At 44.8% G+C, this 142,469-nt stretch overlaps 3 protein-coding genes and 2 long non-coding RNA genes across 6 annotated transcripts in view; 3 read left to right on the top strand and 2 right to left on the bottom strand.

Moving 5' to 3' along the window:
• CHM (CHM Rab escort protein) overlaps positions 1–50,926 on the top strand; it is a 55,486-nt gene extending 4,560 nt beyond the window's left edge. Inside the window, exons 2-15 of the mRNA XM_071569402.1 lie at positions 6,288–6,354; positions 13,048–13,120; positions 14,243–14,367; positions 18,284–18,758; positions 20,566–20,682; positions 21,320–21,440; positions 24,147–24,372; positions 34,591–34,668; positions 39,039–39,143; positions 39,658–39,721; positions 40,396–40,492; positions 43,174–43,266; positions 45,338–45,504; positions 48,901–50,926. Coding sequence (XP_071425503.1) covers positions 6,288–6,354; positions 13,048–13,120; positions 14,243–14,367; positions 18,284–18,758; positions 20,566–20,682; positions 21,320–21,440; positions 24,147–24,372; positions 34,591–34,668; positions 39,039–39,143; positions 39,658–39,721; positions 40,396–40,492; positions 43,174–43,266; positions 45,338–45,504; positions 48,901–49,098 — 2,006 coding nt within the window. The 3' untranslated portion in view covers positions 49,099–50,926. The remainder of the gene's footprint in view (positions 1–6,287; positions 6,355–13,047; positions 13,121–14,242; positions 14,368–18,283; positions 18,759–20,565; positions 20,683–21,319; positions 21,441–24,146; positions 24,373–34,590; positions 34,669–39,038; positions 39,144–39,657; positions 39,722–40,395; positions 40,493–43,173; positions 43,267–45,337; positions 45,505–48,900) is intronic.
• Positions 50,927–74,060: 23,134 nt separating this feature from the next.
• On the top strand, positions 74,061–80,062 carry LOC139678546 (uncharacterized). Its single transcript, XR_011699049.1, has 4 exons — positions 74,061–74,161; positions 77,035–77,119; positions 77,972–78,006; positions 79,008–80,062. It is a non-coding gene; the product is annotated as an uncharacterized lncRNA (long non-coding RNA).
• Positions 80,063–91,632: 11,570 nt separating this feature from the next.
• POF1B (POF1B actin binding protein) lies at positions 91,633–111,585 on the top strand. The gene is made up of 15 exons (XM_071569205.1): positions 91,633–91,988; positions 97,584–97,622; positions 98,928–99,029; positions 100,033–100,224; positions 102,028–102,158; positions 103,762–103,789; positions 104,597–104,671; positions 106,871–106,963; positions 107,660–107,773; positions 107,920–108,072; positions 108,151–108,261; positions 108,712–108,840; positions 109,120–109,193; positions 109,500–109,614; positions 110,610–111,585. Exons 1-15 carry the CDS (start codon positions 91,671–91,673, stop codon positions 110,613–110,615), a joined length of 1,680 nt encoding a protein of 559 aa, XP_071425306.1. The 5' UTR covers positions 91,633–91,670; the 3' UTR covers positions 110,616–111,585.
• Positions 111,586–113,898: 2,313 nt separating this feature from the next.
• ZNF711 (zinc finger protein 711) lies at positions 113,899–132,425 on the bottom strand. 2 transcript variants are annotated; one of them, XM_071569203.1, is made up of 9 exons: positions 132,290–132,425; positions 127,489–127,594; positions 126,147–126,677; positions 120,210–120,368; positions 119,718–119,864; positions 118,989–119,126; positions 117,810–117,857; positions 117,140–117,283; positions 113,899–116,682 (listed from the first exon to the last, which is right to left on the bottom strand). In XM_071569203.1, exons 2-9 carry the CDS (start codon positions 127,565–127,567, stop codon positions 115,505–115,507), a joined length of 2,424 nt encoding a protein of 807 aa, XP_071425304.1. In that variant the 5' UTR covers positions 127,568–127,594; positions 132,290–132,425; the 3' UTR covers positions 113,899–115,504. The 2 variants fall into 2 exon arrangements, with proteins under 2 accessions (XP_071425304.1, XP_071425305.1); XM_071569204.1 differs by having other exon boundaries at positions 117,248–117,283.
• Positions 132,426–139,005: 6,580 nt separating this feature from the next.
• LOC139678518 (uncharacterized) lies at positions 139,006–142,175 on the bottom strand. Its single transcript, XR_011699043.1, has 4 exons — positions 142,061–142,175; positions 140,898–141,003; positions 139,950–140,123; positions 139,006–139,208 (listed from the first exon to the last, which is right to left on the bottom strand). It is a non-coding gene; the product is annotated as an uncharacterized lncRNA (long non-coding RNA).
• Between the last annotated feature and the right edge of the window lie 294 nt (positions 142,176–142,469).

Here is a 142,469-nt window from a genome sequence, read left to right as displayed (position 1 = left end):
TCTGTGAGGCACCTGGGAGAGCCTCTGGGAAGGAACATAGAAAAATTAATCAAACCTATTATTCAAATTTAATTAGCTATCTTAAAATATTATATGAAATTAGTATTTTGATTCCCAATTAAATTATGAAGTGGCTTTGAAGTTTCACACATACCAGAAGCACACCATGAAGATTGTGTAGTGAGCTCCTCCAGAGTCAGCTGCTCTTCTGTTCTTAGAAGTTCAGTTGCAAACAAAATTTATTGCAGCTGGTCAACTGTCTGACTCCAGAAGATTGTTTTGAAATTGTCTGTGTTCCAGCATTTTTAATGTATTTCCCTTCAACATTCTCTATTATGAAAAGGCCACTTGTGATTTATTTAGTAGATACAGTGAAGCAAATTAAACATTTAAGCCTTTTCAAGATGAATCTCTTGTAATTCGGTAAAAACTTATCAGCTGGATGGCTCAGGAATAGTTTGCAGTGAACAACTTGGGAACCAAGATACTCCACACATATGAAGCTGTTTATGAATTGCTCCAGGCAGTGCCTGTGTCCATTCAAAGGCAGTGCATCACCAGAGCAGCGTGTGCAGCTGCTGAGCAGGAGGCACAGTGTGCAAACCTAACATTAATTTTTGATTACACAGAGGTGCATTATAACTTTTCATTATTTTGTAGAACTTTTAAAATTAATTAATTGACCTTTAAAGCCGAAGAAAAAAGTTTTGTAGCTTAGCAGTTATATCAAATTTTAATTTTGCTGTGTTGAAACTGAAAGTAGAGTTGGTTTTTTGGTAACTAGATAATGTGTAACTGTCTTGGTTGGAGAACCCATAACAGTAACTAATTCCTGTGTTTCTTTTTCACTTCTAAAACACTGTTCTTGAAAATGAAAGTGTGGTTGATTTTGCTTCATGGGGAAGCTGCAAAAATTCAGGTAATGGAGACTATCTTGGCCAGAGGTTGCTGGAAACAGACAGATGCAGACTCGAAGGTCAGCTTGAGCTGTGTGAGATTTATTGAGATTAATCTGGCTGTGATGTATCCAGGGAGGCTGTGCTGGAGATGGTGCCCAGACAGTGGCAGTGACAGCCAGTGCTGTCTGAGGGGACAGTGCCCAGACAGTGGCAGTGACAGCCAGTGCTGTCTGAGGGGACAGTGCCCAGACAGTGGCAGTGACAGCCGGTGCTGTCTGAGGGGACAGTGCCCAGACAGTGGCAGTGACAGCCAGTGCTGTCTGAGGGGACAGTGCCCAGACAGTGGCAGTGACAGCCGGTGCTGTCTGAGGGGACAGTGCCCACACAGTGGCAGTGACAGCCGGTGCTGTCTGAGGGGACAGTGCCCAGACAGTGGCAGTGACAGTCAGTGCTGTCTGAGGGGACAGTGCCCAGACAGTGGCAGTGACAGCCGGTGCTGTCTGAGGGGACAGTGCCCAGACAGTGCCCACACAGTGGCAGTGACAGCCGGTGCTGTCTGAGGGGACAGTGCCCAGACAGTGGCAGTGACAGCCGGTGCTGTCTGAGGGGACAGTGCCCGAACAGTGCCCAGACAGTGGCAGTGACAGCCAGTGCTGTCTGAGGGGACAGTGCCCAGACAGTGGCAGTGAGAGCCGGTGCTGTCTGAGGGGACAGTGCCCAGACAGTGCCCAGACAGTGGCAGTGACAGCCAGTGCTGTCTGAGGGGACAGTGCCCGGACAGTGCCCAGACAGTGGCAGTGAGAGCCGGTGCTGTCTGAGGGGACAGTGCCCAGACAGTGGCAGTGAGAGCTGGTGCTGTCTGAGGGGACAGTGCCCGGACAGTGGCAGTGACAGCCGGTGCTGTCTGAGGGGACAGTGCCCGGACAGTGGCAGTGAGAGCCAGTGCTGTCTGAGGGGACTGTTTTCCTCACCAGAGGATTGCCCTGAGCCCGTGTTGGTGCTCTGTACCTGCTGGGGGCCATGTTCCATCCCTGCTGCAGCCCTCCAGTCACAGCACTCCCAGGGCATTAGCACAAAAATTGGTCCCACAGCCTCAGGTCCTGCACACAGACATGGCCATGCCACCACGTTCGTTAGTCTAATTAGAGCCAGCGTGGTACAATTCAATCTGCTCGCCTTCTTTCCAAGAGGAAGCAAGAAGTTCAAACACAGGAGAGCCCGTGTGCAGGGACCATCCATCGCTCCTGGGCCAGCACCAGAGACTGCAGTGGGGTCACTCTGTGTTCCAGTGAGGCAGGGACTGTGTCACCTGCTGGACAGGTGTCACCTGTGAAACTGTACCTGTTAGAATGGGGTGACCGTCCAGAGACCACTAATGAGTACAGTAACTAATTTTACACCTGTGTCTGTGTGCAGATGGAACGTCCAGCCTCACTGAAATGGTAAATTTATGTTTCCTTGAGAAGGCAGAGAGGCTCATTTAATACTGGCTCTGATAAATGGAGAATAGTAAGTGGACAAAGAGGGCAATGGCTTTAAGGAATGATGAGGGAGATTCCACGTAGTACTAACCAGTCCTCCTTGATGAAGGAAAATTCTTTATCTTTGTTGTTTCTGGAAAGAGTAATGAAGTGCAGGACAATTAACATGATGCAAATATTTCAGGTGTAAGTATTCCAAAGGGGGGATATGAAAGGGCCAGGAAACACAAAGTGTTTGTATTTCTTGGTGGAAAGCACTGCTCTTTCTGAATTGATTCTTCCTCAAACACGAAGAACTCTTGAGTCAGCACATTAAATTGATACAAGAATTGTATGGAGTCCTTATTCCTCCACATAAATCCCTTTTATGCTGCCAGATGTTTTTGTGTAACACACTGAAGTCTGGATCTGATGCTGCTTTCTTGTGGTTGGATCATGTAATTCCTATTCAGACTTCTTATTTCCTGCTAATACCATTGCAAATCTAAAAATTGTCTGGATTTGGAACCTTATTTGAGCAAATGTTCTTTTGCAGCAGCCCTTTTCATTTCAGATAAAATAAAATGTGTGCTGTGCTTCACAGTAACTAATACAGTAGGAAAATAGTGGTTAAATTAATTGTCCCAGGGGGCAGTGATGATTCAGGAATTTGATTACTGATTTTGGTAGCATTACAATCTTAGAATTCTTTAGTAATAATCTAAAAGGGGGTGTAGATTCTGATTTTGATTTTGCTTTTCTTGGTAGTGTAAGTTACTACTCAGCTGCCTGTGCAAACACATTGTGAGTGGCACAGGTTGTTGCACTGAATCTTTCATCCCTTAGGCTGGCCAAACCAGCAGCTGATTGTTCCCCAACAGGGATAAGTGGCAGGAAGTGTTACAATAATCTTCACAAGGAAAACAGCCTGGAGATGCCCAGCTTTATTTACTCATTAGGCACAAGGGAAACTTCAGAATGTGGACTGTGCTCTGCCCTGCAGTGAGCTCTGAACACATTTGAAAATCTGGATATAATCCAGCTTAGAGTTTTTGATGAATCAAAGTCCAGAATAGAAAGCTGTTTCTGAGTAGGAACAATTTAAAAATATGATATTTCTTTGTTATTGAGTCAAGTGAAGGGGAACTATTTTGCACAACTGTGAGCATCCAGTAGGAGACAGTTCAGCTTCCTGTGCTGTCATTTCATAAATTACCATTTCTGTAAGGAAGCTTTTCCTAATTAGATTTGTCCTACACATCTGGGAACTGTCTATAATTATATGATAATGGTGTGTTTACCAGAATGTTCTTTCTTGGGAAAGGCTTTTGTCCAGTGGCCATCCTGCAGTCCAGATCTCGTGGAAGAGAAACTTCATTTGACAGAGCTGCCTCTTTTCTGTCTGCCTTTATTTCTGTTGGGGAAGAGAATTCAGAAACTGGTACTTATTTTGTTGGCTTTACTGAGGTTTTGTCACCCAGGAACAAATGGTGTTTTGCTCCCTCAGGTTGCTGGAGAGCCTCTCCAGGAGGAGGAATTCACAGGCCTCGCCTTTCAGCCTCACTGTCCCCAGTGGGTACGAGGCAGGCCACGGTATCTCACAAGCAAGGGGTTGGTGAAGAAAATTGATGCCAGCTTTCAAGAGCAAGGAAGCTAATTCAGGGAACAATTTCATCCAAGGTTAATGGAAGAACAGACCTCCAGCACAGTATCAATTGGATCAAGCTTAAAGCAATCAGTTATGCCCTGGTGGCTATAACTCCAGCCCAGGTCAGCCAGGCAGCACTGGGGATGTTTTACAACACTTTCTCAGTGGCTTTTATCAATAAGGAAGGAGAAACAAGTTTCTCAATTCCATTTCTAGAGTAATACTCTCTGGCCCCTATTGAGGGAAAGAAAACCTTTTTCAGGAACTCCCAACAAAATAGTAGTTGTAGATCCTATTCCAGATAGTTTATGGAGGGAGCGAAATGAAACGTGTACATAAACCCGGGGGGCAGCTGAACGTGGGGCTGCTCTCACGTGGTCAGTGTGTGTCAGTCCTGAAGGGTGTGTGGCACTGAAGGGTTTGCTCCTGGTTCACAGAGGTCTGTGCTTTGAATTCTTGCTTCCAAAAATTCCGCTCTAAAGACTATTGGCCTTTCTAGGCTGTGAAACAAATGCCCAAGGGACTGGTGTGATTGTTCATCCCTCTTTCTACTCCTGGAGGTTAATTACATGGCAAACCTCCCCTTGCCATGGAAGGTCAGCAATGCAAAACTGTTGTCACTTTTTCTGCTTTATCAGTTCAGAAGAGGATTTTCTTTTAGTCCATCAAAATAGTAACATTGAAACCAGAAAATCTGAAGGGAAGTTGTAGCTCCTTACCTGGGAAATCCTCATACTTGTCTTAAACCTCCTTCTTTGTATTGATCCAAGTGTTTGTACTTTTGGACAGCACCGTGGAACTGCTCCCAAAAACTGACCCTTTCCTTGATGCAGAAGGAGCTCAGGAGTGGCAGAGCATAAGGGCCAAAAGGTTGAACCTCCCTACTTTGATGGTTGTGTTTGCCTTTGCTGGCTTAAGGAGTTTGTGAAACTCTGGTCTGGTGTACCTGAGTCCCAAGAGGTGTTTTCTAGACTGCATTTTGGGTTCTAGAATTAGTAAAGACCAGCTCAGCTCTTTAGAATTATTTGTTCCTAGCTCTGTGAGGGCTAAATTGTGTTTAATATCCCAGTAAAGTCCAACAGCTTCTGCTGTAAGGGAAAGCTGCTGCCTTCTAAGTAGTACAGTTATCCCATAACCTTTATTTAACAAATTGCATGTGTTTTAAATGAATCATCACATTTGCAACATGTGATGCTTTATTAGTTTGTGAAGGCAGCGTTCCTTCTGAAGAAACAGGCAGCTGGAACAGGCCTGGAATTCTGCTGGAGATGATGGTGTTTGCCAGGAAGCAAGCCAAGGAGGACAGTGCTCTGTCACACCTGCTTTGCACTCCCAGTTCTGTCTCTGCAGTTGTGCAGCTGCTTCTCTCGCTGCTGTAAATCAGATCAGCCAACACTCCTTGCACTTTGTTTAATCTCATCCCTTAATTGAATACGTGGCCTAAGTGTCTCCTAATACCAGTCCCTTAGAATGTTTATGCTCTTACTGAATTACCTGCTCAAACAGCCAGTAGATCATTTGCAAAGAGATTTCAGTGGAGTTGGTGCCAGGGGCTGTCCTGCTTTCCTGAACCTGCCCAGAGATCCAAGTCACCCAGCTGGGCATGTGAAATCTGCTGAGTGGGAGTAGATTACAGAACAGCCTCATTTATTTATTAGGCTTCCAAATGGCATCCTGTGCCATTCCAAGCATGTATTTCTGGTAGAGGAACATCACCAGCCTTTTGGTGTGCTTTTTTACTACATATTTTTTCTAAATATAGTGAAAACACACTGATTAGACAGAGTGTAATTCATGATGTGGGAGATTTTGATAGGGATATCACTTTAAGGACAACCACAGTCTTTATGTCAGACATTTGGAAATGAACAAAAGTACACAAAAATGCCCTCAGGTGATACCTGTCTGCATCAGGAGGGATGCAGTGACAGAGCATCCCACTAAAATTTGGGTACCCTTGTGCAGGCAAGTGCTCAGTCTGTTCATGATCACAGGGTTTCCAGAGAAGACACTGGTGCCAGGCTTTAACTCAGTAGTGTTTGCAAGTGACATGTGCCACACAGTTACTAAAAAAAGAGAAAAAAGTGTTGCATTCAAGACAGTCATAAGAAAATGTTAACACAAAATAGTTTTCATTATTTTGGTAGCATGAGACTGTTAAAAATTGCAGTGACTCACATTGTCAAATTCCTTTTGTTTGAGTTGATCAAGCTCTGTCTTCATTTCAATTTTTAATCTATCTCAGCATATGAAGTTCTAAGAACTGCCCTGTCATTCCAGGTTTGCCCGAATCCATCGTTGCCGCGGCGTGTGCCAGGAGTGGCCAGAGAGTTCTGCATGTGGATTCGTAAGTTCCTCCCGTGACTTCCCTGTGTAAGAGTTAAACTGGCTGGACAGGTCTCTGTGTGTGCTGCAGGACTTCTCTGGTGCTCCTCTGGCATCAAATGATGTTCTGCTTCTGTCTCTGTCTTATTCTGGGGGGTGATTTCCTTCAACAGAACGGGCAGTTTCTGCCTGGCTGGCTCAGGAGTTTGGAAAGGCTGTGGTGAAGGATGCTGTGGTTGCTCCTGCTTTGGTGCAGGCAGGAATGGTCACAGGTTTGGTGCCCTTCCCTCTCACTCCTGACACTCATTGCTTTCTGTTTGGTGAGAGTCACTTCTGTGCTTGGTTTCCCTTGGCTGTCAGAGTCTGGAGTAATTTAGCCATGGGAACTGTGATTTCCTTTAGCCATGGCTCTTTTCAGCTGTGCTGGAGAGCTGTCAGGAGAGTCACAGGGGCAGCCGTTAGAAGTGTGGAATGCAGGTTATTTGTTCATTACTCTTTCACTTAAATGTGCTTATTTACATGCACACATGTTTTTATGATGAGGATAAAGTCCTTCACATTGGATTCTTTTCTCCTGTGGAGTTATTTCCCAACTCCAGTGCAGACTAAGGGCAGGAAAAGGTGTTTTTAACCAAGGTGTTCTTCCCTCATGTCAATAACTGCTGTTTTAATTGGTGTATGTGCCCACTGGAGCATGGTCTGGAATCCACACCTTGGCCAAGAAAAGTAGAAATGGTTGTACTGTACAACCCCAGCCCTACAAACAGGGAGGCATTTCAGGCCATCTGCTTTTTTTGTTTAAGAGTTATTACAAAAATGCCTCCAAAACAAACAGGAAACCAGCACCTGATGCCATTTGAATTCTAAGTGAAGAGCTGATTCTTTGAAAGGTTGCCAGACATTCATCTAAATTAAAACATTTTATTTACTTTGTCTAGTTTAATATACTTGTTTCTAGATGAATTTTCAAGTTTTGTTTTGCTGAGGTAACAGCATAATTGGAAATTCATCAACCAAACCTGCTGCTTATATTCAGAATATCACTTTTAACAATGTATGTTGTTCTTTTCTTTAAGGATCATGCATTTTAAATCTCAGACTATAAGGAAAAACAAGGAAATACATGTTAGTGTTGCTGCTGTGATTAATCTGTTGTTCCTTACAAAGGTGTGAGTTAAGTTGGGCACAAGGCATTGAAAGTGTATCTGCATAAAGTCTTTGTTTATAGTTTACTTGCACTCATTACCTTGTGTACCTCATTTTATTACTTTTAATCCCCAGCCCTGTTTGCATTTATCACAATATACTGCACAGGTGATTATGGGAGAGAGTTTTGAAGTGGCTTGTTATAAAATACTAAGTTCTAAGTTTGATTTATCAACACTGTCCAAGCCTCGCCATCAGCAGGAGCTAATCTTATTCAAAATAGTCACTTCACTGCAGTGTTGCCATAAATTCCTGCAGACTGATTTTAAACTCAAGTTAGCTCTGCCAACTAGTAATTGAAGGAGCTCTATTTCTCTGTGCCAGCTATCTGTCTCAATAAACATAAAATCTGTGGTTCTTTTCAGAGAGCTACATTTACTGGAGATATTAATGAGCTGTTGACATGTGAAATTTCAAGGATATTTGTTAAGTGATTTAGAAAAGTAATTTGCAATTTAAAATGTGGAGATTGGCACTTAGTTTAAACTTGAAGTTGCTGAAGAAAGGTAGATAAGACTAAAAATGGATTACTTGAAGTGAATGTACTTCCCATACTAATTGTGTTTATGCAAAGGACTTTCTCCTGAAGGTTTGCTAACGTTTCTACTTTTGGTCCTTTGCTTGTTTGCCTCTTATAATTATGTCTTTCTGTAATTATGTACTAGTTTGGGTACTGAGAATGGGGCAGTTAGAGGTGAGGATGTTTTGCTCCATTCTGTGTTTGATTTTCAGCATCTGGAATACAGCATTTGTAGGCTGTAGTTTTATTGTCTATGTCCTTCCTCATGGACTTACTTTTCTTCCCATGTAGAATTTAATTAAAGGTAAAGGAGTGTCAAGATGCAGAATTTTAACTCATTTTCTGCAAGGACTAACCTGGGCATGTCTTGTTTCCTGACACCTGTTACCCTTGTTGGTTTTGACCTTACTTTGCTTGAGTGTTCTTGTGTCCAAAATTCTTCCATCTGAGCACCCAAAATTGTGCTGGGCCTCTCCCCTCCAAGCCTCCTGCTTTTGTGGTTTGCTCCACATCTTTTTAGACAATCTGTCTCACTGTTGTTCAGAACTTGTAAGATAGATGTTGTAGTAGAACCTGTGTCTGCATTCAGCCTCTTTTGGATCTTGCAGTGAGGGAGCTGTGCTAGTACAGCAGCCAGAGGGTGAAAAGGTTGGTTTTTAAAGCAGGTGAATTGTTCTTGCAAGAAAAATAAAGGTATTATTTAATTTCAGTGCAGAAAACTAGGGGGAAGTTCTGAATTCTGGTATCTTTTAACCTTTTTTATAAAAGTTGGGTTTATATTTATTTTGGTTCAGGATATGATCTCCAAAGCTGTCAGTAAAACGTGGTCTCAGCTGGTCCATGGTGGTTACCTGGGTTCATGTTCATGTCCCAGGACATATTGTGGTGTAGCACAAGGGGCTGCCACCATCACACCACCCTTTGGTTGGGCTGAGGGGTCTCAGGAGCTGTTTGGGTTAAACCCTTTTCCCTGAAAGGCCAGAAGTGCAGGCCCCTTCTCTTCTCTTCCACATGATCCCTGTGCCAGAACGGGAATTTCACCCACAAAACTTTATAGGTTTGAAGTGATAAGTCATTTTGTGTTCAGCCCCTTAAAATCGATGTGGCAGCGACTCCCTTTGGAAGCGACAGCGGCTCTGATGGGTCAGGACTTCTCTCCGAAGATCCAGGGCAGGACAGACACATGGAGGCAGCGCCTGGGCAATCCTGAGGCATCAGCAGCTTTTCCCCAGCCATCACCAGCTCCGGGTGTTCCACCCTGGCGGCTCTGACACGGCCTGGGAGCAGCACAGCCCAGCACACGCTTTTCCTCTTCTTGCTTCCCTTTCCTTTGGTGTCTCCTGCTCTCAGAAGTGTCCAGTTTCTCAAACTGCAGCCTGCCTTCAAAAGAACACCTTAGACACTCTCCTGGTTCAGCTTCCAAGGTTGTTAATCAGTTGGAAACAATTTGTGGTTTCAGTGTTCTGTACTTGGATTTGCTGATTCTTTAAAGTATTTGAAGAAAAATGATGTTAGTAACTGAGAAAAAAATCACAAGCTAATATAGGAGAAGAGACAATTTAACTTTTTGCAGAGGTAAATTTGTATCTGGGATACATTTCCAAAACTTTGCAAAACGGTTTCAGTACTTCTTCCGTTGCTCTGAACTACAGATAAAAGATCTGAAATGTGTGGAGTAAAAGCAGCAATTCTGTTGTTTAGGTGAAAAAAACTTGGTTGTAATAATGCCAAGGTCATGGGTTCAATCCCCTGTGTGGGCCCCTGACTTAAGGGTTGGACTCGATGATCCTTGTGGGTCTCTTCCAGCTCAGAATAGTTTGTGAAAGTCCAGGTAACACAAGAGGAGTTTTGAGAAAATATGATCCAGGAAATAATGTATAGTAGAAGAAGAAAATGTCTGTGCTCTGTCTAACTTTGTAGAAAAAATAGTTTCTGCCTCTGCTGTTACACCTTCAAAATGTTTCCTGTTCTTAATTAGGGATTAATTGAATTAAAACCCTAAAAAAAGGGAGAGAATATCCATGTTTGCAGTTTGCTAATACAGCAAGAGCAGTGGGGAGCTTGGTCCTTGAGATTTTGGGACAGTGTTTTAGCTTTAATTAGGCTTTGATCTTGACCATTACTATAAGGAATTCCTCAGTTCATCTTCAGGGCAATTGTAACAAAAATATTTGGTTACAAAGGACTCCTAATTGTAAAACCATTAGTCAGCTCTTTTCAGAATTCCTCCTCGAGATCTTTGCTAAAATCTTTGCTCATTATGTCAGTAATCATGTCTCGTCTGTCTTCTTCCTGTAGTGTTTTCAGATGCGAAAATTAAGCCATTTGATTCATCACATAAGGCAGGGAAAGTAATTAAAATTCCAGGGTGAAAAAATGTGGAAGTTGCTGCTTCAGGAGAAGATGAATATTTGGGGTGGTGTAACCAGCTTGGCCAGGGGCTCAGACACCAGAGCAAAGGAAGGGCAGTGCCACTCATTTTCCATTGGAAAAGGGCCATTCCATCTCCTCAAAACAGATGGAGCCTCACAGCAGTGTCAGGGCTTTGTCCAACAAAGACTGGGTCACCTAAACAGGGGCTAAAAAAAAGTTTCAAAGGAAAACCCACCTGATGAACAGAGGAATGTTCATGTCAAACATGTCTGGCAGCTCACAAACAGAGTGCTGTAACTGTCTGTGAAATAACATATTAACTTCCCTTACTGAAAGTTGTAACTTCAAATTTCCTAAATATGCTTGGCCTTATATTGGTATAGGCTCAAGAAACCCACTCCTAATTTTAGGCAGGTGTTTTCTGTGGTTTCTGTGATCAATGGCCTTGCTTGCTCTGACAGCCAGATTGTATTCCATATTCAAGAAACTTGAAGCTAAAGCAGCAGATTTCCTTAAAAATAAATCTTCATGGCTGAGTTTTTTGGAAATTCCAGAAGTGACAGATAATGCATGGATATTGAACTTTTTATTCTGTGGAATATTAACAAGCATCAGGAAGTTCACCTGCACCATTGGCTGGTAGAACAAAGCTGGGGGTAACCATGGACTGAAATCTGACAGAGTTGGGCATTTAATAATTTAATCCTCGTTGGGGTGTTCTGTGTGGCCCCAAACAGCAGCTCTTTGTAAGCTCAGCCATGGCACTGACACAGCGAGGGAAGGATGAGCTGCTTGTTAAAGAGGGTTGGAATTTGTGGTTCTGGGGAGAGGCTGAGGGAGCTGGGGGTGTTCAGCCTGGAGAAGAGGAGGCTCAGAGGTGACCTCAGCACTGTCTGGAACTGCCTGAAGGGAAGTTCTGGCCAGGTGGGGGTTGGTCTCCTCTCCCAGGCACTCAGCAATAGGACAAGGGGGCACGATGGGCTCAAGCTCTGCCAGGGGAAATTGAAGTTGGAGATGAGAAAAAAATTCTTTGCAGAGAGAGTGCTCAGGGATTGGAATGGGCTGCCCAGAGAGGGGGTGGATTCCCCATCCCTGGAGGTTTTTCAACTGAGCTTGGCCGTGGCACTGAGTGCCATGATCTGGTAAAGGGACTGGAGCTGGACCAAGGGTTGGACTTGATGATCTCAGAGGGCTTTTCCAGCCCAATCCATTCTATGATTCCATGATCCAAACCACAAGGAATGGTTCCCAGCTCATGGCCTGGAACACCAGGCTCTGCTGCTGGAGCCACCTGTGTGCAGTGCATGCTGCATTCTGTTGTCTTTGCACAAGATGTCCTGTTTGTGTTCCTCACTGCTGCCTTGCAGGAGCTGAAAGCCTTTTTGAGGTCAGTTTGTAGTCAGGCCCAATTAGAGCCTGCCCAGCAGACATCTGTCCTTCATATGCTAAGTAAGCACCGCGGTCCGAGCATCCCCCTCCGGTGCCGGCAGGGGCTGACACTCCTAATGACGGCTCTGTCAGCGCAGATAAGCCCTGTCAGAAGCATCGCATCGTAAAGCCGGGCAGGAGATCTAACCTGAATTCAGCTTTGCGCTGTTATCACACTCATCTCGGCAATTTAAAAGCGGAGGAGGTTTTGATAAGATTTTAAGGTCATTGGATTTAACAGCCTTCACATTATTCTGTAAAATGCAAACCCCATATTCCTCCCTAAGTTTTATTTTATTTTTTTTAGTGTGTGCAGTAAAATTAGATAACCGTTCAGGAGGGTATTTTTGGTATTTTTCAGGCTCCTGAAGTGCCAGCAGACAGTGCCAGAAAACAGAGTTTAATCCTGAAATGACTGTTTTACTTTGCAAGAACTGGTGATTTTTAAAAATGTAATTGGTCTATTAGTTTTCCTCTCAGGGCTGTTAAATATTTAAGATGAGCCATGCATGGCAGCAAAAGCTGACTTAATCTGACTGATGTTTAGAGAAATGGATAGAAAATTTTTTAAAAGGTGAGCATGGACTTCTTTTGCTTAACAACAGAACTATTAATTTTCTGTGATTTAAAAGAAGTTCACTAATCTTTTTCAAGCAAGAAGGTGGTAAATAGAAACTGGGAATTGCTCAAGGAGGGATGGTCATTTTGTACAAATCAGTTCCTTTGGCTCCACCTGCAGTACATGGAGCTCAGTAAGGATTTTGCCAGAGCATCTTCACAGTCTGGAATAGGCAGAATCTGTTCAGCAAATAAACAGTAAAATGAACTTTCCTTTATTTGACATGATGGATAAGAGGGTCAGTCTTGGCCAAGAAGCAGCACTACCTACATTTCCTTTTCCTCACAGCATCCCATGTGCTTTCCTCAGCATTATCCATTTGTCCTCCAAACATTTCAATTTTGGACATAGTCTGTTTGGTCAGAGGTGAATACAAATGAGGAAACAGGGAAATTTTGCATCTTACTGAGAGTTGTGAAATACCAATTTTTTTATATATTCTGCATCTGAAAAATCTCCCTTGGAAAATGTTTTGAATGTTTCTGACTTGCTTGGTTTTTCTTTAATCTGAACAGGCTGTCTTTTATCTGTCCATCAAGTTTTTCTGTTGTTTTTTTTTTAATTTGCAGGAGAAATTACTATGGTGGAAACTGGGCCAGCTTTAGTTTTTCTGGGTTATTGTCCTGGATTAAAGAAAATCAGGTAAAAATTTCTTCAATCACTTTTTTTTAGTGTTCCTTAACGTTAAATCTCTGTTGTTTGCATGATTTATTACAAGACAAATTACCACAATGCTCTTTCTCTTTGGTAATTTGACAGATCAAAGAGGTTTCTAGTTTCCAGCCTTACTGGTTGAGCCTTACCCATCTGGCCTGGCATTCTGAGGCTCTGCTGTGCCTGGGTTGTTAATGTGGTTATTATTGAGACCAGTCTTGTGCTCACTCATACTTTCTGAGCTCTTGAATTTGTACAAAAGCAACCAGTCTGTTGTTTCAGCTCCTTTCCCAGCACCTTCTGTAAATGATAATCTGGTCTTTTCCCTTTCCTGTTTGATTATTTTCCACTCTGTTGTTTCAGTCCCTCCTGTTTCTCTCATTTGCTTTCAGCTGATCCTTCTTTACTGGATCCTTCCATTGAAATGTTCTGTAACCAGGACAAAGAGATTAATGCTGATAGTGTATTTTTCAGTGACCAAAGTTTATCTAATTCATGACAGTCCACCAGAAATCTCCTGAGGAGGATATTTATTCAGGAGATTGAGCTCTTGGGCTGTGTTAGCAAGTGGCTGTTCCTGTTATTTACGAAGCATTTGGAGCCTGTTGGGCTGTAGAGGATGGAAGGGTTTCAGCTCAGTCTCATCACACTGTGGTTCCATAACCAGGGGAGCTGCTCAGTGGCACAACTTCTTATTCTCAGGGTTCTCTGACATGATTTAGAGATTCCTGTGTGGACAGATTAATACCCAAATCACTGGTGGTTTTCCCCATGGTCTCCCTTCAAAGAGTTTTGTCACAAAATTTAGAACCAGCCTGGCTGTGGCAAACCTGTCTGTTTGGAGATTGTGTCAAAGTTATCTCCAACTCTCTACCAAAGCTTGTGTTTCATTCAGTGTATTTTCAGATTACCAGAGCCTATACTGTATATAAATGTTGGCATGATGCAAAAAGCAACCAGCTCTGTTTTGACTCAAAAATCTGAATACAAAAAACATTAAGACAGTTGTTTTTTTCTTATATTAGATGGTACAAACGATTTGAGACTGCAGAGATTTATAGTTCAAGTTCACACAGCACAACATGTAACTTTTTAATTGTTCTTTATAAGCAAGAGACAGATCTCGGTGATGAATGTGAAGACTGGAGAAAACTGATCCTTGAGGATGAGGAAGCCATTCCTCTGAGCAGGAAGGACAGAACTATTCAACATGTAGAGGACTTCTGTTTCGGCGAGTAAGTAGAACTGTAGAAATACAGGAATAAGGTCACACCTCGAGTGTTGTGTTCAGTTCTGGGCCCCTCAGTTCAGGAAAGAGATTGAGGGGCTGGAGCGGGGCCAGAGAAGAGCAACGAGGCTGAAGAAGGGACTGGATGTGGCTCTGAGTGTCCTCTTAAACACCTCCAGGGATGGAGAATCCACCATGTCTTGATCCAACTCCACTGTGATTACCAGCCCAGGGCACTCTGTGCCCTGGGCTGGTAATCACAGTGGGGTTGGATCAAGGGTTGGGTTTGATAATCTCAGAGGTCTCTTCCAACCCAAGTGAGAAGAGAAGAGCAACAAGGCTGGAGAAGGGACTGGAGCACAAGTGCTGTGAGGAGAGACTGAGGGAGCTGGGGGTGTTTAGCCTGGAGAAGAGGAGGCTCAGAGGTGACCTCAGCACTGTCTGGAACTCCCTGAAGGGAAGTTCTGGCCAGGTGGGGGTTGGTCTCTTCTCCCAGGCACTCAGCAATAGGACAAGGGGGCACGATGGGCTCAAGCTCTGCCAGGGGAAATTGAAGGTGGAGAGCAGAAAAAAAATTCTTTGCAGAGAGAGTGCTCAGGGATTGGAATGGGCTGCCCAGAGAGGGGGTGGATTCCCCATCCCTGGAGGTTTTTCAACTGAGCTTGGCCGTGGCACTGAGTGCCATGATCTGGTAAAGGGACTGGAGTTGGCCCAAGGATTGGACTTGATGATCCCGGAGGTCTTTTCCAACCCAATCAATTCTATGAGTCTCTGAATCCTTAGTTGTGCTAAAATGATAAAGTAATATTTGCCTTTTGTCCTTTTTATATGCAATGAATTGAACTTACTGAAGTTAAATCCACTGAATATAAATTTAACTAACTGAACTATTTATTTATTTATCATTTTTGTCTTCTGGATTTTGCACTGAACTGAACACTCTTCTGAATTCCTGAGAGGCTCTTTGAGACAGTTGTGTGAGTTTCACCTTGAATCCCTTAGAAAAGATCATAGGGAGCTAAATGAAATGTTGACAGATACTCCTATAGAAACATGTATTTCTTTCTGTAAACATCATAAGCAGAGGGAAAAAAGGGTGTGAATTAGACTGATACAGTGTGCAGGTCACACAGACTGAGCCTGCTCAGGGTTCAGTTCTGCACAGCAATGGCTGCCTGACTGCAGAGAAAATGTAATGCTTGTTTTAGAGCAGGATCACTTGAATGCTGTAATTGTGCTGTTCAGAACCAGCAGTAAAGCAGATTTAAAGGTTTCCCAGACTCTCAACTTTGTGTATGATTTTCAGCTGATATCTGGCTCACAAACGAGTCCCCAGGCACTGAGTTTCACATTTTGGAGAAGTCAGATTATACTTGAGGAGTCAGGACCAACCAGAAGATTCTGCTTTTAGGGATTTAACTCATCTTGGCAGCTCAGAGCTGTCTGTCCTGTTATCACCAAAAAAACCCCAAACCCACAAGGACCAATGATAAGATTAATAAACCCAGCAAAGAAAAAGTTCTCCAAAAGAACTGGAAACTTTCTGAGAGAGTCAATTACTGTGTTTGTGACAATTTACACATTCTGGCTGGATTCTGTTGTTTTTGCTCAACTTTTATAACTCCTATGAAGTAACCATTAAACATTTATTTTGAAAGAATAAACAGCTGGGTAGCAGTATAATATACACAGTGCAAGTCTGAAATGAATGGCCTTAGAACAAAGTGCATCCATCAAAGGAAAAGAATACTGTGTCTACAGCAAGCTGTATTGAAAAAAGGCAAATGGCTGAAAAATAAATAGTGAACACCTGTGCTGAATAAATTAACCAGCTGGTTGGCAATTTTTCATTTGACCTATCTGAAGGGGTTGCTGTTACAAGGCATTAATAAGACACATTCATTTTAAGATATTCCTTTGTTAGTACCATTAATTGATGAATGGTGGAAGATAATATTCTAAATTTCCACAACAATTTGTCTGCAGATGTATTATTTTTTTCTGAATTAGGAGAAGAATTGTCTGTACAGAAGTTCAATTTGGTCATTTTTGTAGACAATTCTTACATTATTCAGGGATATTTGTTCCTATAGGAAGGATGTCATGAATTTATATTATATACAGTTTTTAGGCTTTCATTATAAAAATGTGTAGGGCTGCAAATCATGGAGATTTACATGTTCTTTGATGGGAAGTGAAGAGAGGTTTAAAATGTGTAAAAATAACATTTCTGTTCCAGTGCTTTTCAGAGAGATATAAAAAAATACAACATATTATGGATCCCAGTTTATTTTGATTTTAAAAAGTAATAAGTATGTTTAAAATTGAATTGAAATGTACATTGAGTTTGGGAGAAGGTAGAAAGAAAACCTTCCTCTGAAATTTTGTGTTATGAAAAGGTTTAGGATGAGTTAAATAATAGCTCCATTCTTAGTTATTGTATTAATGGCACTTTTCATAAACACCATGGTCTAAATTCCTGAAAAAACCCCCAACAAATCCAAACAGAACCCAAAAATTTAACTGACTTTCATTTTTATTGGTAGCAGAATTTACTTTTTTACAAACCATTTGAGAAAGCACTTACCTTACCTTGGTATTTTGCAGTTATTTCATGCTGCAATATGAAACAAAAATACACAACTAATGTAGAAAAACAGACTTCTCTCCCTCACTTTCCATGAGCCCCTTTTTGCTCAATGACTTCGTAAGTGAGGAGCAACTTTTAAAGGATACAAACAAGGTTTTTGTTCCTTTTTTAACAGAAATCCTTCCCCCTGTTTCCACCTGTGAGGCTGCAGGTGTGGGAGGAGGGAGATTTTGGTTTGTTTGCTGAATAATTCCTTGCTGTCTGTCCCCTGGATTGTAACCACACTGTCAGTCAGTGAAATTTGGTGCTGTGTGTTTGCAGGTCACCTTTAAAATCGTATTTCATTAGTTTTCAGCCAGGATTAAATTGTTTATTCAGTGCATTAATGTCTTGTGTTATAAAGATAAAAAAATGGCGTGGAATTATTGCTGAACTCCTTTCACTTGCAATGACATTGATCTGATTCATCTCAGCTGGTGGTGTAAACTAAACCAAGTTCAAAAGTAGTGCTGTCTGAGGTAGGTGTCATTGAAGTTAAGATGAAAAGAGTAGACGAGATTCAAAGTGGAGGGCTCTTCATAAGGGGAATTCTAAAGAAATGCTGTGAGGAGGAAAGTGGCTGTTGTGTGGGAATGTCCCTCCTGTGGGTGCTGCTGGAGCCACAGCACAGATCGGAACACTGGCACAAAACCGACAGTGGCACTTGAACAGCTGATTAGAACACAAGGGCAGAGCTGGAAAGGGAATCTGGAGGTTTCACTTAAACTTTGGGCCAAAATGGCCTGGTTCTCCATGGACCTGCAGGAACCATCCATGGCTTCAAAGGAGGCCCAGCCCTGTAAGGCATGTCTGTTTTCCCCAGCAAGCTTGGTTTTCACAGCATCTCACCTTAATGACCTTAATGCTTATTTGCATTTCAGTTTCAGAAGGACTTTTTAAACTGTAGGGAGCACTGAATCAAATTACTTTACTGTTTCTATTTTAAAATACTACATTGCTGTTGTTTCTGTAGCTGTGTGTTGTGTTTCACCATGAGGGTCCTGATTTTCATTTGGAGATCCTTCCATCATTTGAGTATGTACGAAATAAGAACCCAAATTTTGTTGTTCTTTTTTTCTCACTAAAAACAGTCCTCATGAATTACAGCTTTGCAGTCAAAGGACCATAGTTCTTCAGTGGGTGGTACACTTGATTTGGTCAGGATAAAGAAATTCTAATGCTTTTCCTAGAAATGCTGGAGGTTTCCATTCTGGCAGCAATTCAAACTTTAAACAAAGTTTTTAAGACTCTTCAAAACCTTTTTCCCTGTTTTTCCCCTTGTGTTTCCACTCAGTCAGGATTCAGCTGAAGGTGTAGAGGAAGCTGGTGCACTGCCAAAGCTGCCTGTGTTTGCAGCCTCGGGAGCCCAGGGGGTTTCTCCAGGATGTCCAGCCGTGGAGAGCCCCTGCCTGGATTCGGAGAGCCGGGAGGCAGAGCCGGGCACGGGTTTGGAGCCAGCAGGTGCCACAGAACCAGAGCCAGGCACGGGCACAGAGCCAGCAGGTGCCACAGAACCAGAGCTGGGCACGGGTTTGGAGCCAGCAGGTGCCACAGAACCAGAGCCAGGCACGGGCACAGAGCCAGCAGGTGCCACGGAGGGGAATGGGGCAGGAGCCACCCCTGGGAGGGAAACTTCTGGAGAGTCCTCTCTACAGCTGGGACAGACAGAGGCTGCACCCTCAGACACTCCCACCCAAGCTCCAAAGAAAGTTACCTATTCCCAGATTGTCAGAGAAGGCAGAAGGTTTAATATTGATTTAGTTTCCAAGGTAGGAACTGAATGACTTGTTTCATGTATTTACTTTGCTGGAAATGCTGAAATTTTTAAATGTTCTGGGGGGTGACCTGGTACCTTTGAGGCAATCTTCAGATCTAAGCAGGACTTACTATCCTAAAACAAATACGAGCTACTTCATGTGTTCTTGAGTGTTTGTTTGCAACCAAAGACACCCTAAATCATAGCTCAGAAATATCTCCATAAAAGTAAATTTTATGAAGTTTGGCACTTAAGTAATACCTGCAAAATTGATCCTTTTAAATAGTTATAAAATTAAACAGATATAAAACAGTTATAAAACTAAGATTTTGAAAAAGGAAAATCAATCTACACGTGGATTTTGGATGTTTTTGAAATGAAAAATAATTTTCCTCCTGGAGTGCTTCCTGTGTGTTTGATTTTGCTGTGAAACTCTCACTACTTTTCTGTATTCAGACTAAAGCACTGAATTGTAATGAATTTTATTGGAAGGAACAAATAATTACAGTTAATCCATAACATACAAGCTGACTAAAATTAGTTACTAATATGTTTAATTCCTACTATTGTGCATTTTCCTTAGAACAGAAACTATTAATCTGACATACTTGTTGTGCTGTTTTAACTCTAAATCTGCCTTTGTACGTCAGAGTATTTGGATGTGGCCTTGAAAATTGTACTTCAGTGGAAATTTTTCTTCTGTGCTTTACCCTGTACATGTACTCTGCCATACAGGGAGGCTTTTTCAAAGTTAAATGCTCAGTTTTTCATATTCTGCATTAAAAGATTTTTCAAACCTCTGGGAACTGGAAAATGAACTTTGGTTAGTAATTCATTAAATTCTTTGTGGAGACACTCCAAGATGCATCATTGCAAACTTTGTGTTCCAAATGTCGATCCCACTCCTTGGGTCATTGCCTGGACACCATGAGGACACCCCTCAGTGGGCAGTGGTTAAACAGATAATGCATCACTGTCTAGAACTACCTGAAGGGAAGTTCTGGCCAGGTGGGGGTTGGTCTCTTCTCCCAGGCACTCAGCAATAGGACAAGGGGGCACGATGGGCTTAAGCTCTGCCAGGGGAAATTTAAGTTGGATATCAGAAAAAAATTCTTTACAGAGAGAGTAATCAGGCATTGGAATGGGCTGCCCAGAGAGGGGGTGGATTCCCCATCCCTGGAGGTTTTTAAACACAGATTGGACGTGGCACTGGGTGCCATGATCTAGTAAATGGACTAGAGTTGGACCAAGGGTTGGACTCAATGATCTTGGAGGTCTTTTCCAACCCAATCCATTCTATGATTCTATGATTCTATTTTGTACCTTTCACACTTTTTCTGTCCCACTGTGTGGCATGGCATTAATTGCAGTGAATTGCAGAAATCCAGAGCCGAGTGTGGCCAGCAGGGCCAGGCCTGCAGTTTGCACTGGGATGTCCCTGCCCAGGGACTGAGGAGTCTCCTTGGAGTGTCCTTGTTGGTGTTCCAGGGAACCCTTGGCTGGAGAATCCTGCGTGGTCCTGCATATTCTGTAACTCGAGACCACAAGGCTTTTCAGCCCAAACATCTGCAGTTCATAGGCATATTTCTCTCCCTTCTGTATTTCATTGCATGTTTGTAGCTTACAGAAAGAGTAAATGTCAACAATGATAAATTAATAGAACAGAAATGTCTAAACCTTATCCGGGGGTTATGGAATTCACCTGTGGAAAAGGTGACACCTCAGGTGATTTGGGGAACAGCCAGTGAGGGTTCACACAGACAGTGTTGGGTACTTTGCTGATCCTCTTTGCTCACCCTTTCTCTCTGCCCCCTGTGCAGCTGCTTTACTCCCGGGGGCTGTTAATTGACCTCCTGATTAAGTCCAACGTGAGCAGATACGCCGAGTTCAAGAATGCCACGCGGGTTCTGGCCTTCCGGGAGGGCAGAGTGGAGCAGGTACTGGGGCACAGTCCTGCCTTGGGGAGCTCAGCTCTACAAAATCAACCAGCTTCAAACTGCTTGGGGAGAATTTGGGAACAACAAGCTAGGATTTGTCCTTATTTCTGATTTTTATTTAATTTCTGAAAGGAAAAGTGCTTGCATGTTATATATAAATTTTTTTAAAAATCCAAACCAAACTAAAGTAAGATTGTGCAGTCCAGTATATTGGCATAAATCTTTGCCCCAGGCTAAATATTTAGGCCAGTTAATTGTTAAATATTCACATGTTTTAGAGTTTAAAATTAATAGCATAGACTTGCTTTGTCTCTCTGCTGCTTATGAGAGAATTCAGTGTGGTAATAGCAACACAGTTAATTGATACAGACTGTTGATTAACTGGAGTCAAAATGCAAGTGAAAATGAAGGAAAGTAAAAAGGGGAAGAGAATGAAAAATATCTAAAATATGCTTATTGTGAAAAATTGTTAACTTTAATTATAGTTACAGTAGAAAATAATGGAAAGAAATATGTAAGAAAATAACTGTAATAGAATTAAACAGTAATTTAAAATATCTGCTAGGCATTCAGACTGATATTGCTTTTGCATCCAGAGTATGGGAAGTATCTGAGATTATTAAAATATATTTTGCAGGTGCCTTGTTCTAGGGCAGATGTGTTCAACAGCAAACAGCTCACCATGGTGGAGAAGAGGATGCTGATGAAGTTCCTGACATTCTGTTTGGACTATGAACAGCACCCCGAGGAATACCAAGGTAGTGTCTCCCTGAACTGGCCACACTCCCTGCTTAGGAGTTCCACCAGACAGGCACAACTTTGAGGGCTCTCCTGTGTTCTCACATGGTTTATTTTTATGGATTCATTTTCAAAGTTTGACCTTTTTGTGACCTTTTCACTTTGGTGTTAAATTCTTCTGCTTAAGCACTTGCTCTTCTAGTTCCCACATCATTTATTATTTACATTTTTCTTTAACAGCAAAATTATATATTACAGCAAGGTTGCAAAATGCTTTTTATCATTTTTAGGTATTTTCTCCCCCTCCTGGGTATTTTTTAAAATAATGTCATGTATCTGATTTTTCTTTCTGTTTTTTGGCTACTGTGTAAATCCTTACAATGTTACCACAAAATCAAAAATGGAGAAAATGGAATTTTTTACCTTTGAAAGTGAATGTAATTTAATTGCTTTCAGTTGTAGAGGGAAGGTTCAAAGTGCCTTTATCAATTGTTGGCTCACTCAGATGAGAGGAAATCAGAATAGATCTGAGCTATAATGAGCATCAGGTCAAAGAGGGAAATGGGCTGACAGGAGGAAGGTGCTTTGGGTGTGTGCTCCTCAGGGTAAGAAGAATTCAGTGATGTCTCAGTTCTTGGAGTCTAAAAGTAAACTGAGGCAAAGAAAAAATAACTGTCAAAAAGAAATGATGAGGAAAGAGGAGGAGTTCAGGTAGTGAAGCTGCAGACCAAAACAGGTCAGTGCTTTTGGAGCTTGGCAGTAGCTTGACCAGGCAGTATTTTTGCAAGAAGTAATTGTTAGGATACTGGTTTGATTACTTGAACAAGACTCTTAGATTAGGTACAAACATTAGAGAAAATAATTTTAAACATATGGAAGAGAAAATGAGTCAGTATTGAGATCTGGTAAGATTTGGAGAAGGAGAGTGTAATGAACTCCAGAAAATCCTGAAGGGGGAAAAACTCATTAGGCTGACGTGGTTTATTGATTACAGGTGATCTCAGTTTGCTGTTGCTGGAAGAAATGAAGGTGCTCAGAGTGAGGATTATAGTTGGTATTTGGAGAATTTATTAGTGAATAAAGGAGATGCTGCATCAATTTTAAATGTACCCATTGATTCATGAACTTAAATAACATCAGATTTATTTTAGTTCCAGAGACAGTTAAACAGATTTTGTTCCTACATTTTAAAATAACCTGGGAAGTAGTTGGGAATATTTTGAGTCAGATTAGGCTAATGTAAAGACTTCAGAAATTTAAAATTGCTCTTGATGAGATCATTGCATTCGTGGGAAGGCAGACTTTTAATAGGGAGAGTTCATGAGAGTAAAGATTTTTTTTTAAAGCTTTTCTTCTGTGAAATATGGAGTTATGTAAGAAGTCTGAAGTGAGGAAAAACTTGAGAATTTTTTTAGAATGATAAAACAAACCCCAGACCTGAATACATTCTGAATAAAATGAATGTATGCTATTGCTTAAATGCAGTCTTTTCCTGGAAGAATGGTTATTAAGGTAACTAAAGTTTTTCAGAGATGTGTCAGTGACATCTCCTGGAAGACTTGAGTTCCCTTGAATTCCAAAATGTGTCAGCAGTAGTCGTGGTTTAAGAGAGTTCTTCCTCCCTGTCTGCTCTCCCATCCACACTCATTTGTTGCCAGCAAGTGATTGAATAAATATTGCACCTTCTCAGCTTTGTTTGAGACACTGAATGGCTTTCTGGGCATCAGTATCCAGTGTGGCACTGTCAGTGTGGATCCAGCAGTGCTGTTCCTGAGTGGGTGTCATTCATAATTCATGGATAATTCACAGGAAATTGCTTCCCAAGGCACTTGAGTGGATTTTTGCCCACAGTTGCTCTCAGGATTGGGAGGTGGAGTTGGATCATGTCTAACAGAGTGAACAGGAGGAGCCATAATTAGAGGCTGGAGACCCACACAGTGCTTTTGTGGTATTTTGAAATACTTTAATGGAGGGATATTTCTGTGTTAGGAGAAAACTCTCCTTCTGGGAGTAAACTTCTTGACTTGGCTGATCCATTTTCAGCATGGGGTTTGTTGAAATCCTCAGTTGCTTTTGTTATTGAAATGCAGAGGTTGGAGCACATAAGGCAGTGGACATTTACACTGTGCCCTGTGTTGTTTAGAGACAGAGTTTTAGTCCACAAACAGCAAGGTATTTATTAGAGCAACATTGGGGAGCTCCTGGTTTGCACCAGACAACAGAGCTCCAAATTAATCAGAGAAAAGTCAGGGTATTTATACAATTTCTGTGAAAGATTACAACATTTCTACATAAATATTCATATTATTGCAACACTAATTATAATATTCATAACAGGAGGAGTCCAGGTGGAGTCAGGGGTGGGGTCGTCCTTTTGAGGAATATTTTGGTGATACATCCTCTTACTTCATCTTGGCAGTGGTCATATTTCTGCTCCTCTTCGTCATGAACTTTTCAACTTCTCCTGTTTTTTGCTGACTTCAGGATGAGTTTTTTAAGAGTTTTGGACTCAAAGCCCCTTACCTCCTTTTATGTCCCTACCCTATCTCCTGGTATGTAAGTGTAAGCGTTGTTTTGCAGTCCAGTACCATCTTGGATAATCCCCAAGTCTGGTTTCCAGCTAAACACTCCTCAGAGCTCAGTCCCAGGAACTATATTTTGTGTTAACCCTCTGGGTTCTGGGTTCTTGCTCTGTTTCACCTGCACTCCATGTGCTTCCTCCCCAGAGCACGAGGGCAGCACCTTCGCTCAGTTCCTGCAGACACGGAAGTTGACCCCCAGCCTGCAGCACTTCATCCTTCACTCCATTGCAATGGTTTCAGAGACTCAGTGCAGGACTCTGGAAGGTCTCCAGGCAACCAAAAAATTCCTGCAGTGCCTTGGCCGCTACGGCAACACCCCATTCTTGTTCCCTCTCTATGGACAAGGGGAGATCCCTCAGTGCTTCTGCAGGTAAGCTCCACCTACCCCATCCTTGCCTTCCCAAAGGGGCAGCCCTGGGGATCCAATGGATGCCACTCTGTAGGAATCATCTTGGTAAGGATTCATGTTGGTTTGATGGGCTTCTCATTTTCACTGGCAATGAAATTCCCCTTACCCAAAACAGAAAAAGGAAAATGACACCCCTAATACTTTGCAACAGTTTTCACTGTATCACAAGTGCAGGTTGTAATAGTGGCTGAAGTGGCTGCCTGTCGTATTCACTCCTAGGAAATGAGAAAGCTCTAATGTAACCCACATGTAGCTGGCACTTTTTCAGTCTGACAGAGCAGATTTGGAGTGAGGTGTGTCCAAAAGGGGGTGGCTGTGCTTTGGGGTAGGGTGAGAAAATTTTCAGTTTTCCCTGAAGCTGCAGGAAGATACCTGTGTTCAGTTTGTGTTACTAACCAGTGCTGAGAATGCATCTGGCATTGATAGGCAGATATTTAATAATGAACTGGATTTTTATGGAAGATATTGTGCTGCATGTGCAGTTTATTATTAGATTTAAAACAAAACTGAAGTCTTTCACCTGTCTTATATCACAGACTTACACAAACAGGGCAACTGATGTGAAATCAGGTCCTTATTCCCTTGGCATCGTTCTGCAGACCTGCCTAGACCACAGGCTGCCACCTGTGAATTGAGCAGCAGAGAGGATCCCACAGCACTTCTACACTGACATCTCAAACAGCAGCCATATGTTCTCCACTCTCTGAGCCTTAGAAAGTAATTAAAACAAAAACTTAGAATTGATTCCAGGATAAAACACTTCCAGCCCTTTACTGGGCTGTGGTCAGTGGCAGTGCAGTCCTTACCCTGCCTCCTGTGGTTCCAGCAGAGGGGCTGGTGAGTGATGCTCTTGGAGACCATGAGGAATCCATGTGCAGAGGGTGGGTGGGTTTCATTTTCAGTTGTTTCCAAGAGTTCCAACTGGCTTTTCAAAGGCTGAGGGTGTGTTTTTTCCCTCTTTGCTTTTGCTGGCAGGCAGCGTTTCCATCTGCTCCGTGTGGGGTTTAATGTGGTAACCTGTAGGTCTGAAGGAAACATTAGCTCTGTTTAAAAAAAGCAGCATTGCCTGGTGAGGCCAGTTTGTCTGAGTGATTTATTTGTACATCAGTCCTGTAAATAGCAGTGCAGGGTCTTACCTGCTTTGTTTGTGGTGGACAAGTTCTGCTTTTTACACGTGTGCTGCTATTAAATTGTGTTTTGCAGCACGATGTGGTGCATTATCTTCCTGTCTTGTGTCTGTGATAGATTCTGTTTCTCTTCTCCAGAACAGTACTTAAATTAGTGCCAGAAGAATGGCCTGAGCAGCTTGAGTCTGTTTGGCTGTGTAGAGGATGGATGCAATTATATGGTGATAGAAACATTCTGGAATAATTGTACTCCCCTGAATAGAAGTGTTGTTGGTACTGGCTGTGGTCAATAGCCTGTCATCTGTTCCTTAAGCTGTGTTTATGTGGGGATTCAGAAAAATGTGGATCTGTGTAATTAGGTGGTTGGACAGACAATCTGGGAAAAAGAATTGTTTTTGGTAACTGCTCTGGATACAATCACGTTATAGAACTTGTGTTCGTGGATTTTATGGATGTCTTTCTGTCTTTGTAGGACTTCATGAGAGACCAGGTGTCTGTTTGTGACCAGGAGATGAAGAAATCAAAACATTATCTGAGCCATTATGTTAGTACAAGTTGGGCAGTTGGGCCTTCCTTGGCTTCAAATAGCTGGGAAAAAAAGTAAATTTACAATTAAAATTAGAATTTTAATTGCATTTCCCCCCCATAGGTTCTTCTCTTGCATTCTTGAAATCCCTTTGGCTTTGTTTTGTTTCACAGCCAGCACATGCAGGTTCTTGATCTGTAACAACAATATATTTCAAGCATTAGCCATAGTTCTGTCTAGAAGTATTATAAATATTCTTATCATAAAATCATTCCACGATGACAGGAGTTCTTCAGACGGCCTGAACTTCCTATTTCTGTCCATTGGTTGCTGCATTTTAAGGTTTTTTTGCTAAAACATAAGTCCTACAATGAAGATGGGATTTTAATAATTGCAGCAAATTAATCTGTCAAACCAAGAAATAATTATCCTTTTGGTTTGTATTACAAACATTCTGATACTAAATTTAAAAAAATTATTCTTTGGTTTTAAGTGAACAATTTAGGGGGCAATCAGAATATTTTCAGAGATTAATCCCAGTTTTTATCTGGTCTGCCCTCAGGATTATGTCCTGCTAAAAGTGAGCTGTCTCTGAAGAGCCCTGCTGGGAGCCGAGTGGAGACACCGAGCCCATAGATCACAGCCCAGGGCTGTTATCACCGGGTTATCAGGGGAAGGTGTCACCTGGGGGGTGATTTCTAACCACTGCTCTGTATTCTGTTTCAATGTGAGCCTCTTAAGCGCTGCTTTCAGGCAGTTGCACTGTGTGTTCTCATCAAGGCTACTGTTATAAATGCCACACATGCATATTGATGGCAACGAGGCAAAGGCGTTTGGAAGTCACATCCCTGCATCCCGATGGATCCTGCATAAACACCCTGGCACCTGAGTGAGTGAAAGCAGCACTCCTGCTTCAGTGGTGTAAGCAGCTCTGGTTTAGGAGAGAAAATGGAACTTTTATATCACTGTAATGCACAGCCCAACATGGCGAGATGCAGATGGGAGATTTCTGTCCCCGTAAATTGGAACAACAAAGGGCATTGGAAGCCTCGTGCTCTTCCAAGCAGCAAAACTTTACTGGCCTTTAACAGCTTCCTTTGCTTCAGACTTCCTGGCACAAATCTGTTTATTCCTTTATAATGATGTAGCAGCAGTTTGATGTTTAGCAAAAATTAATGTAGTAATATCTCATTCTTGAGGAAAATCAAAACAAACCTTTACATTTGATAAGGTAAATGTAACACACCAAGACATCAATATCTAAGGCAGCAGGGACAGCAAGATGTGGTTTGCAGTTTGCTGTTATTAACTTGTTTGTTGCAAATCTCTGACCCAGCTTTGCTTTGCCTGAAAAAGTGTCCCCGTATGAAAACAAGAACTTGGCATAACTGTAAAGTCTCAGTGATACAACATTTGGAACATTTTCTGTGATTTTGATGGGTTTTTCTGGTTGTAGAAAATATTAGGAAATGCTCCAAATATTTTCTGATTTAGAAGGTTAATGTGAAAATTGTCAGCTTTCAAATTTCTCTCTGTACCTGGGGGAAAAAAGATATTTTACTTAAATTCTAAAAGAGTAGTTGAATATGAGGCCATGGCTGCTGCTTCTTCTCCCAGGCACTCAGCAATAGGACAAGGGGGCACGATGGGCTCAAGCTCTGCCAGGGGAAATTGAAGTTGGAGAGCAGAAAAAAATTCTTTGCAGAGAGAGTGCTCAGACATTGGAATGGGCTGCCCAGAGAGGGGGTGGATTCCCCATCCCTGGAGGTTTTTCAGCTGAGCTTGGCCGTGGCACTGAGTGCCATGATCTGGTAAAGGGACTGGAGTTGGACCAAGGGTTGGACTTGATGATCTCGGAGGTCTTTTCTAACCCAATCCATTCTGTGATTCTGCATGTTTTACAGGGTTCCTCTTTGGAAACCTGAATCTCCTTCCTTTCCTCACAGGTTTTCAGAAGTGAAAACCTTTGGCATTTTTTACAGTTTTCAGGAGTGTTTGGAATGCTTTTTTCCAATAGTTAATTTTTCAATTGGACTCCCCCAAACATGCCTGTAGTTTTCAGTCTCCCTTGGAGGGAGATTGTTCCAGCTGTGACTCTCTGCCCCATGGGCAGGGCTGTCCCTGGGTGGCAGCTGGAGGTTGTGGCCTCCCCCTGGGGCCTTGGCTCCCTTTCCCACCGTGTATGTGTTGGGTGGGCTGTGTCACCCTCCTCAGCAGTTGCCACAGATCCCAGCTGAAGTTGGTAATTTTTGTCTCAGGGACAGTGACAGCCGTAATTCTGTGATGGAAGAGAGATCTGATTATGAAGTTCCATCTCTTTCACTCCCCATATTTACAGGAAGATTAAGAGTCCAGGCTGAGATAAGATGGATGGTGTGATTGATTTGGAAGGTTCCTGTGTATATGTAAAAATGAATAATCAGTTTTTACCCTCACATGTGCACTGTTATCTGCTGCAAATGTCAGACTTTGAGGTACTCTCAGTCCTTGAACATTCCCAGTTATGTCCCTGTTACAATCTCCAAGAAGGTTTTAGTGGTCTGAAATCGAGACCAGACTTCAGGAAACCTGACTGTAATAATCACTTAGGATTGATATATTAAAAATTGAGTACACCACCTTTCCAGTTAACTCCCTGCATGAGTGTCAGGACTTTACATGTAACCAAAATACACAAGTTTTCTCTTTGTTAATTGTATGATTTGGCATATTAATGAGAAATTCAAACAGTGTTCATTCCTTGTGCAGTCAGGTGTGAGGATTTGAGTCTCAGCACGTGTGTAATTCTGTGCAAGTGTCAAACAATCACAGGTGATCTAAAAAGCATAGGCTGCACATGAGATATGTTTAGTCCTCCATTTTATTTTCATATTTATATGTCTCTTACCACTTATAATTATTCCATATCTTTGGACCTGCAGATGTAACTGAAATTACTGAGAACTTGTCACTATTCCCTGGTTTGCACTAAAATACTGAGTACACAAGTAGCTGTAGTGCTCTGTTCTCTTCATTGTTTTCCCTTGCATTTCAGGGAAATTATAAAACTTCATCTGTGGTTTGGCTTCTGAAGACAAACCTGGTGTACTTCTGCTCACTTTGTTGGCAGATGGATGTGAAATGGGCAAGTGTAGTCAGCAGGATTGTTTGTAGGATCAGTTGTTTGTTTTTCCCTCTAAGGAGAAACTCTTGCTTGGGATAAACATGAGGGAAGTGAGATAATCCATCATTCTGAGACCTGTTCACCAGTGATGGATGGATAGATTGGTAAAGTAACTCAATAATCTTCATTTTTTTCAGGTTATTCACAGATCAGTGAGCCTTGTCGTTAATAAAGCTATGGAATGCTTTTTTGTCCTTGCCCACATTATTCCTCTGAATTTGACAGGAAAAGACTTTTAATTTGGAAATAACCTTTGCTGTGAAATGCATTAAGTGTATGAAAGTTGGAAAATACCTTCCCATTTTAGATTTTTTCTTTCTTTTCAGTCAGTATCAATTTTTTGTTTAAAAAATTATTTACAACTGTGAGAGCTTTTCTGCTTCTTGTTGTTTCACTGACCAGAAATACAGGAGTTTATACCCAGTGAAGGCCTTCAGCCAATAGAGTGTATCATGTGGGATGCTCTGGGTCATATGGATCTTGTCCAAGAATTTTGGTTTCACATCCCTAACTAGTCAGGGAAACATTTCCAGTCAGGAAATTAGAATTACATTGTCCTGCTCTGGTTCTTGATCATTCTTGGTTCATTTTAAAAACATATTTGGAATCTAAAAGCACAAAATAAAAATGTTAATGTGAGATGATATTTCAGGAATTAATAATGAAGAATATAATAAGATGAAGGGACTACATGCAATACATTATTTGGTATTGCCTCTTAGGAGCCCCTTAGCAAGAAAATTCCTCTCTGGGTGTGTGGGGATGTGCAGGGCTGACTGACAAGGTCTTGCTGAGAATTATGACTGAGACACAGGGATATGTTACAGCATTGCCAGGAGAGCTGTGGAAATGACATGACTTTATTATTGGAGCAAATCCGAGATGTGAAGAGAAATTGCATTCAGCAAAGTCCTTTTTCATTAAACTGGAAGGCAGAGAAAGGCTCCCAGAACATGATGGAATTAGTAAAACAGCCCTTGAGTTTCTTTGAGGGTTAAGAGAACTTGAATTTTTATGTCTTTTCTGGAGGCAGAGAGCACACAAATGGACTTTGGAGATGAGCTAATGCTCAGTGACTGGTTCCTGGAGATGGTGGTGTGCCCCTGCCCTGCAGTCCTGCTGTCCCACAGGGCACAGTGTTCGTTGTGTCTCTGCAGCTGCACGACCTTCCCTGGGGGATCCTGAGCAGGGAATTATTGGGGCAGGTCCCTCCTTCCTCCTCCCACAGACACGAGTCTGGGCACTGGCTTTGTGGTGCCTCACAGTGCAGGAGGAACTGGACTCTTAAATTCTGTTTTCCTTTTCCCCTCTCCAGCTCTGTGGTGATTGCTCACAATTCTCACAGTGTTTGAAACAGAATTTCTGGGGCTCTTACTAAATACTTGAACATGTTGCCTGATGAGTTCTCACCTCACTTACATATAAATCATCTGGGTTTTGAGTTTAGCATCCCTGAGGATGATGCTTAACCTAGATTCATTAAAAAGCAGTGTTAATTGCAATATCCTTACCAAAATTTAGGGTTGATAATGTGGTAATTTTAAGAAACAGCACTTGTGCATTGTTATTATGGATACTGACAATTTTGACAAAATTTTGTGGCTCTGGATCTACTTTCGACCCAGTCTCAAATTCTTCACCTGAAATTCTGCATTTTTGCTGACAGTTGCCTCATATTCCATCATATCAGTCATTATCTTTGAACAGTGTCTGGATTTACTTTGCAGTTCCTGGAACACAGTAAATTTATTCTCAAACAGAGCTTATTAATTCCCCTTTTTGCTCCAACAAGTGACAATATGTTTGTCCTAACAGATTTATGGGAGTTTTTTTAATGGGACTTTTTCTGACCTAGACAAATTTTCCTAATTCTTTGTGACTTACAACTGTTCACTAAAGTTCTTCTGCAGCCCCACAGTGGTAGCACTTCAGGGCTCCTGAAACCAGGATTTCTGTTCTGTGGTTGTCTTGGATGCAGAGGATGGGAATTGCTCTCATAGTTGGACACCTGTGAGGAGAACAGCTAAAAATGTGTGTAATTACAGACATTTCTGTGCTGTTCATGACTTTTAAGTGCATTATTAGATAAATGGCCTCATTTTATTCTCAGAATGTACTCATGGATACAATGAAGCTGCTTTTCCACCACTCTTGGCCTCTCTAAACTTTTCTTCAAGAGTTATTAAAACATGTCTCTTTTATTACCAGCACGCTGCTAATAGTGCAGTTCCTTAAACTACTAACAGTTCAAGTGGGAAGAGAACTTAAATATGGGCTTATTTTTGACAACAGAATTTCCTCAGGTTTTAGAAACAGCCTAATAAATCTGCAGTGTCATGAGGTGAGACTCAAGTCTAGGAACACAGAAATGTGTGATGAATTATGATTTTATTGTCTTGCCCATTAACATTTGAGTTTGGGAAAACAGGACTGAGCCTGTAAAAGCAGCAGTGGCAAACCCCAAAACTTGCACATCCTAATAGGAACTCAGATGTTAAAACTCTTGAAATAGCTCTACTTGAGTGCAATTTGGCCATTCAGATACCAGGAACAATAAATACTAATCCTTGCCAGACTCTGATGAAATTGGCTTAAATTACCCTTATTTTGTAATTATGGAAAAATGTGCAGAGAGTCTGATGCATATTGGGGTCAGTGATAAGGAGATGGAGTTTTGTGCCTCTGTGTTGGAAGATTAACCATCTATTTTTTTAGCTGAGCCATTTTATGCATTAAATTTGTGTATATTCTATTTGTTAATGTTTTTAGAACACACAGCAATAGTGGAGGAAATGCTGATGTTTGAGGGGCCTGCCAGGAAACACAGGATTCAACCTGAGAACCAGGTCACGGCTGGCTCTGTGTGTGAAAATAAATTGAAAGAGGACAATTCATTAATTCAGCACTTGGCATGTTCTCCTTTGATCTTTCTCCAAAGCTTGCTGTGCTGGACATGCAGCATTCAGCTGTAAGGAGAGAAGCAAATAATTTCTACTGTAGAAAACTACAGATAGAGAGAAGAACAGTCAGTTTTTTAATTCATTACTCAAAGAATTTCAGGAAGGAGAAGACAGATGATGTACTAGAAATACAAACCTTTTATTTGGTGTAAAACTGTGATCCAGTTCTCCAATCCTTTTCTGTAGTTTCAGAGTGATCTAAGGGTAAGTCTGTAATTTCAGTGTGTTTGTGGTATCTGTGTTGGAAATGGAGATGTCAGAGATACATTCTATTTTTGTTGAATTAATATCAGAGAGCATTACATCAAAGCAGTAAACTCCTCTTGTATCAACAGATGCAGCAACCCTGAAGCCTATTTTCTCTCTTGTTACATTAGTGTTTAATTAAAGAAAACAACTAGTTGGAGGCAGTTACTTTCTGTGGAATGTAATGAAGATTTATTTTGTAAGTGACCTTCACTGTATTAGCTGAATCAGTAATCAGTAAAATTAATAGAATAATCAAATTATATACAAACTCATAAATCACGGTGAATATGCTGTCAAAAACTCAGCTTTTAATATGTCCTATTGTTTCAGAGCCATATTAAAAATTGCAACTGCTGAGTCCTGCCTTGATGGGGCCTGAAATGGCATTTAAAGGCTGTGGATGATGGAGGGCTACCAGGCCAGGAATTTTCACAACTCTTAATTTAGCTGTAATGTGATTTGATGTCAGCAGGGCAGGGTTGGAGCTGAGTACAGTGTTGTTGCCATCTTTCAGCAAAACTTGAATTATTGGTGTAGGCAGTCGCCAGTTAATTAGAGTGATATCAGTTTATACGTCTGTCATTTGGGGTTAATGGTATCAAAGAGTTGCCTTGTACCTCAAGTACAGTCAGACCATCTTGAATAGCCCATTGTATGGAAGTCACATTAGCACAATGATTTTACTTTGTCATAAATTATTGGGGTACCTTTTAGTTTAATAATTCAATTTCTGTGTTTAAATAATTTTGGCAAGTTCTTCCTGATTGTGTCATTTTTCATGCCAGCTTGTTTTAATAGATATTTTGGCTCCTTGTAATTGTTTAACAACACAATCAAAATTCCTTTCCATTTTTATTTAAAAAGAGAAGTTTTCTGCTGGCCTTCTATGAAAACAGGTCATGCCCTCCTCCACTGGAGAGAAGGCTACTCTTGGAAATAATTAATTCACATTTTTGCGCAGCCAAGCAGCAAAGTTCTTTCAAAGCACACTGGAAAAATCAAATGCATATATCAAAAAGCCCCTGGCTGTGGTTGAAGTCAAAGGAAAGATGTAGTTTAATGTTTTTAACTAAGGAATCTTAGTTATAATTAAGTTAATAGCACTGTTTTTATATACAACACATGAAATAAATCCATCTGAGTTGGTTGAGAGATCCTGGTATCTGCTTTGTCAGGCAAGAAGCCATTGATTGCAGCATTAGAGATAATCAGCCCGTAGCTCAAGGCTCTCTGAGTTCTTCAGTGCATGTTTAACCTTTGTGTCATCTCCAGCAGTGTCCAGACAGCCAGGGCTGGATGCAGAGGGGGTCGTTCTGCTGCTTTGCCTGTGGGACTGATCGGGGTGTTCGGTGTGGGCAGTGCCTGTGGGGTGCCCACAGCCCCGTGGGCTGATCCTGCTCCCAGCTGGGCTGGGTCAGTCCTGCAGCTTGGAGGGCTGTGGTGCTGCCTGCCCATCAACTGTCCCATTGGAGAGTGGAGTGACAGAATTAACTCCATGTCGGAAGTCAGGTTTGAAAAGTGAAAGGTGTTTTTCAAGTTCATCATCTGTGAAGAGATACCAGAATCTTTGACTTCAAAATCATAGAATCAGAGTGGTCTGGGTTGGAAGGGACTTTAACAACACCCAGTGCCACCCCTGCCATGGACAGGGAGACCTCCCACCAGCCCAGGTGGCTCCAAGCCCTGTCCAACCTGGTCTTGGACACTCCCAGGGATGGGGCAGCCACAGCTTCTCTGCCCGACCTGTGCCAGGGCCTGCCCACCCTCCCAGCCAGGAATTCCTTCCCAATATCTCTTCTAACCGTTTCCTCATTCTCCTGTATCCTGTCCCTCCCTCCCTTGTTCCAAGTCCTTTCCCAGCTCTCCTGGAGCCCCTCCAGCCCTGGCAGGGGCTCTCAGGTCTCCCTGGATCCTTCTCCAGGTGGCCCCCCAGCTGTCCCAGCCTGGCTCCAGCCCAGAGGGGCTCCAGCCCTGTGGTACCTCTGTGACCTCCTCCACACTCATTCCAACAGGTCCTTGTCTTCCCTGTGTTGGGGCCCATCATGTCAGTGAATCCGCACTCCCAGAGTGCCCAGAGCCCTGCCTGGCTGTGGCACAGCTTGGGCACAGTTGGCTGTGCTGGGCCTGACCCTGTTTTTCCCTGTTTTTTCCCAGGCTGTGTGCCGTGTTCGGGGGGATCTACTGCCTTCGGCACCCCGTGCGCTGCCTGGTGGTGGACAGAGCCTCGGGAAGGTAAGGCTGGCACAGGAACCTCCTGGGCACACAAAAAGCAGGTGAAAAATGTGGGGAGTCAATCTGAAAAAAAATGATTCTTCAAAGATCCTCCTTGGTATTAATAACACATCAACCTTGATTAAAAGTAATTTGTGTATAGGTCCTCCAGAACAAGGAAAGTGGGTCTAGAATATAGAAACTAAATTAATTTCCCTGTGATATTACTGCAGCTCCTGATCACCCAAGCTTGGAAGACAAATCATTTCGGCTGCCGGGGGGCTGGTGATGAGTGATGTTAGTTTTCCTTGTGGCCTTACCTACTCTAATTGATTTTCATCAGATGACAACAAAGCCCTCTGTTATTGCATTTTTAAAAATGGAGCTCACCTAAAGACTCATCAGATTAATCTTTGCTGATAATGCATGTCACTCCAAGAGAAAAGACTTTAATGAGTTTTTAGGTAGATTGTTGTCATAAACTATGCTGCCCTCTTATCCCAGAATAAATTCTTTTACAACAATATCAGGCCTGTAGGCAGGTTGAAAGTTGAGCTAAGAAAAATCAGCCCAGAGTTTTTCCAGTAGTGGCATTTTTCACACCTCTGTAAATTGTTATGTTTCTGTTACTCACATTCCATCAGTTACTGGTCTAACTGCAGGATAATCTGTCTTAAGAGTCTGTTTTCAGCTTAGCTTCTATAATTAAAAATTTCAAGATGTTCTGTAGAAAATCTGGAAAATTAAGTTAGAAAGTATGTAGTAACATTTTATTAGGAAAAGCTGTTAGTTAAATGATGGGGGGGATGTGCTTACTTTGCAGCTGCACTGCAGGTTGGATTCCTTGGGCTGCATTTGTCAGGACATGGGCAAGTAGGAGCTGTTTCCCCTGAAACTGTAGAAACAGCAGATTTTATCTTTCTGTCAGTCTCTGGAGATTCTGGAGTTCATTGGATGGCTTTAGACTCTGAGATGCAAATGAGATAGTATTTCTTCCTCTGTGTTGTTCTGAATGCATCATTCATATGCAAATGAAGCCATGCCCCTTTCAGAAACTCTGTAGTTTATTTTAATACCAATATTTGAACTGTTACTGTAGGAAGCTTTATTTCCCAATAGTGTTTAACTAGTTCTTGCTCTTTCAGAGGGGCAAAGCTTAGATTTGTTAGCAACAGCCAGCCGCCCCTCTGTGCAGATCCTGACTGGTCAGTGGTGCTGTTTGCCCCAGTTTCCAGCTGCTTTTGCACATTCTGGAGACCTTTGAAATTAATGTTTTCTTTATAAGCTTATATGTGTTTCAAAAAAGGTGGAGTGCTGCTTTTCCATTAACCTGTTTTTATGTTTTGAACTGCTGAGTTCCCCAGGGTTCAACATGGGTTCCCAGTGTCTTTTCTTAGCCTATTATGCTGCTTTCCTAGTTCACTTATGACATTTTAAAATTATAGATTTTTGAGAAGCAGAGTTGTTGAAATACTTTTAAAAGACTTTGCCAGACTTTCACTGGGCTTTGAATAATGCCACGATCTGATGGTGAAGTGAAGAACGACACATCCAAGATCACTGTTTCCTTCTGTTATCTCCTCCTTCACATTGTCTCTTTCCTCACTGTGTATTCCCTCCCTGCACCAGCTTGTCTTTCCACTTGGCTTTGGGCTTCAGTGTTTTGCCTAATAAAAATCAGCTATCAAGTTGTTAATGAGGCTATTTATGAGTTACTGAGCTTTTGAGTCAACAGACCATTAATAGTAATTGGTAATAGGCAAATTCATATCTGGTTGTCAGTACAGCTGGCTCGGTACTCCAGAGGCAGCTTCCCTTGGTTACAAATGGAGAAATCCGGTCCCATTGTGCAGGATTCATTTCAGAGCATCTCCCACAGCCTTCCAGGCTTCACCCCTGCCTTAATGCAGTTATTTTTTCACTATTTTTAGTATTCTTTGTTTAGTACCTGTAAGGAAAATTTATACTTCCATCTCCAGCCTTAGTTTTCCTCTCAAACTTTAGCATTTCAAGTCCCTAAATATCACCAAAGTTAATCCTTTCTAGACATGGCTAAAATTGCTTTTTCATATTCCTACCCATATCTGTACATACAGAGAACAGTAGATTTCACCCCCAATTCTACAAGTATTTTTATCATTTTCCTGTAGTCCTTTTTATAGTTGATGAAAAAAAGATTGAGGGAAGACAGAGTGAGAGTGTAGAAACTTTTAGACATCACTATTTTAAGGTTTTGGCAATGGAGTTGAAAATGCCTATTTTTTCTGTATTATACCAGGTCTGCTGTTTTAATAGGTTTGCAGAACATCCTGTGTTATTGGTAGAACTCTGATGTTCTGTTGGAAAATAAAAACCACATCCTATTTCTGAGGTTGAAGGAAAAGCACAGTGACTGCTTGAATCATAATTTTGTTCATGTTTTCCTGTGTGTTTATTGTATCTCACTTTTGGGGTACTTACAATAAAATTCCATAACAATGGTAAGAATTTTCTGTTGATCACCTCCACATATGTTTCCAATTACATAATTCTGCCTCAAAATGGGAGAGGGATGAAAAATGGCCATTTATACATCTGTAATAAAAAGCTGCAGCAAACACAGAGCATTTGCATGTCTCTGAAATACTGCACTGGGCCCTGGCAGTGCTGCTGAGTCCATCTCAAGGATGTCGCCCTTAGTCCATTAGTTTGGATAATGAGCCCTATAAAGTACATTTATAACTCGTGGCACTGCAAGGAGATGGATTCTAATTTTCATCCTTTTATCTCGACACATTGAAAGAAGGTCAATGGAGGGTTTGGGATGATTCATTGTCGCAACACATATCAGATGACAGAGACCTGATAATGTCAGTGCAGGAGTGTTTGCTGGGCTGGGGAGCAGCACTTGAAAGAAATTCTCTCAGCATCACCCTTTGAAGTGAAGTGGGACTGAAATTAAAAGCACTGTCTCTCTCTCTCAGTTTAAAATCTTATCACACTTATGACCTGATGCTATTCCTGAACAAAGGAGAGGAAACAACACTTAGCAGGAAAATAAAGAGTGTCGTTGCTTTTGCTGGCTTTGAGTGATGCAACATGACATTTAATCAACCTTTCCCCTCTGATAATGTTTGGGGGGTGGCAGGGAAATTGTTCCATAAACAATAAGAAAGGTTATAATTAGAAATGAACTGCAGCAGCTCCACTTCCTTGTTTATTTGCAGTATTCAAATGAGAGCTGGAGAATAAAATCACTGAAATTAATAGTAAGGAAAAACTTCTTAAAGTTGCAAGAGAAACACATGTTGAATAGAATTTGAAACTCTGAAAAATATTACATGTTCAAACAGTGCTTGTACCACTGGACTTTTAGTTACTGTTTCCAAGGTACCTGTTGAATTTAAATACAGGAATATGTGTAACATGTGCTGGTTTGAGTCCTGTATGTTAAATTGATTGAAACATTGATAAGGTAATTCAGAAGAATAATTTAGAAAAAGAAGAAAAAAAGATAAGTAAAGCTAATTTGCTGTATTTATTTATACAGTAAATGTTCTGATAGAGTAGGTGAGAACTCAAATCATGGATATAGGAGTCAGTAGTAGAATTTGCTTTAGTGAATATCTGTGTGCAGCCTCTTTTTTCTTTGTCTCACATGTATGATTTAGTTTCGTGTGTCATATGTAAATCTGAAATTTGTTCTTCATGAGAATTTTCCCCTTTAAAACCTGAAATTTGTATTCTCATTTAAGCTCACTGAATTGCTGAATTTCTGTGGTTTGCATTTCTGTGGAGAACATTTGTGGTGTTCTTAAAACAACATGACTTTGTGTGTAACTTTAATTAGAGATAAAGGGTATATTTAGTCACAAATACAGCAACTCAGAAAAGTTCTCTTGGAACAGTCTGATGCACTCACTTGTCAGGGATTTTTCCTTCCATCTCTTAAGGTAATTTGCCTTTTAATTAGTGAAATACTATTGTCAAAATAACTTTGTCTTTGGTAATGGTTGCTCACAGGGACAGAAACCCCCCACCCCGTGATAGGGTGGTACCTACAAATAATTCCCAGTATTACTTTTCCAGGTATTTGAGGTAAGAAATGTCCAACCAAATGCCAGTGTTGTCAGCTTGTATTTAGTTAAAGTGACCAGTTTATTAAATTTGTGATATCATTATCAATATTGGCATTGCATGTGAAAAACTGTATCTACCAGGCAGAATGTCTGAGTGTAGGATTTAGTTATCAATTCATTGGATTCTTTCAGGGTTCACATGTAGGAGAAATATGGAGCTAAATTAATTGAAAGATACAAAGGTTATGCTGTATTACTCAATTTCAAAATCTTATGCATGCTTTTGTAGCTTGTATTGACATTTCTTATTATGGTTTGGGTTTTTTTGAACAGGTGCAAAGCTATTGTGGATCACTTTGGACAAAGAATAAGTGCCAACTATTTTATTGTGGAAGACAGTTACCTGCCCGAGGGCACCTGCACAAATGTGTGTTACAGGTATGGAACAGCTGGGCATGCACTGCCTTCAAACCATGGATCAAATAGTAGCAAAGCTGTAGTGCAGTGAGTGCAGTGCAGGGATAATCCTGGCCCTGGAGGAGCAGGAGCTGCACCTCAGGATCTCCTGGTGCGTTTCCCCTTGATCCCAAGTGTCCTGGCCTTGGAACACCAAAGGCCTGTAACATGCTGCTGCTAATCTTGGTCAAATGGACAAAAGATTTTTCTTTGAAATCACAAGAATTTTCAAGCCTTTTTATCCAACTGCACTGACTCATTTACTCATCATCTAGTTTGGCCCTTGAAAATACTGCATTAATTCCAGATGTGTTCCTACTTCAGCAACAGGCAGTGATCCCACTAAGAATCATAGTAATAAAGTTTATGTGGTGAAATAGCCTTGGTATTACCAAAGCTTTGATTCCAAATCACTAGTTCTTACATTTTTGTTTTATTTTTACATAATTACATTTTTATATAATTATTTTTACATCATTGCTGTATTTAATTGTAGGCAGATCTCCAGAGCAGTGCTCATCACAGATCAGTCTCTGCTGAACACAGACTCAGAGCAGCAGGTACATCCAATTCTGTATCACTTGTCTTTATGTATTAATTGCTGGTAGGAATTAACTCATGGTTTTGTTTCTGCTTGAATCCAGCCCTTTAGTCAGCTCTCTCTGCTGGTAATTGTTTAATTTGTTGTAGTCTCTATGAAACTGTTGCAAATTTTAGTTTAGTTCAATTCCTTGGGTTTTCATGTTTGGCTCACACTATAATAAACCTTGGTTGTAACAATGCCAAGGTCAGGGGTTCAATCCCCTGTGTGGGTTGTTGACTTAAGAGTTGGACTCGATGATCCTTGTGGGTCCCTTCCAGCTCAGAATAGTCTGTGTGTGTGTGCAATTAAGGTAGTTTATTTTGCTTGCTTTGTAATAAACTGTTACCTTACATTAGTATTCTGTTAACTGATAATTATTTATCTTGCCTAACTTTGTTCCAAGTTCCTTTTTTCCCCACATTCTCTTTTCCTTTGGAAGTGCTGACTGTACACTGCCAGATCCCTCCTTATATGTTTCTGCCTTGTCAGTCTCTGCAGTCCTTAATGTTAAAGGATCTTATTCAGTGTTCTCTGGTACCACAAAACCAGAAACCCAGACTGTGTGTGCAGTTATTGTTCTCCTTTATGGGGAATGGTTCTGTTCCTCCTCCCCAGCCATCTCCCTTGCCCTGAGCTGTTCTCTGTCCCCAGGTGTCGCTCCTGGCGGTGCCCCCCGTGGCTCTGGGCAGGCCCGCAGTGTGTGCTGTGGAGTTGTGCTCCTCCACCATGACCTGCATGAAGGACACCTGTAAGTACGGGGGGTTCTGCCCTGGGCTCTGCAGCCACACTGAACAGGATACACTGGGAGCTTTTTGTCTCCTGGAAGTGTTGGTGGGATGGGATTATGTCCCATTATGAACACAAGTGAGGAGTGTGTCATGAGCAAAACTATAAGAACTCTTTTAAGAGCTTCGTTACTGTCACCTGCTGCATTAGATTCTTTAATTCTAAAAATTTCAGATCACCTTTTCAAAAGGGCCATTCCAGTATTTCCACTCCCAATTTTCTGCTTTAGGACTCTGTTGGTATTTTATGTAAACTTGAAATAAGTGAGCAATAAAATGTTCTCCCTGGGTATTTATTTTTCTTTCTAATTTCTTCTGCTGAATTCTATTAAATAGATGACCAATTTGGGACACTTGTGGAAGATGAGTAGAGTTAGAGGTTACCTGTTGCTTTTTAACAAAAAATAAGTAGCTGTGATAATAACCAATTTATTTTACTATTACATGGGCTTGAGATCAGTTCTTTGCATATGAAAAAAGAGTGAACTAAATGATGAAGTCATTCAAAGTTATATTTACTACTTAAATAATAGTAAAAAAATTATAAGCCTGTAATTAAGAACTTAGTACTATAAAGCATATTGTTGATAAATATCCCTTAAATAGCTGATTTCTTTTTATTTAAGGGTTCACTAAATATATCTAGCAGGAAGTAAAACTTAAAAAGGATTGATGTTCAATAGATATAAATTACTACTTTCTTGAGAATTTTTATGGTACTGAAATATTGAGGTTTCTGTTATTTACTTTTCTCCATAAATTCCTTTCATTTCATAAGAGAAGGTACTGCCTTCCTTAATGAAATTTGTCTTCATGTATTGAAATAATGAAGTTCTTTATTAGGTATAGCTGAGTTCCAGCTATGGGACATATTTCATAATTTTTTAAAAAACTTTTACATCATTATCTGTAAATGGGTTTTAACCTGACTGATTTCTCCTTGGAACAATTATTTAAGATGAGTATACAAATACATCTACTCTTTGATCACACTGCATAAATGACAGGCACATCATCTGTGTTGCCACTTGAGTGGAACCAAACTCCTTCACTTGCCCTAAAAATGGAGACTGTAATGATGAAATCATGAACTGAACTCATCGTTCTTCTGCCTGGAGGAATTACCTGAAGACAAATGTTGGCAACCACTGTAACTAATGCAGTTATACCTGAGTAAATCAAGTGTAATCAAAATATCTACTGATGACTGGGGCTCAGTCATAACCTTAAAGATAATAAAAAAGGTTTTATAGAAAGTAAATGATGTGAACTTTAGTGATATATAGCTGGGTGTTTTTGAGGGGAAAATAGATTGTATCCCATAGTTTGGGATTGTAAACATCTCATTAAGGTTACAGGGAGGCTTTCATTATCACCACCTGTTTCCTTTTGCCTTTTTTAGTGCATATTCCTTTGAGGCAGAAGGTTTGGTTTGGGTTGGAAAAAAAAATGAATATTAATGTTTTGACTGTAGACTGTGTGCAAACTGAAGGAAGGGGAACATGAAGGGTTAAATTTCTGTTCCTCATGGAGCCAGTGTCAAAGTGGGCAAGAAAGCATTCAAGATCTGTGTGATGTACTGGAAAATAATGACAACAAATACAGCCAGGCTTCAGAGGGAAAAGAGAAAAATGTCATCTGGATTTCAAATAATACAGAGCTCTGCATTGCTATTGAATGGATCAGAAATGTACAGCAATGAAGAAGAAATTAATCAAGTCAAACTTTGTACAGAGTTATGTTAAATTTCTTCATGACTCTCTGGTGGATACTTCTGTGCTGAGAAGTTTCCCGTAGCAAATGAGTCTGCTAAGGTGGTTTTATGAAAAGATGAGGCTTTGAAATACCTGAATGGATGGCTGTAAAATGAGGTGGGATAAAGTAGCAGAGCAGCTGGTTCTGTATCTGAACAGAAAAGAGCTCAGGGGCTGCATCAAGTGAATATCTTTCTTAGAGAGTCCACAATTTCATGAGTTTTCAAAGCAGAGGAATTAAAGGAAGAGTTTAGCAACTTTATTTTCATGAGAACAGGAATATTAGCAAGAATCTAAATATCAAATCTGCCTGATTCAAGCCAAACAGAGCTGTCCCAAATAATGCAGCTGCAGTGGGGTGGATTGGCCAGTGCTCTCAGGTGAGTTTTGACTGTGCAGTTCCACAAAGGTGCTCCTGTGGTCCAGAACTTTCCACGCCATCATTTCCCAGTGTGGGTTTGCAGAGATTTCTGACACACACAGAGCACGTTTGACATCCAGTGCTTGAAATCCATCTTGGGAATGATCAGAAACCCTTGCTGGCCCACACAGCCTAACTCAGCCTCCCCCAGACACCCAGCTGGGGTTTTCCCCACCTAAGAAGGTGGTGGATAAATAAAATGTTGCAGAGCTTTTTTGTTATGTTGTGCCAGGGATTCCAGAGTTCATAAGGCACGTGGCTGAAGGGAGTTAGAGAAGAATTCTGAGATGTTTGAAGAAAATTCCTCTGTGTGCTGCATAAACACTGTATTTCCATAATACAGCACTTCCCTGGGTCAAAGAAAGTGATTTATATCAAGAACTGTGATCTCTAAAAGCCTTTTAAAAATTGTAAATGCTATTTGTCTGTGCGTTGGTGGTTGTAATTAGTTTGTGTTCTCTTTTAACAGATTTAGTGCATTTAACCTGTCCATCAACTCAAACTGCAAGGGAAGATTTAGAGCCAGTTGTACAGAAGTTATTCAACCTAAATGCAGAAAAAGGTAAGGATAAATAATTAAGGTATTATTTTGCATAAGTGCAATTTACCCTTGTAACTAAAATACCTGTTAGTATGAATATGGTGAGCTGCTCTTGAGCTGTCAGCATTTCACAGCAAAGGGATTTATCTGGACAGTGAGATTGGTCAGACAGATGTTGTTGTATCCCATGCTCTGATGTTCCAAGTTACTACAACATGGATGTATTTTATAATATTTACAGTTGGTTTTCTTACAACATGTAGAGCACAGGTGAGAGAAAACTTTTAGACTGAGCAGTTAAAACACTTCTGATGTTGCTGTTTGTTAATTTTTCAAGCCTGTTTGTTAATTTTTCCAGCCTTTAACATTTAACTTCTATCTGAAATTTTCAAGGCAGTGCCACGTGTTTCAAAGGCTCTGTGAAGAGAAGATCAGCTTCCAGTTTAGTGTCTTCTAATCATTTGGGGAGGGGGAGCATTAATCTTAATGTTTAAAGTGATCCAGTTTTGAAATGATAGATTGTTTAGAACCTGAGTGAAATTCCTCTGCAGAAACTGTGTGATCACAGGGGTCCTCAGGTGCACTGAGGCACTGCAAAGCTAGTTTTCCCTGACACATAGGCCTTTTTATCATCAGGATGAGGTAGTGGTCGTATTTTAATTAAAATGTCAGAACAAATACTGTTGGAGTTATTGAAAATGAATCACCAGATAAAGTGAGCACTGGGCCATGGCAGGTCAAAGAGGCAAAGTCACCTGGAGAAGAGGACTCCATTCATTTTCCTGCCTAAATGAGGAAGAAGTAACTTTTATGAGCAATGTGAACTTTTAAATATATTAAAGAGCATCTTGCCCTGCATTAAGGCTGAGGCTTTCACAGGCTGATGAGTTTAATTTATATTTCAAACTGTTCAGTATGGGTAGCACCTATTTTTTTTCAACTATTTGACAGTTATAAAAAGATACTGAAGGAATAGCATAGATTTATCTCCTTTCTAATTCAACTGCTTTAAAATACTGTTTTGAATGCTGTTGTTATCTGGAAGTTTCTTGCTTGGAAAGAAGTAAATCTCACAAGGTCTTTTTTTGCAAGCTTCATTTACTTCAGAGGAGGTAAAAGACCACAAAGGGGCCAGCAAATATGCCAAACAAATAGTATCTATTAAGCTGAGGATCTGTGTTGTGTGTCCCTGCATTGCATTCTGCCTGCTCAGGAGTGACCTTCATCTCCCCAGAGGGTTTTCTCCTCTGTGCACAGGGTTGGTTGTAGGAATGTGCAGAGTAACTGCAGGAAGGGACAGCTTGGGAACGACTAAGTTGTAATTCAGGATCATTTTGTATTCATGATGAGTATTGTAGCACAGTGTAAGGCCTCAGTAATTACAGATAAATACAAATTAGTCAGTTATTTTCATTTAGCAGCACTTTCACAGTTTGGAGATTGGACATACTGCATGTCACACATCTCAAATGTAGAACTTGTGGGGATTGGTAATTCTTTATCAAAATTCTTTATATTCTTCAGTTAATTTGGGGGTAATGTATTATTTGTGTTTTAGGGGTTTTTAAAATTTATTTATAAACCATGAATATCAGTTTATCTCCTTAGGTTGTCTTGAACACACTCAGTCTTAAAGCACACAAGGGAGAAGAGTTCCTGTACAAAGATAAACCAGTAAATGGCAGGGGAGGAAAAATTACACGTCCAAAATGCCAAGCTGGCACTGCCTGGGGAGGGCTCTTTCAGCCCCTCGTGTGCTCTGGGAGTTTATGCACAGTGAGGCAGAGGAATGTGAAGTGGAAGGGGTTAAATTTAGACCAAGCTCCTTGGGAGGAGGCTGGTAGGGGATAACTGGTTCCTGTGTGGCATGGTGTGTACAGAGTACAGTCTGCATGCCCATGGCTGGAAAGGAAAAGTGTGATGAAAGAGGATCTCAGGAACAAGTGGGAAGTAAAATAATTGTCTTTTTGAAGAAAAAAAATACTTTATTACAGTAATTCCATGTTAAAAACTGACTTTAGTATGCTGGATTATATATTCACCTCATCACACAAGAATGCTGATTACTGCAAACACTTCTTTTCTTTTTCAGAGACTGAAAATGAAGAGCTGGAGAAACCTAGAGTGCTCTGGGCAGTCTACTTCAACATGAGAGATTCTTCAGGAGTCGAGAAAAATTCCTACAATGGCTTACCCTCAAATGTTTATGTCTGTTCTGGGCCAGACTCTGCTTTAGGAAACGACTGTGCTGTCAAACAGGTTGGGCACATCACAGTTGTGGGTGCAGAACTTCAGTTTTAAAATACCTAAATCTGAGTTATTCTGCCTTTGCAGAAATATAGATGGTAACTCCCCAAAATTATAAAACTAGGTAGATGGAGAGATTGGGAAATAGCCACTGTCTCTCACAGGAAAAGTTAAAGAGAGGGTACAGTGCAAGTCAAAGGTCAGAAAATCCTGTTTGCAGTTCAAATTGGAAGGATCATCAAAGAAGTTCAATTCTTGCAGGACACAGTCACAACCCAAAAACCTACTGGGGAAAAAACCCAGCCTAGTTACTAATGAGGTGGATTGAGCTCCTGCCTCAGTTAACTTCCCTTTGCCTGAGTTTCTCTGCATTAAGAAATGATGGTGTAGTTGTGTGTCTGAAGGAACTGAGGGGAAAGCTGTTCTCTTTGTGCCACTGAGGTAGCGTTTGACACCAAATGGCAGTCCTGGTTCTCAGTTCTCAGTGTGTGGGTGGCTGCATGTCTGGTTCCTGAAGAGGGGAACCCTGAACTGGGAATGCAGCAGCAGGACCCCAGGGGAGACAAACTCTGGGGCCTCGGGCAGGGGAGGTGAGGAGTGAAAACCTTCCAGACAAAACTGGGGAGATCAGAGATGGTGAAGCAGCACCTTCTGTGCAGGAACCCCAGATCCTCAAAAAGAGCTTCTGCCACTCCTCTCACTGTGCCTTCCCCACCACTGAGCAGAAGGCAACAGGATCATGCAAACATGTAAATTACAACCTGTGCAACACAAGATCACACAGGAATGTTTCCCCTTCCCCTCAGAGATCCCTCTCCATAAGGCAGCTGCAAATCCCTAGGCAAATCCACCCCAGGGGCTTGCAGACACTTTACATCTTTGGAGGATTAACTGGCACCAGCCATTCTGAAAGCTGTTTCTTTAGTGGCCATGTTCAGACAATGTCCAGGCCATCTTCTAACCAGTTCTGGATTTTTATGACTAGGTCATAAACAGCTTAAAAATAATATTTTGAAGTGGAGAGGCTGACATAGCCTGAACTGCAGGGTCAGAACAGTGTCATTAAGGGCTGAGGCAATAATTTGCCTCCCAGGGGGATAAAGAACTGTAAAGACAAAAATAATGCAAGACAATTATTATGGTCTCAGTTTTAAATTGTAAACAGCTGCTTTTCTAAATGAGATTTTTTAAAATTGTTTAAAACAGTGCAAGCTAGAAGCTGTTTAAATACACTTAAACAGCCTGTTTTCATTCTGATAGCCACCTTTCCTAGCACTCAGCTTTGGCTTCCCTTAAGAGCCCTTTCTCTTACCAAGCAGTAGTGATGGTGTAGATCAAGGCAAATATTCTTGGTGCTGCAGTGCAGCCCTTGTGTTCAATCTGGTGACCATCAGGGAGAGAGAAGGAAACAGCTCTCAGAGGAGCCAGCAAGAGCCCAAAGCACTGCCCTTCAGACAAGAGTAGAGGCTACATTTTCTTCAACCTAAGCTAGATTTTGAAACAAATGGTCAGCAATTGAAGTGAAAAACACTTTAATGTGAACATCTTTGTGATTCCAAGTCCTGTGTGAGAACAGAGTGAAGAACAGGGTGAAGCTGAAGCAGAAGTCCCAGTTGGAACACACCACACAGGGACCTTCTAGACAAGGGGAGGAGGGAAATAGCTGGAAGTTGGTGTGCCTTCCTCCCCCAAACCACTGTCATCCTGCAGTGCCCAAACAGAAACATGTACAAACTTATGGATCAGTACACTTGAAAAAATAAACTAAACCACACTGTGTTTATTAGTCCTGGAGGTAGCTTGGATTCTCTAATCATTTGGGCTTAGTGTCTAAATGATACTTGCTGTGATTTATTTGTTCATGACCATTACAATTACTGACTTCCCTTTGTCAAGCTGTTTGATGCATTAGTGGTACATTATTTAGAAGGCAAGACACCACAGCTTTTACAGGCAACTATCCAGTTACACCTCAGTGTACAAATTACTTCATTCTTGTTTTATTATAATTTACTGTTAAATTTCTGGTGTGATACTGAATTAATTTTGAGGTTTGCATTTACTTGCCCTGAGGACAGGCCAGATGAAATGAAAATGCCATCTATGATTCCATCAAATACTGAATGTGTGGATCCAGGAAAGCATCTGGCTTCCAGTTTTCTGTTTTTCTCTGCTACAACCTGACATGAATTATTATGTGCCAAAGTAATCTGCTCTCTGAAGTATTTCAGAGTTCTGAGGCATCCTCATGTTCATGAGAGGGTGCACTAAAACTGTCAGGCCAATATTTGTCCTTTATCTGTTTATCTTCTGTATCTGGAAGGATTTCAGAGTTACTCAAGTGTATTGTATTTCCAGTTCCTGTTAGTTTGGTTGTGGTCCCTGTAAAAGTTCCTGTGAAAGCCCACACAGCTTTTCCACAAGTTGGGATGCAGCAAAACAGGAACAAAACTTAGTTTTACTCAACTTCAGATATTAAATTAGAGTGTGGCAGTGCTTTGCACACTGAATTCAGTTGTACACACACTTCTCAGCTGGTACACTTCACTGCTAAATGTTGAAGGAGCTATTTACTACCATTATTTCACTGAGTATCAAAGGGTTATAATTAAAGAGTTGTTAAATAGTCTTGTTTATTCTGTCTTACTTCAGCTGGATAAGGTTACCTTAAATACTTGGTAGGCATGAAAACACTTTCTACCATTTAATTGTTCAATTATAATCAGTGTCATCCTGTCCTGTATAACATACTGAGAATTTCTTTCCTTGTTCAACCTTGTAATTGTTTGACCATTTTTGGAGTGGATTTTCCCTGACTGATTGGACTGAATAATTGTTGAGAACTGCATAGGAAATGTTTGTCTGCTCTCTCTGCATTGAGTGAGAATTGTTCTCAGCTGAGCCATGGTTGAGCTGTTCAGAAACACAGAAATGGACATTTTATTGCAGTTTCTAAATTTCAGAAGGAAATCCTTACAGCTATGATGGGGGTTTACATATGTACAACTTCCTGGGTTTGCTTGTTCAGTGAAATGGATCCCTGTCTCTGGAAAGAGGCAAGATCTTTCCCATGCTCTGCATTTGACTGCAGCTGGGGATATTTGTATAAAGATAATTTTGCTTGCAAAAATCCTCTTCTTGTTCTCAATACAACGTAGAATGACCAGCATTTTTTCCAAATCCCCATGCTCTGACTTCCCAGCAGAACACTGTAGAAAGATAAATTGCTTTTCCTTTTCTGAGGACTGCAGGAAGAGATGGATTTCCTGTGTGTTTACAATGCTGTCAAAGTATTAGATCACTATTGATTTGGAAGAATGGAGGTTAATCTTAAGTATCTGTACAATATTGCCTCAAGGTATTACATTGCAAGCTGAAGTTTACATTATTCTTTTTTTTTCTACATAGGCTGAGACCATTTTCCAAGAAATGTTTCCAGGAGAGGAATTTTGCCCAGCACCACCAAATCCAGAAGATATTATTTATGATGAGAATGAGATGGACCCTGAAGAGTCTGGATTGAGTAACTCAGCAGAGGCAAAAACGGAATCCTCAGCTGAGGAAAGGAGTAGTGGGGAAGATGCTGCTGTTACAAAGGAAGAGTGAATGAATGAATGAATGAATGAATGAATGAATGAATGAATGAATGAATGACAGAGAGTGTTCTCGTGGTACAAGAGGTTGACCCAAACTAGAACATAAGGGAGGAAGGGTAAGGAGAAGTTCTAACCCCCAGAGCTGTGGTATTTGCTATGGCCTTACTTCCCTCAGCTTGAACCATCTTTGTCACGTAGTCTCATTGATACTGAGACAGTCCAAAGCAGTCATAGGTCCTACAGATCCAGCAGGGTTTGTAGCTAAACAAAACAGGTAGAACAAAGCATTTGAACTTAAAGTGCTAAAATAGGATTAATGATTTCTTGAGACAATTTGGTTTTGTTTTACATCTTGGAAGGAATCCTCCATATTTTAGACAGGCAACGAGTCAAAACTAAGCAAAAGAAAAAAAATGCAAGTTTCTTACCATGAGAAGGTGATCTCCTAAAAATCCTTGGATCTGTGCTGATGAATCAAGTGAAGGTGGGGCTCACAATCTGCCCTTCACAGTGTCTCATGAATGGGACTTCAGTAATATTGGCAGTTCTGGAGTGGCTTTCTTGCACAGTTTTGAAACTGCTGCCATAATTTAGAAGCAAACTGGTCCTCACATGGACCAGTTTTACATTCTTTCTTTAATGAGATCTATAGATCACTTATTTTCACTAGTGACTTAATTTACTGTAGTTGGGAAAACAGCAGAATTTAAACTTAATGCCAGATTTCCCCACAGAATCCAAAGTCATAAATGGGGCATACCTGTTGTTGGTTTCCCTGCATTTGTTGCATTATTTGGGCCTTTAGTTAGCCAGCAGTTAATGTTTTGAAATACAGGGTGTGGGAAGTTTAGATGGTCATTGTTTGAGGAGTTTTGTGGTGGAGAGAAGTTTCAACAGGTAATTCCAAAGGTTTGTATTGATCCCACTTAAAGGATTAAAATTAGTGGGATGGCTGTAAACTATGCATTTTGTAATGATAAATCATGAAGCATTTATACAGTAAAATTTATTGGAGTATTTATAAACCCAGTTTGTGTGAAAAAACTACAAAATGAGACAGCTGTTCTAAATGACCAGAGTAAACTTGCACTTCTTCTGAACAATGCTTGAAATCAGATACTCAGATGGTAAAAAATACTTGTCTTGTACTTAAGATTTACCTTAAAATGTGCACCCAGTAGATCAGTGAGTCTTGATGAGTTGGGGTTTAAACTTCTACCTGGACGTGATGCAGTTCCAGCAGTGCTTAAATACTGTAAGTGAATAAAAGATGCCATTGAGTCCTGAGTGCTCAGCACTGCCTGGACATGCCAAGCCAGGTCTGTGCAGCTCCTCCCTGGTGCCCCTGCCTGCCTTCAGACTGGCCCCAGGCCAGAAAGGGTAACTTATTTATTTTTTTACAGCATAACTGTTAACTCCACTTTGTCCTGCCTCATGTGCCCTGTCCAGTTTGCATTTCAGAACCTGGGCTGTTGGTGTTGCACCTTTGTTTGCAGGGCAGGTGTGTGTATGTACCTGTGTGCAGAATCCCAAAGTCCTCAGAAAAACCCGTGCCTGAAATGTTCCTGATGTTAAACTGTAACCTTTGGATGCTTGTGATTGAGCAGTTATTTATATCTAGTAATAAACAGGCTGCCTCTTCATTTAGCTGTAATTCCTATGTGTACTGGAAAGCATGAGTGTATGGTGGTTGTATTTAACAGCTACAGATCTGTAAAAGAACTAAATGCAGGACCTGGTCCCTGTTTGACTCTCAAAAATAGGGATCAGAGTTGAATTTCTCATCTATGTTTACAAGGAAATCGTTTGATGAAAATAAAGGTTTGCTTGCAAGTGCATTGTCCTGTGTTTCCTTTCCATTTGTTTTCAGAGCAAAGCAGCTGCTCTGTGAGCTGGGATTTCCTGGCACTTGTGTTTGCTTTCAGAACCTGCAGTGGGACTGAAGTTTAGGTGTGTGCCAGCATGTTTATCCAAGCCAGGCAATCTGTGTAAAGTTGGGATTTGGTGCTTTGTGCCCACGTGGAGCAGTTTGCAAATCCTGCCAGTCTGATTGCAGATCAGATGGAGTGATGTACGAGCTGTGGGCTATGGCTTTACACTACATTGATTGCTTAAAAACTGTGCTCATGTCCCTCTCATGGGGTGAATGGAAACATAAAATGTTTTTCCTATGGTACTTGAGTACCCAATAGCTCACTGGCAGTAGCAGTAGATGAGATTGTTGATCTCTGTATTTTACAGAAATCACGCTCTGAGCTGCATCCTGCTCTTTCTTTCAGCGATGTAACCACAAAACTACCACACACAGAGCGAGGGTCAGGCTGATCTGAAGTCGTTTTTAAGGCTTGTCATACAGGATGTATTCAAAAGATAACATGACTTTTTAAAAACTGGCAATTTATCTGTAGGATTATTAATAAATCAAGTTAAAGAAAGATAAGGTTAATTGAATTTTTAAACAAGTAGCTGTATTATCCTTCAAGCACCTTGGAGCTCATACAATATTCACACCTTTTTTTTTCCTGAGGAGTGCTTTGATATGTTTGAATTCTTTTCTTAATGAGTACTTTCTTTCTAAGTTGGTTAATTGGATTAACCCTTAATAATCAAACAGGCCATTTTGTGCCATTTCCCTTTCTGCTGTTGTATTGCCTTATCTGTGGGACTGCAGTTGGTTACTGCTCCTTTGGAAGGATTTTCAGCCATGAAGCTGCTTTGTCTGCTTTTTCTGGTGATGATGATGCTCAGGGCCATTTGACAGGTAATCATTAGAACTTAGATCCTTGCAGGCTGTGGGGTCTTTTCTCCTTTCATTGCAGGGGGATTTATGTGGGTAACTCCTATTAATGTTAATGGGAATTGCATGTGTAAATCCTCCTTGCATCAATGGGAAAATTGACCCCTGGAAAAATACCTTTGTGTTAGACTTGCTGATTCAGAAACACCCAGGCACTGGCAGCTCCTGTGTGGGACTGTGAGGGAGCATGTGCTGTTTAACTGGACTTCTCTGAGGAGAGTTTGGGGAATTTTCAGGGTTTATCTTTTACATTGCATTTTATGTTTTCTGTAGACTGTGAGTCTTGTCAGAGTTGCCCTAAGAATTCTCTTTCCATAGCTGGGACCAGTTTCCCTCTCCATCCTCAGGAGGTTGCATGGCTGCTTTGGCTTCAGATCTCGTGTTTGGGGCTCTCCTCTCTCCCCTCCAAATCTTTTTGGACCAGCAATGTGAGTTGCAGCTGCTGAATTCCAAGAATAATTTGCTAGTAATGTATTGATCAATGACAAGTCAGAAGGATTAACGTAGTGTTTGCACACAGTGAGAGACTGGGGCACTTAAAATCTGTAATCTCTTCAGGAGAAAGGATAAAATTAATCTCAGCACTCGTGTGTGCCTCAGTACCCTGGCAATACAAGTAGGAGTGTTCCTGTTCATCTGCAGGTGGGGGTATCCCCTCTGCACTGTGTGTGTTGGTGCTCAGTCAGGTGCTGCTGTAGATATTGTGCATAATCCTCTGCAGGACATGTTGGCTTTTACTTGTCTGGCAATTTTACATCAGTAGCAACTCATCCTCTTACAAGTAAAAATTCTGGTGTTGGAACTACCCTAAACTGCTCCAGAGATCCCCCCTGGTTTCTGTCATAGTGAGTGTTCTCTTTAGCCATTAATTGTCCATAATCTCTGCAGAGTCTGATGGATTGTCTGCTGTTTCTGTACTTTTCCTGAGGATTCTGTCACTGCCATTCATGCAGTTGCTGGTTTTCCAATGAGTGGAGCAATTTGCTGAGATCCCATCATGCAACTTAATTGATCTCTGTGTGGGTACCAATCCTAACAATTTTTCTCTGAGTATTAATTAGCTTTATGTGTGTTTATATCTTATGACAAAATCATAAACTCAGGAGAGTTTATAATTTAAACTTTGGCAGAAATCAGCCACTAGAGAATGTCCAAAAGTTAGAATTACCTGCATTACCAAAACTGTGGGAGAGTTGTGGGGGCAGGAATTCAATACCCTTGAACTAATGCCAAGTGTCTTTGGTAAGATGTGGTTGTGACACTGGAAGTTTGACACACTGACATAAAATATTCATTTATTGCAGCCCAGTTTAATAGTAAGATTGCTCCAATAATCAGATGGAAATCTTAACTTAGATGTATGATTCCAAGAACTTTGTGAATGTGCTGAAAAGTTACCACAGAAGGATAGTTAGAGCTGTAGAGGTGAGTGGTAGGAGATGGTCAACCACGTGGAATTCATGTTGTCAGCCTCAACTCGAGCAACAAAATTACTCTTGGTGGAAATAGAGCTTATTAGCAATTCCACCATTATGTTTATTTACAGGCTGCCAGTTCCTGTTTGTAAGAGTGAATGGTTCTTCCAAACCTGGCTGGGGAGCCCAGCAGGAGTGTTGTAAATCTCAGTGACATCTGAGATTTAGGAAGTTGACAGTGAAGTCTGGAAGGTGCAGTTGTTGACTGCATGGGAGTTCTGATCAGAGGGGACTTTTAACAGAAAATACTCTTCCTGTCACAATTCCAGCAGACAATATATTTTACACTGCTTGCATACATTGGTGGAGATGTGGAAGGGACCAACCTGAGTGTAGATCAGCCCCAGTTTGCATTTCACTAAACAATTTAGGAAGTCTCAGAACAGCCTCGTTTTTAGATACAGGTTTTCAGGGTGTCATTCTCTGAAGTGCTGCCCCATAATTCACAGTATATTTGGGTCTCTGGAGAAGGCTTTGCATTCTGTATAGTTTGGGGCATGCCAAGGCCTGTGGACACTCATCTGTCCTCTCAAACTGGAGGCTTCTCTTCTGAGGTCTTACTGAATGACAACCATTACTACTGGTGTCAAGCAAATGTGACTTTAGCTTTTATAGATGGTTTTTAGCTGCTCCAGCTCCAGGGAGCTCTCTCTCATTCCTTTTCTTTTGTTCTAAGCATGAAGCTGGACTGTTGGAAGTGATTGTTGTCTCGATCCTGGAGATGTGAGCTTGGAAATGATAAAATACCTGCATAACTCTGTACTAGACTGCAGCTCATTGGCACCTCAAGACCAGTTCCAAGCACTAAAACCAGTGTGGTGGTTGCTGGTGAGCTGGGATGTTGTCCCTGAGCTCAATGTCCAGAGTGAGGAATCACTGGAAATGAGTTTGGGAAAGGTTTACAGGAGTCTTCCCATCAAAAACAAAATACAAAAAAATCCCAAACACTCCTGGGCTGTTTTAGACTCTGCAGATGAAACTTTGTAATGGCCAATGTGGAATTCTGAATCTCTTCTGCTTCAAACCCGAGCATATTTCTGGAGCTCACCCAAGGGAAGGGCATTTAATCCTGGTGGGAGAGCAGCTGTCAGCCCCAAACAGAACCAAACAGCTCCAGTGCTGGGAACAGTCAAAGTCACTGCACGTCGAGTCCTTTGCTGGGAATAAATTACCCAGTGAATTCTGCCTTTTTTCCTGGGCAAAAATTGGTGTAAGCCTGAGCTAAGCAGCTTCAGTGACTGATTTTGAGACTACAGATGACTCAGAGAGAACCCACTGTGGGATTCTTACAGCAGCTCGTTGGCTCAGCCATGAGGTGTTTTCCTGCTCTCTCTCTGAATGCTGAAATAATACATAACAATGAATACACCATTTCTAAAATCACACATTTGGAAGGCAGGAAAAAAGGCTTTTCTGAAAAACAGCAACAGAGCAGGACTCATGAGGCATCAGCCCAGCAGTGGGTGAGGGATCAGTGGGACTCCAGGGACATGGATGAGTTTCTGGGCTCTGGGACTGGTTTCCTCAGGGAACTTGGCTGAGTCATTTCCCTTTAATGTCGTAGTAAAAAGATATAAAATAGTGACAGGTATTTTCTCAAGCCTTTTGAGAGTTCAGTAAAACATAAATGTATTTGAGAAAGAAGTTAAACAGTGTTAATGGTACCTGAGTAGAGGCAAAAATGATTTTCAGGGGAAAAAAATCCAGTGTAACTGTTCCAACGTGACTGGGATAGCAGAGACTTTGTTCCACCTCTGACATTTTCCCTCCTCTCAGGTAAGGTGTCACCAATCAGCACAAACTCTTTGTTTACTGCTGAACAGAAATAACATAAAATTAGATTTATTTTTTGAAATCTTTCTCTGATTATGCATGTTTTGCTGGCAGATTGTAATACATATTGCTTCATTGTTTAATTAGGACTTAATGCTAATGTCATTAGCATTCTGTGGGATAATTCAGTAGGTTGCCTATTTATAGACATAATGAAAGTCGTAACTTTTGGCAGTAAAGTGCTTTTGACTGTGCTATTAAATTAAAAATAAAGTTACTCTAACCTGACATTAGCTTTCAGTTTCATCATCCATGGTCCAGTGAATCTGCAAAATGCTGCTACATGCACTAAAAGGGTTTTTTTAATTATTACTATTTTTTCAGTAGTCTAATTCATCCTTTCCTTTGAGAAATTAAAAATAAATAGACTAAATTAAACAAGAATCTCCAAAAACTCCCATTTGAAGTTTGAAATACTGTCCTTGAAGACAACTGGGATTTGGAGCACTGACTTTAAGTAAGCAGAACCTTCTCCAGTTTTATTCTGTAGTACTGCTTATAAATTAAGTAATTAGGCACCACTTCACCTTTCCACAATTATGAATGTGAGCTTTATTTGTGGTTATAAAGTGCAAAATAACTGCTGAATTTTGTACTCCGTGTAATGTCTTTAGTAGGGACAATGAATTCTATGGATTTCTTCCTTCATGGCATTTCTCTGAGCATTTGTAATATATTATTTACACAAATGGTCTTTTCTAGGAAAGTTTTAAAATAAAAGCAGTGAGCTGGATACCTGTCCCACCACTCAGTAAGCACAGCCCTGTTTCTGATTGATAGTATTTCACTGCTCTCCTTAAGTCCTTAAAGTTTAAATGCAGCATATAAATATAAAGATTGAGATAGATAGATAGATAGATAGAGATAGATATAGATAGATAGATAGATAGATAGATAGATAGATAGATAGATAGATAGATAGATAGATAGATGGATAGATGGATAGATGGATAGATGGATAGATGGATAGATGGATGGATAGATGGATAGATGGATAGATGGATAGATAGATAGATAGATAGATAGATAGATAGATAGATAGAGATAGATATAGATAGATAGATAGATAGATAGATAGATAGATAGATAGATGGATAGATAGATGGATAGATAGATGGATAGATAGATGGATGGATAGATGGATAGATGGATAGATAGATAGATAGATAGATAGATAGAGATAGAGATAGATAGATAGATAGATAGATAGATAGATAGATAGATAGATAGATGGATAGATAGATGGATAGATAGATGGATGGATAGATGGATAGATAGATAGATAGATGGATAGATAGATAGATAGATAGATAGATAGATAGATAGATAGATAGATAGATAGATAGATAGATAGATGGATGGATGGATAGATACATGGATAGATGGATGGATGGATAGATGGATGGATAGATACATGGATAGATGGATGGATGGATAGATGGATGGATAGATGGATGGATGGATAGATGGATGGATGGATAGATGGATAGATACATGGATGGATAGATGGATGGATGGATAGATACATGGATGGATAGATAGATAGATAGATAGATAGATAGATAGATAGATAGATAGATAGATAGATAGATAGATAGCCAGTGACCAGATTGTGCATGTTCTTATTTCAATTTACCTTTTTACCTTTCAATTATGCATATTTGTAGGTATTTAACATGTCCCAGTTTAATTAAATGGGTCTTTTCATTGTGTGCTCTACACACTTCCATCTTGGAGTCCAATATCATCAGGGAGGTTCAATGGGTGCCAGGCCAAGGGTAATACTTGGGTAGTAAGTGGGAAGTAATAGAAGGAAAAGAAAAATATGTCCTGCTGGTCCCCTCCTCCTTTACAGACACTCGGGGGGTGCTGGATGGTGGGAGTCACATTTGGTGAGGGTGATAAAATAGTTGGTACTTCAGACTTGGCATTGATAAGTGATGTGTTCTGTGCCCAAGGTGGAAGGGCTGTGGGGACAGCCCAGCACTCAGCCTGGGGTTCAGCATCTCTGTTTGCTGCAGGGTTTTCTGCAGCAGCTGAAGGGATGGACCAGCACTGAGCACTCAGTGCAGCTCTGCATGGGAACTGCAGAGTTTTGTGGAGTTTAAGTGTGGAGTCCCTTCTGGCCTGTTATGGGTTCACCAAGACAGGCCCTTCAGTGGCTGCCATCCCTGGGCAGTTTGCAGAGCAGACTGAACAAGGTAAGAAAACCATTCTCTGCACTTGGTCAGTGTCTCTGCAGTGCTGGGCTCTCTGATGGATCCTGCCCCACAGAGCTGCATCTGCTTGGGCTTATGGATGCTCTTAAACCTATTCCTCCTCTCTCCAATAGATAGTTTCCTTACAAAGCCCATTGGAAAGGTTTTTAAAGTATTATTGGAATTTTTGGATTGCCACAGATGAATTCATTCTGTTTCACAGCATCGTAACTGTTGCTGGTACATTAATAAATGTCTGAATCCAGCCTTAACACTCAGCTCCTTTGTGAAGAGACTAAAGAATATGCAGGAAGGATTTTTCCAAGATGCATATTTTTCTCTGAGTAATGTTGCATACAGACTGGAGATTGCTTCTTCTATTGAATTGCATAATGAAAAATCAATCAGCTTAATGGTTGACAAACTTTGACATTCACATAAAAATGTTGCTGGTATTTTCATAAAGACCTGTAGGCATGACTGGATTCAGCAGCTCTAATTTATGCAACAGTAAATGTCTGCCAAAACATTGTACAAACGACTGTATAATGAGGCAATAACAACCCTGAGGAGCGGAAGGAGAGCGAACAGAGGCCAAATTTCTCAGTTTTTACAGATTATATGATTTCACCAAGCCTTTCAATGGCAAGTGTGTTTGTACAGCCTCCTTTTCAACACCACGTTCTGTTTTGAAAGCAATTGCTCAGAATCATCAAAACACATTTTCTGAGGCTGCTGTGCAGCAGCAGATGACAGGGTTTAGTTTTCTACATGCTGGTTGTTCTGTCTGTTTGGGGGATTTTATTTTCTTAGATTCAGAGGGGAGAGAAGTCCCAGCAGGGGAAGTGGACACCCTCACTGCTCCTGCATTCCTACTCTGTGTGAGCACTCAGAGGAAGCACGGGGAGGGTGAGCTGTGCTGCCCTTGGGCACTGCCTGCCCACAGCACCAGGCTGGAGTAGTGAACCCCATCAGCCTGTCCCTGCCCAGGCCCTGTTGGACACAGACAGTCCAGTGTCCCTCAGCATCATTCTTCTCCAGTCACCTTTGCTTGCCCTGTGCCTCCATCCTGCTGGAAATGTCCCCTCCCAGCCTGAGGACAAGCTCAAGGATGACTTGAGAAGGATGAAGAGGTCTCAGACTGGGAGACTGAGGGACACCAAACACTGAATTATGAACTGGTGTCTTGGAGATCCTGCCGTTAACTGACATTTAATACAACTGAAGTAGAATTCTGATTACCCAACTCTGTTCTTCTCCACCCACCCCCTTTGATTCCCAAGCATGGCTGGAGCCACAGATGGTGAGGTGTGGCTGGGACAGCACTGGGGGGCTCTTTGGGTGGAGGGTCTTTGAGGGCTTCAACCCTAATGCTTAATGCACCAACAAAGAAGCTGTGGATATTTCAGGTATTTCAGATGTTAGATGAGTTAACATTTATTCCTCCTTACTGTGCTCTAGTTCTGGCTGTACTCAATAAGTTTTCTGTGATATCAGGCAATGATTATTTATGTGAAAAATGAGTTGCAGGGGGTTCTTTGCATTTCACCATCTTTTTTTGTTTGTTGCTAAAATGTCAACTTACATTTGAAAGCACTCACAGGGTACTTGTAGTGAAAGGAAGACTGGGAAAGATGAGTTACATGAGAGTCAGTAAACAGAAGCATCAAGTAGGGTTCTTGAGGTTCTAAGCTAGTTGTTCATTAGATGCTATATAACTTAATTATAAGCAGATCCTAATTATATTTCCATTCTAATGGGCTCCAAGTTGTAGCAACTTGCCTGTCAAGAGTTGCTTTGGGTTTATTTCAGTTTTATTTTGGCTAAATCAGTATTTCATTGAAACATCCTTTCACACCAGAAAATCCAGAGACTTGAGGGGGAAGAAATCTGGCTTTAAAATACTGCTGAAACTCTAAGCCAGAATATATATTTAGACCTTTGTGTCTGAGTTAAAGTGAGCAGGTTTAGAACTGTTATTTTTTTCCTAAACACAGCCTCAATTTTGGCAAGGCAGCCTGGGCTGCTCTGGAGGTGGAGTTGAAGTTGGGGCTTCATAAGTAAAGAACCAAGTAATTAAAAATGAGGCAAGAAAACGTTCTCAGTTCTCCTGACTGGAGCCTCTTCCTCAGCAACAGAACTCGCTTTGCTCACCTCCAGCACTTGTGTCAGCAGCAAAATTGAAAGTATTTTTTGTCACCTGCACTGCTGTCAACAGGGGAAAAAAAAAAAGAAAGTAGAGGAACATAATTTCAGCACTAACATAAGTATCAGAATGATTTACCTGTCTGTTCTGCTTCACTTTCATCTCAGCTTTCAGGGCTTCATTCATCAATCTTTTATTTACACACTCATATCTCATTTTTACACAACTCCTCCTCCGTGGCCAGATGGCTGCTCGGTGTTCATCAAAGGCAGGGGGAGCAGGGGCTGGTGCCAGCTGGGCAGCTCTGGGGCAGCTCTGCTGGGAGGGTTCACATCATGGCAAACAGCACTGGCTGTTTCAGGAGAACAGCACGAAATTCTCAGAGTTTAAATGCATTGCTGCCTTTTGCCTGTGTGAAAATGCCCTCTCAGTCTGGGCACCAGCTCTGCTCCATCCTGAACATTAAACTGAAAGTTGGTCAAAAGAAGAAAGGGACATCTCAAACAAAATGAAGAATTCTTTTCACATGTCTTTTGAAAATTTGTTAATATTTATTTGAATAGCATGTACAAGTGCTGTGGTAGTTCAATTTATAACTCCCTTCTAGTCCCCGTTTTGTCTTTTTACAATTCTGGTTTTAGTACAAGCTCAGTCACTTTGTTTCCAGTGAACAAGCTTGTTCTATTCTTAACATGCTTTCAAATCCTACTTTCAAACTGTATTGTCTAATTTCACATAACCTGTCTTGTCTGCAGGATTTCTAACAATATTTTGTTCCATCCTTAGCTTCTTAAGTGCTCTTCACATGTAAGCTCAGCCCATGGAATTTGCCTTTAGTGGAATCCTTTCCTTTTTCCACCTTGTTCAAAATTTAATAGACACAGTAGAAATAACTATTAGTAATTATATTTCCAATTTTCTGAGTCCCATCATCATGAATTACATATTTTCCAAGTGTTTATTTACTCTTTTTCAGCCAGACTCAATTTCAAGTTTTCATTTGATAGCAGAGTTCGTGAGGATTAATTACAGGCTGATGAACTTCAGTAATCCCAGGCAAAGAATGGAAAAGAAAAGGTTTGCAGGGAATTCCAATCCTTTTAACAGTCAGTGCTGTATTATGGGTGACAGATCATTAGATGAATTTAATATCATTCTTCAGAATTAATGTTCATAAAGATCCTTTGGCAGATGTGATATGGATTTGAGGTGCAAGTTGTGCTGTGACACAACAGATGACCAGAGGCTTGTGAGCAGGAAGTGTGTGGAAGGCTTGGGATCAACTCTGAGCCCTCACCCAGGAGCCAGCAATGGGAAACACTCCCTGAAAGGCAGCAATTCTGGCAGGGTGGGACAGGATAATGGCCTCAATATTCTTATCAATAAGGGAACATAAATATTGCACCAGCACTGAGAGCATTTGGCACTGACAGAGTGACTGTGGCTTAATGAGCACGGAGGCAGAGCCATCCTGCAGGGAATGGGGCTGGGAATGGGGCTGGGAATGGGGCTGGGAATGGGGCTGGGAATGGGGTTGGGAATGGAGCTGGGAATGGGAGCAGGGAATGGGGCTGGGAATGGCAGCAGGGAATAGGGCTGGGAATGGGGCTGGGAATGGGGCAGGGAATGGGGTTGGGAATGGGGTTGGGAATGGGGCTGGGAATGGAGCAAGGAATGGGGCAGGGAAAGGGGCTGGGAATGGAGCAAGGAATGGGGCTGGGAATGGGGCTGGGAATGGGGTTGGGAATGGGAGCAGGGAATGGGGCTGGGAATGGGGCTGGGAATGGGAGCAGGGAATGGAGCAGGGAATGGGGCTGGGAATGGAGCTGGAAATGGAGCAAGGAATGGAGCAGAGAATGGGGCTGTGAAGGGAGCAGGGAATGGGGCAGGGAATGGGGCTGGGAATGGGGTTGGGAACGGAGCAAGGAATGGGGCTGGGAATGGAGCAGGGAATGGAGCTGGGAATGGGGCTGGGAACAGGGCAGGAAATGGGGCTGGGAATGGAGCACTGGGCACTGCCCCTGTTGGTGCTGCTGCAGCCAGATGTGCTCTGGCACAGGCACAACAGGCTCTGCCTGCAGCCTCGGGAAGGGTTTGAAAAGTCATGGCTGTGACTCAACAGAACCCCCCAGCAAGTGCTGTGCAATGCAGGATCAGTTTAATAATAATATAAAAATAGCCTTGCCCTGCTGAGGCCAGTGGGCTTTCAGCTTTGGTTCTGCAGTGTGTGCTCATCAGTTGCCCTGTTTCAATTGTAAACGGTGCTGGAGAACTTGGAGGATGTAGAGAAGAGCTTCACATGGGATTCAGGCTGGAGAAACACCTGTACAACTAAAAATGAACTTAATAGGACAAGAGTGAGTGTCCAAATAACTTCATTGGATCAAGGGCTGTTTGCTAAAGCCCCTCAAATGCAAACACAGCAAGGACTAGAACCTCAAGCAAAGTAACCTCATAACTGAGAACTTTGGAACAAGCAACCAGAGAAAGTTATGGCTTCTCTTTCTCAAAAACTCCTCAAAATCTGAATTTTGCCTCACTGCAAAGCAGGTGAGTCCAGGCAGGGCCTGTAACAAATGGCTGGGTTTTAAGGCTGAAATTCTGTGACTGATACAGAAATCAGAGCAGCTCATTTAAAGTGAATATCTGCTTTCTAAGGTAAGAAATATGTGGTACTTTTTGGATATGATTGCTGTGGTTACAGACCTGTGGTTTAATTCAGTGCTTCAGTTACTGCCAAGTGAAAAGAAGAGCAGAGCCCCCAAACTGGGGGGTCTGGGGACAAACTGGGGGAGCTGAAGGAAAATGCCCAAACTGTTTGCTGAGGTGATTTAATCTTTTTTACAACAACCTCCAAAACTGTTTCTACTTAGGCTTGGGAAGAGCTGATGGACATAAAAGAAACTGAGCAGCACTGAAAGAGACTGTGTGTTAAATGAGAACCAGGAGTGACTGAAGTGAAGCTGAACTGAAACACAGCTCCCTCCTCTGCTTTTTGGCTTTCCACTGAGACCACCTAAAGAAGCTCTGCTGGAACTGCAGTGTGAGACAAAATATGCATTTACATCATTTGTTGGTTTAGTGTATTTATAAGTTTTATATTTACTGTTGAAAATTACTTTTGGCTCTGAGGACTACTGGTCATTTTATACCATTTAATACATATTTCCAGAGGGAAAAAATTCAAATGCTGAAATGTTGTCAGACCTGAAGTTGTACACAAAAAATTATGGCCCAAGGTTGAAGCTCAGAGGGAAATATAAAATTCTCTGAATAGGAAACAATGGGGGATAGAGATTGCAGTTGGCCAGGGTCAGAGTTATGCCATTTTGATTTCAGATTGTCCATACTCTTGATGTTTTTGAAAGAAAACACAATGCTATAGAAGCCAAGGTGCTTAGTTTGCCTTTTCTGTACAAGCATTTTAAAGTTCAAAATTAAAAAAAAATTCCATATCTGTAGTTGTAAATAGTCACAAGATCTGTCTGTGACATTTATTATAACTGTGCCTATTGTTTCATGTTATTTCCATGGGAGGAATGTTACAAATTAATCTGTTAAGAAAAGCAAACCAAAACCAAACAAAGCACAAGTTTCTTGCCATCCGTGTCGGAGAATTGAATTTTTCTTTCCTATTTCTGCTAGAACTGGATGGTAGTTGTAAGACACAGATTTTTTTGAGTAAAGGACTAAGGATTTTGAGCCCTTGCAGAGGCTCCTTGTCCCAGCAGGGCTGTGCCAGGCTGTGCTGAGCACAGGGAACAGTGCCATCTGCAGAGGGAGGGGAGCTGTGGCACGGCTGAGGGACAGGGACACATTTGCCGGGGCAGTAACGGCCGGGGGACAGCGGGGCATCACTTACACCAGCAGGACTGGGTGATTGCCGTGATGGAGTGTCCTCAGCAGGGCATCTCGGGGGCCAGGAATGCTGCATGTTAACGACAACCATCCTTCTGAGGCTGGAACTGCCCTGGAGATGGATATGAGCCCTTGCAGCACAGAAATGAGCAACTTCAATTTCTGCTGAATCATTTTTCTATGTCTTGGAGGAGAATAGCCATGACAGATGTGCTGCAGTGCAAGAGCAGGAGCTTCTGGACTTCCATGCATATCAACAAGTTCCCAAACTGCTTTCCTTCCCTCTTTATTATGATATAAAAGCAATTGAAATCCAAGAGTCTCCTCTCCCACCTCCTTCCAGCATTATGGAGTTTAATCCACAGCACTGTTTGTTACGTTGATAGTGGGTTTTTTTGGCAACATCCGGGGGGTGATGGCACTTGTAAACCTCATAAACAGGGCTCAGATCCCCAGTGGGGAAAGCAAACTCCACAAGGAGGTTGGGACCTGCCCAAAATCACGGGAGATTTACGTGTCTTGGGTATCAGAGGGCAGCTCAGTCCACAGATTCCCCTCTGCACAACCCATCAAAGGAAGAGTTTTCAGCTGCAGGAAGAAAACATCGAGGTAAAATGGTGTGTAGGAGGGAAAACTAAGTCAGTGCTGGGGATTGTGGTTGTAACTCAGGTCTGACCACCAAGACAGGGGTGTTCATCCTTCTCTGGAACTGTCAGCTCAGTGTTGCTGCTGTGCCAGTGGCCACCTGGGAAGGGAAATATTTCAGAGACAGAAAACAGAAAATGAAGATGCTCCTGCTCAAGTGAGGCCCTACAGGTTAGGAAGGTCACATCTCTCTTGGCTCAGAAATAATGCTCCTTCCCAAACCATTTTGCTAAGCCAGGAAAGCTGTGAGAGGAGAGAGAAATGATGGGCAGATGGGGCAGTGTCAGTGCACAAACTTCATCCTTACACTTCTGTTTTTCTTAACTGTTCAATAACTGCTTAGATGGGCATTTTCCAGGCCTGTAAAGGACTTTATGGACCTTTTCTCCCACTGAGTTTCAATCTCCACTAGACTCCTTTGAACATCCTGCTCTTATTGAAAGCCATTTTTCTATATATCTCTGCATGTTTAAAGAGGTCTCTAAATTTGAAAGAAATAATGTGAACAACTGTTTCTCTTAAGGTTTCACTCAGGATTTGGGCTCCTCTTTGCATGCATGGATGTGTATTTTAACTCCAATCCATGGCTTTTAAAAGGAAGAATTAATTTTTACATTGAAGGCTGTGAACATTGAAGAGTACAAGAATGGTTGTTGTGTCTGAGAGAATTACCAAAAACCTCCAAGAGAAGACAGAAGATTTTTCACACTTACTCATTTTATAACTTTCTGTCTCAGAGGAAAAAAACTTCACAGAGAGATCCAGCTCAGACAGGAGATGGCCCAGAACCTTCTTGCCTGGGGGCCCTGACTCCTGGCCAAGGGGTCCCTCCCTTCCCATTCCCACCACAATTCCCACCTACAGATTATGCAGTTCTAATTCAGGTAAGAGTGAAGAAAATACCCTTCCATGTCCCTGCTGTGTTTTACACTGCTGGATAATTTTAGTCTTCCTATCAAAGGCAGATGGAAGGTGCTGCATCTCCTGATAAGAACTCCCAGCTTTTCCTCTCCTCCTCCATGGCACGAGATTCCTTGGCCATGCTGATGTCCATCTCTTTGGCTCAGCTGGGGAGGAAATAAGTACAAAATTTCCCAAAATGTGAGTGCAGGTGGCCTGGCAGAGGCACATCCAAAGGGTTCCTGATGTGATGCCCAGCCCAGGCAGGGATGCCCCGGTGCCCCTGGTTCCTGCAGGCAGCTGCCATGGCTGTGGGTGTGCAGGGGGTCGTTGCAGGCACAGAGCACTGCTGGCATTTGCACACACATTCATCCAATTAGCACGTGCAATCAAAGCCATTTCATGCACAGATTAGCTGCACAATCGTGCATGCCTCCTGCACATGTAATTGGATGCCTAATTGCTCTGAAAGTCTTGTTCACAATGTGTGTCTTGATTTTATTGTAATAGGACAGAGCAAACTTTTATTTGCAGACATGCGAGTTTTGCACAATGGTGACATTTAGAAATAACTCCAAATTCTCTTTATAGATGCCACCAAATCAACATTTCTCTGTGTGGTATCTGGAGGCAATGAGAGCTCTCATTCCTCAGATTAATGACCACTGAAAATTTGAGGGTTTGATAATTACAGCCTTAATAAATCCTATAAATGTGGAAATAGGGGCACAAAATTGCACTATTTTTGTTCCTTATATGCTACATGTAAGAGTAAAAACTAATACTTTATTATGAATGCTTGCATGCCAACATTGTTAAGAATATTGCCATGGTTTTATATTAAAAGAAAATGTATTAAGCAATATGTTTAGTTCACATAAGCATGAAAGCCCTATAGAAAAATAAATCTGGAATCAGTGAAGTCACCATTTCATTTGATGAAATTATTCCACATTTGATCATGTGCTCAAACCAGGGCTTTGTTAAAGTGAGTTTATTTGGTTTATAATCCCATTTACTGAAGTCACTTTTTAAAAGCTTGATTATAACAAGGAAATCAAAAGCTTAAGAAGGAAACCCTCTTTTTCTTTTCCCTAATTTCTTCTTTTCTGCAAAATTAACAAAGGATTAGGCCACATAATATCAACAAAGTCTCTGTCACAGTGTTGGCCACAATAGTAAGTTCATTGTGCAAGTGTCCCATATCCATGGAGGAGCTTAATAGTAAAGAGAAATCCTTGGCACAGTTCTTAAAATCACGGAATTTATGGATATCACACCAAAAAGTAGTTGGGCCAGACACAATATTGAAAATTGCTACCAAGTTTAACCTTTACCTTCTCCAGCCCACAGCTCAGTTATAAATTATTCTCACTCTGCAATGCCACTGCAGATTCAGTTAAAGTTCAGCTGCTGAGCTCCTGTTCTCAGTCACTTTTTAAAAATCCACAACGCAGGAATCCTTCCAGCCATCCAGAGCTGGAGTGTTGCTTATTTGGAGCAGAAAATTGTGCTGAGAGCTGCCTCCATCCCTGCTGCTGGTGCTCCTTTCAGAGAGTCATCTTCTGGCCCTGAAGGTACAGCACAAATCCGATTTCTTTTTGCTTGCTTTTTAGAATCCTTTTGGGAATGCTGAGCCCAGCAAAAGCCAACCTGCCTGCACATGGGCAGCTGAGAGCATTTTAATGCCATTTCTGCATCTGACCAAGCTCTGCCCTTCCAGAACCCACAACTGGGGGTCACAGACACTGCAGATGAACACACTGGGGGAAAAATCTCCCTTAAAGAGAAAAAGAACTCTGCATATGTGGCACTTCCATGTTTTCCAGGCTGGTTTTTGACAGAAAATGAGATTCCTTGTGCTATCCAAAACAAAAAGCCTGAACTTCTCTGAGCTCATGCCCAAGGTTGTGATTCCAAAATAAAATTAAATGCAAAATGAAATAACTTCTAAACATTTAAACCCTCACCATCATGTCTTAAAAAAGAGAAAACTCATACAAGAGAATAACTTGTAATAATTGTTACCAGTAGGTACAGGAGTTTATGTTAGAGTATAAAACCAAGGGGGGTGGCAGAGCCTTACTTTGGGTGTTTATGTAATACTTTCTTTTTCACACTTGAATTGTAAGGTATAACATAATTTCAAGTGTGAAAAATAATAAGATACATAGTCCTAATTGCAGAAAAGACTAATAATTAATTTGTACCATAGTTGTTTATTAACCTCTTACAGTTTGATCCTTTATTGCAGGAACTTTCTGCACACTTGGCTCGTGCCTTGTCCTTTTGCAGCTGCATCAGGGGCTTCTGCAGCCACCAAAGCACAGGGGCAGACAAGGAAAGAGGAATTCGAGCTGGGCTCAACTTGGATTTGGAAAAGACATCAAGAATGTGTGGATGTTTTTTCAGAATTTATTTTAAATTAGTGTTGGTGGTGAATTTCTAATCCAGCTGAACCAGTGGGATACTGGTTGGTGTAATAAAGAAGGGACTGAAAGTAAATAATAAAGAAGGAGGATCATTCACCGTTTCAGTTAAAAATCAGTTAATTATCAGCATGGGGCTTTAGGAGTAAAAGGCTCTACTTGTTCACCAAAGGAAGAACTTTCAGGATGAGGAGAGAACACATTGACTGGTTCCTTTGGCTTTTTCCTGCAGGATTTGCTGCTGGAAACAAGGACAGGACGCTCGGGTGCCTGGGGCAGGTTCTGCTGCCCCGACCGCAGAGATCGGGTCGGTTCTGCAGCTCAGTCCTTGGAGTTTGGGATGTGGTGTGTTATCCCCAAAGCATCGCTGCTTCCAGCTTGGATCCAGAGCTCCTCCAGCGCTATTTTTCCAGGAAAGCACCAGCAGAGAGAGCTGTTCTCTCACTTTCCCACCAGCGGCGGCTCCGACGTCACTCCCGAAAATCAGGTTTTTCCTCCGATTTGAGCATCTCTGACTCCAACAGCCCTTCCAGCGCTTCAGACGCTGCGAGTCTGAAAACAGGGGTGAAAGAGTGATGGAAATGGCCAAGAGACTCAGGATATTCTCCAGGACTGAGTGTGAATGTGCCCATTCAGCCACTTGGAAGGGTTTGTACCATTCAAGGGCAGACGATTCTGGGTCTAAATTCAAATAATCCCACTAAGGTTGGCTCGAAGGGATGTATTTTAATGAAAGTAATTTTGGCTGTGTTATGCATTTTAAGTGTCGGGGGAAATGTGATCATTGTGATCATTTTTAAAATTTACTTTTAAGGGTCAGATTAATTTTTTAAAACATAATTCCAAAATCTGGCCTCCTTGTGGCTTCTTAGGGCAGGCTTCTGTGTCCTCACCCAAATCAGGCTGTACTGGGCTGCAACTCCTTCCTTTCCTTATTGCTGTCCTCTGCTGCTTCCTTGTTCATTCATTGTCCATTCCTTTCCCCCTATCCTGCCCACACTGTTCTCTCTTGCAGCCTCCCTGCATTACTCTGCACATGGTTCTCTTTTGGGCACTCCTTGTTTCAGGGCTCAGGCTCATCCTCTCCCACCTGCCCCGTCCCTCTGTGCCTTTGGGGCCATTTGCTCTGTGGATTTCCCACACAGGAGGACCCTTCATTGAATATATTATCACCCACTTCCATATTCAGATCCACATTCCTCTCACCTTCCCTCTGTATTTCCTAACAGGTTTGTTTTCATGGAACCACGAGGGAAACGGCATCATCTTCTTGAAAGGTGTGTGGTCTCACTGCCAACAGAAACACAGGGACAGAGACAGATCCCCCTGAGCCAAACATTCCCAGAAAATAAATCCAGGAAACCTGAGCCAAACATTCCCAGAAAATAAATCCAGGAAACCTGAGCCAAACATTCCCAGAATCACAGCTGGTGATCAGGCAGGTATTTCCAGGGAACTGGTGGTGGCACTGGAAGTGTCGGCACTCCCTGCACAGCCACAGCCACAGGGTGGGAGGGGGTTTGTTCTGCCAGGGGATGGAAATGGCTGTTGTCACACCAGACTTAGGGATTCCTTCCCAGCTGCTTCCAAAAGGTTCCCATCCACCCTCCCAGCCACCTCATGTGTAAACCGGGGGAACAATCCCTGCTGCCTGGTGTGCTCAGTGACTGGTGTTTGAAGCCTGGGCTCCTGCCCCCACCCCAGAGCCCCTGTCCCTGCTGGGGGGCTTTGGAGGGGCTGATTGTCCCTGTCCCTGTCCCTGTCCCTGTCCCTGTCCCTGTCCCTGTCCCTGTCCCTGTGCTGGCTCCACACCAGGACCACCATATGCCACCATCACTCCCATGCAGTGCCTTTGATTCCACATTTTTCTTTCAATTAAGTGGAAATTGTGACATTTCAAACAGAGCAGGGAGAGTGGCACTGCTGGAGGCTGCAGGAGGTGTGAAGTATAAGGAGTGGTACAGAGGGATGTAAAATGGGCACAGAGTTTGGGACCAGCAGAAAATCTTCTGATAACAGCCCAGAATTCCCTACCCACAGTGAGTACTAGAGTGGGATTGTACAGATTGGCAAATTATTACCTTTGTTTTGCTTTTTAGAGGACAGAAACAGACTCTCTTTTAGCCTTGTTTACTCTTCACCCTCTGAGTTGTTTTATATGCAAATTGCAGCGGGACATTTGTTTTCACATCTGTTCTTTCCTGTAAGGAATCCCAGAATCCCAGACTGGTTTGGGTTGGAAGGGACCCCTAAAGGCCACCCTGTCCCACCCCCTGCCCCAGGCAGGGACCCCTCCCACTGGCCCAGGGTGCTCAGAGCCCTGTGCAACCCAGCCCTGAACACAAAGCTGTTCAGGGCATGTTCTCCCGTTAATTTGGGGCTATGGAAGTGTGGAAGCTGTTGGTACATGGATGGAGTTTATCTCTGCAGATTGATAACCAATAATGTAAAATTAGGGTTTTTCCCAGTCTTTCTCACATTTTAAATTCCTTCCTGCTGTGTTGTTCTCAGGATGGGGCTATTGATGAGTGCAGATACCTGAAGGAATCTTCCATCACTTTTCTCAAGGGACTAAAAGGTTCAGATTAAACCATTTTGCAGCATAGACAGCATAAAAAATTGCAACTTTTCCTTAATCACTAGAACATGTACATAGGCACATTTATAGAGAAGTTTCTACTGCTTGGTGGGTTTTTTTACCATTAACATCATCAAAAATCCACAGTCAGTCAGGCTAAGAGTGAACTCTCTCTGCTTTAGAAGGAACATTGCACTATTTTGACTCACAAACCAGCAGACTAATGCCCCTAATGGTGGTTGCTGACAGGTGAACACGGAGTATTAGAGACCAGGACTCTATTTTCATGGAATTTTCATGTGCAGTTATTTAATTTAGGCTTGTAGTTATTGTGCCTACTCCTACCCAGCCATGTAATTGCATTATACAGATACACCTTTGACAGGGGTTTTATTTGCATCCAGAAAGAAAATGTCATTAAGGAAAATAGTTTCAGATCAGCCACTTTTGCATGTCTTGCTGGAATATAAGTGGAATTTGGCTGGTATGGAAAACCTGCTAATGAACAGAGCAGCATCAAAGTTGGAATTCAAAATCCACCCCCTGGAATTCAGCAAGGCTGAAATGATGGAAATGAAACTGCTGGGGGTTGTCTGGTGTGTAGCACAGTAAATGTGATTTTCATTTCTGTGATAGTTCCTTGGAACCTAAAAATTGTTTGATTTCTTACAGGAGAAGTTATTAAAGCTGAGTTTTAACTGTCCTTGATAAATGGGATTTTGTGTGGCACTTCATTTTAGAAGATTTAGTGAGGACTTCACAGTGATGTCAAATCATGAATGAGGGAGTTCCTGGACAAAAATCCTCCCTGCCCAGCTGGTGAGGGGAGGCTTTGATTAAGGAGGGAAAATACCATGGATTTGAGTTGAGCATCCTAGAATGGTCCTGAGGGACACCAGAGACACCAAATCTGTGTGGAACAAGCAGCCTCAGCCCCTCAGTTTGTGCAGCTGCTGCTCATCCATTCCTGCCCTGTGCCTGGGCAGGAATTGCTTCAGGTGGAATGATCCTCAGGCTCCATCCGAGATGGGACATTCATAACCTGACTGAGAGTGGCCACAGGACCCAAAGCTGTGCACAGTTTAAAACAGTGAGGAAAGAACCATATCCCTGAGGTCAGATGTGTGAGAGCTGTGGGACCCTGGGCTGTGCCACATGTTTGTCCACATGTCTGTCAGCTCCAGTGTGGGTTTAGGACATGTCAGTAGGACACGTCACTTGAGTGTTGATTTTGGGGCAATGAACATTTGAAAGTGAACAGGCTGGCTACTTCCAAAGTATGTTTGAGTGACAGCTGTTCTGTTTTCCCAAATTTCAACGAGAAACCTCGCTTGAAGTGTTCAGGAGCTGAATCTGTCAGCTTTCTGATACAAAGGCAATGTTGCAGGGCTGGAGCACTGACAGGAGTGGGGGTGGCAGCACAGAAATCAGAAATAAATGCAGCTTTACTTTCCATAGAACCCGAGGCAGGGGTACTGTAAGGGCACTGCGAGTAACAGCAATTTTTGAGAGGCTGTGGGTGTGTTGTTTCCATTCCCCAGGACACCCAGAGATGGGCAGAGCTGAGATGGGAGGCAGAGGTGGCACAGCTAGGGCTGTGCATCTCCAGGGCACCCAGCAGGGACTGCCCCTGCCTCCTGCCCCTGCCACGGGTTGTGGCACTCGGTGGGAGATGCTGCTGGTGACCCCTGGCCAGGCTCAGACTGGCAGAATCTGGGGCATGGTTGGAATTTAATGCTGCTTTGGATGTTCCGCCTTTGTTTCCTCAACTGCTGCTAATGAGAGCTCTCCCTGTGCAGATTTCATTTCAGTTCCCCTTTTCTTTTGATCCTGCTCTCCCTGCTCCTGCCCTTCTCCTGCCCTGCTCTCTCTGTTCCTGCCCTATTCCTGCCCTGCTCTCCCTGCTCTCCCTGCTCCTGCCCTGCTCTCCCAGCTCCTGCCCTACTCTCCCTGTTCCTCCCCTGCTCTCCCTGCTCCTGCCCTGCTCCTGCCCTGCTCTCCCTGCTCCTGCCCTGCTCTCCCTGCTCCTGCCCTGCCCTCCCTGCTCCTGCCCTGCTCCTGCCCTGCTCTCCCAGCTCCTGCCCTGCTCTCCCAGCTCCTGCCCTGCTCTCCCTGCTCCTGCCCTGCTCCTGCCCAGCTCTCCCTGCTCTCCCTGCTCCTGCCCTGCTCCTGCCCTGCTCTCCCAGCTCCTGCCCTGCTCCTGCCCTGCTCCTGCCCTGCTCCTGCCCAGCTCTCCCTGCTCCTGCCCTGCTCCTGCCCTGCTCCTGCCCTGCTCCTGCCCAGCTCTCCCTGCTCCTGCCCTGCTCCTGCCCTGCTCCTGCCCTGCTCCTGCCCAGCTCTCCCTGCTCCTGCCCTGCTCCTGCCCTGCTCCTGCCCTGCTCCTGCCCTGCTCCTGCCCAGCTCTCCCTGCTCCTGCCCTGCTCCTGCCCTGCTCCTGCCCTGCTCCTGCCCTGCTCTCCCTGCTCCTGTCCTGCTCTCCCAGCTCCTGCCCTGCTCTCCCTGCTCCTGCCCTGCTCTCCCAGCTCCTGCCCTGCTCCTGCCCTGCTCTCCCTGCTCCTGCCCTGCTCTCCCTGCTCCTGCCCTGCTCTCCCTGCTCCTGCCCTGCTCTCCCTGCTCCTGCCCTGCTCTCCCTGCTCTCCCTGCTCCTGCCCTGCTCTCCCAGCTCCTGCCCTGCTCTCCCTGCTCCTGCCCTGCTCTCCCTGCTTTCCCTGCTCCTGCCCTGCTCTCCCTGCTCCTGCCCTGCTCTCCCTGCTCCTGCCCTGCTCTCCCTGCTCCTGCCCTGCTCTCCCTGCTCCTGCCCTGCTCTCCCTGCTTTCCCTGCTCCTGCCCTGCTCTCCCTGCTCCTGCCCTGCTCTCCCTGCTCCTGCCCTGCTCTCCCTGCTCCTGCCCTGCTCTCCCTGCTCCTGCCCTGCTCTCCCTGCTCCTGCCCTGCTCTCCCTGCTCCTGCCCTGCTCTCCCTGCTTTCCCTGCTCCTGCCCTGCTCTCCCTGCTTTCCCTGCTCCTGCCCTGCTCTCCCAGCTCCTGCCCTGCTCTCCCTGCTCCTGCCCTGGCCCTCTGGCCAATGCTGAGCTGGCAAAGGTGCTGCCAAGCATGATGAAGTCAGACTAATGACCTAGGCTGGGTCCTGAACCAAAGCTTGGCCTGTTTGGGGTGAGGTATCTTTTTGTTTTGATTTCTCTGTGAGAGGCACAGGCTGTAACACCCAAACCCCTCTTGGTGTGGAGGAGCCCCTGAGTGGGCACAGCAGGTCTGAGCTCAGTGCTGGGTGGGCACCCAGTGACCCATCCTGGAGGCCTTGAGCCAGCCCAGTAAGCAGCTTAATTCATGGTTCTCAGTGCATTTCTCCCACTGTTGGGTTATTGATGTGAAAAGTGGCCATATTTTGCTGTCAGTGCCATTGGAAAGGGAATTGTGCTCGTTGCAGTATAAATGAGAGGGAAGTGTCACCAGAAGACAAATTTGTGATGAGTGTTCTTCTGTTGGTACAGATGGCATCTGTGTATTTTTATCACCATAAATCACTCACAGTTGGAGTCATACTTAGTCCAATATCTTGCTTTCTGTTTATTGACATAATCACAGTTTTAGAGACGATATTAATCACTCAGTTCTTTGGAAACATTTGGATTGGTAGAGGAAAAAACATATTTATTTTGAGAAAGCAAATGTTGCAATTAATTTCCACATATTTATACATTTACAAATAATAAACAAAGTATATTGCAAAGTAGTAAATTAGTACATTAAAATATTGATTTGTAAGCCTTGTTTTTCTCTCACAAGATGCTGCAAGTGTGTGATAAATCAGGACTTCTGTAGCACCAGGAAATGCACTGGGGAGAGTCACCTACATTTAAATGTAAACTGTATTTTTTCAGGAGTTTGTCTAACTTGTACTATGACATCTACATAAGATGGACTATGAATCCCTGGAAATGATGCTGGAAATGTTCCCCATCAGCACAGGAATGAGCTGTGGGCTGTGCTCCCCTGTCTTTGCAGAATGGTAAAGAGGGAGCAGGTTCTCTCTGAACTTTGCAAACAAGGAGTTACAGCCTGGGGGGAAACAAAAAGAATAATTTCTTCATTTTCTCAAATGAAAAGTATTTCATTTGTCCCCTGCTTTCCATAGGCTGTGGGAGGAAAGTGGGCCTGCATATCCAACAGAAGTGAAGTGATGCCAACTGGTTGTATAACCCCATGACCTGATCAAGGTAAATGGCTTCTTACTCACTCACTGGTGTTTCCATAATTAATGCAGCTTTCCTGCTCTGAACCTCAGCAATTACCCAGTTGAATTAACTTTTAAAGAATGGTATTCAAACTATGAAATACTTAAATTCAACTAAGATGTAGCCAGATAATTTTGCACCAGTAACACTTATTGAAAACTGGAAGAAAATGTGTGTTTCTGTAGGCAGACACACCCAACCTAACCAGTTTCAAATTTGTACACACTTGCATTAGCAAACTGAAGCTTGCTTTGCTCAACTGAAGCATGAGTCATAAAGATATCAAAGAAAATAACAGCCAAAATTCCACCTGAAGAGGAACACATAATTATAAAATTGGTTGACTCAAACCAACAGCTCTCCATATGCAGAATTATCTTCACTGACCTCTCTGAATGTGCCTTCACAAAGGCAAAATGGTCACAAAAACTCAGGATGGTTTGGCACTGCTGAGCTGCAAGAAGGTGGGAGATGAGTTTTTGGTTGGTTTGGTGTTCCTGTCCTGCAAATCTCAGCTGGGATTAGAGCCCATTGCTCTGGCTGTACAGGAGAACTCCACATTTGTAGCTGTGGCATCGAGACTGAGCAGAAAGAGTTCCCTGTCTGCCCTGGATTGGTGAAATGTAGTTGTCACTGTGAAGGAGAATGGGAAAAACTCTTCACTTGAATTTTCTGAGGGGAGTGATTCCCTGAACTCCAGGGCAGGTGCTCAGTGTTCCCTGCTCAGTGTTCCCCGCTCAGTGTTCCCTGCTCAGTGTTCCCCGCTCAGTGTTCCCCGCTCAGTGGTCCCTGCTCGGTGTTCACTGCTCTGTGTTCCCTGCTCAGTGTTCACTGCTCAGTGTTCCCCGCTCAGTGTTCCCCGCTCAGTGTTCCCCGCTCAGTGTTCCCCGCTCAGTGTTCTCTGCTCAGTGTTCCCTGCTCTGTGTTCCCTGCTCAGTGTTCCCTGCTCACTGCTCAGTGTTCCCTGCTCAGTGTTCTCTGCTCAGTGTTCCCCGCTCTGTGTTCCCTGCTCTGTGTTCCCTGCTCAGTGTTCCCTGCTCAGTGTTCACTGCTCAGTGTTCCCCGCTCAGTGTTCCCCGCTCAGTGTTCCCCGCTCAGTGTTCCCCGCTCAGTGTTCTCTGCTCAGTGTTCCCTGCTCTGTGTTCCCTGCTCAGTGTTCCCTGCTCACTGCTCAGTGTTCCCTGCTCAGTGTTCTCTGCTCAGTGTTCCCCGCTCTGTGTTCCCTGCTCTGTGTTCCCTGCTCAGTGTTCCCTGCTCAGTGTTCCCTGCTCTGTGTTCCCTGCTCAGTGTTCCCTGCTCACTGCTCAGTGTTCCCTGCTCAGTGTTCTCTGCTCAGTGTTCCCCGCTCTGTGTTCCCTGCTCTGTGTTCCCTGCTCAGTGTTCCCTGCTCAGTGTTCCCTGCTCAGTGTTCCCTGCTCAGTGTTCCCCGCTCAGTGTTCCCTGCTCAGTGTTCCCCGCTCAGTGTTCTCTGCTCAGTGTTCCCTGCTCAGTTTTCACAGCTCTGTGTTCCCTGCTCAGTGTTCCCCGCTCAGTGTTCCCTGCTCAGTGTTCCCTGCTCAGTGTTCCCTGCTCAGTGTTCTCTGCTCAGTGTTCCCTTCTCAGTGTTCTCTGCTCAGTGTTCCCTGCTCTGTGTTCCCTGCTCACTGCTCAGTGTTCCCTGCTCAGTGTTCCCTTCTCAGTGTTCTCTGCTCAGTGTTCCCTGCTCTGTGTTCCCTGCTCACTGCTCTGTGTTCCCTGCTCTGTGTTCCCTGCTCTGTGTTCCCTGCTCAGTGTTCTCTGCTCAGTGTTCTGATGGGGAGAAAGGAGTATTGCAGAAAATAATTTGCCCAAGCCATTTTAGACGTTCACATTTCCACATACATACCTTGATGTTTACATATTTACACATCACAGAACAGGCACATCCAAAGTCCCCCAAGTGAGGCCTCTGTGGTGGGCTGGGATCAGCTTTGCCTGGAGCCTGATATGTAACGAGGGATTGTTTGCCATTAGGACCTGGAATTCTGCACTTTGGAATACAGAGCAGGCAGAGATGGGAAGGTTTCACCTTGAATGACCTACAGTTCCTACAGAACCTGAGAGCAAAAACCTGATCCCACACAAAGACGTTTCCCATCAGCTGAGCAGCTTCAGTCTCACCATTGCAGTGATGCTTCTGTCCCACTCCCCAGCTCAGACAGGGGCTTTGAGTAGCACTGGCTCACAACACTTCCCATATTGAGGTGTTAGCAATGTTTAGAATAAATCTAGATGTCTTAACATCTGCAGCATTAGCTGCTCATAAACAGAAATTCCTGCCATTAAGAGATAATTGGATATGTTTGTAATTAAGTAACATTCTCCAGTGAAATGACACACATTATAGTTCTTGTGTTAGTTCAAATGTCATTGGTATTAAAATGCAAGACAGACTTCCCTCAAAGGAACCCCAGAAAGTTTTCACTTCAAAAAGTGAGGTGTATGATGGGGGTGTTTTCCTGACTAAAACATTGTGGAGCTTTTGTGAGTCTGCAGAGTTTGGAAAGAGCTGGAGCTGTAGGAGCTCAGAACTGAGGTACTACTGTGCAATTCCTTTGGAATTCCTTCATGGAAAATCAAATGTGAGGCATGTCCTTGGAATGACAGTGAGCTCAGGAAGGAGCCTTTCCTTTCCTTCCTCCTCCTTCCCCTGTATCAGGCAGTACAAGATGCCAACATGCATTAACTTCTTGTATAATCTTCAATAGTGTCATGGTGTAACAGGAAACACAAAACACTCTGGGAACTCCATATGGAAATCCTGTGTGATTATTTCTTGCACTTGATTGTAAGTGTAGAGCAAGACTAGACAAAAATTTTTTTTTTAATTCATACAGACAAATATTTCTGGAGTTACAGCTGGGAAATGGTGAGATGGGAGAGAACAGAATTCTTTTCCCCACATCTGCAGGAGTGCCCTGGGTGAGTTGACAGTGAACATTGTGCAGCTTTTCTCCCAAATTTTGGAATGTTGCTGCTGCAAGTCTGTGCCACCTGCACCTCATTTCATGGGACCAGCTGTGCTGCTGTTCCTTTGGCCATAACTGCAAAGTTCATCTTTTAGGTTGGGATTTCACCCAGAAGAGTTGTGAAGAAAACCAATCTGAAATGGCAAAGTGCAGCCCCAGCCCCTGCCCTGCCTGCCCCTCTCCACCTCGGGGGTTCACACTCATCCTCTGGCTCAGCTCCACAGGGAATGAAAACCCAAAGGCACCCCCAGAACCCTTTTCTCTGAGCTGTTCTGGGGCAGGCACAGCCACAGGTTCTGCAGTGGCACAGGAGCAGATCAGATGGTACTGCACAGGGTGTTATAAATCTGTCTGACATCACATATGAAAGAGATTTAATAGGTGGCATTCAAAGTATTCACAAGTAGTTCAATGACTTACAAATTCTTGATAACTTGCTGCCTTGACTAAAAGAATGAACAGAAAACTGCTGGCATGTATTTAACATTTTTACTGAGAAAATCCTTGTTTAGATGTTTGCTGTCAGAAAAATATCAAACATTTGGTATGAAATGGTACTAAAGTCTGTTTGCAAAGCACATCAAAGTAACTCTAGTAACTAAACCTTTCTCATTCTAATAATTAAACCTTTCAGCTCCACTCTTCTATTTAAATGAAATGTTATTTCTGTAAAGATTTTTCTGCCTGCAGGTACTGAGACTGTCCTGGTTATTTATCTTGACACAGCACTTAGATTAAAACCTATAATGACCTGTTGTTTGCCAGGATTGTAACCAAATTGTACAATTTATATTTGTGTACACAGGCTCAGCTGCTGCAGTGCTGGGACTCCCTTGGCAGGTGAGGGCCACGGTTGTTCCTGCATCTTCTTTGTGGTTTTTGACAAGTATTTTCAAATGCAAATGCCTGACATTAACTAATCTTGGCCTAATCTTCAGCCCCAGTGCCTCGACATCCCTGCTGCACCAGGGAATAGTCAGTGGTTTTAAATGACCTTTTACTGCCTTGGAATATTTTAAATTTCTGTTCTACTGCAGCTCAAAACTGCAACCTGTGTTGTTTTAATTTCCCTGGCATTAACTGCTGAAAAAAGGGAATTTATCAGATGGAATAGTTAATGCAGGGACTGGTTTATGTGTTTGATAATGCAGGGGCTGGGGACAGGTTGCAGCTTGTCTGTAATTACAGCCCATACAAAGCCATTACAGCAGGAGTTTCTATAGGCACCGTTCCAGGGACAAGCTGGGTTTGTTCTAAATAACAAATACAGCAGCAATGCAGAGTGTGGGAAACAGCACATTCCATGCAGGGAATGCTCCTGCTGCTGGGCTCCCTTGGGCTGGAGAAGGCACGAAAAATGTCATTAATTGGGGGTTGTTAGGAAGAGGTTGGGAGTGATTGTTGTGCCAAATTAGGAGCCTGGAAGATAAGCCCAAATTCACTGGAAAATTCCTTCCTGTCACTATCTGGGAAGAATCTGTGAAAGGAGGTTAATTGGCTGTTCTTTAAAATCATTGTAAAAGTCATTTTTTTGGGAAAGCACCTCCCTCCTGCCAGTGCCTGCTGAGACCCGGGGGCTGTGCCAGGTGTGCCAGGGAGGGATGGCCACGCGTGGGGAATGTGCAGCAGCATTTTTGGTTGATGACAAGGACCAGGCTGGGAGATCCTGGCGGCTCCTCCTGCCTGCATTCCTTTGCTTCATCCTGAGAGGGAATTTTCTCCACGGCAGGGAGAAATTTCTGCCATTCCTGGCACTCAGGCAGTGGCTTTCACTGTATCTCTGCATGCAAAGCTCATGATTTCTTTTGATGATTCTTCTCTGTTTGTGTTTTCATCCTTAGGGAATATGGTTGGAACACAACAGACACCTGGATTTTCCAAGGACTCCTTGTAAGAGCCAAGAAGGCTTTTCTATCCAGCAACAAGGATGGCACTGGTGGCTTTGGTGAAAAATAAACACCCAAAACCCGGGAACAAAAGAAATTGGCCTCAAATAACCAGTTATTCCACGTGCTGGAAGAACTGGGAGTGCACAAGGGAGAGAAAAGATGCAAAGCCCACAGTGGGAACTGCTGAGCTCCACCAACTTCTCATTGTTTTTTTACCCTCAAATCTTCAAAACCTGCACTTTTTGGGGGGTTTGGTTGGGTTTGGGGGTTTTCTGGTTTTTGGGTTTGGATTGTTTGGGTTTTGTTCGTTTGTTTCTGATTTTTTAAAATTTTTATATTTCTGTCATCTTTGTTGCTTTGTTTTACTCAAAAGTCCTCAGGGACAGGGTTTAAAACATTCATTTATTGAAGGACATTTTATGGAATTCCTGTGCTACAGAAGAAAGGAATGGATATATCTAATCCAGTTTCTTGTGTGGGAAAGGAAAATGGTGTCAAAATCAGAGAATAAAAGGGAAGAAGAATCTTCTTCAGGGGCTGCAGCTGCAACATTATTTATGAGTTGGGATGAATCAATCATTTGCCAGCCCTTTACTTGCTCTGCCTCCTGTAAGATGGTGCAAAATGACAGTTTTTCATGAACGTGTCCTGACTAAAAAGAAAAAAATGATTTCACATCTTGATAGGGACAAATGGATGCAATACAATGGCAGAGGACAGTTGTTGTTTCATTTGGTGAGCAGGAACCGTGGGATTCTTTGCAAAGTTTCTCCTTAAAGAACAAAATCTATCAGGAGATGTTCCAAGAAAATATTTTGGACAGTCCTTCTGCTCTGGAAAGACTTTCAGAAACATTGGCCATGGGATCTTGGCTGGTTCTCATGACTTTGGTGATGATGCTTATCATTCTTATTACTATTATTATTTTTATATAGCTGATTAAATGTCATAACACTTGGAAATTAATGTTCTGTTTAATTACAATAGAAGGACAGCTCTTAGGTGTAGTGATGACTGGTCTTTATTTCACTGCCTTTGAAGTTTAACTCCACCCTGCAAAGCACCTTCTTCCTGATTTCCACCCAGGATTCCCTCTGGGAAATGCTTGCACAAGGCTGGTGTTTGTTGCCATCGACTCAAAACAACACCAAGGTTACAAAGGAAAGTTGTTTGGAGTCTGAGCCACCATCAAGTTGCCTCCTCACTTATTGTACCTCTCCCGGTGCTTTGGGGAAGGTAATTCTGAAATACTCCCATTTCTGCTCTGCCCTGTAAAGTTTCCCAGCATGGTCTGTGCTGTTCCAGTGTGACCTGCCTATAAATATTTCAATTATGAACTAAATTATAGACATATATTTTATTAAAACTAGCCAGATCACTTTCATGCAATACTATTTTATTTTGTACATTTTCTATATTTTCCTGTATAAATATTCTGTGTGATTCCTGTCGCTTTCCCCCAGTGTTGTATTTTGTTCAGTGATAGTTGGCACTCCCTGTGGTATTTGTAGACAAACAAAGCGACAAAGCTACTTCAGACTCAAGATTTGTTTTCAAAGTTTGTTCATATTTTGAGTATCCCAGAACAAGGTAACTTCTAGAAATTAAAACACAAAATTGATCTCAGTGAGAGAAGTCAGGTCTGGAACACAGAACATAATCTGTAATTTGTAAAGCTCAGGAGAAAAGCTGAAGATTCTCAATGTTAAGTTTTATTGTGTGTCTGCAAATGCTACACAGAGTACAAACTATCATCATTACAGTGATGCTGTGGGTTTGAGTCACAGTGTAAGACTTTTACACACAGCTTTTGGGACAATGAGGCTCTGCAGCAAATCCTAAATTCTTCTGTAATCATTTATAAAAGCAATTCTGACACTGCTGGCCTTTGAGAGAAGCTGCCCCATCCCTGGCAGTGTCCAAGGTTGGATGTGGCTTGGAGCAGCCTGGGACAGTGGAAGGTGTCCCTGCCCATGGGGATTGGAACTGGATAATCTTGAAGGTCCCTTCCAACCCCAAACCACTCTGTGATTTTTAACCTTCTGTCTGTGCCCTTTCCCATTGTGATTTGCCCAAAGAGCCAGAGCCTGCCAAGACACTGATTTCTCTCTCTGGTGCTGTCAGGTATTTCTGGAGAGTCTGTTTGGGTTTGGTTTGGAGTGGAAATTTTTTTGAGATTATTAAATTCGATGTCTTACAGTTTTAGCCTGTGAGAGGAAATAACTTTTCTTTCTGTTCACCACAAACAGTTCTAGAAATAATGGTCTCAAGTGGCAGCAAGGGAAGTTTAAGATAAGCTTGAGGGAAATACTCTGCTGACAACAGTTAAGTCATGGAATAGATTATCTACAGAGGTTATGCTGTTGCTGGAAAGGGACTGACACACTTTAAGATACATTCAGGTGTAGCCTTGGCACGAGCACACGTTGTGACAGGACCTCTCAAAGTCCTTCCACCCCTCACTGTCAAAGAATTAAGGAAAGAAATGAAGTGTGCCCATTTTCTTTGGCTTATATTCCTCCCCTTCCCTTGGCAGCACCAGCTGTGCCCCTGCTGTGCTTTTATTCTGCTGCTGTGTTGGTTTATCCCCTGCTCAGTTTGGGTGGCTCAGAGAGGCAGGTCTGGCAATGCCTTTGTGGTTCTCTTTCACTTTTCTGACTGACAAAGGATCTTTACAGTATGAATGGAATTGTAGCAGGCATTCTTACAGCCCTGCCATGCCATGACCAACAAATGGCAGTGCACACAGAAGTGCTGAAGGACAGAGATGAGATTTGCACCCTCAGAATCCTGTCCCTCGAAACAGGACATTCGAGGAAATAAAACCACCCAATTGTCTCCAGGGAGCTGCACTGCATTTTATCCTCGAAATATCTGCCATAGGCAAAGAGTTTGTCATTTCAGCTCTGCAGTTCTAATCTGTGCAGCCAGGACAGTTTTTCCAGGTGAGGAGGTGTTTGATTCCCTGGGCTGGGGAATGGTGGTGAAGCTCCTTTGACAGAGAGCTCTGTCATGTCCAAAATCCCAGAATGAAATTCTTTGCACGTGTTTATGCATTCAGTGAAATCAGAGGTCTTTGTGCTGTGTTTACTGAACAGCTTTTCTGAGATATAAATACCAGCACATTCTGGTGGGTTTCTAACAAACAGAATGGTCTGCTCAGCCCCAATATGGTCCCGTGTTAGAGCAGATTGGATGGTACCCTTTGATGATGGGAAATGCATTTAAATCCCATCCAATGGCAGGGATGGGTTATAAATTTAGAGCCACTGTGGGTGTAGAGAAGCTGATGGTGTGGCATTATTCCTTACGTGCCTTCTATCAAGTTTTGGCTCCTGTTCTGCTCAGTGATTGCACATTAGCATTCTCCTTGATCTGTGGTGCGTGACACTTCCTGCAGGACTGGTTTGAACGAGTCCTCCTGCTTAGACACTATTCTTTCTCCTGCTCCTGTCATTAGAAAAACTTATTATTGATAGTTGATGATTTTCCAGAACTCTTCCCAGTTCCTAAAACTCCAGACTGGATACTCAGGGCCAGCCATGTCTCAGGAACAGCACTGATAGATGGAGAGATGGGGACTGATGGATAGTTTTGGAAAGGCTCCTGGTGGTCCCTCTGCTTTGGCCATGGGGAGAAGGTGCTTCTGTGTCTTTCTGACTGATCAGTTGGGTTGGCAGGTGACTTGCAATTAAAATAATGAGCCAATTACTAAGTTGGGTTCTGGAAGTGATAGCGGAAATTGCACTGACCACAGAATTAGTACTTTGTGAATTAGTAGCTTGTGAGGAGCAGAGTTCTCTCCCTTCACTCTCACTGCCTGCAGAGCTCCTGCCTCTGTGTATTAATTACACTGAGTTTATTTAACCCTGTGCTCTGTGCTGTGAAGTGTTTCATCCTTAAACAAGTTGAGCTGCAAGAGTGGGGGAATATCCTTTGTGATACAGTTAAAGGGTGGTAGTGGTCACTGTTATTATTTTTAAGCCAGAATTTTAGCAGTAAAATAATAGCTGAGAAGTGAACAAAGCCAGGTATGGCACAGACCATCCCAAGGACAAACACCTGGTGTCTGACATTTGCCACCTCTTATTTATCCATCTGTTTTTAAAAAGTTCCAATATTCTTACCTTAAAATAATAAATTCTGTTTTTCAGGTGGTATAAATTATCATGGAGACCAATGCAATGGAATTAAAATGCAAATTTCCACTGCAAAGAAAGTAAAACCCTCTCACATTGATCACCTTCAACAGCCTCTCAAGGAAGGGCTGTTCTCATGAGGGGTATTACCAAATATCTCTTGTTGCCTTTGAGATTTTATGCAAACAGATTTATGCTCCTAAAAGAGCTTCTTTAAAAGCTTTTAAGCCTCTCTTAATTAGCCCTAAAGTCTGGAGCTGTTCATGACTGAAGATCCTGCTTGTCCACTGGTGTAACAGCAAGAGGAGGGAGGGAAGTCACAGATATCAATGACAGGGAAGTCACTGATATTGATGACAGGGAAGTCACTGATATTGATGACAGGGAAGTCACTGATATTGATGACAGCTCTGAGCTACTTGTATCAATTCCTGCAGGTGAGTGACTGACATGACTAAACGTGCATGAAAACATCACTGCCAACTCCAGCTGCCTCCAGGCCACTTGTGTAGCACCCTCAGAGCCCAGCTGGACAGGACAAGGGGCTGACACAGCCCTTCACTCAACAGAAGCAGCTGAACTGCTGGTTAATACACTGTCCATGTATCAGAGAAATTGAGATGGAAAATGTGTCCCTGGGAACACTGAAATGTGCTCTGCAGTTCCACCAAGGCACTCCAGAATCTGCTGCTGGCTGAGCACTTGGAGGGAAGGGATTGATTGTGTTATTCCCTTATTTCAGGAAAAAAAGAAACTGAGTGTTAAAGCAGATTCTTTAGAACTGAACTAATGCAGAGCAGTTCATCAGGCAGAGGCTTGTTTGATGTCCCTGTGTCGGTAAACTTGCTTTTTAGTATGTGTGTATCTGAGAAATTATGCAAGTGAAGAGTTTTCTTGGCAAATATAAGAAGGCACAAATAAAAGTAGTTGCAAAAGAACAATTATGTATGAAGCAGGCACTGAAAGCAGAGCAGGAAGGCTGAAGTATTACCTGGGTGTGAAGAAGGTAATGTAGAAAACATAGTCTGGTGGCATTTAAATGCATCTTTATCAAATGGAAAAATGTTTGAGGAAATAATCTGATATAAACAAAAAAGCACCACCTAATTCAGACTGAAATAACAGCACGAGATTTTGGTACTGTGCACATGTAAAGCTCTAAACCTCCATAAATCCTCAGTGTCCCACAAGAACCTGCTCAGAGTGCTGGCTGGGAACACCAACAGCCAGGGCTGAGGGGAATCTGCTCCTTTGTGGAGCTGCTCTGAGTGAGGAAGGGGAAGGCAATCAGCGAAAGCCAAGACTCTTTAATCTCTGCTTGCTCCATGGACTTTGTTCTCTCTCTGCTTTTTATGCAGCCCATGTGCACAGACCCAGCCAGGGGGAAGGGGCAAAGTGTAACTCACTGCCAAGAAACGAGTTACCCTCCCTGGCACCACGGGCAGCTCTAAAATCCCATTTACAGCCCCCTGAACTTGCTTGTCTGGGCCAGGAGGAGATCCGTGTATTGAGAAAAGAGTCATCAGACTGAGAGCTTGAAACTGGAAAGGCTTTTGGGGCAGTGACAACACTCACCATGGTGAGCTGTGTTACCCCACAACGTGATCCCTTCAGCATTCCCAGGTTACCATGTCAGGAAAGAGTCTTGCAGGATGGATGTTTGTGCTTCCTAAACTCCTCTGTAACCCTGAGGACACCCCTGGCTCGGGGCAGGGGCTGCTTTGGCACCAGCCCAGGACAGGGGTGGCTTGGCTGGGGTATAATTAATGACTGAATTCCCGTTTGGGCAGAGGGACAAACAGACTGGGCAGCTGCTCTGCTGCCAGGGGGCACCCAAGTGTGAGAACAGACAGTGGAACTGGGGCACAATACAAATGCCTTCCCCCCAAATCCCAGCAATGGCTCTAATTGTGAAACTGAAATTAAAATCAAGACCTATTTCACTGAAATAGTTTGATTTTTGACTCTTTTCCAAGTTGAAAAAATAAATAAATAAACAGATACATACATACATACATACATACATAATAAGTAAATAAATAGCTAAAGAGTCATTATAAAATTAAGTGTAACAGCACGTTCTGTCCCTATCAGCACAAGGATCTCACTTCTGGAAGAATAAGTTAAAACTTGTCAGGTGGCTTGTGGGCTTAAAAAAAAAATCCAAACCACACCACAACTCACACAACACAATCAGGAACCCAAATATTCATCGCTTCACATCAGGCTCCTGTCTGAATTCTGTCTGTGCTAAAAGGTTGTACAAGATAACAAGAACTTTTATGGGCAAATGAGTGATAAAAGCCTTAAATGGAAGCTCTGGAGCCCAAACATCGAGTCCTGTTGAACAGAACTCTTTCATGTTTACGCTGCCAAGTTGCTGATGGTGCATAAAGTTGTTCGTTCTCTTCATAATGAGCTCGTTAGAGGAACGCCCAGCCCCCAAAAATGTGTTACCTCCTCGGAGATCTGCATTTTAATCAGCTGATGAAACAGATGTGGGAGGATTGTCATGAGCTCTGGCTCTGAAATCCCAGAGAAGTAACTACAGATCTAGGGGGGAAAAAATTATCAAGGTGGTTTCCTTCTTTCTACCTGCCCAGTAAGAGGCAAATTAGAAATTTAAGCTGTCTCAAAAGTCCTAATTTAAGGACTCAAATTGAATTTTTTTAAATTAAATTCTGCACAATGTTTTGCTTCAACAAAACCAAAAACTTGGAAAATGCATCCACAGCCTGGAAACTTTCCCAGCTTGCACAGAGACAGAACATAAACTACAAACAGCAGATTGAAATTTCAGGTATAAATTGTAGGAATATACCAAAATTTAGGTCACTCCAAGGGAGAGGAACTATGGAAAAAACCTTAAATTTCATGACAGAAAGATGATATGGAATATATTGAGCCAAATAATATAGTGCAGGAAAGAAACTCTGTAGGTCCCAATGTGGGACAAGGTACTGTCAGCCTGTCTGGCTGCTACAACAGGCAGGAGTTAAAAACTGTAGTTCCTGGTGGCCCAGGAGGATGAAGGAGGTTCAGCCATCCCCACTCCAGTCTCTGTGCCCAGATTGCCAAAAATATTCAGATATTTTGTTCTAATCTGTGTGTATCCAGGACACACATTGACCACAGGTCTCTTCACTACACTTGTTATTTTAAATTCCAATCACCCTCCATACCAGAGAAATCTTAGAGCAGTTGAATAATTGTGGAGATGATGATGCATCAGGAATTAAGTAAATCCTAAGCCATTTGTTCATCTTGGTAAGGTTTTGGGTGGAAAAAGTTTATAAAATCTGTAGTAGATTTTATTTACAGATGCTAGGAACTTATTCCCTTGCTTTTGATAATTTTATATTCTAACCACTTTTCTGTGTTATTGCCTAAGGATTTCTGATTTTCTTTAAAGACAGACCAGCTGTTTGTATGACACATCTCAGGCATGTACAAGTAACAGCAAAGATAAATAAACACCCAAATACCTGCCTGGTTTTCCAAAAGAAGTCCCAGTTGCAGCTCCTTTATCTCCTTTAGTAAAGAGGATTGTTCCTCAGGCAGTCTGTCCAGGACAGGGAAATGCAAATTGTTGCTTTGGAACTGAACTTGTTTCCTGCTCTTTGGTCATAATGAATGTAATTTCTGGGTGTGAAACTGCAAATATCTGAGTGCTCAGAGGAGCTGCTGCTCTCTGTGTTCACAGCTCTGCAGGCCCTTCCCTTTATCAGCACCCCTGAACTGGAAATCAGAACTGGCAGCACAGCAGAAATGTCACTGGTGGCTGCTCAGGCTTTTGCAGTGTCATGAACAAAGTTTAGCATCATCTTTTTATTTTATCCTAAGCCATATCCCCGGGTAAAATCCTGTATTTCATAGAATCATAGAATGGATTGGGTTGGAAAAGACCTCTGAGATCATCAAGTCCAACCCTTGATCCAATCCCACTGTGATCACCAGCCCAGGGCACTCTGTGCCCTGGGCTGGTGATCACAGTGGGGTTGGATCAAGACGTGGTGGATTCTCACTCAGTGCCCTGGGCTGGTGATCACAGTGGGGTTGGATCAAGACGTGGTGGATTCTCACTCACTGCCACATCCATAGAATCACAGAATCCATTGGGTTGGAAAAGACCTCCGAGATCATCAAGTCCAACCCTTGGTCCAACTCCAGTCCCTTTACCAGATCATGGCACTCAGTGCCACGGCCAAGCTCACCTTAAAAACCTCCAGGGATGGGGAATCCACCCCCTCTCTGGGCAGCCCATTCCAATCCCTGAGCACTCTCTCTGCAAAGAATTTCCTCCTGCTCTCCAACTTCAATGTCCCCTGGCAGAGCTTGAGCCCATCGTGCCCCCTTGTCCTATTGCTGAGTGCCTGGGAGAAGAGACCAACCCCCACAAAATGTTATTTTCCTAAGGGGCAGCCAAAGAAAGCAAATCAAACATTAGAAGCTGTAGTAGAAAGCAAAAAACTGTAATCATCATTGAACCATTGTGTAAATCCATGATTTTTCCACACCTGGAATACTGTTCAGGGGTCTGTTAGAACTGAAAGGGGATCATGAAAAGGGCATCAATCCCTCATGGTATGCAATAAAATACCTGTGTAGATGATTGAATAGGGCTGTTCTTTTCTAGCCTAGAAGAGAGAAGAGTTAATGGAGAAATGCTGGAGTTGCCTGGAAGAACTGAGGGCTGTTGAACTGGGAGTCAGGATCAAAAGGAGGTTCCTCAGTGGCAGATCTGTTGGAATTCCTGAGGGCTTTGCGAGCACCAGAAGTTTCCACAAGCTCAAGGACTGGACTGAGCAAAGAAGGTTACTGGTAAGAAAAAAACATATTGTCCTTAGGAAATACCCCAAGTAGAAAATAATTAATGAGTGGGAAAGTGCTGGGAGAGAAGTGTCCCACTGGCTCTTCCTCTTTGGACACTTTTTGGAATATACTGAGGGTTCTTTAGTACTTGCTGCTGCTTGAGGTGTAGGTGGTGTCTTGATCTGAACCAGTGGAGTTTTCTTATATTTTTAATTAAAATATAAATAGTCAACTCCTGCTGTCCTAAAACAATTCAAGGTATTCCTATTATGTACTTTTTAATTATTTTCTTGTGGGAAATGGAGTGTGTTGTCATTGCAGAGGCACGAACCAGAAGGGCAGAGGATCAGGCAGCATGAAAAACAACCTGTCATCCCTTCTCTCAGCATTCTCTGGCCTGAGATTGGCATGGGAATGTGGCAGATGGGGCTGCAGGTGCCACAGGGCCAACACTCCAGCACTGGCTGCCTTTCCCCAGGCACACCTTTGCTCTGGACTCCTCTGTTGTTCCCCTTCCCTGCTCCCCTCAACCCCCTCTCCCCAGGGGGACCCCAGAAAGCACAGCTTGTTGTCCAGGTAGCTCCAGAAGACAAGTCATGAAGCCTGACCTGCACAGAGGGGGCTGTGGCCACCACTGAGGCATTTTTGCTGTAAACACACAACGTCTCATTGAATAGAGCTCAGCTTTCTAAAAGCCAAGGATGTGCTTGTGATTCGAACAGCAAGTTCCAGACATCTGCTCTCGTGTCTGGAACTGAGTCAGTGGCTCAGCTTTAGCTGGTGCCAGAGCAGAGCCCTCCAGCCAGGCTGGCACAGCCCCTTGGGAGGAGGAGAGAGGCACCTTCCTGCTTTGAGTCCATCTCTGCCAGGGGTTGTCCCACTGTCAGCACAGCCTGATCCAGCCATCCCAGGGTTAAGAGGGATATGGGGACACAGTGGGTGCACTGGGCTGTCTGATCAGGCTAACAGGGGCAAACTGGGTGCTCTGAGCTGTCTGATCAGGTTTACAGGGGCAAACTGGGTGCTCTGGGCTGTCTGATCAGGTTAACAGGGGCAAACTGGGTGCTGTGGGCTGTCTGGATCAGGTTAACAGGGACCAAGTGGGTGCACTGGGCTGTCTGGATCAGGTTAACAGGGGCAAACTGGGTGCCCTGGGCTGTCTGGATCAGGCTAACAGGGGCAAACTGGGTGCACTGGGCTGTCTGGATCAGGCTAACAGGGGCAAACTGGGTGCACTGGGCTGTCTGGATCAGGCTAACAGGGGCACACTGGGTGCACTGGGCTGTCTGGACCAGTGACTGCAGACAGGCCCCTTCCACCAAACCTCAGGTGCACGATGGCTCTGCCTTCAAAGGGAGGATCACAAAAACAAAGCCTCACCAGCTGGTTCTCATTTGACTTCCATCTCCAAAGCCTTCCTTTGAGCTGAAAGCAGATTTTTATCTCTGCCTCCTCAAGCTGCTTATGGGGTGCAGCTCCTGCCAGGCTCCTCAACCCTCTGTGCCTCAAGCCTCCCAAGAGCTTCTGAACCCCACATAACTTAAATAATGGCAGTGTAAATGTTACAGACATTGTTTCTTCTAGTGGTCTTCCCAAGTGAGTATTATTCTCTCCTATTTTATATCTAAGCAGAGTTTTATTCCTCCTAGCCCAGCTGGCACAGCCAGAACTCCTCCCTGCACGACCCAGTGCAGTATCACCCCAGGTCTGGATGTGTATAGAACTTTGGCCACATTAAAATTCAAAGGCTTTGTTTGAGGCTCTTTTCATTACCTGGTAGGGCTCACCTGCATATATTACTTGCTGTTGTTATTTATGACTCCAATAATCCTGCCCACATCTACAAAGCTTGCCGGAAGTTGTTCCTATTTCCATTACAATGGGATGACTTGGGGCTTGCTTTGTGCTGACCCGTGTAGAAATGTCTTTATTAAGCAGGGCAATGTGCTGCACACAGGGAACCTTCCTGAGCTGGCAAACCCACAGTGTTTCCACATTTTTTCTTGCAGCACCTTTCCTTCCCCCGAGGAGTGTTCCTGCAGTTTCTGTAGTTTCCTACTGCAGCACAAAAGAGCTTCTTTTGGTCTGTGTAAAACAGAGACTGGGCTATTTTAGCCTTATTTTGTTCTTTCCAAGAAACGGTCTTTTTTAAATTGTTTTGTGAGAAGACATCAAGACATCAACAGCTTTTCCAAGCTGGTGAACCAAAAATAGGACTTTCAGAGAAGGTTTTTTCTTTGCAGAGAGTTCCTTTGAAACCAGTGGGATAGAATTTACCTCAAAAGCTTTTTATACACACTCCTATGTAAATTGGGATGTCTGTTTGGGTTTAATGCCTGAAGGGAAAGTGGAACTTCGTGTATGTCTCCAGATTTCACAGTGCCTTAAAATACTGAAGTGTAGAAGGCCCTCACCCTAAAATACACAGCTCCACACAGCCTGGGGAACAGATTTGGTGAGCACTTTTTCATTTCAGAGGCAGTTTTCAGTGAGTGGCCACTGTAGGACAAGGCAGCCAGCACTGCTCCATCACCCCAAAGGAGTTTTGGTACTATAGAAATGATTTTGTGTTCTGTGGGACCTTAAAGCACAGCAGAGGAAACAAACTAAAAAAATTAAGACTCTGAAGGTTTATTATTAAGGACAATATTTGTTACACAAGATTGTACAATTATGTTATTGCTCCATTACCTTGCAGAGCAAAGTTATGTTCTCAGTAGGGCTTGCCTGATGCTGCCAAAGGAACCCAAACCAAAATATGTTGGATTGAGAAACTGAGTTCACACTCTTCTCTGCAGAGTGAGGTTTTGAATAACTCACTCTATCCTTGGTAAGTGTTGTTGTATCTCATCTATAATGATGAGGGACTTTTGACAAGGGCCTGGAGTGACAGGACAGAGGGAATGTCTTCCCACTGCCAGAAGGCAGGGATAGGTGGGATATTGGGAAGGATCCTGTGAGGGTGGACAGGCCCTGGCACAGGCTGGGCAGAGAAGCTGTGGCTGCCCCATCCCTGGAAGTGTCCAAGACCAGGCTGGGCTTGGAGCAACCTGGATAGTGGAAGGTCTGTGGCAGGGGGTGGGGTGAGATGGGCTTTGAGGTCCCTTCCAACCCAAACCAGGCTGTGGTTCTCTGATCAGTCTGGTTCCCAGAGGCAGCCCGTGCTCCCCACACAGCAGCAGGGATGTGTTCAGAGAACATTCTCCTTTTCCAGGCACGGTCTGGGGCACGGGGGCAGAGGCAGCAGCTCCTGCAGGTGTGAAGGGCTCTGTGGTGAAATTCATCACCTCCTGAAAAGTATTTAAGCCGTTTAATCTCGCGGCAGATACCTCTGAATTTACGCTCCCCCTACACACACTGTGAACAGATAATAACAAAGGGCTTCACTGTACAGCGTGGCGCTTTATTTTTCTTTAAGTTTTGCAGTAGTGGTGCTGTGCCCGAAGCTCAGGACAGCGCCCATGCAGGGGTACATCGCGGGGGGGAAGGGGATGTGCTGCAGCCCCTGCCGGTGTCCCGTGCCCCGTGTGCCATGTCCCGTGCCCCGTGTCCCGCCGGGAGGGGAGCGGCCCGGGCTCCCCGCCCAGGTGCGGCCCGCCCAGGTGCGGCTCCGCAGGTATAATCGCGCCCCGCCGGCCCCGCCGCAGTCTCCGCCGCCGCCGGGATGTTCGCGGGGCAGCAGCAGCACCCGCAGCCGCCCGCGCTGCCCCCGCACCTGCAGCAGCAGCACCACTACTACCGCCGGCAGCAGCACTACAGCACGCTGCCCGCCCGCCGGGGCTGCCCGGAGCCGCCGCCCTGCCCCGCGGCCCCGCCGTGCCCGGAGCCGCCGCTGCCCTGCCCGGACCCCGCTCCGCCGCCGCCGGACGTGCCCTACGATCGGGTGCGCACCTACGGGCCGGGCTGCCGCCGGGCCAGCGCGTCCTGCTCGTCCCGGGCCGCCTCGCCGCTGGGCTGCGGGCTCGGCTGCGACCCGCCGCAGGTACGGCCCCGCTCCGCTCCCCGCACCGCTCCCTGCCCGGCCCCGCTCCCTGCCCGGCCCCGCTCCGCTCCCCGCACCGCTCCCTGCCCGGCCCCGCTCCGCTCCCCGCACCGCTCCCTGCCCGGCCCCGCTCCCTGCCCGGCCCCGCTCCGCTCCCCGCACCGCTCCCTGCCCGACCCCGCTCCGCTCCCCGCACCGCTCCCTACCCGGCCCCGCTCCGCTCCCCGCACCGCTCCCTGCCCATTCCCGGCTCCACTCCCGCTTCCTGCCCGTCTCCGCTCCGCTCCCGCGCCGGTCCCTGACCGGCTCCGGGTTCTGCTTCGCTCCCGCACGGCTCCCTGCCCACTCCCAGCTCCGCTCCCTGCCCGGCTTCGCTCCGCTCCCGCACCGCTCTCTGCCCACTCCCAGCTCCACTCCCGCTCCCTGTCCGACTCTGCTCCGCTCCCACACCACTCCCGCTCCCTGCCCGCTCCCAGGCGCTGCTCCGGCCCCGCTCCCGCCGGGATGAGCCGCTTCCCCCGGGGGTGGGTCGGGTCCAGCCCCGCCGGGCACAGCCCCCGGCACCGATGGGCGATCCCGCCCGTGTCCGCCCCGCTCCGGGACCCGTCTTGTCCCAGAACGCCGGTTTTGCCCATTTTGCCGCGGATATCCCGGCGGGGTGTCCCGGCGCTGCCCCTGGCTCGGGGCTGCCCGTGGCAATGCAGCACAAAGCCCGTGTTAGTTCTGGTTAGTCCGTGATGCTAATGCGGTCCGCGCCCGAGGTGCTGGAGCTCCGAGCTCAAAGCCCTTACAATGCAGTCCGGCAGGTTTGCTCTGTGTGTTCAGGGCACGGCTTGACGGTACCGATGGAATTTGATGTCATTTTAGTGTGTGCGTTTTGTATCTTAAAACTAAGACGTTTGAGAACAGATGTGCCTGCAAAATCGGGAAAGCAGACCAGGATCTATTCTCAATTTTTTCTTCGGATATCAGTCTGTCAGTAACATCAGTAGAATTGCTCTGCTCGTGTGACAATGTACTGTTGTTTCAAGATGAACTCTTCCTGAATTTGCTTTCCTGTGGTATGAAATGTTTAGCTGTCAAAAAGAATAGAGTTTAAGACCAATACAAGATCTGATTTCCTTTCAAAGCAGTATTTGCACAGTTGCAGGGCTGCCTTCCTCCCCAGGGCAGCTTCTGTAAATTCTGGGAAGTGAATTGGTGCACTGGTATAAAGAGAAGAGGAAAGAACCCCAAGTTGTGCCAGGGGAGGCTTAGGTTGGGTATTAGGAAAAAGTTCTTCATGGGAAGGATGGTCAAACATTGGAACAGGCTGCCTAAAGTGTTCAAAACCAGTGTGTAGATGTGGCATTTGAGGACATGGGTTAGTGGTGGCCTTGGCAGTGCTGGGGGAATGGTTGGACTTGATGATCTTGGTGGGTTTTTCCAACCTCTGATTGTTATGGCAGAGCCATTCCCGCTGTATCCAGGCTGGCAATCCCTCTTTTGCAAGATGCGGGGCAGGAGTGTAAACACTGGTGTCTCACCTCCCAGATAAGTGATCTGCTCACCTAGGATGGATGGGAGTCTGAATTGCGGTCAATTGATTAAATATTCATTAGAGTAAACGCTGCAGTCCCAGGCTCCCTCTGCCTAGATAAGTGTGAACTGTGATTACAGACTCAAATGCTGTCACTGCTCTATGAAGGATGTTTAATTTTCAACATCTGTTTCAGTCACTGAATCCATTAAGTCCTGCTGATGAAAAGCAGTTTCTTGCTGAAGTGTTTTGCTGGACGAGACTTTAAAGACAAGAGGGTGTGTAGCTCAGGGAGACTCTGTGTGGGCTGCAGTTTCAGTGGTGGAGAGGGAAGGCGCCTAATACAGATTATTAGGAAGTTAATAAAGAATAGTAACTAACAGGGAAGTCAGCTGGGAGGAGGCAGAAATCACACACTTGGTGAATGGGAGTTGTCAGAGAGAAGCCTGGGATGGGTGTAGGACATTCCCACCCATCTGGGTCAGCTGCCCTTTGAGCTGCATGGAGTGAATAATGGCACGATACCAACCTCACATCCGTGTTGCAGTGGAACAGGAGCATTCCTGGGCAGTGGCAGCCCAGAGCTGGAGCTGCAGCTTTGTACTACCGGTGAAACAAAGGGCTCTTGGAGCAATATTTAGTTTGCCCCTGCAGAGCCTTTGTGGATTAACAATAACAAACATCCACGTCCCGTTGATGTGGCCCTAGTGTTTAGTGCCGTGGTTGGTGTGTGTTTATGAATGTTTTTAATAAGCAAGAGGGAGGGAGAATTTGAAACTGGTGTGTGCACAGAGTACAAATGATGGCATTTGTTGTGGTTCAGGATTCAGGGGTTTTTAAACTTTTTTTGTGTGACTTTGTTTTGTCCTTGGCATAGAAGCCCAGTGCTGCTCCCAGCCATGGCAGACTTGCTCTGGACTAATTCAGGGAATTTTGCTCTGCCTGATCTAAATGAAGAGTGTTGTTTAGAATAAATTCTTTTCCACTGTGGCTTATATGTATGAACCCCTTCAGCATGGTCATGAAAAGGCACATGCAAGGTCTTTGCTGCCAGTGCAGGAGGCAAAACCCTGGCAGGCTTTGTAGGGATTGTCTGTCCATGTGAGAAATTTTGTCTTTCCACATCTGGGCTCAGTTCTGTGACGTGCAAAGGGCTCTCTTGAAAGTGGTGTAACATTAACCAGCTTTAGGGTTGGTCTGTGTTGTAACAGCCCTCAAACACAGCCTGCCATTTCCCCTTTTCCCCTGCCAAGTGGAACTCATAAATCCTGGTTAGATGACTGGATTGCTTCTAATTAGCAAGACAATGTGTTATGGATAAAACGTTTTGACACAGCTAAAATCTCTCCTTCATCCCTGGGTTGGCTGAAGCTGAGGGAAACCTGTTGAAATAGAAGTGAACATAGTGATTATTTCTGTAGAAAATTTGCACACACCAAGTGGATAAATCTCTCAAGTGCCTCTTTTAAAATTTAAAACTCTTATTTAAAAATCTTAAATACTAGCAAGAATATTTATTAGAGTATTAGAATATACATTTTGAAATTATCCTTATAAACCCCATGGCAGGGGTTTGGAACTGGATGATCTTTAATGTCCCTTCCGACCCAAACTGTTCTGTGATTCCCTAAAATAGACCCAGACTGACTGGTCAGGCTGTTATAAATTCTGAACCCAGTCATGTCACTGAAATCCACAACAGCTGGACACTCCCCTTTGGAATCCCACCTTCCCCCAGTTAGAGAATACTAAAGCGTTGCTGGAAATGTCAGAGTAGCCAGAGCTCTGCCCCTTGGGAATGATGGAACATGGGAGTGGCCTGAGGTCCCTTCCATGGTCCTGCCAGGGAGCAGCTCCCGAGGCCTTGGAGGTGGCAGCAGGTTGTGCAGAGTGAGGAGCTGTGTGGGTCCCCTCCCAGCCTGTGCCAGCCCAGCCTGCTCTGCTGGAATGGGAGGAAGGGCAGGCAAATCCCTGTTTGGAAAGCGGCGAGGGAGGGAAGTGTGTCTGCATCAAAGTTCTCTGGAAATGAAAGAGTTTGGGTATCTCAAAAAGAAGCATGATTTTATCCAAGCAAAACATGCTTATGTTCTGTACGATATTGCACATGCTATTAGAGTGTCCTTGTGAATATGATCAAGGTCTGTTGCAACTCCAGCTCTCTGTTCTGGATGTGTTCCCCTGGGAGCACACAGGGAAAATATCTTTGTTATCCTCTCTAAAAAGTGAGAGTTACGTATCCCATGGCAGTGGGATTTACTGCAGGGAGCTTTGCCCAACTTCTCAGTGAATTCACAAAGTGTTTTTGTGACCTGGTTCCCACGTGCCCTCCTGTCAGCTCGGGGTGGAGCAATCCCTGCCCTCCTGTCAGCTCGGGGTGGAGCAATCCCTGCCCTCCCACAGCTCGGGGTGGAGCAATCCCTGCCCTCCTGTCAGCTCGGGGTGGAGCAATCCCTGCCCTCCCACAGCTCGGGGTGGAGCAATCCCTGCCCTCCCACAGCTCGGGGTGGAGCAATTCCTGCCCTCCTGTCAGCTCGGGGTGGAGCAATCCCTGCCCTCCCACAGCTCGGGGTGGAGCAATCCCTGCCCTCCTGTCAACTCGGGGTGGAGCAATCCCTGCCCTCCCACAGCTCAGGGTGGAGCAATCCCTGCCCTCCCATGGCACTGGAGTGTCCCAGCTCCCAGTGCTCGGGATGGGCAGAGCAGGGACAGGCACTGGGACTGGGCTGGGGTGAAGGAAGGACCAGTGGCCACTCCTGGGTTAAGTGGTGCACTTTATAATTCAGATTCTGCAGGTGCCAGTGGGGCAGGGTCGGGCTGGCAGTTCTAGACCCCCCTGTTGTCTCTTTTCTGTGTTCTGTCCTGGCACAAGTCAGTGGGTTGGTTCCCTTCCATGCTGGACCCCCCTCTGCACAGTGTGGGAGGAGCACTGAGCACCTTTCTAAGTTTCTACAGCTGTTTTTGTTGTTGTTGTTGTTGTTGTTTGGGTTTATTTGTTTTTTCAATTATTTTAAAATTTGGTTTTAGTTTTTTAAATTTGAAATTTTTGAAGTACTATATTGGCTACTAAAACAGTTTCTTTTCTGCTTTGGTTGCTCTTTCTTGGTGCTGTTATGATTCACTTTTGGGAGATTTGGAAAACTGCTCCAGGTTTCCTAAACTTCTGCCCCAGTTCCCAGGACAGCTGAGCTGCTCCAGAGCTAGAAATGTCCCCAGGACTGAACTGCAGCCACAGAAATGATTTATTATGAAAATTGGAGGTTTGTGGTGTGGGGAGCAATAATCAGTATGCTGTAAACTAACAAATTGCCAAATCCTTAGGTTGGATTCAGTGGGAATTTTGCCTGCTTGAATAAGGAACTGGATGTGGAGGACTTGAAGGAATGTGTGGGATTTGTTAGAGCTGGTGGTGGCCCTCGGGATGGGGGTCAGTGCTGGGGAAAAAGGGACAGAACCTGCTGGAAAGTGAGCAAAGCTGTGGCACTTATGGATTTTGGTGATTTCAAAAGGTACTTTTGATTTTTCACTCAGAACTGTGCAGGTGTTCCACGTGGGCATCATTTCCACAGGTGGCAGCTGTGGGATTGTGCCCATTGGATACAGCCCAGTGGAGTTGGTTCCATTTCTGAGTTTAAACAAAACAGGAACTTTCTTCCCCTGGTGAAATAAAAAGTGTTTTGCACCAGCTGACCTTGGCATGTCAAATGTAAACCTGAAAGTTAAGGAGGGTGTCAGTGGGACAGGGACACAGAATCCCACAGAATCCATGGAGACCTCATCCCGTTTGGCTTGACTCTTGTTCTGCTGCACTCTGAGAAGTAAGGAGCGATTCCATCACCCCTGCAAGGAGGTGACTGAGCAAACCCAGAGTAATACAAAGGAGAATGGTGGATTGTGTGTTCCTTTGGGGTGGGAAGGCCCTGGATCTAACACATCTCCAGGTGGTTGTGACTGGTGGATCCCACTCCTATTTCCAGCCAAGGTCACACTGGGAATCCGTGGAATCCTGAGCTCTGCCAGAGGGGATGGAGAGGTTGAAGTGCAGTGATGCTGAGCCTTTCTTTGTTTGCTCCCTGCAGGGCACCATCCGAAGGATCATTATCGAGAATCCTGAGCAGGTAGGACCCTGCCCTGGGCAGAGTTCCCGCAGCTATCCCAGATCCATGCAGTGCCTGGCTGGCTCCTTAGGGATGCTGCACACCTTGGGAATCACACAGCTCCTTAGGGATGCTGCACACCTTGGGAATCACACAGCTCCTTAGGGATGCTGCACACCTTGGGAATCACACAGCTCCTTAGGGATGCTGCACACCTTGGGAATCACACAGCTCTTTAGGGATGCTGCACACCTTGGGAATCACACAGCTCTTTAGGGATGCTGCACACCTTGGGAATCACACAGCTCCTTAGGGATGCTGCACACCTTGGAATCACAGAGCTCCTTAGGGATGCTGCGCACCTTGGGAATCACAGAGCTCCTTAGGGATGCTGCGCACCTTGGGAATCACAGAGCTCCTTAGGGATGCTGCACACCTCGGGATCACACAGCTCCTTAGGGATGCTGCACACCTTGGGAATCACACAGCTCCTTAGGGATGCTGCACACCTTGGGAATCACAGAGCTCCTTAGGGATGCTGCACACCTCGGGATCACAGAGCTCCTTAGGGCTCACCCCTGGGGCTCACAGAGCTCCTTAGGGCTCACCCCTGGGGCTCACAGAGCTCCTTAGGGCTCACCCCTGGGGCTCACAGAGCTCCTTAGGGCTCACCCCTGGGGCTCACAGAGCTCCTTAGGGCTCACCCCTGGGGCTCACAGAGCTCCTTAGGGCTCACCCCTGGGGCTCACAGAGCTCCTTAGGGCTCACCCCTGGGGCTCACAGAGCTCCTTAGGGCTCACCCCTGGGGCTCACAGAGCTCCTTAGGGCTCACCCCTGGGGCTCACAGAGCTCCTTAGGGCTCACCCCTGGGGCTCACAGAGCTCCTTAGGGCTCACCCCTGGGGCTCACAGAACTCCTTAGGGCTCACCCCTGGGGCTCACAGAACTCCTTAGGGCTCATCCTTGGGGCTCACACAGCTCCTTAGGGATCACCCCTGGGGCTCACACAGCTCCGTAGGGATCATCCCTGGGGCTCACACCCCTCATGGGGAGAGATGGAACTACTGGGCTGCAAACACAGAATGACCAGTCAGGCTCCCACCCCAGTGAAATGTTTAATTACATTAATTACTGTTTCTGCTCTGTTCACTTCCCATGGGCTCCATGGAAGCACAGTCAACATACACCCAAATGCTAAAGGAGCATCTCACAGCACATGTGTCTTCAAGTCACAAAAAGTCCTTACAATTTTTTTATTCCATATTACACTGATCCTGAATTTGCTGTGACCACACTTATGAATGTTTTTATTTACTGTGTTTTACAGGAGCCATTATCCCCTTTTCTCAGAGCAGGGACTTTCTCTCCTGGAAATAATGTCATCTATGAAAAGACAATCAGAAAATACGAGCTGTTAAATCCCCTCCAAGTAAGTTTGGTATTTATATTATTTATTGCAAAAAGAAAGTTGAGGTGGTAGCAGGAAATTGATATTTGTGGGTTGGTTTGGTTCTGGTTTTTTGTTTGGTTTGGTTGGGAGGAGCTGCCAGGCTGGGAATCGTCTTGTTGTGCTGCATTAAATCTCAAAGTAAATGCAACAATATTTAAGGAGAGTAGAAAGTGGAATGTTTGCTTCATTTTTCCTTAGAATTTATTATTCAGAACAACAAACTGCTGTTATATTTCTAATACTGTCAGTCTATAACTGAATAGTGACTGAGAATTGGTTTCTTGCAGTAGATCCACAACAGAACAACCAAGTAACTTTTTACAAAAAAGGAATTAAAAAGGCAAATTTTCTTTTACTCTAAAAAAATTATTTGGCAAAGCTGTTGAAATTTCATCTCAGAATTGGTGTTTTGTCAATAGCAAAAATATTACTCATTTTTTATTGCTCTGAAACATTTCCAACAGGAAAACAATTGAAATTTAAGGTGTTTCAGAGTGATCTATTTGGGTTTTTTGTTTTCTAAAACTGAAGTTTTTGTGCCACTCTGGATTTTAATGGATGAATTAGGTGTAATACCCATTCTCTGAAGTGAAAGGGGGGGAAAAGGGTAATTATAGATAATAATGTGGAGTCTAGTCCTGGAAATCATGTTTTTAGTTCTGATTTTTTTTATCCAGGGTATATGTAGAGTTAAGTCAAATCAGGAGTGTGGTTTTGAAGAACATTTCCATGTGTAGTGACTCACGTTGGGAAAGGGTCACTCCTGTGCTTTTCACTGGCAGCCACTGCAATGTCAGGGTGAATAAATCCCAACCTGAAGGATGGAAGTGTGAGACAAACTCCTGCCAGGAGAAAGGGCAGTTTTATTGGGATTATTGGAATACCTGGAACTGTGCTGGGCATTCCCAGTGCCACACAGGGTTTGGTTGATGTTGGGATAACCCTCCCCATGTCACAGCTGAGAACATCTCTCTGTTGGCAGGAGAAGCAGTTCCAGGTGTCCCAGCTGTGCCAGCCCCTGGAGCAGTGCCAGCCCTGCCCGGAGCCCGCCCCGGTCACCCACCAGTGCCAGCACACGCAGACCAGCAGCCCCAGTGAGGTGTTCCCAGTGCCAGCGGGCGAGGAGTGGCGTGGGCAGAGCGTGAGGAGGGTGCCCCTGTACTCGTGTGAGCCGGTGAGAGGGGGCTGGGGGGGTGTGGGGCTGGGCTGGTCCCAGGGCAGAGCCTGGGGATGGCAGCTGTGGGGCTGGGACCCCCAGGGGGGTGTGTGGGGCTGTGCTGGTGCCAGGGCACAGCCTGGGGGTGGCAGCTGTGGGGCTGTGACCCCAGGGGGATGTGTGGGGCTGTGCTGGTGCCAGGGCAAAGCCTGGGGGTGGCAGCTGTGCAGGGACAGCCTGGGGGTGGCAGCTGTGGGGCTGGGACCCCAGGGGGGTGTGTGGGGCTGGGCTGGTGCCAGGGCACAGCCTGGGGGTGGCAGCTGTGCAGGGACAGCCTGGGGATGGCAGCTGTGGGACTGTGACCCCAGGGTGATGTGTGGGGCTGTGCTGGTCCCAGGGCACAGCCTGGGGGTGGCAGCTGTGGGTATGCTCAGGCTCTCAGCAGGTCACTCCTCACAGGGGTAGTGCAGGGACATTGTGTGCTGACACTGGGACTGCCCAAGGTGTTCCCACCTGCTCTGAGAGGAAAGAAAGGCTGGTTTGGGTGTTGTCTCCTGTTCCTTCTTGTGCTCAGGTGGACTGAACATCATTCTGAGGTCCTTTCACTGTGTGAAGCCAGGCTGATTTGTTTGGTTGTTTTTTTCTTTATCTATTTTTTCTTTACCCATGAACTGGGTCAGGTTTCCTCTGTCAGGTTGAGGGATGCACAACTTCTGCCTCTAGTTCTGGAGAATTCTGCAGAGTTCTGAGATTTACTAGTTCCCAGCACTTGCCATTTTAGCATCCTGATGATGACATTGCTGTGGAAGAGAGTACTTTGCCTACTTGTTGTTGTAAAGGAAGTCATTAATTTCCCAATAGTGTCCTGAAAACCAGGAGATGTGGCAGAGCCAACACCAAAAAGTACAGTGTAATCAAATGGCAAACGAGTGGGAGCAAACAAGCCCAAACCCCTCCTGGCTGGAGCATGTCCATGCTGAGCTTTGCCCCCAGGAGGGGCTGTGCTGTGACTGTGTGTGTCCTGTCAGGTGAGCTGCCCCCAGGAGGGGCTGTGCTGTGACTCTGTGTGTCCTGTCAGGTGAGCTGCCCCCAGGAGGGGCTGTGACTCTGTGTGTCCTGCCAGGTGAGCTGCCCCCAGGAGGGGCTGTGCTGTGACTCTGTGTGTCCTGTCAGGTGAGCTGCCCCCAGGAGGGGCTGTGCTGTGACTCTGTGTGTCCTGTCAGGTGAGCCGCCCCCAGGAGGGGCTGTGCTTTGACTCTGTGTGTCCTGTCAGGTGAGCCGCCCCCAGGAGGGGCTGTGCTGTGACTCTGTGTGTCTTGCCAGGTGAGCCGCCCCCAGGAGGGGCTGTGCTGTGACTGTGTGTGTCCTGTCAGGTGAGCTGCCCCCAGGAGGGGCTGTGCTGTGACTGTGTGTGTCCTGCCAGGTGAGCTGCCCCCAGGAGGGGCTGTGCTGTGACTCTGTGTGTCTTGCCAGGTGAGCCGCCCCCAGGAGGGGCTGTGCTGTGACTCTGTGTGTCCTGTCAGGTGAGCTGCCCCCAGGAGGGGCTGTGCTGTGACTGTGTGTCCTGTCAGGTGAGCCGCCCCCAGGAGGGGCTGTGCTGTGACTCTGTGTGTCCTGCCAGGTGAGCCGCCCCCAGGAGGGGCTGTGCTATGACTCTGTGTGTCCTGTCAGGTGAGCCGCCCCCAGGAGGGGCTGTGCTGTGACTCTGTGTGTCCTGTCAGGTGAGCCGCCCCCAGGAGGGACTGTGCTGTGACTCTGTGTGTCCTGCCAGGTGAGCTGCCCCCAGGAGGGGCTGTGCTGTGACTCTGTGTGTCCTGCCAGGTGAGCTGCCCCCAGGAGGGCCCGGAGCAGCTGGACTGTCGTTACTTCGGGGAGCTGCTGGCGGAGCTGCACCGCAAGGGGCAGGACCTGCACACCTGTTTGCTGCAGCACGTGGAGAAGATCGGAGGCAGGTACTGCCCTCACTGTGCTGGCCCTGCCCAGCCCAGAGCACTGAGCAACTGCAACCTCTGTCACTAAGGAATTGCTGATGGAGTTGGTTGTACTCTTTTTTTTCCCCTTTCAGCTTGAATTGCCTGGATGTTTTACACATTCATTTGCAGAGTAACAGGACATAAAAGTGCTGTAAGCCAAGGAAATTTATTGAATTTGATGCTCTTTCAAATTCATTAAGAAGGATGTATCCTGTGTCTGTTTGCACACTGAGCAAACAAGTGCTTACAGCACACTCTGACATGTAGTTAATGACATGATTCTATTGCTGTGTCCTGAAAAAGCACCCCAATGTCCAGATTTCCTCTCTCCTGTTGTGGTGTCATGTCATGGATTAAAAGACAGCCACCACCAGGCATAAAGCTCGGTGTGTACATGCAGATTAACACCAAGCCAGTTTACTGCAGAGCCCTGCACACTGTGGGAAGAAACGCAGAGTCCCAGCAGCAGCCAGTGCTCTGGGGCTGTTCAGCATTCCCACCCTTTCCCTCCCGGTCCCCTTCGCTCTTCCCTCCCGGTCCCCTTCGCTCTTCCCTCCCGGTCCCCTTCGCTCTTCCCTCCCGGTCCCCTTCGCTCTTCCCTCCCGGTCCCCTTCGCTCTTCCCTCCCGGTCCCCTTCGCTCTTCCCTCCCGGTCCCCTTCGCTCTTCCCTCCCGGTCCCCTTCGCTCTTCCCTCCCGGTCCCCTTCGCTCTTCCCTCCCCGTCCCCTTCGCTCTTCCCTCCCCGTCCCCTTCGCTCTTCCCTCCCGGTCCCCTTCGCTCTTCCCTCCCGGTCCCCTTCGCTCTTCCCTCCCCGTCCCCTTCGCTCTTCCCTCCCCGTCCCCTTCGCTCTTCCCTCCCCGTCCCCTTCGCTCTTCCCTCCCCGTCCCCTTCGCTCTTCCCTCCCCGTCCCCTTCGCTCTTCCCTCCCCGTCCCCTTCGCTCTTCCCTCCCCGTCCCCTTCGCTCTTCCCTCCCCGTCCCCTTCGCTCTTCCCTCCCCGTCCCCTTCGCTCTTCCCTCCCCGTCCCCTTCGCTCTTCCCTCCCCGTCCCCTTCGCTCTTCCCTCCCCGTCCCCTTCGCTCTTCCCTCCCCGTCCCCTTTGCTCTTCCCTCTCACTCCCAGTCTTGTTTGGTGCTTCCCAAAGTCCCTGAAATGAGGAAAGTGGTTCTGTAGGAGGGAAAAGGGGAACTTAACCCTCACAGAAACCCTGACACTGCCGAGTAAGCACTTCTGGCATGTCAGGGGATTGCAGCAGAGTTGTGGGCAACCATTACCCAGGCAATTAATGTAATTGGGTTAACTGCCCATAATTGAGGTAATTTCTGCCCAGAGAAATTGGGGTAGTCAGCCTGGTTAGCTGTGCTGCTGTTGGTCCTCCAGCTCCTCGGGAATCTCCCCATGGAGTGGTGTTTAACAGGTCACATTCCCTGGCACCAGAGAGGGCAGGTAACGGCTCTGCAGCTGATAAAGACCCTTCCTGGCTCTGTGTTGTACAGAAAATCTTCTAGTGGTGAAGGTGGGTGTAAATTCTGAAAGTTCTCAGGCAGCTTTTTGTTAATGGATCCCTCGGATTTTGTGTCTTACAGGAACCATGACCTCGAGCTCACGTGCCAGGTAAGCCCAGGCTGTGCCTGCTGTGGTGCTGGCACCAGTGCCAGGGCTGGCAGGGAGTGGAGCCCAGCTCAGGGCAGCTCCCATGCAGGAGACTGGTCTTTGTTAGCCTGTGATTCTTGCCTGGCAGTAACACTCAGAGCCTGACACCTACTGCCAGGCAGGTATTTGCAAATGTGGTAATGCTGGAAGGAAACTTCAGTAATTTGCATTATTCCAGTATGAGAGGCAAATTTGGGAAGCCCTCCCTGCTGTATCAGCAATGGGTTCAGTGGAAAACAACTTGCACAGGTTCACAGTGTGTTTTCTGCACAGGATCCTTCACTCTGTGGCCAGCAAAGCTGCCCCTGAGCAGCACAAGCTGCATCTCTAAGGGCACTGTGTGTGTGGCACAAATACTTGCCCAGGGTTCAGCTGCAGGAAGCAAATGGCCCTGAATCTCTGCATGTCCTGTTGGTCACCTCGTGTTCACTGACAGTCTGTTATTGGGCAAAACACGAGATTTGCCCCCACCAGGAACTGCTGGAGTTGTAGCATCAGCTGTTACTCTTTGAGAGAGGATTGTTTTTAAAATACATGTGAGACTTGAGGATTTGAAAACATGCTCCATGCACCACTTCATCTCCCTTTGTGTATGCCCCACATATAAAAGACTGGAATTTTTTTTGGATACACTTTGATCTATTTCTATTCTTATTTGCCTTGTACTAGACATGTTTTTCACAGTCAAACTGTGTAATTAATGAAGAAACCACATTACCATCTACCAGGCAAAATTCTTAATCAAGGTGTCTCCCTTTCTTTGCTTAGACTGAAGATATTGAAGAATTAATTCCCAAAGGACTGTCTGAGGCAACAAAGCAGCAGATTCGTTACCTCCTCCAGGTATGGGAGTGTGGAAGCCAAGAGCAACTTGAAACAGCAAGGCTTTGTGTATAACATCCTTACATTTCACTCTCTATTCTCCTTACTCCCTTTTTTCTGGTGTGGAGGGGAATGGGAGGGGTGGCTGTGAGGGAAGTGTGGCAGCTGGACCCACAGGCCACTTTTCTAAGCTGAGCTTTACTGGTGCTTTCCTGCAGTTTCACTGGGAGCTGTCTTGGCTTTTGATCACTGACAGGAGAGGAGAGACCTTTCATCCTTCTGTTTGTGTTGTGTATTGCTGCTTTAAAAGCCAAAGGCAAACAGTAGGTGCTGAAAACACGAGGCAGAGAATGTTGCAGTGCTGAGAAACAACTCGGTGCTGGGCAGGAGCAGAGCCTGCATCCCACCTGCTCCCAGCTCAACCCCTGGCTGGGCAGGGAGCTCAAGAGCCAGGTCAGAACAAAACCATTTATAATGGAACCCCAGCAGGCACAGGGCTGTTTGTGACCCATAAGCCCAGCTCAGCACTCAGTGCTGCATTTCTCAGGCAGGAATGTTGTTGCAGGATCCAGACCAACCTGCAGGTGTGTCCTGAGGTGTGGGGGCAGGTGATCCCTTGGGAGCTGCACCTTAGAATTGCTTCCTGATAAAAACACCCATTGAAATGAGGCTGTGAACAAGCAGCCTGGGCTGAGCTCAGAGCTGTCCTGCTTTAAGCAGGAGCCTGGGACAAGATGACTTCCTAAGTCCCTTCCAGCTTCCCTCAGGAGGAGGATGGACATGGACAGCCAGTATTCCATGGCCTCCTGTGAGCACACTGTCCCAGGAGGCTGGTGCAGCTCTGGGGGAAAAAGCTGGAACATGGATTTTGTGGTGTCTCTGGGTCCAGCTGGTTTCACATCCTCACTCCTGGGCTTAAGAAATGCAGCCAGAATGGCTCTTGGGGCCCCAGATGTTGTCAGGCTACAGCTGTGTTCTCAGCTGCTCACACAGAGCCAAGCACTGTGTTTGCACAGCCCAGAGGCTCCTCCAGCAGGGAGAATTCCACTGGAGGGGTACATGCCCCTGTGGAATTTACCAACCTCTAGCACTAAGTAATTGCTGAGTGGGGTTTTACTTATGTTCTTATAGTCTAAATTCAACCATTTTGACTTAATTCCTTCTTTTAAAATGCTCTGTAGTGTATTTCACAATAAACCCGACAAAACCAGAAGTCAGAACTGAAATTCCACTTTAATTAAAAACCAAAGAGGTGAGTTACACCAGAATTGTGATATTTGAAGCCTCAGTCACACAATGGCACCAGTGGGGACAAAAAAAGATCACACAAGGGCCAATCCCCATATTGATGGAACTGAGAGCACATCCTTCAGCTGGGATGAGCAGTGAATCAAGGGAACAGACAGGAGGGCTTATTTTTGTCCAGACAGTAAAAAACAGCTTTTCCCAGAATATTCATCCCTTCCAGGTGAGTCACAACTTGAGGATTTACTTGTGTGTCCTTTCAAAGTCTGTATTTCTTCTTTCAAATACCAGAAATATCTCATGAAGTGCAGCACCTTGTGTGCTCACCTGAATCAGTACACAGCTGTTACAGGCATTCCCATTCCACAGGAGACCAGTGCTTGGCTGGGATGCACTTCTGCCTTTTTCTTTCATCCAGGTGACTCCTTTCATCTTTGGGATCTTTCCCCTTTTAAAGGGAGGAGTTGTTTGTATGAACTTTTTTAATTTAAATTTTTAAAAATGGTAATTAAGTTCCCTCACCCTTGAGCCCAAAGCTTTGCCAGATCTCAAACACGACTCATTCCTCCGTGGCTTCTCAGGCAGGGCAGTAATTGTTAAAAATTAGTGCAAGCACAAGGCTTTGAAGGCTCAAACAGTCACTGGGCAATATTAGCACGTCCATTTCTTCCTTTATTGGTGCACAAAGGCAGTTCCTTACTCTCTTGTTCCATTTTAAAATGTTGTCCTGTGTACAAAGGCAGCAATTTAAAGCTCTGGCATTTGCAGAACAAAGTGCATGAAAATGTGTTTCCTGTAGAAACTGTGGGCACTTCAAAGGATGGGCAGCAGTTTTTATTTTCAGCTGTACAGCAGTTTCTGATCTACCTCTTGTCAAGCATATTGTAAACAGAGCTAATGAATCCCAATTATCCATTTCATTTTGTAAACAGAGCTAATGAATCCCAGCTACCCATTTCATCCTTTCCCTCCTAGATGAGAACGACATCAGATAAATCCTTGAGGCTTGTGCTGTCCACGTTCAAAAACCTTCGTGAGGAGCTGTGCCATCTGCAGGATGACCTGGGGGTAAGCAGGTTCCTCCCTTCCACGGCTCATCCACCTGTTCTCCCTGGCAGCAGAATTCCAGGGCTGACATTCCAGAGCTGGTGCAGGCAGGGACTGCTCCGTCCTGCAGGCTCAGATGGTTCCTGGTGGCTCCGACAGCTCCCAGAGCTGCTCTGGGTACAGCAGCCCAGTTTGGGAGCTGCAGCTCTGTGGGTACAGCAGAGAATTTTCTGTCAGGGAGGCAGGAATGTTTCCCACACCAGCCCAAGCACTGGGCACCACTGGGAATGTCACAGCACTGTCCCGTACAATGCAAAGTTTAGGGAGAGGGTGTTCTGTCACCTTTAACAGAGGAGGAAGAGTCTGTGCAGCGTTCTGGGGTTTGGGTTGGTTGTTTTGGGGTTGGTTTTTTTTGCATGGTTCTTCTTTTGTTGTTGTTTTGGTCATGTTTGGGTTTTTGTTTGGTTTTTGGCTTCTGTTTGAGTTCTTTCTGGGGCAGAAAGGGAGAGCAGTGTCCAGGCTCCTGGCATTTGCCACCCAACACAAAGCCACAGACACTCCAGTGTGTGCCATGGAGTTAAACCCCTGTAATTTCAGGAAAATTGAGTATTCACTCAGTTCTAAACCATCACTTTAGCAGTGACTCAGGGTGTTGATTTCATGGGAAGAGTTTACTGAGACATTGCAGTGTTGACTGTGAACACTTTGGTCCCGCAGAAGCTGGAAACTGACAATGTGTTGCTGAAGAAGGACTTGGCTTTTAAAGATTCTCAAATAAAAGAATATGAAACCCTGTTAGCCTCCCTGAGGGAGAACAACCGTCAGCAGCAGGTAAATTTGGATTTCAGTGTAATTCCAGTCAGCCAAAACCTGGTCAGTTTGCTGATTTTGGCTGTTCTGAGAACTGCTGCCTGTGGTGTGTGTGATGCTGTCCCTGCTCTGAGAAATCTTCTCTCTGATTCCCTGTGTGCCCCCAGCAAGGGCTCCGGGACAGCAGTGCCAAGTGCCGCTCGCTGGAGGAGCAGCTGCTGGCGCTGCGGCTCAGCGAGGGTGAGAAGGACTGCCAGCTGAAGGAGCTGGAGTACAGCAGGAGGGCCCTGGAGCAGGAGATCCAGAGCCTCAAGCTGCAGGTAATAGCTGCCCTGGGATGGGGGCAGTGCTGCTGCCCGGGCTGTGCACCCACCCAGGGCCCCCGTCCCTCCCCACAGAGCTGCTCCAGCCCCACACTGCAGACCAGCACGGACGAGCTGTCCAGCCGCTACGTGGAGATGATCAACAGCCTGCGGGAGGACAAGGACCGCGAGATCCGCAGCCTCAGGGTGAGGCTTCCCTTCCCCCTGGCCTGGGAGGGGAGCAGAGAGAGCTCTGTCACTGGCAGCAGCAGTGACCCCCCATGGGCAACTTCGAGGTGTCTTCTGGTCCTGCAGTTATTTTATTCACGGACATTAAGGATGGCTCAGAAACCCTCACAGTAGAACATAAAGCTGTGGTTAAAAAAAAACCCAGAAATTTGCTAGTAGAAATTAAGGATCAGTCCAATTAGCAGGCTTTCCTAAGGGGTGATCTTGTGTGTCCCGAGAAGTTAAAAGCCTGAGCTATAAAACTGTTAAACTGATACTGGGTTGATTTGGTTCAGTCAGTGCTTTCTGAGCTTACTGTGCTGCTCAGCTTTCTGAATTGGAAATCTTACTGTTCATGGTGCCAGTGACAAAATGCCCCCTCTCTGCCTGGAGCACAAACCCCTGACTGCTCCCTGACCTGTTTTGCAGTCCCAGTTGTGCCAGTTCCAGCAAGACATATCCAGGAGAGAGGGGAGCAACAGTGACTTGCAAATGAGGCTGCACGAACTGACATCGCTGCTGGAGGACAAAGAGGCTTTTATTAAACAACAGCAAGAGGTAAAATGATACAAGTTATTTCTCTTCTAAGAGTTTTTGTATTTAAACTCCACATACTTTATAAGTGGAAGCTTACTGGGAAGTCACTTGTCCTCTGCTGGCTCAGGAATTGGGGTTAAATTTGCTTTAACTCAGTGATATCCTGCCAGCCTTCTGGAAGGACAGACTTTTCATACTGTTCTTTGGGATGAATTTCTGCAAATATTTTGTAGGGACTTTACTGAACTGATACTTCAGGAAACATTATTTCACGTGAATGTTTCCTTGTGGTTTTCTCAGGAGCTGTTCAGACTGAAGCACGAGAAGCTGTCGGGCAGTCAGTCCCCTGGAGTTACAGCCATCATCACTAAAAAGTAATGTAGTTATTCAGCCTTCTTAAAACCACATGCTTTGGATTTTCCCTTCTCTCCCCTCTGCTAACAAAACTATTCCTGCAAAGGGGAAAAAGGCAGGAGAGGTTTCCTTGTCCAGGGAGGATACAGCACTGTTGGGAGGTCCAGCACTCAGAGTGACACTGACCTGTCTGTGTTGGCTCTGAGTTACTGGTGCAGGTCATGGGGGGTTAAGGACTGGCAGGGCTGTGGGGCAGGGTCAGAGTCAGGATTTGGACACAGGGCTGCAGATCTCATTTTACAGGCTGGCAACTCTTTCTTTCACAGGTACAGGAACCAGTATCCTATTCTGGGCCTCCTGTCTGATGACTACAAGGTCACATCACCTGTCAATAAATCACAGACTATTGTAATTGAGAGGACTGGAGAGATATGGAAACATGTAAGTGTACCTGGAGATGGACAGATCCCCCTCTGCAACCCCCAAGTGCCCAGTTTAACTCCAGACTGCAGCTGAGAGAGGCAGTGGTGGCAATTTAACTCTGCACCAGGCACAGTGACTGGTGACAGCCAGGGAACTGTCCCAGCCCTTGCACGCTGCAGTAATTGGTGGGTGGGGTACAAATAAAACCTTTTGTTGTTTTCTCTTGCTCATAATTACCCTGAACAAAAGCAGCAGCGCTGCTCTGCCTCCAGCCCCGGGGTGTTACTGCACTGGGCAGGGACAGGACCTGCCGTGCTCTCTTTGGGTGGGCAGTGCTGCTCTGAGCAGCAGCTTTAATGACTCCAAGCTATTACCAAACCATACCGAGCACCACATCCCTGAAACTCACCCTGTGCCAGGGCACTGACTAACCCAGGAGTGCACAACAGTGCTGACATTTTAAGCAGTGATTCAGACTAAAAATAGAAAACAGGACTGCAGAAGCTATTTCTTGTTACAGGGCACAGGCTCCTGGTGCTGAGTCTGGTTCCAAGGTAAAGGCTGGAGAAATCCCAAGATGCTGGGCCCAGCCAGATGCTGTGGTGCCTGCTGGCAGGGTGGCACAGCAGCACATGGACACAGGGGGGAACAGGGTGGTTTGGGGGGTACAACCAGGAGACAGCTGAAGGGAAACACTCCTGGTGTGTGTTACCTGCAGTAGGATTCAGTAAGTAAAAGGCAGAGGTCACTGGCAAACTGCAGAGTTTCAGTACTGATGCCTAAAACTCACCAAAGTTGCATTGCAATCTAGTTGAAAGGGCAAGCAATTAAATATAAATACAGAAAGTAAATTGTTTGGTAGTGAGGAAGGGCTCACTGGTTCCCTTGGACACTTACAGTCAGTCTGCTGGAGAAAACAGGTAATTAAATGAGATGCTTTCTAGCAGGTAGCTTTGTTTTAGAACAGAAGTGTTGGTGTGTTTCTTCTGACAAGCTGCTTGTTTCTTTTTCAGGAATGAAAGAAACCTCTGAGCCATCAGAGCTGCCCCAAGAAGTTCACAAGCACTACAACTGCTTTACTTTCTGCTATTCTGCATCTGGAAAAGGTTCAGTCTGATAGTGAGGAGGGCTGGGAACACATTAAGGACTCACTTTTCCCTCAGGAGAGTGGGATGCCATCCCTCTGTGCACTTCAGCTTTCCTTGACTAACTCCTGTTCTTCAGCCAGTCCTGAAGTGACCTAAAAGAGACAAAAGGAAGACACCTGAAACCTCTTCCTCTTCATCCTTGCAGCCACATTCTTCTGTCCTGTCTCCTCACGCTGAGAGTGGGAATGACTCCAGTCCCACACACCATGGGGCTGCCTCCACTGCAGTCTCAGGCTGGAGATGACTCAAACCCCAGAAATCACCTTAAAGGGAACCTCAAAAATACCTCACTGAAAACCACTTACCTTCACCTGCCTCTGTATGAGAAGCTCAGACACAAAGGACTTAACTTAGACCAGCCACACAACTCCTCAAACCCAGCCCCTGATCTGGGAAATGCCACCGAGATCCAGTTCAGTGAGTGGCTGGGCAGAAGCTCATTTTAGAGAATGTTTCTGACCTCAGAGGTGATGTATTTTTAGCCCCAAACCAGCTGTATTTATTTGCTGTGCTTGAAATTTTCAAGAACTTGGTATATTTTTATATAAAAGAACTTTGTATGCCTTTCACAATTTCTGCTCCTTCCAGGACCACAGAAATTCTTTCAAAATGATTTGGTTTTCATGATGTTGTTGTCTGAGCAGCACAGCACAGAGTCACAGGGCAGAGTTTAAACGATGCAAGCCAAAGGTGCTCTTTCTAGTGGGGTTCTTGCTTTGCTTTCCTTCTGCAGACATGTATTTCTGTTCCCAAATAATGCACAGCACGGGCACTGGTAACAGTGAAAGAATGCTGGAGGGTATGTGTAACCATGAAATAAACCCAAGTGTAACCTCCTGAATCACGTCTGTCTGTCCTGGAAACACCTGGGGCTGGGCTGGAGTGGGGGTGAGGTGGGTGGTGTTCCTCCATCTGAGTATTTCTGACCTTTCCTGACCCTTCCTGGCCACTGCCCCCAGTCCTCCCCTCAGGTGGTGCTGCATGTCCAGCTGAGCTCCTGCTCTGCACACTGGAGAAAGAGCCACATGTAAAACCTGCTCCTGGTGCTGCCCTTGGAGTGTGTCCAGGGGGAGGCCTTGAGTGTGTGCACTGTAAATGCTGCAGAGCACAGGTCCCACCTCCACACAGTACTCACAGACTACACAAAGCAATGAAATTTTAAAAAGCTGAATTAGACTACTAGATAAAGCAATGGCCATTTAGTTAGGGGCTGGCTTTGTTTCAAACTGTATTAATTTAAAAAGCAAACTTAGTACTTTTTATTATAAAGTACCTGTTACTTGCTCTGTCTCCTCTTTTCTGTTGCACTGGAATGATTTACCTGAAGTGATTTCTGCTGGAGTTCACAAAAACACATTTTTTTCATGTACTCAGCTCTGTTAATGCTGGTTATAAACTGTTTACTTGAGATCATTTCCCACCTTAGTGTCAGGCAGGTCCATCAAGACTTCTCACTTTTCCAGGAACAAATTAGAAAAATCAGACACCATTTACTTCATGTATTTCCAGCAATATCCATTCTACCCTGACTGTCTTTATCAACAGTGTTATCAGATAACCCCTCAGGGCCTGAGCAGACCTGACAGCAGAGTCTGGTTTGGCACTGAGGAGCAGGAGACACTTGTCTTCTGGTTTTCATGACTGACCTTTCTGCATCAGGGAAGTTCCTCTGGCTCAGCTGTGAGATCAAAGCCAGAGGAGCCCTGGTGGTTCTGCAGTTCTGACAGCCCTGGCCTCACACACACCACACACAGGCAACTCACCTGCACCTCCACAGTGTTGTGCTGCTCTTCCTCAGTGTTTCTTCTCTCTTCAGTCATTGTGGGCATTCAAAACCTGGAGAAAAAAGCACAGATGGTCAAGCTGAGAATCCCTTTTAACTGTCAGTCTGTCATTCCCATCAAACTGCACCAAGCCCTGTGCTGGTGTAAAACCTCCCTGCCCAAGCACCACTTCTGCCCACCACATCCAGAGGGCAGGAGCAGAGGGGCACCAAACACAGCTGAGCTTCCTCCACATGCTCCAGGCAGTGCCAGCTCTACCCCAGCCCAGGTTCTGTGGAGCTGCATCCCATCACAAACACTGGGGAAGGGAAATACTGAGAGGCACATTTTACTGTGACTTGACAGGAATTATTACTAAAGTTGTGACACCTCCGTGGTGACAACACAACAGCCATTAAAATTCTCTTCAATATTACTGCAAAAGTGCATGGAAAAGGAGCCAGGGACTGCTGAGGAGTCAGGTGACATTTTATTCTTCCATTTCAGAAGATTTAAAATGCAACTTCCTAGTAAAATCTTGGTCAAGAACAGCAACCAACCTCTTGCCTTGCTGGAGAATTATTACCTGGTTATTCTGTCCATCTGTAAGGGAGAAATGAGCCAGCAGGGCGTGGGATCCCAGAGCCAGAGGGATCCCCTTCAGGCTGCCATGAGGAAACTCCTCCAGTCCGTGGATTCCACATAATGTTCAGGAACAAAGCACTAGCATGGTCAGAAAACAACAACTTCTAAGATCTTTTTTGCATGCTGCCTCTGACTGCTGGGCATGCAAAGCAGAGCAGAAACAACAACCAGATGAATACATTCCTGTCTGCTTAATTCCTGCTTTTTGGTGCAAAACCTACGAGGTCAGTGGCTCAAAGCCTGCTGGAAATCCTTGGTGAACTGTTCAGTTAAAATCAAACTTCCTTCTTCAGGTCTTTAATCTATCACTGATGTAATTCAAGTATCCTAAAAAGAGAGGGAATTTAGGATAGCAGCATTTTTAGCATTCCATTCTGCAAGTTGTTCTTATTACACAGATAAAGAGGAAAAAAACCTACCTGGGTTTTCCCAAAACCTGTGAGAAGTTTTATGTTCTCTTAAAGGAAGAAAAGATTTCAAAGGAATGTCAGTATCACACTTGATAATCATTTTAGAAATAAGCAAAATAAGCACAAATACATTACCTACAAGTTTAAAGGGTTAGTCAAATCAAAGCCAAGGCTCTCCCCAACAGTCTGATGGATGTACCTCCAGTAACCTGATAACTTCAAATGTTATTACACATTAATCAGTGAAAAATACACTCAAAATAATCAGGTCCATTTACACAGAATGAGCCTTTCCTAAACACCAGCAATGAAAAGCAAACTCCAACAAACTTGGAGTGCAAGAGATGCGTTTTATTGTATGCCTGTTACGATGAGTAACACATTTAGAAATAATAATCCCACAGAACAGTGACAATCTTATTTTACAGCGTGTACATCATTTTTTACAGCCACATAAAACACGTATTTGTCTAAGAGATTTCCCAAATTTAACTTTCTGAAGTTTAGAAATATAAAAAAAATTTTTTCTCAAGGAACTGATTCTCATCTGGTGCAAAAAACAAAATATGAACATTATCTGGAACACAAAGCCACAATATAGCATGGAGTTACAATTTCTCATGTGAACAGCTGTGTGCAAACATGAAGCAACTAAAAAAGTAAAAAATACACATTATATGCATAACATTTATGACCAGGTTTTTCATTAAATAGCCCTAGACCAGCTCGTTATATAAGCGCCATTGGATCTGCAGCATGCTAACACAAAGCATTTAAAGGGATGCATATTTTAAATGTATACACTGTAAACTCAAGATCCACCTCCAGACTCTAGTGGCAGCAGATTTTTCTGGTTAAATACTGCATATATACTTTCTTACAGATTGAAAATGCATGTTTATAGCATGGTATAGATCTTTTTTTTAAAAGAATCGATTAAAAGGTGCAATTTTATGTCTATATGGAAAATTTCCTATTAGGAGGTAGGACAGTAATTGTCATACCTGTTAAAACACTGCCCTAAAACTCTTCTAAGTACTTTGAGTTTTAATTAAAAAAAACCTCTACAGTTTTCAACTGTTTTTAATATTCTTTTTAAAGAAGATTTTTTTTAAAGTAGCGAGAAGGAAAATTAGTGTTGAGTCACAACACTATGAGCTGCATCCATTTTATCCTTAAAAAAAAGTCAAATTCAAAGTTAATTTTGTTATATGTGCCATACTGAACAACATTCAACTGTAGTTTCAGATAAAAAAAGGGAAATTATATACATATATATCTTTAACCCTAGCACCAGAACACCACCTCTGAGACCATAACATAGTGCTCTATTTCAAACATCAAATCCTGCAATTAAATAGGTTAGCAGCTTTGAAAACCAGTAAAAAAATGCTTCTTGGACCTAAACTAATAAAGGAAACCAAAAAGTTTCCTGATGAAATGTTAAAAAAAAAAAAAAATCAAACCAAACAAGGGACAACCCCCCCAAATTTGAGCAGTTCTGGAATTCCATTTCTAGGCACAATTAAAACGTTGTGATGAAGTGACTCGACTAAACCCCTCCCGTTCCAAACTGCCCAAGAAGTGCAGGCTGGGCTGCTCTGCAAAGCCCCTGGAACTCACCCCCACAGCTCTGCTCTGTCCTCTGTACCCAGCAATGGGAAATACTATTCACCTGAAGACATTCATCCATCCTTCTGCAAATTTAAGACATTCATCCATCCTCTGCATTCTATAGTGCTCTTTAGGTTCTGAGAAGCAACAATCATAGGGCTACGAGATCCCCTGCCAACCCTAATACTTTTAAGACTTTTAATACAAAGAATGTAAAGTTATGGTTTAATATCAAGCTTTGAAACCAGGAGAAACAGTTCGTGAGATTTGTTTTTTCCCCAGTGAGGTTACCACAGTTCCCAGCCCAGCTCCCTGCGGGGCTGCCGAGTCACAGGAGGGCCTCCTTGTGGTGCCTCATGATGTGCTGGTTCTTCTCGGAGGGCCTGCGGAAGCCCTTCTTGCAGTACTCGCAGCGGTGGGGGTAGTCCTTGGTGTGGATGGAGATGACGTGGCGCTTGAAGCCCGACGCGTCCGTGGTGCTGTACTCGCAGTACTGGCACTGGTACACCTTCCTCCCGCTGTGCGTCTTCATGTGCTTCTTCAGTTCGTTCTGCTGCCTGAAGCCCCTTTTACAGCGTTTGCATTTAAAAGGCAGGTCCTTGGTGTGAACGGAGAGGATGTGGCCGCTAAGTACAAAAGGGTCTGAGGTTTTGAAGTCACAGTGCCTGCACTGGTGGATCTTTTTGCCTTTGTGGGTCTCGCTATGCTTCTTGAGCTCGGAGGGCCGGTGGAAGCCCTTCTCGCACACCTCGCACTTGTGGGGGAAGTCCTTCGTGTGAACCGAGATGATGTGTCGCTTCAGGTCACTGGAATTGGTGCTCTTGTGGTCACAGTGGGGACACTGGTGAGTCTTGTGCCCTTGGAACAACTCCATGTGCTGCTGCAGCTCCTTCTCGTCGGCGAAGGCCTGGGGACAGTGCTCACACTTAAAGGGCAGGTCGGTGCCGTGTTTGGTTTTGATGTGAGTTTTCAGGTTGGACTGGTCAGCACACCTGAACACACAGTGCTGACACTGGTATGGCTTTTCCCCCGTGTGGGTCCTCATGTGCTTTTTCAGCTCCGAGGGGTGGCGGAATCCCTTCCCGCACTCCACGCACACGTGGGGGAAGTTCTTGCTATGGACTGCCAGCAGATGTCTGTTGAGGAGCCCCTGCTCTGCAGTCTCATAGTCACAATATTTGCACTTGTGTAGCTTGGGCTCCTTGTCCCTCAGGATGAGTTTATTGGAACTCAACGGGCTCGCTTCTCGGTATCTTCTCGTGTACTCCGTAAACTCGTGCGTTTTATCAACCTTATTTATAAGTTTATGACTTTCCAGGTGATTGTGGAAACTTACTTTTTTGTTAGTTGTAAAGTCACAGTCCGTACACTGGTACTTCTTCTTGATCATATGATCAGGATGGTTCTTCATATGCCTTTTCAAGAATCCTCTGGATTTAAATTTTTTCCCACAAATATGACAAGGGTAAACTGTTAAGGGCTGTCCATCAGGACCTATTATAACAGCTGTTTTTAAACAAACAAAAACAAGTTATGAAGGAAACACATTTACTGATGAAGAAGTTTTAAATCAGCCAAGTGCTGTTCAGATTCATGCACTTACACTTGCAGCAGAGAGAATGGTTCAGTAGTTTAAAACCAACCAATCCACAGCACCTACAGTTTATATCATTTTAGGAACTGCTCCACAGATCAGGAATTATCACATGTGCAGTGAATATAGCCATGGTTACTCTCTAACAGCTTGCAACATTCCAATGAATTGCATCAGCCCTGAGTGTACTGACTCTCAACAGCAAAAATATGACATTTTCTATGCACAGAACTGGAGGGGGGAAGGACACAGGAAATATGCAAATCATCATTTAGAGCTTTTAATTGTGCATCAGCTTCACAAAGAGAAAAGGAATAGTGCAGGAGTACGTGGCACTCCATGACAATACCGTCACCATCCAGTGTTTACCTGTTTGCCATTGCCTGGCCTCTCCTCTCCTCCTTTTCTTGGCTTTTTGTCTGAGCACTCTATTAGTGCCAATGCTATCACAAATCTGCAGGTACTGTGTTGCATTACCGTTTTTGTTTTCTAATCGTGTATCCAAGTTATTTCCTAGGAACAAAAATTAGACACCAAAAAAAACCTTAAACAACTTGTTTCTTTGGGACTGGCGACTGGAATTGCACAGCAGCATTTTAAAAACAAGTACTGCCCATTCTTCTACCATGAACATGCATACAGAAGGAAAGTGCCAATATAAAGCACTATCTATCTTTCCTGGGAAAAGTCAGGAATGCAATTGTTTAAACACTGATTCATTTTTAAATTTATTCCTTGACTTCTCCTTACTTCTCAAGATATAAATTTCTTATGAGTTATGCTTGTTGTTCCCTTTTACTTAACTTGTTTTTACTTCTTAAGAGCTGCATTATCCCTTTTCTGTCTGCAAAGCTGCATTAAAAACCTGGCAGTGCCTCCCAACTTCCCCACCCCATCCAAAGCCTGCAGACATCTAGAACTGTTTTAATTCAAAAGAGTAGAGGAAGGCTGTGGAGTCCTTCCATACAGAGTTCCCTGGCACAAAAATGCCCATTTTCAAGGACAGCACAGCAGTTTTAAAGCTGCTACAAGTTCTCACCTGCCGCTTGACCATCCTCGTATCTTCGGGGAAGCCTTCTTTCATCTCCTGCAGAAAATGGTATTTTAGTCACTATCAAATAAAATTCTTGGTAAAGATGACGGCTTTGAAAGTCTGATAATGAGAGAAAACTAACTTAGCTAATAAATAACAGCTTAACACCATCCAAAGGGAGATGTGCAGCTCACAATCAGCTCAGTGTTCTGCAATCATGAGCCCCGGGAAACAAAATCCCACCTTTGTGAAGAGTTAACATCCACTAAATCTGTGGCTGCATGCTTACCATGCTGGCTTTCCTGCTTTGCTAAATCAACATGCTTCTTTCTGCAGACTTTTAACCTCATGTATCAGCTCAGATACCAATCCAGAGGTTATCTGCAATGTTCCCAGGATGTTATCTTCCTGGAGCAGGACCAGGCAGAGAAGAGGGCTTGGCCCTGATCAGCCTCTCAGCACTGGTCTACATGAGGCCCTGCAGAGTTCTGGGACACGTACCAGAATACTTCAGAGTACATTCCTCATTCTGCACTGGAGTGTCCACTGCTGTGTGCCAAAGCTCTGTGGTCCTGAACCATTTCATCAACCCAACGGCTGAGCCCCCTTATCTCACCAGGGAACTTTAACTGACTTGGTTACTTGATGGTAACACAAACCACAGATGACCTGATACCCTCTGAACAAACATTTCACACCAACAACATCCAAGCAAACAATGTAAAAGAACAGACAGAATACAGAATGTATCCTAAGACACTTCCACTAATTGAACCACGGCTGCAGTTTCTAACCCCAAGGACCAACAGGCTTAAGATACATAAACTGAAACTATTAGAAACATTTATTCCTACTTAAAGTTCTTCCCCCTTCCCCCCAGCTAATGTAAGATCCTTAAGGCTGTTGCTGTTGTAAGACCTTCAACAGCCAACATTGACCAGCAAACCCCACGTACTCCCCACTCTGAGCTGGGAACAGAACAGCACAAAACCCTCCTAACAGCTCCCCCTCTTACTTCCTGAAACAAAACACCCAGCAATCCACTCCTTGTATGACAGAGACCAGAAGGAGCTGCTTCCAAAGCCCCAGAACAAGATGAGAGACCATCCTGTTTGCCCAGAGGTTCTGGAAGCTGGATGAGGGAGGGAATAATGGAAGGGACTGCCAGGAAACACAGATTCCTACCGTAAGCAGCAGCCCAAGCAACAGGGACAAACGTTTTATTCACGCCAGAGTCCTCCAGCTGGGTGTCTGGAAGGGATGTAGCTTCTTCTTCCCCTACAATAACTTCCATATAAACTTCATCTGCTATTTCAGCACAGCCTGGATGAGGGGAGAAGAATAAATCTTTAATTTGATTCTGCTCATCCTGACACTTCCTGCACTTAATCTGCTCTCACTCTGCTTGATTCCAGTTATAAACTGCTTTTCTTCCTCTGGCATTTAGAACCACCCCTACCCTTAGGCAATCCTTTCTTATTCAGACAGCCCTTAAACAGAGAAAACATGTAACAATAAATAGAAATCCCAAGCAAATACCAACAGAATTTCAACTATGCAAACTTACAAACTTGGAATTGATGGTATTTGCCACTTTGCCAGAAAGCTGCTGCATTCACAGGAGGAAAACAGGAAAGTGAAAGTTTGACTGACCTCATTAACTTTATCCATGGACACATTAAATTTAATATAAATAATGAAATGAGTGCATACAATATGCACAAAGTGCATTATCCACATCACTTCAAAACAATATTAGCCTGTTCTTTTTTTTAAAGGAAGATGAGCTTAGTTTTCTACTATTTCAGACTGATTTTAATTTCTTTTAGAAGAAATTAAAAATGACCTTGAGAACGATGGTTAAATTGGTGCACAAATAGCACGAGAAACAAAAATGGTTCTTGTGATGCTTACTGATATCTTCATCTTCCTGAGAAGAGTCCTTAACAGCCATGTAAACCATCTTCTCTCGCTGCATTCTCCCCACACCTCCTTGTTCAATCACTCCAGCTACAGAATGGCCATTGTGAAAGTCACTCTCAGTGACAATTTCTGTCCCACCTTTAACAAAAAGAAATTACACACATTAAGTAAATGTGAGCAAAGCCATTGTTAAGATTAATTAAGTATTTTTTTCTTATTTACAACAAAACTTGGTTTTCATTAAATTCCAATTCAGTGTTTTCACATCCAGGTCTGCCATAAAACCAGGCAGGTTTGACACTCCAGAACAGAGGAGGAAAAAGGTCTGTCAGAGTGTCCTGATAAATTCCAGCCTGAACAACCACTGCCCACAAATGTCCCCTTCTACAAAACACTCCACTCACTGCGTTACATGGAATTAAACAAACAAAAATACCCTGAGACACATTATACTACTGAAGAATAAAGAGAATTTAAAGGTACCTATTTCGACATCATCCTCAGCTTCAGCTTTAAATATGTACACTTTGATAACTTCTGAGCCAAACCCATCATCTTTGGCAACGTCATCATTTGCCACCTCAGTGCTGATCTTCAGGGGGGTGCTGCCTATGTGGTCCAACTTCTCTCCAACATCATCCACTGCAGAGACAAGAGAACAGGGATGAGCTTCAAACACAGCTGCAGAAGCCAAAGTAACCAGCAGCATGATTTTCTCCACTCTTCTCCCCATGTTTGTATTCATAAGTGGCCTTTACAAAACAGTTCATCTCAAGGAACTTCAAGGAGATTCCAGAAGTTCAGTATCATTTCATGGCAAGTCAGGAAACACAGCAGGAATTACAGAATGAAGGACACAAGAGGGAGCTTGTCATAAAAGGGAATGAGGTAACTGGTTGTGGCTGAAACTATTACGCTTAAAGAACAAAAATGTATCAATAATTAAAATTAACCACCTGTCCAATAATGTTAAACGTTAACCCAGAATTGCCTGTACAGTCTAAGGGTCCCCCAAAGTTTCAGTACTCTGACACACAGGTGACTAAAATTTAGTAGCTGAAACTCTTGTCAAGTGTGACAACTTGGAGAATATGTCCAGTTAAAGTGTGCATCAAAAACGTGGTATCTTCGCCCTAAATTATGATTTTAACCCCCCTTTTCACTTGAAAATATATTAAATGAAGATTATTGTATAATATACAGCTGATTAAAAGATGCAATGACAATAAACCCAAATCCTGCCATGTGAGATTGACTTCCCATCCATTATGTACACAACTCAGTCACTGATAATTTGGTATTTCTGTAACAAAGAATACACTCACACTACTGAAAGCAGCACTATTTTGGGAACAGGGGCATTCACAGATGGCCACAGATTTATCCCAAATTGCCAGCACAGAGGCCACTGATCTAGGCATCCTTCTGACAAATGCACCACCACACTTCTCTTGGGGGATAAAATTAGCTCCTGTGCAGATGGGCAGCACAAACCTGTGCAATGCTCAACACCCACTGCAGTGCCCTAAATAGAGGAGAATTCCACAGAATGGAGACAAAACCTGAATGAAACACATTCCAGGGAAGCAGCAATTTACTGCACACGTAACAATAAAATATGTGCAGTGGGGAAGAAAGTCCTGGCAATGAGCACTGAAGTGGCAGCAGCTTCCATGACTTGATGGATCCCGAGGGCTCGGATCCCAGAGGGAATGATGCTCACCTGGGGGATGCAGTGCCCCCAGTCCCTCCCAGTTTCCTGCCCCAGTGCAGTGGGGGCTGCTCTAAACACCACTGGGCTAAACTGGAGTTCCTGAAGCTTTGAATCCTCCAGGCAGTCCAAGGAAGGAGCAGATCCCCCTCCTGCAGCAGGGCAGGAATCCACTCCAGCAATCCCAAACTAAGCCCTTCCCACCCCCAGACAGGAGCCCATGGAACACCATCCAACTCCCACAGCACTGAGGAGCCTCATTTCTGCCTCACCAACCTTGGGCTGCAGCACATGAAGACAGGACTTACTGAGGACAGAGCCAGACAAGTGTAGGTAAGTACAAGGAAGTATTTCTTGTCATTTCAGAACCTCTCTAGAGTATGTATTCTGATGAAGATTAAATGGAAAACCTTTTAAAAATGCTCTTTTAGCTGGCGGTTTTTTGTATGTAACAGATTAAGTCCATTGCTGAGAAAACATCAAACTTGGATGAGGAGAATAAAAATTTCCTCTGGAAATCGTTTTTTAAAATAAAAACCATTCTAAATCTCTACTAAAACTGATGCTAAGCAACATCATCAGTTTAATCTGGGAGTCTGACATGTAGTGCATGCTGCCCAAGTTTACCAGCACCAGGTTATTTGCACCCCTTTATACCCAGCTGGGAGAGTTACAGCATCTGCTGTAGCAAACTGACACTTGTTATGCTGCCAGGGTGGAGTTATGAGAAGAGAGGAAAAGTGGAGATGCAAAAATACACTTATTTTGGAAAGAGTTATTTTCATACATTTACTATGCTGGAATTTATTAATGACCATTTTGTTTCTGCAAGGCTTTTAACATTGATAAAAGTTTCTTATCAATATTCAAAATGATAAATATATGTTTAATTTCAGCACAATGACAACTTGCCCTGCATGTCTGAGTCTCTGAAGGACTGCAGGTAACTCACAGTGATTGTACACAGAGCTGTATGACCAGAAGTGCTGCCAAACCCCAGAGAGAACAATTCAGAGCTTACTGACTGTAGTAACTGTTCCTGTGCATTTAGAACTGGGAGGTGGTAATAAAGTTATTCTCAACAAATTTAGAAAGGGGAGGTGGTAATAAAGTTATTCTCAACAAATTTAGAAAGGGGAGGTGGTAATAAAGTTATTTTTGAATCTGCAACTCAAGCAACACCAACTTTTTCCAAACTCCTAAATGGTATAATATTGTAACACTGTAATTATCAGTTTAACAGAAATCAGTATTTCTGTATAGGGAGGTTATTTAACAACAACTTTCTGCTGGACAGGGGGGTAATCAAATATGTGATAAGTTTTCTCTATGGTAAAATTTCCAACGATTTAACTACTATTTAAGTGACTGTTGTGTCCACTGTGGAACTGGTGAAATAATGTAAGAAAAACACACACAATTTCAGACAGGTGCCTTACCAGGACACCAACTGCAATGCAACAAAGATTACATAAAGGAAATAATGAGGAATTTTTAAATTTTTATAAGCATATTTTCAGAAAAACCTGAATATTGCATGTACACTTCTGGACTGTGTTTTACCATTTCAAATAAAGACCCCAAATTTTCAATATCCTCTAAAAAAAATGGGAAGACCTGACTTAGAGGGCAAACTTACAACTGTACTTTTAAAATCTGTGGTTACTCCCACACTGTCAACCATCCTGTGGATATTCAAAGATCTTCAGTCTTTACAATTTAAGCTTAAAAAAATGAAACCTATTAAGAAGTCTCTGTATCCAGAGCCTCTGAAATGACTTTTCTATAAAAAGAAATGTGTAATACAATGAAATTTGGAAAATATGAACTGGATCGAGAAAATGACACCAATACAAACTGTTATCTGTAGGATGTTGGCTTTTGTTTCAAGTACCACAACAAAACACTGAATTGGCAGTTGCTACTGCTTAAATTGCTGTCTTAAATGAAGGGAATTTCAGGATTTCCATCTATTTTTTAAACCCATTTGTGTAACAGGAAAGCAATCAACACAGCAAGACAAATAATGTTTGTCAGGTTACAAAATACTACTTGCTTAAAAGCAGATCATGAAAATATTCTATTGTCTAAATAATAAGACTTCAATCACTGCTGTCCCATCAGGGCTAAATTATCTGCTGCTCTTCCCAGGGATGGCTCACAGGAACAGGAATGTTTGTGTCAATGGAATGTCAAAGTGCCTTCCAGACCTACTTATCCACCAGAAGTGCTACATATTATTACCTTGTCACTTAAAATTGCCTGGAAAAACACAACAGAGAACCCTTACAAATATATGCTGAATCCTCCTGAATAAACAAGGTTTAAAGGAAAACTCAGCACAGTTCCAGTGTTAACTTACCTTCCTTGGCTGTTTTCAGGTGTGTGATGTCCAGATTCACCGTGGATTGCCAGCTCCCAGTCCATGTGATGCCTCAGCATGCACTATGCTGGTGAAATCACACCCACCACAGGAGCCAGAGGGGAACACGAGGGCAAGATAAGTCCCAGCTTTGACAAGTCTCCGTATTTTCTAATCTCTGATCTACTCATGTCCCGTGAAATAGAGGAGCAGGAACACTCAAATGCTCAGCAAATGATGCGACACTGTACTGTAAGACACTGGAAAGGAGGCGTTGGTGGCACGGTACCTTACCCCCGGGGCCAGCTCCAGGGTGGATGGGTCTGTGGTGGGATGGGGGCACCAGCACAGTGCATGGGGGCCGGCACACGGGCGGGGGCTGGCAACCCGCCGGGGTCTGAATATCGCAAACCTGAAAAACAAAAGAGGGGATGCTTTCAGCGCCAGCCTGCCCAGCCCTGCCCACGGCGCTGCCACAGCCCCCTGCCAGCCAGGCAGCCAGGGCAGTGTGGGCCCAGGGCAGTGACTGTCCCCCTGTGCTGGCACTGCCGGGACACCTCCAGTCCTGGGGGCAGGTCTGGCCCCTCAGACAAGAAGGACATTGAGGGCCTCAAGGTGTGCCAGGGGAGGTTTAGGTGGGATATTGGAAAAATAGTGGAGTCCCCATTCACAGAAGGATTTAAAAGCCGTGCAGACGTGACACTCAGGGACATCATCAGTGGTGGCCTTGGCAGTGCTGGGCTAAAGGCTGGACTTGATGTTAAAGGTCTTTCCCAACCTCAACAATTCTATTACTGCCTCAATTTATGTAAATGAGCACTTAGAACAAAATCCTAGATCAATAATGCAGCTTCCAACTGTGACTATTCAGGCACACCAGGATTATAGACACAAATAATGTGCTGCAAACCAGGGCTCAGACTGGCTTTGGAACGCTGCAAACACCATGGGTGGGGTGGAGAACACCTGACAAGACCAGCAACGTGTCAGACACACCTGGGGCCATCAGGTAACTGGAAGTTTAAGATGCTCTGGTCTAAGTGCAGCCATCAACAGCAGCAATGCTACTTCTGTGCATCAGAAGGAACTCCCAAGAGGGCTGTACTTACAATGGCAAGGGTGCAGTGGAAATAGCGCAGTTACAAATACAACTCAGCTCAAGTACTCTGTCAGAAAGGAGCAATTTGTTCAGTGAAACAACTGACTGTGAAAATGGGGTTCCTTTAGTTACAAAAACACACAGGATTTTTTATTGTATGTCTAAATTGATTTAAAGGTTCATTTTTTTAGTTCTTTTTTAAAAAAACCCTCTTTTTGACTTCTACTAGTGATGTATGGTATTAATGCTTTAAAAATCATTGCTGTTTATGCATGAGGGACATAAATGCTATGAAAGATTGAAATCATGAACCAGTAGTGTCCTCTGTCATGAAATTTTTAATAAATGCAACTTGTTGTGAACAGACACTTCGACACACTTGGCATTGCCATTTTTAACATACTGCTTCTGACTAAATAAAACCTGCTTTGACCTATTCACATTTCAATAACTGATTTGGAGAAGTAAAAAATTTAAAATTAACTATCACACATTTTATCAACTTTGTGTAACAGTAACAACTGGTACCTTAGGTCTAATTTAACCAATGAGTAAACACAATACACTCAAGGTCCCTTCAGCATCTTGCACTCCACAGGTAGCACAGGATCACACAGCTCCCTTGGAGTTAATGCTGTGTGGGAACTGGAATGGGGAGCCACTTCCCAGCGTCCATGAGCCAATCAATTAATGCACATGACCCCCTGATGCCAAATTCATCCCCAAACAGCACAGCAGACAATGAAATGCCAATTATAATTTTTAATACACTAAACAAACCATATTTTGTGGACACACTGAGAAAACTTAAGAGTCAGAGATCTTAAAAACCAATTTCTTTGTGGATTCTCCTGATTAAACCCACCATGCTGTTTTCACATAAATTTGTGTAACATTGTAAAATATCTGTGTTGGGGTTTTTTTGAAGTGGCTTACTCAAAATAAATGGAATGTTTAACTTTCCAAGGTGTTTCTCTTCATTTCCTGTAACATCTAGTTTCAGAAACACAAACATACACACTCACTCACTCCACAGCACCAAAGTCCTGCTCTTTCTTGCTGTACCAACAATAATGGATCCTGCACCAAAAATCCCCAATCCAGACACCAAGACTGAACTGGGCACCAGCCTGTTCTCTGAGCGTTCCAGGATGGAGCGAGGCAAGAGTCCAGTTACAGAAACATCTCCCCACCAGACCACTCCTACTTCAACTACTGCCTGTTTGCATCTACCTCTGTTGAACTTACAAGATATCATTAAGTAGTCTTCAGATGTGCTCTTGCCATCATCATCCTCCTCTGTCTTGATGGTGACTGTGGAGCCAGGCACGGTTCCAGCTGCTTGGATGACCGCCTCCGAGTCCGAGTTGGTCACCAGCACCTCCTCGGACACCATGGTCGGGGAGTTGGCTGCGGACACCGAGTCCTGCACCACGTGCTCCAAGTGCCCCTCGGGGCCCGTGACGAGGTCGGCCACGAACACCTGGTCGGGCACTCGGACGGTTTCCGTGATGAGGTCAGGAGCCAACACGTGGTCACTGGTGTCCAGAGCCTCCTCGATGGCCACGTCGGCCTCCAGGACAGAGTCGGGCACGATGACGCCCTCGGTGACGACGTCGGTCTCCGTGATGATGTCGGGCCCTTGGACCACCTCGGCTGCCAGGCCGTGATCCAGAGGGATCCCGTCATCCGTGACCACGTCCGACACCAGGACAGCCTCGGGCACCGACACCACGATGTGGTCCCCGTCGATGTGGGCAGTGCCAGCCATTCCAGCCACTGCGGAACAAGGGCGAGCGAGGGGAAAATGTTACAAGCACTGCACCAGCAATGGGCTCATCTAAGGGTGGAATTATCACAGAGACACGTCAAGCACAGACCTAACACAGCTGCCCCTTTGCAACATTCTGCATTTTGCCCAGGAAAATCACCCAGAGCTGTCTGGTTTCTACAAATCAAGAGAACCACAACATGCCACTTCAAGACATCATGTGGAGTTGGCCCCAAACTCAGGTTTTACAACACTGATCTCTTAAAAACTACAGCCCAATTTACTATCTAGTCTTTCTCTGGTTTTGAAATTCCAGTTAGAAAACATGTCATTACACAGCAATTTGAACCTTTAGAGAATTCTTGCATGAGGCTGAAAGTGTGGTAACAAGCCATTAATTGCTGCTCCAATGAAGGACTCTCATCCTTTAGACTGCATGGGCCTTGAGAAAAATAAATACTCAGCTGTTTGCAATATTTATAGCACAATTTCCAACAAGTTGCCACATCACAAGGAATGGCTAGAGGTGGAAACCTGGTTTGCATTAACAGCCTTGACTGGCTGACATAACAAAGATGCACAGTGAATTATTTTAACACACACATAAACAGCAGTTTTAATCTTAATGAACAAGACACTCAAGAAAATGGTTCTTATCAGAATGAAAAAAATTAGCATTATTCAGTACTGTACTGAAGTGCAATTATCTTGGTACAGTCTGAGGGGCATTAATTCATGTTAGAAGACATGGTCCTTCCCAACACTTGAGAAGGTCATCTCCTGGATTTTACTCATTATTTTAATAGTTAAAATGTTTACCAAAATCCTGCATAATCATAGTGTGAGGCATTTTGGATTCTTGTGTTTGCAATCCCAAACTTCCGCCACCTGGATCCATATTCGGCTTGAGTGCATTCACAGAAAACTGCAATAAAAAAAAGGGAGAATTTATCTTCAACAGTGTTATTTTGCTGATTAGTTTTACTGGATTAATGTGTCACACTGACAAACACAGAGAAGTATTTACCCAAAAATTCAAGAAAAGAATACTCAGCACTTTGCACAATTCACTTTGCTTTAGTATTTTGTTTTCTACCTCAGCACATTAATATGCATTAGGAACTGTGCACACAGAAGTCACCTTTGCTCTGCCCACCTGTCTTGGGGATGCTGAATCTCCTTGTCAAGGTACAGCTGCACAGCCACTGGCAGAGCAGGAGGCAGCAGGTCACATTTCTCTGACAGAGTTTCCACACGAGGGCAGGAGAAATCTGCATTCCAACACTTATCTGCAAGTGGGAGAATTCTGAATTCTCTCACAATTTGCTGCAATTCAAAGGATTTTACCCAAGTTCTCAGTGCAGATGAAGGGACTCCACAGAAGCAGCTACAGGTGCACAGAGCTCAAGGTCTGCACAGGTGAGAAACATCTGGCCTAAAGAATTCTCTGTTGCACAAGACTAAAAGCTTGGACTCTCCTGCCCTCTGGTATTCAAGAATGAGAAAATGTGACAGTATCACACAGAAAATGAAGAGTTCTGGAGTTGTTGGAAGTGAACAGAGCTGAAACTCAGAACTACACGAACCGGGAGGTGCAGAGAGGAACAGGGAGTACAAACACTTGTATGAGACTCAGAACTGGTCCTTTCACTGCTGCAGCACCAACCTGGGCTTTGCTCTTCTGGATCTCACAAATTACCACCACCCTACCACAAGAATTCGGTAAGTCTGAGCATCTAAATCCAAACCAGGAGAGAAACTGCCATGACTTTGTGGTAGAACATACTGGACAACACCACTGCAATGAGATCCACCACGACAGTCAAGAGCCAGCACAGCCAAGGGGAGTAACAGAACAAGCCAAGCTGTAAGAACAAAGGCTCAAGTGCCCAAAATCTGAGAACCCTCCAAGGCACAACCAAGAGACCCAGGGAGAGCCAGGACCCAGCACAGCTTCTGAACTCCCCCAGACAAGGAGCAGCAAGTAGTGCCCAGTGATGGCAATTTCAAGAAAAAGCCACCAACCCACCCCAGTTTTGACTTAATGAGAATGCAAAAGACCAAAGAACTTGCAGCCCCTGCTGTGTCACTGTCAGCCTTTTAAACTTCCTCCCCACGTTATTTACTGAACCTGCTGCTCCCAAACTGTCTTCAAAGCCCCAGCAGTAACTCCTGGGGATGATGAGGCAACGTTCTTCTTGCAGAGCTACAAGAACTCCCCAGTGGGATTCTCTGATGGTGTCATAACAGACCAAGTCGGGTCTAAAGACCAGATATTATTATAAACACAAAAGTCAAACATTATCAATATGGAAAGTTGTCAAGGATTTTATTTGCTCAATTCTGCTCCAAAATCGAATTCTTTCACCATTTTAAGGATTACAGAACAGCTTCAGAAGCTCAATGCAATGCTCTATCACTCCCAAATATGGTCACAGCCACCCTAAATTCTTACAGCAGCAAATGAATACCTGCTAGTACAAAATATGATACAGTTCTAGAACATAAATGGCTAATTTAATATAACCACTTCAGAATTAATGCAATGCTCTAACATTTCCTGACCCCAGCCTTTGCACTCAGCTAATCTTTCTTTTTAAATGTAAATGGATATGAAAAATTATCTTAAATTATATTGATCTGAGACTACAGGAAGAATATGCCAGGCTTTTCTTCCATTTTTTTATTCCTTATTTTCAGATTAAATAATTAGATGCACAAATAAATTACATATTGTGCTACATGAAAACATTCAATACGAAGTAAGACTGCAATTTAAATTTAAATTTCTGCAAGGAAAGCAAATTATCACTAAAAGGAGCATTTTCCCAGTAGCCAGCAGGACTAGAAAAATCACCAAAGTTATGGGATGGCACCTTCTGTGCATGGAGTACTCTGAATCCCTTCAACCTGCCCTAAAACCAGAGATGATGAGCAACAACCCCACTGAGCTGCACCACCCCTACTGAAGTCTGTCCTTCCAAGCCCTCCCTGCAGACAAAGGACGGAGTCACAGCAATGATACGACCTCAGATTTATTTTGTGTATCCACTCTGGGGTCTCACAGGAGTGCACGGACAGCAGGAAGAGCCTTTGCTGGAAGAATCCCCCCGGATGAGGCCCAGGATTAGGGGTGTGCTCCCAGCAGTGCAGTGATGCAGTCTCACCCCCCACACAGGCAGGGGAATCTCGTTACTGGAAGCAGCAGAAATGCAGAGCAGTAATTAACGGTGGCTCTTCACAGCTTGCTCTGGAGTACACCCTGTTACACACCCACACAGGCCCAGACGGATCCATCGTGGGTTTGCAAGGAGAGAAATCAGGCAGAAAGCCACAATTCCACACATCTCCCAAACTTACCCATTCCTCTCTTGCCTCTAACTAGTAATATCTCAAGCTTTTCCTCTCAATTCCCCATCTCCTCTGGGTATTTAAAGACAGTGAAAACACCTTATTAGCATCAGCCAATAAAATATTCACTTCACAGCCTTCCATTAATATTTGCATTGATTTTTTTTAATTGCAGCATGCTCTCCTGGCCCAGCAACCAGCATGGAACCAAAGTGAAATATTTCATGAAACCTACACTGAGACTCCCAGATCAGAGTCTCAATGCTAAATTTTTAAAATTTGTCTGTATCTGAAATGGGTTTGCTTTTCTAAAAAATAACAGCTCTCCTTCTAACGAGCTTGAGGTTGATTTTAACCTAATTCAGCTCTTTATGCCAAAGCTCTTGCTGAGACAAGCAATGGATGTGAGAGCAGAAGGGGAAGAGAGATCTGACCCCTCCGTGTACAGGCAGGAACGTGACTGTAAATTGGGATTTTCTGAAGTCCAGGATAAGGGCTGGCAGTTTGGGATGACCCAACACAACTGAAAACCTGGTAAAAGCTCCCAGCATAGACATGACCTGTTCTTAGCTTACCCTTTCCATAAAATATACAAACACAACCACCAATATTGTAATTTGGGAGAAAGTTTAAGCAAACACCCTAAACAGAGAGATCTTCAGCACAGCATACAAAGGAGGAGGATAAACCCAATCCTTCAGCACCTGTGCCCTTCCCAAACAGGACGGCTTTGGTGCTCCCAAAGGAAGCTCCCAATCCCTGCAGTACCACCCAGGCATTGCTGCCCCATTTAAAATGTATTGAACATAAACAATATTTCTACAGAATGTCAATTATCCTTAAATACATGCTCTTATTTATGCAGAGTTATGAACACATTTTGTTATACCCAAAGGAATGTGGTCCTGCAGATGTTCAGCATTTACACACAGAATTATTCCCAGTATGTTCAGGTGATGCATTTTCACATAAAGCCCAATTGCATCGTCAGCCCTTAATTTCTCCTTTAAAACAGCAGATTTCGTATAAATATTATTATTATTATTATTATTATTAGTATTAGTATTTAGAATATATATTATTTCTTCTCAATAATATTATTATTTTTCTAAATAATATTTAGGTCTTGTTTACACTTGTAAAGGAAAACACGAATGGTGCTTTGTTGGTGTTTTGGATAGTCACAAACTGCGTGAGATTTTGATTAACCCAAAAGGACCAGGCTCAGATACAAAGAAATGTAACAATAAATAAAACAATGTAAGCAAAAATAAACTCATATGCAGTTGAATAATCCAAACCAGATGCTTTGTAATCACCTTATTTCTTAATATCAAGTTGAAGACGAAAAGAGAATTATCTTCCCTTATGACACTTTATGGTTTGGGTTTTTTCCTCTAATTTTTAATGCAGCAACCAACAGAAACGCAACGAGAAGACGTTAAATAGAAAAACCCAATTAATAAAATAAGGTGCAGGTTAATGCAGACCCTTCGCAGAAAACACAGCGGGTACGAAAAACCAACACATCAATTTTAAAACCCTTTATTGTGTGCCGGGGAGAACTCACGCTCTACATCCACATAAAACGCCACGGACAAAACCAGCGAGCGAGACTTTGCCTGGCTGCCTGAACCGCGCTATGGGCTCTTAACAAAAAATAACAAATAAAATAAAATAAAATAGCGGGGGGTGGCAAAATCGACATCCGCGGCAGAAACAAAACTTCCCCCGGTGAAAACCGCAGGTTCGGAGCGGCTGCTGCGCATCGCGGAGCATCCCGGCGGCTCCCGGCGCATCCCTCCATCCCTCCCTCCCTCCTCGCTCCCTCCTCGCTCCCTCCTCCCTCCCGGCGCGTGCCCGGCGCGGGCGCGCCCGCGGGGCCGCGGGGCGGGGGAGGCGGCGCGACGCGGGGACAAAGGAGCGGGAGCGGTGCGGGCGGCCCGCGGGGACGGCACCGGGAGAGCCCCGGCCCGGCGGGCACGGACAGCCCCGGCCCAGCAGGCACAGCCCGAGCCCCGGCCCGATCTCAGGCCTGCCCGCCCCGCCGGCGCGGCCCGCCCGACATCTTGTGTTCCGCCATTTTCTGCCCGCCCGCGCGGCCGCTCCGCCGCGGGGCCCGCCCGCACCGCCCTCCCGCCGCCGGGCCCGGCCGCCGCTGCCCGGCCCGCCTGCCCGCCCGCCCAACCGGCGGCCCCAGCGGCGCTGGGCCCGCAGCGCGCCCGGCCCGGCCCGGCCCCGCCGCCCCCGCGCCCGCGCCCCGGCTCACCTGTGCAGGCCCGGGGAGCGCCGGGCCCGCGGGACGCGGCGCCGGGGCCGGGCCGGGCCTGGGCCCGCTCCGCCCGCAGCCTGGGCCGGGCGGCGGCCGCGAGCACGCGCGGGCCCGCTCCGCTCCCCGCGCACGTCACGCGCGCCCCCGCGCGCCGAGCAGGCGCAGCCGCCGCCGCCCCCGCAGACCCCCCCGCACCCGCCGGGAGGGACCGAGCGGGGCCCGCACAGACACCCGGGGGGCACCCAGCGGGGCCCGCATACACAGCCCTGGGGCCGGGAGGGACCGAGCGGGGCCCGCACACACCCCCGGGGCCGGGGTGCAACCGAGCGGGGCCCGCACACACAGGCCGGAGCCGGGGGGCAACCGAGCGGGGCCCGCACACACAGGCCGGGGCCGGGGGGCACCGAGCGGGGCCCGCACACACACACCCGGGGCCGGGGGGCACCGAGCGGGGCCCGCATACACAGCCCCGGGGCCGGAAGGGACCGAGCGGGGCCCGCACACACCCCCGGGGGCACCGAGCGGGGCCCGCACACATTCCCGGGGCCGGGGGGCACCGAGCGGGGCCCGCATACACAGCCCCGGGGCCGGGAGGGACCGAGCGGGGCCCGCACACATTCCCGGGGCCGGGGGGCACCCAGCGGGGCCCGCATACACAGCCCTGGGGCCGGGAGGGACCGAGCGGGGCCCGCACACACAGGCCGGGGCCGGGGGGCACCGAGTGGGGCCCGCACACACCCCCAGGGCCGGGGGGCAACCGAGCGGGGCCCGCACACACAGGCCGGAGCCGGGGGGCAACCGAGCGGGGCCCCCACACACCCCCCGGGGCCGGGGGGCACCGAGCGGGGCCCGCATACACAGCCCCGGGGCCGGGAGGGACCGAGCGGGGCCCGCACACACCCCCGGGGGCACCGAGCGGGCCGCATACACACCCCGGGGCCGGGGGGCACAGAGCGGGCCCGCATACACACAGGCCGGGGCCGTGGGGGCACTGAGGGGGTTCCCATCCCTGCTCGGGCAGTGAAATACCTTCCTAAATAAAACACCCAAGGTTTAAATAGCCCCGGGCCTGCTTTCAGGTGTGTGAAGCTCTTTTATCAGCATGAAACCCTGAGTTACTTTGTTAAACACTAGAATTAAATATGAAGTTGAAACAATAGTAATATGTAAAAGCAGTTGGGATGCAGGTACGAACCTTCTGACAAACACAAGGACTTGTTTTGGGAACTCTTTTGCTGTTTGTCACAGTACAAACGGGAGCAGAGGAACCAAGGCCCCCAGCTGTGTCCGGGGGCTGCCGTGTGTGTGGGCCAGGCAGATGGTGAGAAATGTGACCCCAAACCCTCCGGTGCAGAGCAGGGGCTGCTCAGACACCGCAGTGCCCGGGGCAGGGGGGACGGGGCACCCTGGGGGCACCCACTGAGGCACACCTGGAGAGCTCCCCAGGACAGCAGAGACAGGGAGCAGAGGGTCACAGGAGTGAGGAGGGGTCTGGAGCATCCCCGTGATGGGAGAGACTGAAGGAGCTGTGCCTGCTCAGTGTGGGACAGAGTGGACCTCATCAATTCATATCAATATCTCCAAGGGATGCCAAGGGATTGGCACCAGATTCTTCTCAGTGGTGCCCAGAGACAGGATGAGGAACAATGGCCATGAACTAAAACACAAGTTCAACCTCAACATGAGGAAAACTTCCTTCCATGGAGGTGGCAGAGCCTGGAACAGCTGCCCAGGGAGGGTGTGGAGTCTCCCTGTCTGGAGACATCCCAGACCCACCTGGAGGCATCCCAGACCCACCTGGAGACATCCCAGACTCCCCTGGACCATTCCTGTGTCACCTGCCCCAGGTGACCCTGCCTGGGCAGAGAGGTTGGACTGGATGATGTCCAGAGGTCCCTTCCAGCCCCAGCTTCCCTGTTGTTCTGTGACCGCTGGTACCCCACCATGCCCAGGGGTCTCCATGGGGGCAGAGCTGTGCAGGTGGGAGCACCTGAGCCCCCGTCATGGATCTGGTGTGGCTGTGGGGTCTGAGGGGTCCCTTGCCACCACCGTGGGTATCTGACAGCATCACCTTATCTCTTCCTCCTACTGCCTTTCAAAGGAGTGGTGGAATATCAAATTGAACACTCTCAGATTCTGTGGTCACTCAGGTTGGTAAAACAGAGCTGGATCAAGGTCAACAACAGCCACAGTTTGCCAGATTGTGGCACTTCCCGAGGCTGAGAAGGGACAGAAAAAGGCAATTCACTGACACAATATCCTGGCAATTTATCTGAATTTTTGAGGTCAAAAGCCCTTAAACGGATAGTCTGGGATCTAAACACGTCCCAACACCATTTCTGTGTGTTTCTGAAGATAACAGAGGGAATCATTCTCACTTCTATCTGACAGGAATGGAAAAACATCTGGATGACAGGAGGCTGCTGTTACTGAACAGGTCTGTGAAAGGCCAGGGTGTCAGACAAGGAAAAGCAGTGCCACTGTCCCTTCATCCTCCTCTGCTGTCACCAGCACAAGGTGCTGCTTCAGGCTGGCTCTGCAGGTGTCTCCACTGTGAACATTCAGCCTCTCTGTGCCTTAACCTGCAGCTCAGTCTCACCACTGATAAGCACAAGCATTGCTCCAGGCTGCCTGCACACTCCAGACACTGCAATGCAGGTTTGCTGCAAGCACTCCACATCCAGACAATCTTTGGAAGCTTCTTAATGAGTTTTTGTGCCTGGGATTTCAACTATCCCTGAAAAGTTCCTCTGACAGCATTAGAGGATTTAACAGTTGGCAAATCTGCCCTCAGTATGTTCAGACTTAACTGCCCACAGGTGTCTTGCAGCACTAGAGGTAAAACCAGTGAAACTTGGATATTTATGACTGGAAGAAAAAACACAAAAGCAAAAAAAAAACCCCAACCAACAAACTCCACTCCCCCATGCCCCCCCTCAACCAACCAACCAACCAACCAACCAACCAACCAACCAACCCACTCAACAACAAACTAACAAAAAACCTTTATAAAAACCTTAAGGTTCTGATTTTATTGTACAGTTTCACATATTACCTAATACTAGGGAAAATCATTCAATATAAGTCTCAATACAGTGTGCTTCAGACTTTTTGGAAAATGGGAAATAACTCTAGGACTTCAGTCTCTTTGTTAGTGTCAAGGTAGGCAGTCTTCCACAGCTTAATTTATTTTCATCATTTACAGAAAAAGTTACAAAGAAAGCCATGGCAGTTTTAAAGGCAAACCATTCCAGCTCGAAATTGTATATAATTTGTTGTTTTCTTTCTTTAAATATTGGGTTTTAAGTGGAAAAGCAAAGTAATGTCAGTCAGGGCACAACAGGCTCTACTTGCTACAATGCCCTGAAGAATCATCAAAATTACAGCAAGGAGAAATACATGGCCCTTTGGACAGCCTGAGTGTGTTCTGGGGAGGGACAGCTGTTTGTGGGAGGGACTGTTGTGATCCAGGCACAGGACACCAGGTTAGTCACACACAGCCTGTGTCCCCACACATGTGCAGCCATCCCAGCAACGCTGAGCAGCACAGGGGGAACTGGAGTGTCACCAGTCCCACAGGAACAGATCAGGTGCTGAGATCATGTCATATCATGGTTTGGTCTATAATTATCCTCTGTACCTTTTCTTTGCAATAACTTGTAGTGCTTTCCAGCAGTGCTGGCTGTTTGCTCTGTGTCCCAGCCCACAGGGTCTCCCTGCTCTCTCAGCATCTGCACTGCCCATGGGTCACACGGCATTCCAAGGCATTTCTGATATGGGAAGCACTTGCTTTTAGTATTTCTGTAAAGAGATTAGAATTAAATTAGTATCATGACACATGCTGATGCTTGCTATTAAAATAATTAAATCTAATCAAACTACATTTATATATATTTCTTTTATTAGTATGTGCTGCTCCTGAGTGTGCACTCGGCAAGAGCTTTGGGAGATGATTTTTATGCAAACAACTGAATATATTACAACTGTGTGCACACAAACTGAAACAGGATTTGAAATATTTAAAAACATTTCAGCAGGGTCAGCTCCTGTAATATTCCTGAAGAAAACACCTGCATAGCAAAAGGTGGCTCTGATTTGTATTCAGCACCAAGGTAGATGATTAGGTAATCTATATACATAGGTATGTAATTAGTATGCACAGGTGTGTAATTAATATGTACCTGATAGCGTCTCCCCTCTGCATAATCTGCATAAGGCCAATTCCTGCTGGGGTAGTCCAGGTGCTCCCTCTGGGGCCAGGGCTGAGGGACACGCTCTGGTGTCCTCAGGGGCTCAGGATACCTGGGGCTGAGCAAAGGAGGAGCTGGTTATTGAAAACCTGTGTTCTAATACACTGAAAATTGCAGAAAGTGTTAATTTAAACTGAAATGTAGACATATTAAAGCTCACTGCTGCATGCATGACATTGAGGCAACAACACATAAATCTTTATGTCAAACCTTCCTGCAAACAGAGGAAAGTGAGTTTACAGAAGCAACATGTTCTTTGAGTTTCTATTCTCTTTTCATCAACACACCAAACACAGCCATAGCATTCTAGTTTTCTATATTCCTATGATTATTTTCAAAATGGTTTCAATGCATGATAGCTAAACATTCAACAATTTCAACATTTATATTAAAATCAGACTTTCTGGGTGGAGTGAAATATCAGAAAGCTGCTACATGTGAGGAAAGTGTTCTGCTGTCATTGAGCTCCACGGGGGCAAACAAGTTCCCTGCAGAAGTTGCAGGTGGGAGCTGCAATGGTTGGCTGGGTAATGGGGAGGTTAAAGTGAGGAAGCACAACTAGGGAAACTGTGAAAGTAACAACAAGGAATATATTTGGAATCATTAGAGGAAACCACAGAAGCCTCTGGATAATTCACTGCTGCAGGATTTATGTATGTGAATAGCCCAGTCAGAAGCTGAGGCATTTACTGCACCTTTGTCTGTTGCTGAGCCACTGCAAAGCTACGAAGCCATTCTGAGTCTCCAAACCAGAGCATAAAGTGAGAATGAGCAAAAGCCACAGAAAAATAGCAGCATACCTGTAATTCCCTCTTTGGCTTGGGACTGAGACATCTTCAAAATCTTGTCTCCTCAGTACAGCTTTTGGAAATTGTCTGCCCCTGTCATCCTGATGCTGATGTAGGGGATCAGGGGGACACAGAGCAAAATGACAGCAAGTTACAAACCCAGCTCACCAGGTACAGCATGTTGGGAGGTATGAACCAATTCAGCACTTACAAAGTACAGTATTTGTTATAGATACATTTTCAAATGGATAAATTCAATTTCTCTAAAAGACTCAGTAGAAGAAAAGGCTTCATAGATTATAGAAATATATATTATGTAGTCTATATAAATATAAGGGAGAAACTCCCACCCGGGTAGGTCTCTGCACAATTAAGTAAACCAGTTATTAAGGGTCTTATCAAGGCTGGAAGTTTTGTTGAGTCTTTTATGATAAATACTTCAGGAAGATGTCACTTCATAAATAACAGTGAATGTGCCTCTGATTTGTGCAAAACTGAAGCTAAATACAGGGATGAACAATTAAAATCAATACAAATTGTCATTTAAAGACTGGCTGCTGATGCCACCAGGTGCAGGTTTTGGTTTCCTCTCTGACAAAGGCTCTACAGAGCAGTTTGGGCACTGCCCTGCCCATGGTTTCACAGCACCCACACGGAGCCAAGGCAGGCAGAGCTGCCCCTACCCCACCTGTGCTGCCCCTCCCAGCCTGGGCAGCACGTCCTGCTGCCCTGCAGCCCCTTGGCAGAGGGATTCTTTCCCTACCAACCCGCAGGAGCAGGGCTGCTCCTCACCTCGGGAACAGCAGCACCAGCTGAACAAATTCATTTAGTTCAAAATTAAACAGCACCATCTCCTGGTGAAGGCAGGCTCGGGCTGCTGCACTGCCAGCACAGTGATCCCTGACAGATACATTTCACAGAAAATAACAGGATAGATTATTTGCTTTTTTTCCCCTCAGACAGTCTACAATGTGTTCTCACACACTGTACGGTCCTTAATATGTAAAATAATTGATTGAACTGCTGAATGAGGAAATGAGCACACATATAAATATATTCCCTTTCATATTTCTTTGTATTTCATATTGTTTTTTTAATTGTATTTACCCATCTTTTTTCCACTAGTTGAAGCAATGATCTCTACTGCATCTTGCCTAATGGAGAAAACTGGCACAGCAGAGTGTGATCCTGGCTGAAAAGGCAACAGCTGGTCCTTTGGGGACCACAACTCAAATCCCAGCTCCATCCCAGACTACACAGGTAGTCCTGTAAAACACTCTGCTCTGTCTCACAGGAAGCTTGAAGAGTTTCACCTTCTCAGCTATCTTGGAAATCAAACGCTAGGAACATTTTAAACTTGGATTCCCTTTAAAAGCACAAGATGACCTTTTGGTTTTGCTGTTCATGTGCCACCCTGCTGAATCCCCCCCTGCCTGGCTCCCCCAGCCCCACAGCTCTCTCACCTGGGCTGGCTGGGGGTACCTGTGCCCCAGGTGAGCAGGTGTGTCCGCACTGAAGGCAGGGTTGGGCTGTGCTTCAGGGTGGGCAGGGTTTGGGTACCTGTGCCCCAGGTGAGCAGGTGTGTCCACACTGAAGGCAGGGTTGGGCTGTGCTTCAGGGTGGGCAGGGTTTGGGTACCTGTGCCCCAGGTGAGCAGGTGTGTCCGCACTGAAGGCAGGGTTGGGCCGTGCTTCAGGGTGGGCAGGGTTTGGGTACCTGTGCCCCAGGTGAGCAGGTGTGTCCACACTGAAGGCAGGGTTGGGCTGTGCTTCAGGGTGGGCAGAGTTTGGGTACCTGTGCCCCAGGTGAGCAGGTGTGTCCTCACTGAAGGCAGGATTGGCCTGTGCTTCAAGGTGGGCAAGGTTTGGCTGCTTCCTGCTGGGGAACAGAGGCAATTCACAGCATCAGCAGTGCTGAGGCTCTTGGCAAATCTCCTGGTACTGCAGATTGGGTCAGCAGCCATGTCACAGCTTTAGGTGTCCTGTGGCAATGGCTGAACAAGAGCTCTGTATTATTGCAGCTTTTCTATGCAGAGGAAGCACCAGTGACACACACCAGGAGGGCTCAGGGAAAGGAAAAACCCCATATTGTCTTTGTACTTGGGAGAGGTATCAGTGGGGAAAGAGGAAAAAAAAAAGATGAAGTGCTGGAAGCAAAAAGCAGCTCAAATTGCCAAAGTCTGAGATCAAAGAATGGGAGGAATTGTGTTTAATCACCAAAACTCTTGTCAGTGTTTTGGTCTTATTCCCTTCTCATTAAACTTGTGGAAAGCAAGCCAACCCTTAAGAGCAAATAAATCACAAAGACACTTCTAGTAGTTTAGAGTTTAAGTAGCAAAGGCACTTATCAATCTTTGAAGCTTGTCTGGTGAGCCCTGAAGAGCAATGACAGTGAAGTTCTACACAGAGTAGCAGAATGCTGAGTAAGTGTTGAGTGCACAGTAAGATGCCTTGATTTAGTTTTAAATTGTACAAACAGTATTTTGGCAGGGGATGCTACATGGCAACCTTATCCATTTAAATATCCAGAGGTTAAAAATTCACCAGAATACCAGACTCCTTTTGCTTTCCTTCCATTTGGATTATAAACCCCCTTATATCTGCACCCAGAGTCACTTACCCAGGTTTTTCACTTTTACAGCAGTAGAAATAGGAAAATATTACAGTCACTGTGATAACCAGTGTTATTGCAGGAATAGTAGCCACTAAAATGAAATCCAGAGTGTTCCAAAGGTGGTTACATTTGGGGCCCATGTACCAGTAGTCCTTCCAGCCCTCTCTGAAGTAATTACAGCTGCAAATAAAAATACGAATTTTTAACATCATTTAATTCAAAAGTAATACCAAAAAAGTAAAATATTTTGCTATGTAATTAATTATTATTGAATTCTGCAGGGGCCAAGAGGTTCACTGTTTTTCCAGTTGGTCTGAGGGTGTTACTTATCTCAGCAACACACATCTTTCCCAGATTTGATGCAAAAACACTTTGCCAGGCTCTGGGGCAACAAGTTCCAGGTTGGCATTTCAGAAGGAGATAAAAAGCTCTGCTGGGAACAGGGTGCACGACTGAGGGCAAAGATCTCCATGCCAGCCCTAAGCATGACAAAGGTGCTGAGTTTCCAACATCACATTGATATCTGTCATCATGACACTGGTTTTTTAAAGGGAAAAACCCAACTAGGTAATGGAAAATAGAACATTAAGATATCTAATACACTTTTTTTAACTAAAGAAAATCTGATCAACTTGGGAAAAAAATGAACATGCCATTACACAGATAATGCAATTCTAAAGTAAAATATCTGAGACAAGAAGGAGCACATGAACATGAAGGACTACAGTGATTACCTACACTAGGAATTACATGGCCCATACATATTTTTAAAAAGAAAACACTGAGCCCAGATCCCAGATTTGATGCTTTGTGCCAGACTTGTAAACTTGTGCAGATTTGTGAATGAGGATCAACATCTACTTTCATGGATCACATTGGAAGGTCTAAATTTAGGTCATAGTTAAGAATATATTTGGCATTTGCCCAGTGAATATTTAAACAAACACACTCTACCTGCAGAAAGGTGCTTCCCTTTTACACAGACAAGAAATGCTGGTAGGACAGAATCCTGTTGTATTACCCAGGCAGGCCTGAAAGTCCTTAACTCCAGTGCAGTTGGCTGTGAAATAAAACACATCAAGTAATGCAATGATACAGCAAGATCCTGTCCCTGGGCTCTGTTGCCAATTGCACCAGAAATCTGAGCCTCACAGGACATACCCTGTAGATGCCACTAAATCTTAATTTCCAGTGCCTTACCCCTTGAAAATTTTGAAATTATTTGAGAAATGAAGATTTACCTGCTTAAATTACTTTACCCTGAATGTGTACCCATCTCCCAGTTGGCCAGTAAGTTGCCCACAGGCAGGGACACCCCCAGTGGTGCCAGCAGAATCCCCAGAGGTGCCAGCACAGTCCCCAGCAGTGCCAGCACGGTCCCCAGCAATGCCAGCACAGTCCCCAGTAGTGCCAGCACATTCCTCCTGAGGTGCCAGCACAGTCCCCCAGCAGTGCCAGCACAGTCCCCTGGTGGTGCCAGCACAGTCCCCCAGCAATGCCAGCACAGTCCCCAGCAATGCCAGCACAGTCCCCAGCAATGCCAGCACAGTCCCCAGCAGTGCCAGCACAGTCCCCCAGCAATGCCAGCACAGTCCCCAGCAGTGCCAGCACAGTCCCCCAGCAATGCCAGCACAGTCCCCAGCAGTGCCAGCACAGTCCCCAGCAATGCCAGCACAGTCCCCCAGCAGTGCCAGCACAGTCCCCAGTGGTGCCAGCACAGTCCCCCAGCGGTGCCAGCACAGTACCCCAGCGGTGGCAGCACAGACCCCAGCAGTGCCAGCACAGTCCCCAGCAGTGCCAGCACAGTCCCCAGCAATGCCAGCACAGTCCCCAGCGGTGCCAGCACAGTCCCCAGCGGTGCCAGCACAGTCCCCAGCAATGCCAGCACAGTCCCCAGCAGTGCCAGCACAGGCCCCAGCAATGCCAGCACAGTCCCCAGCGGTGCCAGCACAGTCCCCCAGCAGTGCCAGCACAGTCCCCAGCAGTGCCAGCACAGTCCCCTGGCAGTGCCAGCACAGTCCCCAGCGGTGCCAGCACAGTCCCCAGCAGTGCCAGCACAGTCCCCAGCAGTGCCAGCACAGTCCCCTGGCAGTGCCAGCACAGTCCCCCAGCCTTACGCTCGCCCAGGGCTCCCCTGGCCAGGAGCAGCACACACAGCAGGGCTCCCACAGAGGGCATCATCATCCTGCAGCCACCACAGCTCTGCCACATCTGCAGCACAAGGAACTCTCCTTTCTGGCACTGCAGCAGAGTCAAGGATCATGGATTTTGAGCTTGTTTTACAGCATCCTTCTCTGTGAGGAATTACTAATTAACTCCAAACTGATACAACTTCCTGATAACTTATCCAGCATATTGTTTTATCAAAACTGGGTAGTTTCATAAAAATGTCTCATTAATCTTGCTATTTCTGAATTTTTGAATACATATGTATTTATTTAACAACATAGGTTTCAACACACTGAGGTATCTGTCAGGAGCATTTATCTCTTTTATTATCTCTCCTTTTAGGGTTATGTTGCCTTT

The sequence above is a fragment of the Pithys albifrons genome, chromosome 14 (genome assembly GCF_047495875.1).
Source record: "Pithys albifrons albifrons isolate INPA30051 chromosome 14, PitAlb_v1, whole genome shotgun sequence".
Taxonomy (NCBI): Eukaryota; Metazoa; Chordata; class Aves; order Passeriformes; family Thamnophilidae; genus Pithys; species Pithys albifrons.
The sequence above is the reverse complement of the archived record's forward strand: the minus strand, read 5'-3'. Positions and strand labels throughout refer to the sequence as shown.

Bases quoted from the DNA above. Each gene is read 5' to 3' on its own strand.
- POF1B (XM_071569205.1), top strand. From the start codon at position 91,671: ATGTTCGCGGGGCAGCAGCAGCACCCGCAGCCGCCCGCGCTGCCCCCG. The intron at 106,964-107,659 runs GTAAGCAGGTTC...TTGGTCCCGCAG, and splicing joins ATCTGCAGGATGACCTGGGG to AAGCTGGAAACTGACAATGT. The intron at 107,774-107,919 runs GTAAATTTGGAT...GTGTGCCCCCAG, and splicing joins AGAACAACCGTCAGCAGCAG to CAAGGGCTCCGGGACAGCAG.
- ZNF711 (XM_071569203.1), bottom strand. From the start codon at position 127,567: ATGGATCCAGGTGGCGGAAGTTTGGGATTGCAAACACAAGAATCCAAA. The intron at 120,369-126,146 runs GTAAGTTCAACA...TTGTCTCTGCAG, and splicing joins AGACTACTTAATGATATCTT to TGGATGATGTTGGAGAGAAG. The intron at 116,683-117,139 runs GTAAACACTGGA...GTTTAAAAACAG, and splicing joins GGCCAGGCAATGGCAAACAG to CTGTTATAATAGGTCCTGAT.